Genomic DNA, 135,295 nt, shown 5'->3' on the forward strand with positions numbered 1-135,295 from the left:
AAGAGTACATATTTTAACATTAAATAAATTTTAGAGTTCATCTGGAAGGAGAATATATCATAGTCAAGAAGACTGAGAGAGGGCTTCCCTGGTGGCGCAGTGGTTGAGAATCTGCCTGCCAATGCAGGGCACAAGGGTTCGAGCCCTGGTCTGGGAAGATCCCACATGCCGTGGAGCGACTTGGCCCGTGAGCCACAATTGCTGAGCTTGCGCATCTGGAGCCTGTGCTCTGCAACAAGAGAGGCCGCGATAGTGAGAGGCCCGCGCACCATGATGAAGAGTGGCCCCCACTTGCCACAACTAGAGAAAGCCCTTGCACAGAAACGAAGACCCAACACAGCCATAAATAAATAAATAAATAAATAAATAAATAAATAAATAAAAATTAAAAAAAAAAAAAAAAGAGCCTCCTGAATCATAAAGGAAACTTTCAGGTGAAACAAATTTATCATTATAAAAAAAAAAAAAAAAGAAGAAGACTGAGAGAATTAGAGGTGGGTTGTTCCACCTGAGAGAAAATCTTATTTTAAAGCCACAAAAATAAAAAGTTTTTCTTCACAGGCATGAGAATAGCAAGGAGAAGTCTGTTCAAAGTTTGAAGTCTGAAAATGGACCAAGCATAAATCTTTCACATTAACAGGGTAAGAATGGGCTGGTAGATGGCTAGCCATTTTTTTCATAGCTCTCTGGGAAACCAGCAACTCCTGCTCCATGTGGGAGCTGTGGGGAAGGTCTCCCCTTCCTCCTGAGGGCTTAGACAATCACACAGTCTATGCACCATCACAATTGTCTACTCTTTCCCAGAAGGTTACTGTGACAAATCCATACTCTGCCTTGGGGTACTGCAGAGAAGGAAGAAAAGTTTTATACAGAGTTTATGAGTATTCCTCTGAACTCGGTAGCTACAATTTTTCGAAATGTATACTGGGCATGCAGATCAAGCACAAAGACATACTGAAAATAAGTTGTTAGAAAGTCAAAAACATTTTTAGTTTATGCTCTTAATTCAGGGCTACATTGGGGTGAGATCTTTGGAATGCACTTAAACACTTTCCAATTCGAATTCTTAGTGAATGGGACATAGGTGCATGTTCTTCTCCAGATTCTGGAAATACCTGACTCTAAATGGCAGACCCCTTGCTAAAGTTCCTAGGTAAAGAGAGTCAGCTCATACATCCCTGCACCCTTAAGCAAAAGGCTAAAGGGCATTGTCCCCCATACTAGACACAAAGGAGACGACCCGTCACCTTTGTTCTGAAGTTTGGCTCTCCAGGCAAGAGATCTACCTCAATCATATGAATTTGCCTACCAATTTCCCCTAAAACTTCGCAGCCCTTCAGAGCATAGGAGAAAAATGGGACTCCAGAGAGAGAAAGTATCACAGGCCATGGGGGTACAGAGGAGGCACAACCAACTGTCTTGTGGAGGAGTATGAGAAAAGAAGAGCCTTCTTCCAAAATACACTCTACTCTTCTATATCCTAGATTGCACTTGCCAATTTACACATGTATGCCACCTTAGAGTATGAGCTATTTGAGCACAGAAAGGAGGCTCCATAAGTCTTTGTATCACCATGCCCAAGCATAGTGCCTAGCGCATTATATGTACTCAAATATTTGCTGTGAAAAAAAATTGAGAAAATACTCTGTGGCTGTCAAAAGCAAAATACTGATCTCTGGATCTATTAGTTTGGGCTTTCACCTTCACACCTTCAGAAAGAAAGAAAAAAATTCTCTCGTCAAAATCTCACTAGATGCAAAGGCAGAATGGATTACTTGTTCTATTCATGAAGCAAAATATGTAGGTATGGAGTAGGAAATCATCTCCACTAAATAGCTAGGAATAAAAATAAGGTGTTTGGATTTAATGTTTGATTACCATGTAATGATTTGAGCAATGGGTTCCAAAACCTCAAGACAAGGTGCCAATAACCATTTGAAAAACAGGCCATCAGAAAGCCTGGTGTACTGCGTATTGCAATGCAAAGTGTGGCATCTAGCAGATTTTGCTTTTATTAGGTTCTAGGGACCCCCATTAAGAAAGATTTTGTCACATTTATTATTTACTCTCCATCTTGAATTTAATTTTTCCTTGAGGGAAAAAATGCTGTCCCGTAAATAAACTGAATCTTCTCAATCTAGACCTTAAAGAGTAAACCTATTTCTATTTAACCTTTAAAACTCTGAAAAATCCGATCAATCCTTCTTGTTAGTACCCAATATGTGTCAAATTAAGTGTTACTAACGTATATGATGGAATAGAACTCTTTATCAAGAAACCAGAATGAGTGTTTCAATATTTGCAGAGTTACCTATTTTGCCATCTGACAGTATATACTACAGCTGATCAATCTTTAGCAGACTCTTTTAAAAAAAAGCTTAAGACCATCTTCACTACTTCAGAACCACATAAGAAATTCAGAGGTGTTGCATTTTAATGTCAACTATTGTAGTAAAAGTTGCCAGTGCCTGCCCAGATCCCTTTTCACCAGGCTGATATATGCATTCCCCAGGTGCTATGAATATTGGGGGCTCAGTGTTCACAGCTGCATTCTTTTCCAGAAAATTACCCTTGACAATAGAGGCCACCTCACCCGGAGGTGTCTGGGACAGCCCACAGCCAATGACCCACGGAGACAAGGGTATAAAGACCAGCCATCTTGCCCCACAGTGGGGCATCCTGTGGTGCCATTCATGCCCCAGAGAACATATCATGGTGCCCATTACTACGTTCTGTTGAATCTCCTTCCGAATATCTATCACTTTCTCACCATTCTAATTGCTTCTCATCCCAGTTCAGGAGCATCTCTCACCTCACTATTTGAATTGCCTTCTGAATCAATGTTCATCTTCCCATAGTCCCTTCTCTACAATATTGCCAGAACACTCTAAGATGCAAATTTAATCATCTTCCACTTCCCCTCCCACAACACACGTGCCTCTACTTGAAATCCTTCAATAACCATCCCCATCACCTACACAGAGGCAGTAAATGGAACTCAGTTCATCCATGCACTTTGTTTCTCCTCCAAGAAAATGAGACCATGGAGCAAAGAAAAGCCTTGATATACATAAAATACAATGCAACTTGATGGCATTTATCTACCTTGAGAGCCAAAGTTAGCTGAAACAGTTAACTATAATCTTGGAGGCATTAGAAGACTTCCATTTAGTAGAGAAGAACTAAAAGACAAAGTAAATCCAGGGCAATGGGTTACAAAACCACTCAATTCCCTTTCTAAGTTAGGGAGTTTATTACAGCAAGTTAGGACTGAGTGTGTCCTACTGGTGTTTTGGGCAATAATCTCCTGGACCTCTGGCCCAGGAATCTCTTGGTATATTGTATAGGAAATTTCACAGGTTAAGGTTGGGATGATGATTAGTTCCTAAGTGGGTAAGTAATGATGAAAGTCAAACCTACAGTAGTATAATTATGTTAAAGAATAATGTGTGCCTATTTGATACGTAAGTATCTAATGTTTGAAAGTTTAGCCTGTTAGAGAAACAGACTGACTTGTGATTCCGATTTATAATACACAGTTGAGTAACTGATTTAGACTTTTGGTTTTACATTAAAATCTACCTTTACAACCAGTACTGCAATATTTCATAGAACTTCTTTCCCTCCTCTCTCACTTTTTACTTTTAGAATCAGGAGATTTTATAGTATCTGGAATAGTTTGTCAGATAATATTAAAACAATATAATAAGCTTGTGAACAGTTTAAAACCTCTATAGGAATTTAAGTTGTAAATCCCCTCATTAAACTCCACTGTAACAAATTTACTATATTTACAAATTGAATAAGATTTGAATATCAAAATAAAAGAATAAGGCTTCTCATTTTGAACTTCAATGCATTAATAAATCAAATACATTTAACAACTAAAGTAGCCCCTGAAATAGTATTTTCTGGGTTAGAAAGGTCACCCTCAAAGTCATTAGGATCTCACAGTGACATACAAATCCAAGCTCAGATCCTTGCAAAATCATAAAACATAGCAAAATTGAGCTGAATTCCTGCATGACAAAAATGTCCCCTCCTTGAGATGGTTCATGAGTTTTCTAGGTCACCACAGTCCCTCCCCATACCACATACACACATCGCTCAGTCACTCATTTACCTTTACATTCCTGGTTTTTACATAGGCATTAGCTATTTCAACCCATGTCTCTAGAGCAGTGTTTCTCAACCAGAGGGGATATTGTCACCCAGGGGCCAGCTGGCAATGTCTAGAGACATTTTTGGCTGTTACAAGTATGGGTGGGTGCTACTGGCATCTAGTGGGTAGAGGCCAGGGATGCCGTTAAAATCCTACAATGCACAGCATAGCCCCCAACAACAAAGAATTATCCAGCCTAAAATGTCAATAGTGCTAAGGCCAAGAAATCCTGACCTAGAAGAATGCATCTAAAACCCTCCAACACGGCACAGAGGCCTTACAGTGATCTATCATCTTTGTGTATCCTGGAAATTAATCCATTGACATTAAATAGGTCACAAGTATCTCCTTTCTTCATGGTTTATAGAGTCCTCATTTGTCTTTAATTTCTTAAATTTTGATGAGTTTCTCTTTTCTTTAAAATTTGTTCTTTATTTCCTTCAAGAAACCCTTCCTTACACTGAGATTGAAGATACTCTCTTTTGCTTCCTTCTAACCATCCTACAAGTATTTCACATTTATGTCTTCAATCCATATGGAATTTATGTGCTGGAATTCAGAGATGTAATTTTGTTTCCATATGGATAACCCATAGCATCAACAGCATTTATTGAAAGTTCATTTTTCTCCACTAGTTGATAACACCAACTTTGTCATATACTGAATTTCCATGTAAACTCTCACCTGTTTCCAGGCTATTTTCTATTTATTCCTGTGATGCCATTATTTTAAGTTATACTTTTATTAGGGAACTTACTATCTGATATGATTCCTTTCTCTCGCTTCTTTAAATTTACTCTTACATGAATTTCAATGTAGGCCCTCTTGGAATTTTACTTGAAATTGTACTGAGTTTATGGATTAGGTAAGGATAACTGACTTTTCTCATTGATGAATATTGTATCCCTATTTGGATTTTCCATGACTTTAACAATTTCTCTGTAATCATAATGATAGACTTATTCCTGGGTGTTATATATGGTTTGTTTTTGAGGTTTTTGGTTTTTACATAATTTTTCTTTAGTTTGGATCTTATATATGGCAAACTTGCTGAACTGTCTTAATAGCTTGTCTGTAGATTCTCTTGGATTTTTCACTTAATCATATTACCTGGAACAGTTTTTTCTTCTGCAATACTTACTAATTTTTTGTCTCATTGTACTGGCTCTGATCTCTAGCACAGTTTTGAAGAGTGGATGTCTTCACTTTGTTCTTGACTTTAAAAAGCTTTGCCTCTAATGCTTCACATTTAAACATTTTTTTCTTTCTAGATTTGTGGCCAATACTTTCTATCAGGTTAAGGAAATTTTATTCAGTTAGTGGTTTTCTAAGTTTTTAACATCCCAAATGGGTGGTACTAGACCATTTATAACACAAAGCAGCTTTGTTCTTTAAGTCTGCCCAGTCTTCCTGGAGGACTTCTTATATTAGGAGATGCAGCTGGAAAGCATTCCTCCATCTTTGAACCTGTCTCCTTTTCACCCCTAGCCTTGCTCAGCATCTTTCAGGGAAATCTATTTAGCTTAAATCACTTTTGATTGGGATGCTCTTTAGTTTTCAGAGATTAACCCATTCACAGAAATATCTTAAGGGCCTTAAAAACTACCTCCTATCATTTCACAGATAGTTTGCAAGAGATAAAAGAGTTAGAAGCCTGGCTATCAATTGTGGTCAACACATTTGATGTTGGGATCAATCTTTAAGGGATAAATCTTTAAGATTCTTGGAAGTATACACATGCTTCAACATTCCATTCTCTTCAAGCTCTTATTTAACTCCTTACTCAACCAGTGAGCAAGTCCTGCCAAAATAAACACAACTGTACCCCAAAACTCCTGGGTGGCTGAGGAAGCTGGAAGAGGATTTGAGTGTGTACTCTCACACACGTGAAGGAAACTACTTCCATCAGGCAAAAGACCTCCTGAAGTGTTAAACTGTTATGGGTAAACAAAAATTCAGCAAAAATAATCCCTAGGTCTTATAAAAATAAAATGACATTTCAGTGTTCTTTCCCATCTTTTTTTCCTGTGAGAAAATATGCAGTGTTGAACAGTTGGTTTTTCCTTTGTTTCTTTCATTTTTTTCTGTGCCAGTTACTGGGGGACAGTTTATATTTTAATTTCATCTTTTCTTCTTCACACAATTAAAGGGGAAAATAATTATTCATACTGGTTTCAAGCCAGGCTGCGCCAGTATTGTACCTGGGAAGGAAATGGGTAGGTTCTGGGAAAGGTGTTTTCTCCCCCCAATCAAAATACATATGTTGGGGGGAGGAGAGAAGATGGCGGAAGAGTAAGACGCGGAGATCACCTTCCTTCCCACAGATACAGTAGAAATACATCTACACGTGGAACTGCTCCTACAGAACACCCACTGAACGCTGGCAGAAAACGTCAGACCTCCCAAAAGGCAAGAAACTCCCCCCGTACCTGGGTAGGGCAAAAGAAAAAAGAAATAACAGAGACAAAAGAATAGGGACGGCACCTGCACCAGTGGGAGGGAGCTGTGAAGGAGGAAAGATTTCCACGCACTAGGAGCCCCTTTGCGGGCAGAGACTGCGGGTGGCAGAGGGGGGAAGCTTCGGAGCCACGGAGGAGAGCGCAGCCACAGGGGTGCGGAGGGCAAAGCGGAGAGATTCCCGCACTTCCCGCACGGAGGCTCGGCGCCGAGCAGCACTCACCAGCCCGAGAGGCTTGTCTGCTCAGCCGCCGGGGCGGGCGGGGCTGGGAGCTGAGGCTCGGGCTTCGGTCGCAGGGAGAGGACTGGGGTTGGCGGCGTGAACACAGCCTGAAGGGGTTAGTGCACCACAGCTAGCCGGGAAGGAGTCCGGGAAAAAGTCTGCAGCTGCCGAAGAGGCAAGAGACTTTTTCTTCCCTGTTTCCTGGTGCGCGAGGAGAGGGGATTCAGAGCGCCGCCTAAACGAACTCCAGAGACGGGCGCGAGCCGCAGCTAACAGCGCGGATCCCATAGCAACAGGGGCGCAGAGGGAAAAACGGAGAGACTCCCGCACAGAGGCTCGGCGCCGAGCAGCGCTCACCAGCCCGAGAGGCTTGTCTGCTCCCCCGCCGGGGCGGGCGGGGCTGGGAGCGGAGGCTCGGGCTTCGGTCGGATCGCAGGGAGAGGACTGGGGTTGGCGGCGTGAACACAGCCTGAAGGGGTTAGCGCACCACAGCTGGCTGGGAGGGAGACCGGGAAAAAGTCTGCAGCTGCCGAAAAGGCAAGAGACTTTTTCTTGCCTCTTTGTTTCGCGGCGCGCAAGGAGAGGGGATTCAGAGCGCCGCCTAAACGAACTCCAGAAACTGGCGCGAGCCGCGGCTATCAGCGCGGACCCCAGAGACGGGCGTGAGACGCTGGGGCTGCTGCGGCCGCCTCCAAGAAGCCTGTGTGCGAGCACAGGTCACTCTCCACACCGCCCCTCCCAGGAGCCCGTGCAGCCCACCACTGCCAGGGTCCCGTGATCCAGGGACAACATCCCCCGGGAGAACGCACTGTGCGCCTCAGGCTGCTGCAACGTCACGCCAGCCTCTGACGCCGCAGGCTCGCCCCGCCTCCTCTGTACCGCTCCCTCCCCGCGGCCTGGGTGAGCCAGAGTCCCCGAAGCAGCTGCTCCTTTAACCCCGTCCTGTCTGGGCGGGGAACAGACGCCCTCAGGCGACCTACACGCAGAGGCGGGTCCAAATCCAAAGCTGATCCCCAGGAGCTGTGCGAACAGAGAAGAGGAGGGGAAATCTGTCCCAGCAGCCTCAGAAGAAGCGGATTAAAACTCCACAAACAACTTGATGTGCCTGCATCTGTTGAATACCTGAATAGACAACGAATCATCCCAAATTCAGGAGGTGGACTTTGGGAGCAGGATATATTAATTTTTCCCCTTTTCCTTTTTTTTTTGTGAGTGTATATGTATATGCTTCTTGGGGAGATTTTGTCTGTATAGCTTTGCTTTACAATAGCTTTATTTTACTTCACTATATTATAGCTTCTTTCTTTCTTTTCTTTCTTTCTTTCTTTCTTTCCTTCCTTCCTTCCTTCCTTCCTCCTTCCTTCCTTCCTTCCTTCCTTCCTTCCTTTCTTTCTTTCTATTTTTTCTCCCTTTTACTCTGAGCCGTGTGGACGAAAGGCTCTTGGTGCTTCAGCCAGGCATCAGGGCCGTACCTCGGAGGTGGGAGAGCCAACTTCAGGACACTGGTCCACAAGAGACCTCCCAGCTCCACGTAATACCAAACGGCAAAAATCTCTCAGAGATCTCCATCTCAACATCAAGACCCAGCATCACTCAATGACCAGCAAGCTACAGTGCTGGACACCCTATGCCAAACAACTAGCAAGACAGGAACACAGCCTCATCCATTAGCAGAGAGGCTGCCTAAAATCATAATAAGGCCACAGACACCCCAAAATACACCACCAGACGTGGACGTGCCCACCAGAAAGACAAGATCCAGCCTCATCCACCAGAGCTCAGGCACTAGTTCCCTCCACCAGGAAGCCTACACAACCCACTGAACCAACCTTAGCCACTGGGGACAGATACCAAAAACAACGGGAACTACAAACCTGCAACCTGTGATAAGGAGACCCCAAACACAGTAAGATAAGCAAAATGAGACGACAGAAAAACACACAGCAGATGAAGGAGCAGGGTCAAAACACACTAGCCTTAACAAATGAAGAGGAAATAGGTAGTCTACCTGAAAAAGAATTCAGAATAATGATAGTAAGGATGATCCAAAATCTTGGAAATAGAATAGACAAAATGCAAGAAGCATTTAACAAGGACGTAGAAGAACTAAAGAGGAATCAAGCAATGATGAAAAACACAATAAATGAAATTAAAAATACTCTAGATGGGATCAATAGCAGAATAACTGAGGCAGAAGAAAGGATAAGTGACCTGGAAGATAAAATGGTGGAAATAACTACTGCAGAGCAGGATAAAGAAAAAAGAATGAAAAGAACTGAGGACAGTCTCAGAGACCTCTGGGACAGCATTAAACGCACCAACATTCGAATTATAGGGGTCCCAGAAGAAGAAGAGAAAAAGAAAGGGACTGAGAAAATATTTGAAGAGATTATAGTTGAAAACTTCCCTAATATGGGAAAGGAAATAGTTAATCAAGTCCAGGAAGCATAGAGAGTCCCATACAGGATAAACCCAAGGAGAAACACGCCAAGACACATATTAATCAAACTGTCAAAAATTAAATATAAGGAAAACATATTAAAGGCAGCAAGGGAAAAAAAACAAATAACACACAAGGGAATCCCCATAAGGTTAACATCTGATCTTTCAGCAGAAACTCTGCAAGCCAGAAGGGAGTGGCAGGATATACTTAAAGTCATGAAGGAGAAGAACCTACAACCAAGATTACTCTACCCAGCAAGGATCTCATTCAAATGTGATGGAGAAATTAAAACCTTTACAGACAAGCAAAAGCTGAGAGAGTTCAGCACTACCAAACCAGCTTTACAACAAATGCTAAAGGAACTTCTCTAGGCAAGAAACACAAGAGAAGGAAAACACCTACAATAACAAACCCAAAACATTTAAGAAAATGGGAATAGGAACATACATATCGATAATTACCTTGAATGTAAATGGATTAAATGCTCCCACCAAAAGACACAGGCTGGCTGAATGGATACAAAAACAAGACCCATATATATGCTGTCTACAAGAGACCCACTTCAGACCTAGAGACACATACAGACTGAAAGTGAGGGGATGGAAAAAGATATTCCATGCGAATGGAAATCAAAAGAAAGCTGGAGTAGCAATTCTCATATCAGACAAAATAGACTTTAAAATAAAGACTATCACAAGAGACAAAGAAGGACACTATATAATGATCAAGGGATCGATCCAAGAGGAAGGTATAACAATTGTAAATATTTATGCACCCAACATAGGAGCACCTCAATACATAAGGCAAGTACTAACAGCCATAAAAGGGGAAATCGACAGCAACACAATCATAGTAGGGGACTTTAACACCCCACTTTCACCAATGGACAGATCATCCAAAATGAAAATAAATAAGGAAACACAAGCTTTAAATGATACATTAAACAAGATGGACTTAATTGATATTTATAGGACATTCCACCCAAAAACAACAGAATACACATTTTTCTCAAGTGCTCATGGAACATTCTCCAGGATAGATCATATCTTGGGTCACAAATCAAACCTTGGTAAATTTAAGAAAATTGAAATCGTATCAAGTATCTTTTCCGACCACAACGCTATGAGACTAGATATCAATTACAGGAAAAGATCTGTAAAAAATACAAACACATGGAGGCTACACAATACATTACTTAATAATGAAGTGATTACTGAAGAAATCAAAGGGGAAATCAAAAAATACCTAGAAATAAATGACAATGGAGATACGACGACCCAAAACCTATGGGACGCAGCAAAAGCAGTGCTAAGAGGGAAGTTTATAGCAATACAAGCCTACCTCAAGAAACAGGAAACATCTCGAATAAACAACCTAACCTTGCACCTAAAGCAATTAGAGAAAGAAGAACAAAAAAACCCCAAAGCCAGCAGAAGGAAAGAAATTATAAAGATCAGGTCAGAAATAAATGAAAAAGAAATGAAGGAAACAATAGCAAAAATCAATGAAACTAAAAGCTGGTTCTTTGAGAAGATAAACAAAATTGATAAACCATTAGCCAGACTCATCAAGAGAAAAAGGGAGAAGACTCAGATCAATAGAATTAGAAATGAAAAAGGAGAAATAACCACTGACACTGCAGAAATACAAAAGATCATGAGAGATTACTACAAGCAACTCTATGCCAATAAAATGGACAACCTGGAAGAAATGGACAGATTCTTAGAAATGCACAAACTGCCGAGACTGAACCAGGAAGAAATAGAAAATATGAACAGACCAATCACAAGCACTGAAATTGAAACTGTGATTAAAAACCTTCCAACAAACAAAAGCCCAGGACCAGATGGCTTCACAGGTGAATTCTATCAAACATTTAGAGAAGAGCTAACACCTATCCTTCTCAAACTCTTCCAAAATATTGCAGAGGGAGGAACACTCCCAAACTCATTCTACGAGGCCACCATCACCCTGATACCAAAACCAGACAAAGATGTCACAAAGAAAGAAAACTACAGGCCAATATCACTGATGAACATAGATGCAAAAATCCTCAACAAAATACTCGCAAACAGAATCCAACAGCACATTAAAAGGATCATACACCATGATCAAGTGGGGTTTATCCCAGGAATGCAAGGATTCTTCAATATACGCAAATCAATCAATGTGATACACCATATTAACAAATTGAAGGAGAAAAACCATATGATCATCTCAATAGATGCAGAGAAAGCTTTCGACAAAATTCAACACCCATTTATGATAAAAGCCCTGCAGAAAGTAGGCATAGAGGGAACTTTCCTCAACATAATAAAGGCCATATATGACAAACCCACAGCCAACATTGTCCTCAATGGTGAAAAACTGAAACCATTTCCACTAAGATCAGGAACAAGACAAGGTTGCCCACTCTCACCACTATTATTCAACATAGTTTTGGAAGTGTTAGCCACAGCAATCAGAGAAGACAAAGAAATAAAAGGAATCCAAATCGGAAAAGAAGAAGTAAAGCTGTCACTATTTGCAGATGACATGATACTATACATAGAGAATCCTAAAGAGGCTACCAGAAAACTCCTAGAGCTAATCAATGAATTTGGTAAAGTAGCAGGATACAAAATTAATGCACAGAAATCTCTTGCATTTCTATACACTAATGACGAAAAATCTGAAAGTGAAATTAAGAAAACACTCCCGTTTACCATTGCAACAAAAAGAATAAGATATCTAGGAATAAACCTACCTAAGGAGACAAAAGACCTGTATGCAGAAAATTATAAGACACTGATGAAAGAAATTAAAGATGATACAAATAGATGGAGAGATATACCATGTTCCTGGATTGGAAGAATCAACATTGTGAAAATGACTCTACTACCCAAAGCAATCTACAGATTCAATGCAATCCCTATCAAACTACCACTGGCATTTTTCACAGAACTAGAACAAAAAATTTCACAATTTGTATGGAAACACAAAAGACCCCGAATAGCCAAAGCAATCTTGAGAACGAAAAATGGAGCTGGGGGAATCAGGCTCCCTGACTTCAGACTATATTACAAAGCTTCAGTAATCAAGACAGTTTGGTACTGGCACAAAAACAGAAATATAGATCAATGGAACAGGATAGAAAGCCCAGAGATAAACCCACACACATATGGTCACCTTATCTTTGATAAAGGAGGCAAGCATATACAGTGGAGAAAAGACAGCCTCTTCAATAAGTGGTGCTGGGAAAATTGGACAGGTACATGTAAAAGTATGAAATTAGAACACTCCCTGACACCATGCACAAAAATAAACTCAAAATGGATTAAAGACCTAAGTGTAAGGCCAGACACTATCAAACTCTTAGAGGAAAACATAGGCAGAACACTCTATGACATACATCACAGCAAGATTCTTTTTGACCCAGCTCCCAGAGAAATGGAAATAAGAACACAAATAAACAAATGGGACCTAATGAAACTTAAAAGCTTTTGCACAGCAAAGGAAACCATAAACAAGACCAAAAGACAACCCTTAGAATGGGAGAAAATATTTGCAAATGAAGCAACTGACAAAGGATTAATCTCCAAGATTTACAAGCAGCTCATGCAGCTCAATAACAAAAAAACGAACAACCCAATCCAAAAATGGGCAGAAGACCTAAATAGACATTTCTCCAAAGAAGATATACAGATGGCCTACAGACACATGAAAGAATGCTCAACATCATTAATCATTAGAGAAATGCAAATCAAAACTACAATGAGATATCATCTCACACCGGTCAGAATGGCCATCATCAAAAAATCTAGAAACAATAAATGCTGGAGAGGGTGTGGAGGAAAGGGAACACTCTTGCACTGTTGGTGGGAATGTAAATTGATACAGCCACTATGGAGAACAGTATGGAGGTTCCTTAAAAAACTACAAATAGAACTACCATACGACCCAGCAATCCCACTACTGGGCATATACCCTGAGAAAACCATAGGTCAAAAAGTGTCATGTACCACAATGTTCATTGCAGCTCTATTTACAATAGCCAGGACATGGAAGCAACCTAAGTGTCCATCGACAGATGAATGGATAAAGAAGATGTGGCACATATATACAATGGAATATTACTCAGCCGTAAAAAGAAATGAAATGGAGGTATTTGTAATGAGGTGGATGGAGTTAGAGTCTGTCATACAGAGTGAAGTAAGTCAGAAAGAGAAAAACAAATACAGTATGCTAACACATATATACGGAATCTAAGGAAAAAAAAAAAAAAAAAGGCCATGAAGAACCTAGTGGCAAGACGGGAATAAAGACACAGACCTACTAGAGAATGGACTTGAGGATATGGGGAGGGGGTGGGGGGAGATGTGACAGGGTAAGAGAGTGTCATGGACATATATACACTACCAAATGTAAAATAGATAGCTAGTGGGAAGCAGCCGCATAGCACAGGGAGATCAGCTCGGTGCTTTGTAACCACCTAGAGGGGTGGGATGGGGAGGGTGGGAGGGAGGGAGATGCAAGAGGGAAGAGAAATGGGAACATATTGTATATGTATAACTGATTCACTTTGTTATAAAGCAGAAGCTAACACACTATTGTAAGGCAATTATACTTCAATAAAGATGTTTAAAAAAATAAAAAAATAAAAAAATAAATACAAAAAAAAAAAAAAAAAATACATATGTTGTTGGAGGATTTCTCGTCAGCCAAAAAACAATGTTTGACTATTTCATTCTGAGTGTTATATATAACTTTCTGAAAATGTCAGAATATCTAACGTAGGCAGCCTGCTTTCAAGTGAACGTCTCCTTGGTTATAATCAATTTACCTGTAAAGGCTGACACTGTTCTGAGTCATCTAAAAAGCCACAGGTTACTTGTTGATTAATCAAGGACCTCAAAGCATATAACTGAGCTTATACTTTTTTTTTTTTCCAATCCTAAAAAGCTATGCATCTACCTTGTTCTCTGAAAGTTATACAGACATACCACAGTACCCTTTACCCACAGGTATGGTGGTTGCTGTTGGTATGTATGGGGGAGAAACACCATTCTAAGGAGGCAAAGAAAAACAACAATTCGGCAGTGGTGCAGAATCAAATCCAAATTTCCCACTCGTTTTTATTGAAAGCAGCTGTTAATGACCTGCAGTAGGCAAACGATGACATTTATCTAAAAAAATTTTCAGTGGTCTTCCCCTTTGGGTTATTTTCTACATAAATTAGTCATTTTACATATTCTTTTTCTTTGGTAAATAGAAAAAGGTATTTGCCTTTCTGGTTTTTCACTTTGATCCTTTATTGGTATCAAAAGCAAGTTAGGTCTAGACTGATGTTAAAATGAGAAGTGTTCTTCTGCCCATTTTTCTAACAAAAAGATACTACAAATATTTTAAACTTCAGTTCTGTCAAAAAATGGGCCTCTTCTATGTTCTCTAGTAGCAGATACAGGAGATCAGAGATCAAAAATCACATAAATACAAACATACATTCAACCTCTTGCCATACGTTTTCTTCTCCCAGGAAACCTCCAGCATCCACCACTTACCTCATTTTTTATGTAGCTGGTAGGAAATCTGCTTGATACACAAACTCTTTTTGACAACTGTAAAGCTGTGGTCAATTACGCCCTTTCTTGTATTTTCCAGGTCAACAGCTGCGCAGTACAGTAGTTAACACTCTGTCTTTAGCCACACTTAAGAGTTATAGCGCAGGGAAATTCCTTTCAAGATTATCTCCTTTATTTTGTTGATTTTTAACAAGGAACCCCCAAACTTTATACTACGTGTAATGGGCTTGAAACAGATTAAGCAGCAGGATGTGAGTTTAGAGTTCTTATTTCTGAGGTAGAACAAATCCTTCCTCATGCCTCCTTTCTGCTTATCCTCAGCCTTTCTTCTTCCCCACCCCCTCCCAACCAACAACTTTTCCCAGCCCTGGAGTAACAGCGGAGAATTATAATACTTCAAATCTTACAATATATTGTTAAACACAGCATTCCCGAATGAGAGAAAGATTAATGAAAATTCTCGTTGGAAAGCTCCTGAGGTAAGGGGAAACCTATGATATCGACTCTTTACAACTGTGAAAAACTTTCAGTTTTGAAAAGAAAAGTAAAAAAGATACCATCAGGCTAGCGTAGTCTTCAATACTGCACGTCTCCCTTTACTCTTTTTAACTGCTACTAACTGACTCACACTCCGACTCAGGGGCCCTTGGCAACCAACAGCCCAAGCCTGCTAAAGACCACCAACACAGCACAGCGGAAACGCCCGCGGACCCTCCTCTGTGTTTAAATTGCAGCGGGAGGAGGCGTGGCCTAACGTGCGTAAGAGAAAGCCACGCCCCCACGGGCGGGGCTGTCTCCCAGCCACCGCCTCCCTAGAGGCGGGGAAGGGGCGGGGGGGCACGCGTGACGTCATCCAGGGAGCCCGCCCTGGTTGGAGGGAATTTAGAAGAGACTAGGCGGGAAGGAGGCGGAGTCTAGTTTCCCTGGTGATGGGTTGCCCGGCGGTCGCCTGGTAACCGGCCGCGGAGGTCCTGGCTGCGCCAGCGCAGGCCGCGGAGGTCTGTGGGCCGGAGCTGACGCTGGGCTCTTTCTGTCTGTTCCGCGATGGCAGCGGCAGTGGTCACGCCGTCGGGTTTGGAGGATGGGGTGTCTCGGTCCCGCGGCGAAGGGGCAGGGGAGGTGGTCGTGGAGCGGGGCCCCGGCGCGGCCTACCACATGTTCGTGGTGATGGAGGACCTGGTGGAGAAGCTGAAGTTGCTCCGCTATGAGGAGGATCTCCTCCGGAAAAACAACCTGAAGCCCCCGTCCAGGTGGGTGCCCTCGTCCCCCGAGCGCCTGGATACCGGCTGGGCTCTGGGGAGATGCCTTCCTCCGGCCTTCGGGGGAACGCCAAGCGCGAGTTAGCGAGCACTTGCCTCCGTCTTCCTACGCAGGAAAGGGCACTTCACCCCAAACTTGGCGACGGAGGGCCGGACTACTCACGGAGCTTAGACTTCGTCTTTTTGTAGGGAGAGTAAAGTTTTGGAACTACAGATAGGATTGGAAGACAGCTTGCCTAGAGCACACACGCAGCTCCATAAAACACAATTTTTTTTTTCTGATTATAAACGTAATAAAACAACCTCATAGAAAACTCAGAAAACACAAGGAAATGTGTAAAAATAGTACTGCAGTCACTCATAATCTCATCCCGAAAGATGAATGCCATTATCAATTTAGATCTATCTCTAGTTTTTGTTTTCCTCTTTGAGAGCCTGTCCCTACAACTTGTAACTGTGGGTACCTAGACCTTGCTGAGCACTTTATATGCAGTTAGTAAACTTGTTCACTACTTGCTATGGTTTAAAAGACTTCTGCCTTTGCAGTAACAGTATTCTCGGAAACTGAGAAGTGAAAAAGGCAAATGAAATGACAATTATTGGAATTGTCTCTCTCTCATAGAACGCAAAGGCCTGCCCTGTTCTGGCGGGGAATAAGTCCATCATATCCTGAAGCCACTGGCATTAGTTACTGAGGATAGTGGACAGCTAGAACTTTCTCTTCCAGTCAGTGTAGCTTAGTGATAGCCTCATAAATAAGTTTTGTAGCTTTCCTGCACATTAGTACTTACTTAATTTTTTGTGTTTATTTTAGATCAAGACTTTGTAGTACTTTCTCTTAAAGGCTACAGCTAGTCTCAAGTAATTTCCCTTGACAGTTTGGATCTCATTTCTTGCTCTCTTCCAATAACTCACATTAGAAAATATGTAGGCTTCATGTAAACTGCCCATATTGCTAAGCCAGTCCATAATAGGAGAAAAGTTAGAGGAAGAATCATTGTTGCTTGATTCATGATAGAAATTGTAGGATTGGAAGTTATTACTTAAATGAATAGGATAATATAAACAACCAACAACTTCTATGTTAATAAAAATGTGTTTTTTTTCTCCAAGTATATTTTTCAAACTAAAAGAAAGGCCTTAAGGTTCTATTGATATAATCTCTATACTATTTTCTCAGGAGTTCAGCAGGGTACTTTGAGTCATGGATTTGCATGGAAATATCCTAGTTTAATGGTTCTCAAAGTGCAGTCAACAGACCAGCAGAATCAGTATCACCTGGGAACTTATTAGAAGTGCAGGCCCTTTCCCTGGTCTAGTGTGTCAGAAATCCTAGGAGTGGGGCCCAGAAGTCTGTGTTTTAACAAGCCTTCCAGGTGATTCTGATGCCTGCTAAAGTTTGAGAACCACTGTCCTAGGTCTACAGTATTTATCAGTATCCATTCGTCTGTCTTGGAGTTGTTATCAGCTGATACGGAAAAGATGAGTCGTTAGTAGTGTGTGAACATATATTGATACCTACCTGGAAGGACTTCATGGCCTTTTTTTCTTCCCAGCTTTCTGTTATCTTTCAGAACATTTACACTTACCCTGTAGGAAAAAGTTTTGGAAACAGGAAGGAGTAGACTGCTGATTCTTATGAAAATTAGTTATAATATCTATAAATCCAAATGTAAACACAATAGTGATAGCTACACATAAAAGCAAAATAAGATCTTTGATCAAACTGACAAATGCTGTTGCTAGCAGGTTTTATTCCTGATATGTTTAGGCACAAATCATGTTGACCCTCATAGGGCTATTTTTAGTAGGCTAGGGGATTTAACCGAAAGCCAACAAATGTTTGTTAGACTGGGGATGTGATACAAACGCAGTGGTTCTTACTCCTGGCTGCACCTTAGAACCACCTAGGAAACTTTTGAAACATGCGCATACTGGGGCTTCACTCCCAGAAGTTCTGATTTAATCTGAGAGGGAAGAAGCAATGTGTAGTAAGGTAGCAATAGTTTGACAAGCTCCTCAAGTGATTCAATATGCAGCCAAGATGAGAACAACTGTTTAACCTAGAGGATAGGTTAGAAACAGTAAGCAAAGATAACAGTGACATTGTAAAAAATGTAAAAATGCATAGTGAATAATCATTAAGGTCTTTTTTTAAACTCTGAGCATCTCTTAATTCCAAATGACCATTTTCTGGAAGTACTCTCTTATTAATTATTCCTGACACATAAATGATTTTGGCCAAAGTTCTACATGCTCGGTTTTTTAACATGACCTGCACTTTCTGGATGTAAGGTCTTTGATCTAATATTTTGTGTCCAGTAGTAATTGCCCTTATCCTGTTGATTAAAAACTTTAATGTGAGTGTTGTGGATTATTAGAAACTTCAAAGAGTGAATTATCAATGTGTTTTGTTGTTAAAGCCATTTGGAAAAAAAATCCTTTGGCAATTTTGGATTTAGCTCCTTTAGCTACTATGGACTTGTTTGAAATATTTCATATTCTACCCTCCCCCCTTCTTTTGAAACAGACACTATTTTGCACTGCCTACCAATCCTGGGGAACAGTTCTACATGTTTTGCACTCTTGCTGCTTGGTTGATTAATAAAGCAGGACGCCCCTTTGAGCAACCTCAAGAATATGATGACCCTAATGCAACAATCTCTAACATATTATCTGAACTTCGATCATTCGTAAGTGTAAACAACTCTCTTCTTTCTGCATTTTCTCAAGTTAGGACATTTTTAATATTGATAATACAGCCACGTAAATGCTAGCCTTTTAGAAGAATTCTCTTTGAATAACTATATATACACACATGCATATATATGTGTATATATGTATATATATAATTATATCTAGATTTATTTTTCAGGTAAAATCGTCTCAGAATGGTTGATATTATAACATTAATGCCACTTCTAAACATGTTTAGTGTACACACATTATAGCCCAAAGTAATAATATTTTTCTTAATATTGATATGTCTCTGAGATAAATTTATGGATACTTAGTTCTCCTTCTAAAAAATGACTAAAAACTAGGAAGCTGAAACACTGTATTTTGAAAGGGAACTTTGATTTAATAGACCATGATAGCAGTTGTACTTTTCTGACTTTTCCTGGGGACAAGCAGTAAGAATTTTTGGCACACATGTTATTGATTTTTGACAAGTGAATCACTTCATCCTTTGCATGGTTGTTTAATGATATGATACCAACCTAGTGGTTATACTGAATTTTCACCCTAACAAGATCAATGATTTGTTCTGCTGTCATGAGGTTATTGCCTTTTAATTTGATACTTTTGACAGTAAAACATCTTCATTTTCCTTTAGTATTTCTGTACCAATGGATTAAAAAAAAAGACTAAAGAGATGGATTTCTAAGAAGCAATGTAATTAGTTATTTTAAATCATATTTGAAGAATAGAGAAGTGATACATTTATTCAGCAGTACTTTGCTTAAAATATTTTGACATTTGCAATATAAATAACAAGTTATACCCAGTTTATCTTTTGTATTTCAGGGGAGAACTGCAGATTTTCCTCCTTCAAAATTAAAATCGGGTTATGGAGCGCATGTATGCTATGTTCTTGACTGTTTAGCCGAAGAAGCATTAAAATATATTGGTTTCACTTGGAAAAGGTAAAAATTACCCAACCTGGCAACAGTAATTTTATGTGCGTAGCTTTTTCTTCTAAGGGTTCAGAGCTATTTAACTGAACTGATAGGAAGTATTTCTTCTTGACTGTTCTAAACTGAAAATGCCACACTTAATTAGAAAAGTTAGTATAGACAAAATTGGAATATCTGGTATCTTCAAAACCAATTCTGATATTGTGCCCCTTCCCAGTTTAGATATATAATTATTAAAGATTTAACTGTAACTGTATATCCTGGTCAATTTAGGAAATTTTTTAAAAGTTTCTTTGCATATATTTATTTATACAGCCAAAGATAGTATATACTTGGGGGTAAATGATAGCTACAGATTTAAGGAAAAAAATGGAAATTAATATAGTATTTTAAGTGGGATTTTCTCCTTTGTTTATAGTGACTGGGCAAGAATAATACTGAAGAAGCCACCTGACACTCTGTTAGGCATTGTTCATTGCTTCTTTCTCTGACCTGTGATTTGTTTATATTTCTATGGTTGTATCTATACCATGGTATTAAAGTCATTTGTTTACAGGTCTGACTTTCTTGCTAGAAATTATGAAATCTTTGTATGTACTCTATGGCAATTAACATAGCATTTGATGTATCATAGATACTCAATAAATGTTGACCACATGGATAAGGGAATAAAATATTAAGAAACTGTCAATTTGTATAGGTTATAATTAGAAAATATATATATTTGGTCCTTTGGAGATTGGGATTATTGATAGGTTAGAGACTGTGGAAGGCATTATTCAGGTAAAAACATGAGCAAGCAGTGATTTTGGATTAGAACTAACTTCTTGGAAAGGTGTATATATTGTTTGTATATTTTAATGTATATTCAGTTACATTCTCTCAGGAAAGTTATCTACTCTCTATTAATGAACACTTTTAAAAACTTACTTGACTTAGGTTATCATCAGGTTGAATCATATGAAATTACCGATATTCATCTATTTTTGAACTAAAAAAAGTGGTAATTTCATACGCTCCAACCCAAACAGTACTACTTAGTGCAGTGTGAAGAATGAGTACATAATCTACATTACTTCTTTATTAGATTCCATGAAAAGTTATGAGATATCCTGCATTTGGCATTTTTTAAAAATTATTAAATCTATTGCCTAATTCTAAATTCACCAGAAATTATTGGTATCTTAACCACTATTTAATTTGGTACTTCCTTTGTTTCTTAGCATATCTTATTCTTGGCCACGCATTTGTGATTTGGATAATTTATAGGGACCGTATATACATGGGGGGAAAGCAGGGGGAAACATTGAAAATAGGGATTAGAGAATATATCAACTATGTGATATGTAAGTGACGTAGAAGTTACGTGTTTATAGATGCTTATTTTATATATCTAAATATGCTAAAACAAACCCTAGAAAACGTAGAAATCCTAGGAAAACATTGTCTTTAAGATATTTTCTAGTTCTAATTAGTTAAAAAAAAAAAAAAAAAGGAAATTATTCTTTAAGAAGATTGATTTGGTTTGTAGTACTTTACTTCCTTAGTATTAAATGTCGATTTTTGTATTTTGTTAACCTATCTGAGGTATGGATTTTTAAAATAACTTTCCAGGATTAAATGCAAATACTTTTTCTGTAAAGATTTATTTATTTTTTAAATTTTATTTATTTTTGCTTCATTGGGTCTTAGTTGGGGCACACGGGATCTTCATTGAGGCATGCAGGATCTTTCTTTGTGGCATGCGGGCTTCTCTCTAGTTGTGGTGTGCGGGTTTTTTCTCTTCACTAGTTGTGGCACACAGGTTCCAGGGCGCATGGGCTCTGTAGTTGTGGCACACAGGGTCCAGAGCGCGTGAGCTCTGTAGTTTGCGGCCCACGGGCTCTAGTTGAGGCACGCGAGCTCAGCAGTTGTGGCACGCGGGCTTAGTTGCCCCGCGGCATTTGGGATCTTAGTTCCCTGACCAGAGATCGAACCCTCATCGCCTGCATTGGAAGGCGGATTCTTTACCACTGGACCACCAGGGAAGTCCCCAAATACTTTTGAGTATTTTCAGTATGGGAAATGTGTGTCATTAATCTTGATGGAGAAATGAGTGTTCAATACTTAGTGTTAGGACCACTGATTAGATTTTGGAAATAAGAACAAAGCTGAAGTCCTTCTTATTACTTCTATCAAAATAAATTTCAGGACTTCCCTGGTGGCGCAGTGGTTAAGAATCTGCCTGCCAGTGCAGGGGACACAGGTTTGAGCCCTGGTCTGGGAAGATCCCACATGCCATGGAACAACTAAGCCCATGTGCCACAACTACTGAGCCTGTGCTCTGCAGCCCGCAAGCCACAACTACTGAAGCCCACACGCCTAGAGCCTATGCTCTGAAACAAGAGAAGCCACTGCAATGAGAAGTCTGCGCACTGCAACAAAGAGTAGCCCCCGCTCACCACAACTAGAGAAAGCCCGCACGCAACAACGAAGACCCAATGTAGCCAAAAATAAATAAATAAATACATTTAAAAATTTTTAAAAATAAATTTCAGATTGATCAAAGATGTAAATGTGAAAAATGAAACTATAGGAGTGCTGAAAGACCAAAGGGGTGTGGGACGTGTCATGTGATGCAAAAGCCTTATGTATATGATGTTAAAGCTAGGACCCATGCAAGAAAATGTTGCTAAGTCTATGCAATAAGAACTGTAACAGTCCTGAATAGCTAAAAGTATAAGAAATAAATAGGAAAAATATTCTTAACACAGTTAGGCAAAGCATTAATTTTCTTAATATACATACACAAGGACAGAGGGCATAAATATGCATTTCACTGAAAAACACACATAACCAATTGAAACATGAAGAGGTATTCAACCGCTCTCATGTGAAACAAATGCAGTTAAAACAAGAGTGAGGTTTTTTCACTTAGATGATTGGCAAAGATTAAAGTTTGTATACCATATTGGCAGATGTTTACCATATTGGCAAATGTATGGAAACAAAGTCCCTGTTGTTGGGAGTGTAAATAAGGGTAACATTTTGGAAGCTGGTTTTAGCAATATCGAGCAAAACAATAAAATGTACAAAGTTGTCGACCCAGCCCTTATACTTGTACAAATTTATTTTAAATGATATACATAAACGATAAATGTATAAGGATGATCTTTTCAGTACTGTCTAGTAAAGAAACTAGAAACAACGTCAATTTTCAGCCAGAGATCGTTAGTCATATGACTTATGGTTCAGTGGAATACAGTGCAGGTGTGTTGGGGGCAGCGGGGGGAAGTTGTACACTTGACCTTTGAACAATGCAGAGCTTAAGGCTGTGGAAAATCCGTGTATAACTCGTAGTAGGCCTTCCTTATAAGCCGTCGCTCCAAATCCGCAGTTCCGCATCTGCAGATTCAATCTACCAGAAAACGTGTAGCAGTGTAGTATTTACTATTGAAAAAAATCTGTGTAAATAGACCCACACAATTCAAACCCGTGTTGTTCAAGAGTCAACTGTGTATGTACTTGTCGTACATTAGTAAGTAAAGAAAGTAGGTTGGCTAACAGTATGCGTGGTATCATCCCATTTATGTACTTGATTCTTCAAATTTGGAGGTAAACGTTTTTGCTTCTTTACGTAGAAGGTTTCAGGAAGGATACGTGAAACATTTAACAGTGATTCTGGAAAAGGGGGCAGGTGAAAAAGGACCAGAACTTGTGTAGCGGGGGGATCCTTAATATTCACATTATACCTTTTTGCTCTGCTGATATGTTTTTACTCTTATCTCATGTTAAGCTTTATTATTTTAGACCAACATACCCAGTGGAAGAATTAGAAGAAGAAACTGTTGCAGAAGATGATGCAGAATTAACATTAAATAAAGTGGATGAAGAATTTGTGGTATGTGTGTTGCTGAACTTTTTGTTCATTTTCACCGTTGGATTCATTTCCCTTAATTCTCCTAGACTTCCATTTTCTGGAATATATTTTATTTCATTGTTTCTAGAGAAGAAAAGCTTTTGAATAGAGTGCCAAGTATCAGTTGTTTAGACCTTTAGTTAAGTTAATGCTCATGTTCTGTAATGATTGAGGTCTGAATTTTAGCAGAGGTTCTTCAAATGTAGACAGGAAGTAGTAGACCACTAGTTATATGGGTTAACATTTTATTAACAACCATTCATGATCTTAAATAGGCCATAAATAATAAAGAATTTAGAAGAGAACAATAGAATTTAGGATTAATACATTCTGCTTCATAAGAACACCATTCATTTCTCAGGAACTCCTTTATGCTTCTAAAATTAGGATGATTACCACCCTGCAGGAACTTAAAAAATACTTATACGTACCAACATTATTTAAATTGTTTGGCAGCCTCTGGGCCTATCCGCATTCTTAACATTCTATCCATAGTGTGAAATTATATGTTCACATCTCTACAACAGACTAGACTAGGAAAATGGTGGAGAAAAAGAGCTTTTCCTCAGAACCAGATATGGATTGACCCTGGTGTTTTAGGAAGTGTACATATGATTTGAAATTAAAATGGCAGGGAAAAAAACTTTGTAGTGTATTTTACTGTCATAAACCAATTAAATTTTTCAGGTGATTTTTTGAATCCACAGAAAGTATATTCTGTATTTCAGCTTAAAGTAATTTACTAAGGTACTATATGCTGCAAAGATATTAATCACTGCATTATTTTATAGTGAATGATGAAAATAACCATTAAATAAATTAGACTGTATCAGATAATAGAATATCATATAGCCATTAAAAACTGTTTACAAAGAAATGTCAGTAACGTGAAGATGACAGCTTATACTATATGCATAAACTCAACTATATAAAATATGCAGAAAAAGAAAAATAATATTAATATATTAACATTAGTTATATATGGGTAGAGGGATTATGGATGATTATTTTCTCTTCTATGCATCTTTATATCTTCAAAGTTTTTAACATGTATTTTATTAGCAGTGGAAATATTTTAAACCATATGTATTAGAAAGATGACTGCTATTTATAGAAGGAAAAAGACCACTATAAAACTAATCAATTTAAAAGATAGCTTCCTTAATGTGATAAATTTTTAAAGTTAAGGTAAAAATGTAGTCATTCATGTGTTTATTGAGCATCTGTTATGTAGCAGGCACTGGGCAAGAACCTGGTGGTGCTGGATGTACCAAAAACTCTGAGGCAGGAAGGAGCTTAGCATGACCAAGGAACTGAGAGAAAACCATAGTGGCTGGATCTCCTAAGTGAGGGGGAGGGTGGCTTAAGATTAACTGAGAAGATAGACCAGGTCCAGATCATTCTGGGCGTTTTAAGTTTAGACTTTATACTTTGTGTAATAGAACTTTCCATTCAGGCTCAGAAAATTTTAAGTCCTCACATAGTCCCAGTTGTTCATCTCACTTATTTTACTCGGGTATCTTCCTCATCTTGTCTTCTTAGTTACTGGTTATTAGTTATTAGTTAATAGCTTATCTACAGATACCTGGTCCTAGTGCATCAAAATTTAGCTTCAAAGACCTATAACTCAAAACTGCTAGTCAGGGGGAAAAACGGAAGAAAACCTACTAATCAGAAGGAAAACTCTATGAGGGCAGAAACCAATTTTGCACATTTTTTGTATCTCCAGTTTATTATGCAGTGCCTGGTGCATAGTAGGTGTTCATTAAATATTTGACCAAAAATCACCTGTCAGCATATTGCTTGTAACTTTTAGAAATTATAGCTTTTTTTTTTTTCTGAGAATGATTTAAAGTTCAAAGCAGCATTATTGTTTGTGTAAATTAGAGAAACAAACTAGAAAGCAGCCTCTTCACACATTTCTTGCCAACTGTGAAGTAGAGACCTTCTACTGTCATAAGATCAAGCTGAAGGCCTTCCTCAGAGGGTTGCCTCTGAGGCTGTCATGTCTCTTGAATTTTTTTCTTTCCTTTCTTCCTTATTGTCATTATATTATCCTAAGGAACCCTCCCTTACCTCTCCCATTCCTCTCGCTAAGGAGAGCTGGATCAGTGCCAAAACGCCTTTGGCTGGTGGGATAGTACTTCATTTTGTTGCCAGTTTGTGGGGTAGCTCAAGGATGGTAAAGATCATTTCTGACAGAGTAAAGTTAGTCTATAATCAACAAGAAACTCGAAACCTTCACTTTTAGACTGGCCAAATAAAGATAGGACACATTGGAAAGAAATAAAGAGAGAGAGAGAGAGGGAAGGAGGGAGAGAGAGAGGCAGAGAGGAAGGGAGGGAGGATGGGGATCACGACCCAGAATATTTTCAAAGAATATTCTCACAGAATGTTCTCACGGTATATAATCATATCCTTAGTAATTGGCAATAAAAGAATTAAGAGGATACATATTAGGCAAAGAAATGACAGGAAATTGTTGAGTGCCTTCTAAATTACTGAGATTAAAATCCTCTTAATTTATTTTAAAACTATTTTTGAGTCTGTTTATATTCAAATTCCTTTCGAATGCTTTCTTAATAATATTTAGTAACTTAAATCCTTTTTCTGGTACCTACTGTTAAAGCTTTTTGCCTATGAGTGTTCAAGCCACCACAATTCAACAAGTATTTATTGATCACCTATGTAAATAGTACCGATTAGGTTATTATAAAAACATTATAAACTTGTCTCTTCTCCCATGGGCACTGAGTCACTGGCATTTCAATCATTTGCTCTGGTTAAGTAGACCATCATTAGTGCAAACACAGGATAGACTGAGCTGTTTCTCAAAGGTGTGCCTCTGCATGTATGCTTAAGATTTAACATGTAAACAGATCAGTTTTGTCTACACCTCTATGCCCCCCTGCCCCCATCCCCAAAAATATGAACGTTAGTTGAGTGTATGGAATCTGCATTTATATTGTTTCATGTTTTACTAAAATCTTTCCAGTTCCCCAAAGATTAGCAGAGTTCTCCTATCTTGTTTTAGTGGCCCTACTCCCAGAGTTTCTACTTTCTGAGTAGCTCTGGGATGGAGCCTTACATTTTCACAGGCTCCCAGGTGATGCTGATGCTGATGTTGCCTGTCTCAGAACCACATTTTGAGAACCACTGTCTTACATACTTCTTTTAATTTCTTTTATTAATTTTTACTGGAGTATAGTTGCTTTACAATGTTGTGTTAATTTCTTGCTGTACAACAAAGTGAATCAGTCATACATATACATATATCCACTCTTCTTTAGATTTCCTTCCCATTTAGGTCACCACAGAGCACTGAATAGAGTGCCCTGTGCTATACAGTAGGTTCTCATTAGTTATCCATTGTATACATAGCAGTGTATATATGTCAGTCCCAATCTCCCAATTCATCCCACCCCTCCTAACCCCCTTGGTAACCATACGTTTGTTCTCTACGTCTGTGACTCTATTTCTGCTTTGCAAATAAGTTCATCTCTACCATTTTTCTAGATTCCACATATAAGCGATATTATACGATATTTGTTTTTCTCTTTCTGACTCACTTCACTCTGTCTGACACTCTCTGGGTCTATCCATGCCTCTACAAATGACCCAATTTTGTTCCTTTTTATGGCTGAGTAATGTTCCATTGTATATATGTACCACATCTTCTTTATCCATTCCTCTGATGACTGACATTTAGGTTGCTTCCATGTCTTGGCTATTGTAAATAATGCTGCAATGAACATTGGGGTGTGTGCACCCTTTCGAATTAAGGTTTTCTCCAGATATATGCCTAGGAGTGGGATTGCTGGGTCCCACGGAAGCTCTAGTTTTTAGCTTTTTAAGGAACCACCGTACTGTTCTCCATAGTGGCTGTACCTATTTACATTCCAACCAACAGTGTAGGAGGGTCCCCTTCTCTCCACACTCTCTCCAGCATTTATTGTTTGTAGATTTTTTGATGATGTCCATTCTGACCGGTGTGAGGCGATAGATACCTCACTGTAGTTTTGATTTTCAATTCTCTAGTAATTAGTGATGTTGGGCAGCTTTTCATGTGTTTGTTGGCCATCTGTATGTCTTCTTTGGAGAAACGTCTATTTAGGTCTTCTGCCCATTTTTTGATTGGGTTGTTTGTTTTTTAGATATTGAGCTGCATGCGCTGTTTGTATGTTTTGGAGATTAATCCCTTGTCAGTTGCTTCATTTGCAAATATTTTCTCCTATTCTGATGGTTGTCTTTTCGTTTTGTTTATGGTTTCCTTTGCTGTGCAAAAGCTTGTAAGTTGCATTAGGTCCCATTTGTTTATTTTTGTTTTTATTTTCTTACTCTAGGAGGTAGCTCAAAAAAGATCTTGCTGTGATTTATGTCAAAGAGTGTTCTGCCTATATTTTCCTCTAAGAGTTTTACAGTATCCAGCCTTACATTTAGGTCTCTAATCTATTTTGAGTTTATTTTTGTGTATGGTGTAAAGGAGTGTTCTAATTTCATTCTTTTACATGTAGCTGTCCAGTTTTCCCAGCACCATTTATTGAAGAGACTGTCTTTTCTCCATTGTATATTCTTGCCTCCTTTGTCGTAGATTAGGTGGCCATAGGTGTGTGGGTTTATCTCTAGACTTTCTATCCTGTTCCATTGATCTATATTCCTGTTTTTTGTGCCAGTAGCATACTGTCTTGATTCCTGTAGCTTTGTAGTATTGTCTGAAGTCAGGGAGCCTGATTCCTCCAGCTCTGTTTTTCTTTCTAAGATTGCTTTTTTTCTTCGGGGTCTTTTGTGTTTCCATACAAAGTGTAAAATTTTTTTGTTCTAGTACTGTGAAAAATGCCCTTGATAATTTGAAAGGGATTGGGTTGAATCTGTAGATTGCTTTGGGTAGTATAGTCATTTTCACAACACTGATTCTTCTAATCCAAGAACATGGTATATCTCTCCATCTGTTTGTATCATCTTTGATTTCTTTCATTGGTGTTTTATAGTTTTCTGAGTACAGGTCTTTTACCTCCTTAGGTAGGTTTATTCCTAGGTATTTTATTCTTTTTGATGCAGTGGTAAATGGGCTTGTTTCCTTAATCTCTCTTTCTGATCTTTTGTCATTAGTGTATAGGAATGCAAGAGATTCCTGTATATTAATTTTGTATCCTGCAGCTTTACCCAATTCATTGATGAGCTCTAGTAGTTTTCTGGTAGCATCTTTAGGATTTTCTATGTATAGTATCATGTCATCTGCAAACAGTGACAGTTTTACTTCTTCTTTTCCAATTTGGATTTCTTTTATTTCTTTTTCTTCTCTGATTGCTGTGGCTAGGACTTCCAAAACTATGTTGAATAATAGTGGCAAGAGTGGACATCCTAGTCTTGTTCCTGATCTTAGAGGAAATGCTTTCAGCTTTTCACCATTGAGTATGATGTTTGCTGTGGGTTTGTTGTATATGGCTTTTATTATGTTGAGGTAGGTTCCCTTTAAGCCCACTTTGTGGAGAGTTTTTATCATAAATGGGGTTGAACGTTGTCAAAAGCTTTTTCTGCATCTATTGAGATGATCATATGGTTTTTATTCTTCAATTTCTTAAAGCGATGTATCACATTGATTGATTTGCATATGTTGAAGAATCCTTGCATCCCTGGGATAAATCCCACTTGATCAGGGTGTATGATCCTTTTAATGTGTTATTGGATTTGGTTTGCTAGTGTTTTGTTGGGGATTTTTGTGTCTATGTTCATCAGTGATATTGGCCTGTAGTTTTCTCTTTTTGTGGTATCTTTGTCTGGTTTTGGTATTAGGGTGATGGTGGCCTTGTCAAATGAGCTTGGGAGTGTTCTTCCCTCTGTAATTTTTTGGAAGAGTTTCAGAAAGGTAGATGTTAACTCTTCCCTAAATGTTTGATAGAATTCGCCTGTGAAGCCATCTGGTCCTGGGCTTTTGTTTGTTGGAAGATTTTTAATCACAGTTTCAATTTCAGTACTTGTGATTGGTCTGTTCATATTTTTTCCTGGTTCAGTCTTGGAAGGTTGTAGCTTTCTAAGAATTTGTCCGTTTCTTCTGGGTTGTCCATTTTATTGGCGTATAGTTGCTTGTAGTAGTCTCTTATGATCCTTTGTATTTCTGTTGTTACTTCTCCTTTTTCATTTCTGATTTTGTTGATTTGAATCCTCTCCCTCTTTTTCTTGATGAGTGTGGCTAAAGGTTTATCAATTTTGTTTATCTTCTCAAAGAACCAGCTTTTAGTTTCATTGATCTTTGCTATTGTTTTGTTGTATATGCTTAGAGAACCTGCTCAGACTCTATATTTACTGTATATTGGAGAGGGGTTTGATTCTCAAAGGGTCACTTCTGACCCCATTCCCCATATCAGTTGGGCTAGGAATCAGGACCAGCTTGGAATCTACCAGAACTTTTCTTTTAGATAGTTAATATCTAAGTTACAAGGTTAGTATCTTACATGTTTATATTTTACATCCTTATATAGATTTAATATTTAATATCTTTAAACTTGAGCATATAAAAGATGAGATATCAAAAATACACATTAATGTGATCGGTCCCTGGAGTAGGTGAGAGTATTCTATATCTGTCAGCCTCTTACTTTTGTCCATTTTAGTCATGTTACTCAAAATTTCCATTAACTCCTTCCAGTGTCTCTTTATTTCAGATATGCCACTTGGGACTGTTTCTTGTTATGTTTTTATGTTTATTTATCCCCAGTTTCACAGCAGTGGCATCGTTCTCTCTTTTTTTCTTTTCTTCAGTGACTCTAAAAGAGGTCCTATTTTTAAATGGCATCATCAAAACCTCAAAAAACAGATAACAATATGCCCTACTTTATGCACACTACTAGGCTTTTAAATACCCTTTCCTGCATTAGTCTTTCTATAGAGCTTAGCATATTAAGTATGTGAAATCTGAAAATACCTTTTTAAATTACAACTTTTATAATTATTAACTTTTAAACTCTTCTATTTTTCTAAGGAAGAGGAGACAGACAATGAAGAAAACTTTATTGATCTCAGCGTTTTGAAGGCCCAGACCTATCGCTTGGTAAGTTACATGGGATACACACAGGACCAACAAGCAGTCAGTACACATATTCTGCTGGAAATTGAAACAAGTAGAAATCATTCTTGGCCATTGTGTGTCATTTGAAAAGTAGCTCTCGAACTGTTTTTCTATATATACAATATTATAATTATAGCAAATATGAAAATCAGAGGGGCAAGTGGGAAAGCCTTCTGTCCATACCATGGAATATCAACTCAGTGCTTCTCACGTAAACTGGAAATAATTGATTTGCCTTTTGTTATTTTTTTATTATGGAAAAACGTATATAATTCAAGTCATTTTCCATTATAATGGGCAGTATTGAATGGTCTTGATTATAGGAAATACTCAAATGGTAATTCTTTGAAATAAAATGGTTTATATTAAGACTGGTATATGGATAGGTAGTTAGATGTTGCTTCAAGTCAGTTTTTGCTCTGTTTTAATTAGGAAATAAACCCAGTCTATAAAAGAGAACCCCCTCAATGAGATATTTCAAAAGTACGTTTGGGATTTTTCTATTTTCCTATATGTATGTTATATTTCAATAAAGTGATACCTATTGCATGCTCAAAACTGTATGTATGAAACACAATCTTATTTGTTCTTTATTTAATTATTCTTATCTCAATTCTACCAACAAGTTTGGATCTAGGGTTCATGTCATGAAGACTTCCTTGGCCACCTCACCCCACGCTGATCTCTTCACTTATTATTCACTGCCTTAGTATTGTTAGTCAGCATTAGTAACTATTATTAATGATATGTGTGCATTTTCTGCCCAACTTGAGGTGTAATATAACATAACATTGTGGCTGACTTGACTGAGTGTGTGAGTTGACTTTGAGACTTTCAGTACTTAACTAGCTGTCTGACCTTTGGCAGGTTTCCAACCTTCTTGTGCCTTATCTTCCTCATCTGTAAAATGAGGATAAAAATATTACCTTTTATGTAGAGTTTTTAAAGATTAAAAGAGTTACTACATCTAAAGCATTTATAATGATGTCTGGCACATAGAAAGTACTTAAAAGGTGTTGGCAAAAACCAAAACCACACCTTCCCCCCACATTCCTTCTCTCAAATCTGACTTGTACAAGCTCCTTGCTAACAGGGATAACTATCATTTTTTATATTCTCCATAGTATAACACAGAAGATTCTGAATAAATGCTTCTTAAATGAAAGAATGTATTTTTTGTTGCTCAATTGAAAATTATTTCAGAATAATGTGTTAACATTTAAATCCAAACAGATAAACTCCAGTTGTAACAATCCATTTGCACATCACTTTGTAGTTTTCAAAGTACTTTAAAACACGTTTTTTAGTGACTTTGTAAGGCATTTGAGAAGATGTTATCTCCATTTTACAGATACAAAAACTGAAATTTATCACCTTGGGACAGTTTGATCTTTTAAAAAGCTAATAAATTACAGTGGCTTAATTTGAACTCAGTTTCTCCAAACTCCCAATTCTATTGCTTTTTCTCCTTTACCTTATAACAAGAGTTCAGTGGGGTAGATTCCTATCTTAAGCAAGGACACTGTGGTGCTTGGTGTTCCTGTATGTGTTGAAGATGTGATGACAGAGTTCTAAAGTATGAAGAAAAAAACAAAAGTAGAGATGCATACACAGTTATTCTTAGAAAGAAGCTGATATTTGTACTCTTCATTCTTATATTGATGGTATAAATAGAGGCCGGTAAAGGCCACTTGTGATTCCCTCTGGACTAAGTAGTTTGAGTATTGAGAAGGAGCAAAGTGATTTAACTTGCCTTTACCACTACTCTAAGTCCCTATTGGTTCTGATTTCAATTTTTCATTTCAATTAAGCTGTGTAAGGATGGGTTTTCCCTCTACCTGTGACTTTATAATTATCTAGGTATTAGATCCTTTGGACAATGATTATATAACATATACCTTTTTGAACTAAGACTATGTGTGGTTGCATTTTCACAAGAGGAAGAAGTCTGAACACCAGGTGTTTGTGGATGGTCAGCCATGAAGTACCAATGAGGCAGAAAACCCTTTCATATTTTAAAAAATCTGGCAAGTTTATGATGTTGCCCACTAAAGCCATCTGCCTGAGACAGCTGTATCTGACTATAGCTTGCGATGGCTCAGGCTGCTCTTTCCCCAAGACAGAATTGCGCTATAGGTTAGTAACACAGATTTAAGATTTTGTGTTTCATGCAGCATGTGGGCTCCCAATACAGAAGAAATATTATTTTACTAAAGTTGATGTGATGAATTCTGCACTAGAGCAAGAATGATGGATACTATCTAGGAAATTGATGTACTAAACGTATACGTGAATGTGCCAGCCCAGCAATGTGCAGATTACAACGGTCCCCCTCTACCTGTGGTTTTGAAACAATAGATGCTTCTCCAGTCATTCTCTAATCCTCCCCCTGCTTTATTGTTCTTCACAGACTTCAGCATTGTATTCATCTGATTTGTTTATTGTCTATCTCAACCAGTAGGATGCAAACTCATCTAGAGCAGAAGCTTTTTTAACTGCTTTTGCACCTGTGCCTGGTGTGTAGAAAGTGCTCAATACTGAATAATGTTGAATGAATACACACGTGAATGAATGCTATTTTATATTTATAGTTTTATGAGAAAGTATAGTTTAATCTTCATAGAGAAAAGAACTTCTCAGCAATAATTGGGTCCTCTTCTATGTACTGTGTAGGATAATGCAGGGAGAAATCTACTTATATTCCTTTCTTTCATTAAATAAAGCAAAGTCTAGGCCCTGAAAAGTGTGCCTTTAAGTATCATGATGACTCAAGAAGCTGGGTGTACACAAGCATTTTCCTGAGATTTGTGGTAAATGGAGCACGAGAAAAGGTAAATGAAAGAGACATAAGTTGCAGATTGTGTTCTCTGGAAGTGGACACTGAGACAGAGTTTGGGATGCAAGATGTTCATGGTGAAAGGCCGGGGTAAGAAGTGTTGCCTGCTGGGCCGGTCGCTGGAGGCGGTCTGCCCTGGGAAGGACGCGGCCCCAGGTAAGGTGGCTCTGCAGGTGGGACAGAGCCCGAGGGAGCTGACAGCCGGAAGCCGGCTGAGGGCCACCTTGCCCGCAACCGAGCGCAAGTCCTTCCTTGAAGGGAGACCCTAGAGGTCTAGCTTCCTGACTCCCACTGCATAATTGAAGCCTGTAACCGCTAGTTTGAAGAATTTGTAAAGAGATTCTGTGTGCCCATTGACTAAACTTTAAGATGTCTGCCTAATCAGACCATAACGCAGCAGCAGTATTTCATGAGCACTGAAACCTTTGTTCTAAGAAAATGGTGCTTCCTGTCAATCACGAACGCTTATAGTGATGGCACTGGTTTGTTTGGAAGCAGGTGTTTTTCAGAATAGTTATTTACTTTGAGGTTTAAAAAATATATTTTAAAGCCATTTTTACTGTGATTTCTTCCTCCAATTCTGTTACCCCATTGTGGTTTTACCAATACTACATGCATACCTCATCTTGTGGCACTTCACTTTATTGCGCGTTGCAGATACTGCATTTTTTACAAATTGAAGGTTTGTGGCAACCCTGCATCAAGCAAGTCTACTGGTGCCATTTTTCCGACAGTATTTGCTCACTGTGTCTCTGTGTCACATTTTGATAATTCTTGAAATGTTTCAAATTGTTTTCAAATGTTTCAAAATGTTTCAAAATGTTTTTCATTATTGTTATATTTGTTACAGCAATTTGTGATCAGTGATCTTTAATGTTACTACTACAGCTTGCTAAGGGCTCAGATGATGGTTAGCATTTTTAGTGATAAAATACTTTTAATTAAAGCACATACATTATGTTTTTAGATATAATGCTATTGCACACTTAATAGACTACAGTGTATTGTAAATATATCTTTTATATGCACTGGGAAACCAAAAAAATTACGTGACTTGCTTCTTTATTGTGGTATTTACTTTATTGAGGTGGTCTGGAACCAAATCTGCAATATCTCTGAGGTATGCCTGTACTTTGCAAGATAATAACTCCTGCAATTAGTGAGGGATTGCTTTATTTTTCCAGAGTTTGATTTGCAGGTTAGTTATTTAAATTTTGAATTTTTTCTTAGAAAGAAAAAAGTATGGATGGATATTAGTTTTTAAGGCTAGCCCACAAAGTTCTATACTCTCTCTGTCCCTCTGATTTCTGAATGTTCTTGAAATCTGAAATTGAGCGAAAGCGTCCCTGAGAGTGGCCGTGGTGGGAGGGACACTGGTGTGGAATTAAAGCCCTGACAGTTGGGCAGAGCCTGTGAGGGTTAGGGGTACAGTATAATGTTCAGAGGTGTGAGGGGTGGGAGCAGGGAAGGAAGGCTCTGGTGGCAAGGTGTTTGGCAGGTGTTCTGGGTCATTCCTGTTTCAAACTTGAGTATGCTGATTGGAAAGTGCCTTATGTTCATGGTAACTATGCTGTAATTATGAGTGGTCTTTGTAGCTCCCCTACATTCTGAAGCTCAATAGAATCACAGCAGTAGTGTTCTGGCAGCATGATGCAGATGTGTCATTCTTCTCCCCCAGTGGAAAAAAAAAAGGATGGGAGGGAAGCTGTGTGCTCTCTGAATTCTATTTTTAAATGCCCATCACTTCATTTCAAAACATTTTTTTCAAACATGCCATAGACACCATTCTTCCTTGAGATGCTAAATTTGAGGTTTTAGAAACCAAATCCTGAGTTATACAGCATAAAACCAACTATCTCAAAAGGTTTAAACACAATTGGTTTCTAATTACTTAGCAAAAAATTCATTGTACCAAGAATGAGAGAATTTTTAGCTTAAAAAGCAAAAGCTGTAAGGAAGTAAAAATCTGGGCTTAGAATAAAAATCATCATTTCAGTTTTAGTTTAGGATGTCATTGTGGCAAGGCTGCAATATTGTGATCAAAAGGGGGAGAAGATGGATCTACTTTGATTAATATCTTAAATACTTTACATTTTCCTCATTTTACATATGATTTACAGTTTACTCTTCAACAAAATGTCCTTTCTTAATACAGGAAAAAAATACCATTCTACAACATAATGTGCCCCATAGGAGGCCCTGGTTCTGATTCCTGCTCGAGGAAAATGTTTTTTCTTCTCTTTTCCTGAAACATTTGGGTGTGAGTTCTCCTGTCTGGGCTCTGACTGTGGGAAGTCTATCGTTGGTGTTCCACAGAAGAAACAATTAAAACGCCACATGTTCGAGTGTGATGGAACACATTGCTGAGTAAATGCTTTTATTTCTCTGGTAGCTAGCCCGTACCACCCCATCAGTTTTACATCTGGAGGTGAATAGGAAATGTAGGTTAGAGAAGAAAGCTGTACTCCTCTCTGCTCAGAGGAGGCTCAAACAGCAGTTCTTGCTGAGTGTAAAAGAGAGTTTTACTTGATCTTTAGTGTAGCTTTTGAACGCACACTTGAAATAGGAAAGATCCTTATTTCCATTCGTGGTTTTATTGTGAGCCTAGAAAGAAGTAGGAAGCAAGGCCTTTTCAAGGTCCCTTCTAGCTCTGAGTCCATACCTTCAAGGTCAATGCTACAGTGGAAAAGCAGCCTTAGGTAAAATCCTGACCACACGTCACTAGCCATGTGGCCATACCGATTTATCCTCTCTGTAACTCAGCTTTCTTATCTGTAAGATGGGGACACAATTCAACCAAGGGTTATTTTAAGATTAATAGAACTTGGGCACCACACCTAGCATGGTGCTGGCCTAGAGTATACATTTGATGCATTTCTTATTTTGTATAATTTTTTACCTCTCCTAGAGACTGGAATTAGTTACAAACATTCTTAGGTGCTGTAGGAGAATAGAAAAAGCCCCAGTCTCTCAATACCAATAAATTTCTAGATCACCATGAGTATTTTTGAATAAGAAGCTTACATAGCGTATAAGTTATCAAGAAGGTTGCATTTTGATGTAAATTAGGAAGCTCTGGTGATAGCATGGCTTTATTTTCATAATCTGTCACATGAATTATTATGGAAGGCCCATTGGACTCAATCTGCTGTCACGTAGGGTCTCCCCTACAGAAATGACTAAGGGGAATTAAATGAAAAGTAATACAATGACTTTTTTTCCAGGAATCATTTGAAAGCCGTCCTTTTATAAACGGGTAGGTTGTATTTCCTAAATCAACACTAACAGCCTATATTTATTATGTAATTCAGTATATTAGATGCATACCCAGAATGTGTGCTTTTTTTCAGTCCTCCTCTGCAAACGTACAATCTTTAAATACACCCACCCCCACCCATCCCCCCCTAACATTGTTAGTGCTTTGAATATCTGACTAATGATTCACTTTCATCCAGGACATCTAGTTAGTTACTAAGACCTGTGGATGCGGCCTTTGAAATCTCTCTCATGTTCATCTCCCCACCTCCCTTTTCCAAAACATTTTTCATCTTGCTCCTCAATCTTACTTACCAAAATATGACTTGAGTCAGATCATTCTGAATTCAGTAACTTTTGATGGCTTTTCGTTGTCTTCAGGTCAGTTTATACAGATTATAAAGCAATACATTTCTGGTCTGGCTTTCAAAACCCTTAGCGATTTGACAGCTGTCCACATAGCCAACTTTATTTTCTTTCACTGGAATAACTTTTCCAGGTAGCTTAAAGAGGACCTCTCATAGGTTTTGAAACACCTCAGGAGTATATCTGCTCTCATCCTATCCTCTTTTCCTTTGTCTCTTACCCCAAATGCCTTCCCATCATCTCCCTACCTGACTCTTCAATGTTCAAGGTTCAGCTCAAATTCTGCCTTCTTAGTGATACCTTCCCTTCTCACGCAGCCCCATTTAATCCTATGATCCACAAATCTACAACCCATAAATCTTCATAAAACACAACTAGCATGTGCTTTTATGAGGATTTTTTATCATTTTATTCACTGTCCCTGGAGTAGCACAGTACCTGGTATATAGTAGGTACTAAATAAAGTTTGGTGGGCTAAGTTATTTTACCTTGTCTGTAACTTTACTTTGCCTCCCCTCTGGCTTAAAGGACAAAATTCACATTCCTCAGCCTGTCCTCTAAGGTCTTTCACAATATATTCAATTTTTTTTGCTCCCCAGGATTCACCTTTTTAAGCCCCTCGTCTCTCTTCTCGTATGATCTTCACAAGCCATGTTCATTCAGTATTTCACATTTTGGCTTATGATGCTTTCCTGCCTATATAAACACTTGGCTTGCCTTTTCTGCCTGTTTACATTCCAAACTTCCTTGTAAAGTTAAACTTAAATCTCACCATCGCCATTAAAATACACTTCTCTCTCTTATTCAAACTCCTAAAGCATTTACCACCTGTACCAGCTAGTTTTTGGAAGTTAATCAAACTTATATTTTTACTTGTTTTTATTGAAAAAACTTTATTGTTTTTAAAAGGGAAGTATATTCCTTGGTTTGTTTTTTTTTAAATAAAAGCGCAAAAGAGTACAAAGAAAAAATTAAAAATTTCTTCAAATCTCAGCACCCAGATATAAACATTATATCCCTTTACGCATAATTGCCCTGAGGTCATGTAAGATGCTAACATTTAATGAATCTGGATGAAGGGTATATGGGAATTCTTTGAGCTACTTGTGTAATTTTTTTTAAGTCTGAAAAAAATTATATTGACACAAAAATAGATTAATGAAGTAGTGCAGAGTTCATAAAATAATCCACATATACAGTTATATTAGTATATGAAGCAATGCAAATCAATCAGGAAAACTAACTATTCAATTAAATGGTGATGGGATAACAGGCTACCCATTTGGAGAAAAAAGATGGACTCCTCCCTCATATCTTACACCCAAATAAACCTCACATGGATCAACAAATTAAAAAATGATGAGGCACAAGAATATGAGTGGCAAGTGTAATATTCATGGGTTGAAATAGGCATAACAAAGCATGGCAAGAAAACTAAAAACCATAAAGGAAAAATACTAATAAATCTGAATGCATAAAAATTAAACCCTTATATATGGAGGGGTGGGGAACACCATAAAGTTAAAAAACAAGTAATAAACTGGGCAGATATAGTTGTAACCTATATGACAAAGGATTGATAGGCATACAGTAAGGTGTTTCAGAGCTTGTTCTCTAGGGTAACATTATGCTCTCTACCTCATTTTTCTCATTCGAAAAAAATAGGAATAAGGCTCCTTTGATTCATGGTGTTATTACTGGGCACTTAACCCATATGTAAAAGCATCTAGTACCAAGCTTGGCATATAATAATGATAATTATAGCTGCTAACATATATTGAGGGCTTACTATGTACCAGGTATTGTGAAAGCCTTTCAAATACATCATTTAATTTAATCCCCATATCAACCCTTCCAATGAGGAGAGGGTACTATTATTATTCCCATTTTACAGATGGGAACCCTGAGGTTTAATGACAGCTACTAAGTGATGAAGGGGGGATTTGACCGGAGACGGCATTCCTGACTCGTCCACTTAACATTTACATCATGCTGTGGTGATTCTCAAGACAACTTAGTTCCCTTTTCCCTGAGTCCTGGGAATATTTACTCTTGACAGTTAATTGGACTTTCATGTTCCTCTCAGTAGGTATATGAATCGAGTTCTTCAAATGTATTTGAGCACTGGTATATCCATGTGGTTACAATCTCAAAAGAAACCTTATAGAAATTCGTCCCATTAAAAAGTTAGACTTATTTTGCACACTCTACAACAGCAGTCCCCAGCCTTTTTGGCACCAGGGACCGGTTTCATGGAAGACAATTTTTCCACGGACCGGGGGCGGGGGTGGGATGGTTTCGGGATGATTCAAGTGCGTTACATTTATCATGCATTTTATTTCTATTATTTTCACATTGTAATATGTAATGGAATAATTATACAACGCACCATAATGCAGAATCAGTGGGAGCCCTGAGCTTGTTTTCCTGCAACTGGATGGTCCCATCTGGGGGTGATGGGAGACAGTGATACCCGAAGTGCGTTGCTTATGGCCATTTTACTCCGTGATCTCGTTTTGGTTGCTGTCACTGCAGAAAACCCTGCTTCACAAAGATAGGATGTTGGAAACGGAAGCAGGCTTTTCAGTGCTTTTGTGGCAATCTCAGGATACTCTGCCTTGACTTTAATCTAGAACATATGGAGATTTGAAGTTGTCTCAAACATACTTTTAAGGCCACCATCATTTGCGATCTCAAGCAGTTGATCCTCTTCTAGCACGGACAAAGTCAGTTGCCACTCACTGGTAGGGTTTTGATATGAGTTTGCAAGCAACTGAGTTATTATGGTCTCTGTGCAGTCAGACCTCTCTGCTAATGATAATCTGTATTTGCAGCCGCTCCCCAGCGCTAGCATCACTGCCTCAGCTCCACCTCAGATCATCAGCCCTTAGATTCTCATAAGGAGTGCGCAACCTAGATCCCTCACATGCGCAGTTCACACAGTAGGGTTCACGCTCCTATGAGAATCTAATGCTGCCGCTGATCTGACAGGAGGCGGAGCTCAGGTGGTAATGCGAGCAATGGGGAGTGGCTGTAAATACAGATGACACTTCACTCACTCACCGGCCACTCACCTCCTGCTGTGCTGCCTGGTTCCTAACAGGCCACAAATACAGGTGCGCGGCCTGGGGGTTGGGGACCCCTTCTCTTGGTATTGACCAAGTATAGTATTCGAGCATTGGTATATCTATGTGGTTGCCATCTCAAAGGAAAGAAACCTTTTAGAAATTCATGCCATAAAAAGTTAGACTTATTTTGCATACCCTGCAACACCAAGTATAATGTCTACATTAGTTCCTCCAGACATACTTCCAGGGGTGCTTTCTTTTGGTTTTATTTTGAGAAAATAAAAAGTCAGAGATGGTTTTATCGTAGCACTTAGTGTACCAATGTAGCTAAGTAGTTAAAGTAGTAGCAAAGGTAGTTTGATGTATTAAATAGAAATAATATTGGAGGTTAAATTCTCATTCAAAAATAATTTCATATTTCTTATTGGAAAATTAAATTTATTTTGTGTTAATTTGGGGAGTTTTCTTTTTACCTTTTTTGATTTGTTGGAGCATAATCTATTCAAATCTTGGCTCACATTATAACTTAGAATAAAATTTCTTTTGATAGTCTTAAAATTGAACTTAAGAAAACCTTTTATGAACTTCATATATTTAAAGACAGAGGCTACCATCTATCTATTTCTTTCGATAGATTAGCCGGGGTTTAATTTGGTTATTCAGAACAAATCTGAAGATACTTTTTTTATGGTATTAAACATTTTCTTCTTCATAGTAATATAATGTTAAATTATGTAAAACCTAATTTGGAAAGAAAATAATGAATCAAAATCACAATTTGTGCTTCTTTAATCATGAAGAAGAATTGGCTTGTAGGGACATGAAAGGTTTTAACTCTGCCTTCAGTATAATTTGTTAAAATTATTGGATTTTGATGGAACACTCTTCATTGAAATAACTTATCCCTCTATCTAGCTTTATTGATAGATTGTAAGGAAACAGGGACACTAGATATCCTTAGGAGAAACCCTGTTTAATTCATAGTAAGACCATATATACTATATTAGCCTTTTGGCCACCTATCCTATCTTGAAAAAACAGCAGATGAGGAAAAATGAAAAAAAGGCCTCTGAGCAACCAAAATAAGTATAAACACTTCCATTTAAAAAGATTCTGTGAAGAGTCCTAACCTCACTGCCCCCTGTCCCTGAGTGCTCGCTTTTCCCTGTATTCTGACTTTGCCTAAATTCTAACAAGCTTGGTTATTAGGCTTCTAAACCCACAGCAGCCTAGGAGGAGGAAGGGGTGCTACAGGCAAGCAGGGAGACAGCCGCAGGTGATCACTGGCATCTTGATAACAGGAAGCTACAGGAACAGTTTACAGGCAGAATGTGTGCAACTTTAGTTATCTGGGATCATTTAGTGTGCGGTCAGTCATATCCAGATTTCTCCGCCCTGAGGGCATCATTGTATTACGGAATAGTACATACAATACGAGACATCAAAAAGATTAAATAATAGGCAGTAAGGGACTTCCCTGGTGGTCCAGTGGTTAAGACTCCATGCTCCCAATGCAGGGGGCCCGGGTTTGATCCCCAGTCAGGGAACTAGATCCCGCATGCCGCAACTAAGAGCCTGCACACAGCAACGAAGATCCTGCGTGCCGCAACTAAGACCCGCTGCAGCCAAATAAACAAATAAATATGTTTTAAAAATTACAGCCAGTAAATGTCAGCATTTACCAGTATCCAGAATCCAGTCTGACAGTGGTGTCTGATCTTCCTAAGAGGTAGGGATTTTGGCTTGGTAATTGTAGACGTAAGCACCTCCACTTATTCTCGTTTCATTACTAATTCGGTGTTGGGATCTTCTAACTCTCCCTTCATCTCCCGTTTTCACCTGGAAGTCTGTGAATCCAGCTTCAGTCCAGGCCCTTACGATCTAGGTCCTCCCAGCAGGCTCCCATCTGAACTTGTGATCTCTCTGTAATGTCTGACATGGGGACTCCATTCCCAAGGAAATGTCTTCTCATTTCCTTGCCTGAGCAAGGTGCCTGAGCCTTGAGCTTCACTCTTGGGTCTGCCCATGCAGCCATATATGTTCCCTTTACCAGACACGGTCTCAGTCAGTGATAAAGGGATGTTTTGTAGGGTTGCCATAATTAGTCAAGTTTTAGAAATACTGCCTTATGCTATTCCCAGCTTTCTTCTTTATTCCCAATGGGGGGATATCTTAACCAGAGCCAACTGCCCAATCTGGCTTGGACCCTTGGGATCAAAAAGATCCTGTAGTACAAGGCTTTTGTTGTTATGGACCTAGCAGAGTTGAAATGAGTGGCGTTAACTCTTGCTGATATCAGGAAGTCATAGTCAACATTTCTCTGGCCAGTAACCTGATTAGTCCCCGAGTTTAATGATAAACTCTTACTGGGTTTTCCAGTAATGAGTGTGCAGTACCCATTAGGAATAGTCTCTCCCCAAAGAGATAGTTTTAAGTTCTTTGTTTTAAGATGGCAACTCAACAGGTATACCAAAAACATGACCAGTGCTTCCACTGTATATCACCTGTAACAGTTTTCTGTATTAATACTTAATAGGTCCGTCTCTCTCTGTTAATACATTACTCCCCGTACTGGTAGCCGTGGACTACCTGGAGTCCCCAGAGTTAAGTAAGAGGTTTTGTACTTTGAAAATATATCAGGTTTTGTAGTCATACTTAGCCTAGTTGACCAGAACAGCTTTGCAGCACTATGCACGCTATCCAATGCAAAGGGCTTTATATATCCTCACATGATCTCCCTTACCGATATGCAGGGCCTTCTCTTATTACACCCCTATCATCATAAGACCAACCACATCCAACTATGTATATTTATGTGTGTTTGTGTATGTGTGTATAAATACATACACACACAGAGAACACAGTATTTCTTCAGATGCTTAACTATCCCATTAATATTACTTGGGAAAAGAGGAGACTACTTTCTGGAACAGGATTCTGAGCAGGCTAGTAACATTGCATGGGTTTTTTTTTGTTTGTTTTGGGGTTTTTTTGTATTTCAGGTTCACTTTATTATGTTTTTTAATTTATTTTATTTATTTTTGGCTGCGTTGGGTCTTCATTGCTGCACGTGGGCTTTCTCTAGTTGCAGTGAGGAGGGGCTACTCTTCGTTGCAGTACGCAGGCTTCTCATTGCGGTGTCTTCTCTTGTTGCGGAGCATGGGCTCTAGGCGTGTGGGCTTCAGTAGTTGTGGCACGTGGGCTCAGTAGTTGTGGCTCGCAGGCTGTAGAGCGCAGGCTCAGTAGTTGTGCCACACGGGCTTAGTTGCTCTAGGGCATGTGGGATCTTCCTGGACCAGGGCTCCAACCCGTGTCCCCTGCATTGGCAGGTGGATTCTTAACCACTGCACCACCAGGGAAGTCCCTCAGGTTCATTTTAGAAACAAACTTCTCAGGATTAAGGTGATGGTGACATGGTTCAGATCAAATGTCTTGGTGGCAAGCTGGGGAAAATCATAGGAGAAGATCCCAGGCGTGTTGTCTGTCAGCTTGGCAATGATGTTTGAGCATTGACCAATGTGCTTGGGTGCAGGTTGTGAGGAAATAATGACATCGTCATCCTGTCCTTAATCTGGTCCACAAGTTGAGAGCAAAGAGCTCCATACAGAGCTCTTGATATAAGGCTGTGCAAGGCAGATGGCCCTCACATCAAGTGTCTTGAGTGGTGGATGACCTGTGAAAACAAGTTCCTTGACAAATTTTTTAGTGACCGTGTGGACAGTAATTAGCTTGGAAGGATGCTGTGGGAGAAGACACCACAAATATAAAGTATATTTGAATTGCCTCTTAATCAAAAGAAAAAATAGAAGTGACCAAATAAAAATATTTGGAGCCTATGAAATTAAATTTCACTGACAAAGAAATAAAAGTGATCATTTTACATATGAAGAGGCACCCAACCTCAATGATGGCCTGGGGAAAATAAATTACAATGCCAGTATAATAGTTTTTATTTCCGTTATATTGAAAACTTAAAGTGCCTTTGTAGCATCTCTTGTCATCGTCAGTGGAAACAAGCCCTTTGCTGTACTCTTACAGGGAGTATACATGACTAACATCCCTTTTGAGGCAGTTTGTCTCCCCTTTTGCTTCTTCAGGATCTGGGCTTTAGGGGTTCTGTGGGGCTGATGTTTGTGTGATGACTTTGATATTTCCTGTGTTCTTGGGCCTCTGGTCAGTCTCCTTCGGGCACTGATAATTTGATTTCCTGGCCCTTGGTCCCCAGGAAGGTCACGGCTTCCGCCGGAGGGGCCCCTCCAGAGCTGGCGGCGCTGCGGCCGTGGGCGGGGTCGGGGTTGGGGGTCACTCCACCCTCCCATTGGGCTCTGGGGCGGCTCAGCGGCAGTGGAGGGAAGAGACCCAGAGCCAGGCGTTCCAGCTCCGCATAAACGCGGGCTCCATTCTGGGCGGCGGGGGTTTGGGAGGTGGGGCCCCTCTGCCCTTAGTCATTCCGGGAGGGAGGGAGGCAGGGGCACCCGGGGAGGGAGCAGCCCAGAGTTCCAACCTTGCACCTTCGATCCTTGTACTGACCCTGGGTAGTATGCCTCAAGGTTACGTTAGGGGATGCCTTAGACTGTTCTCTTCAACTCTCCCTTTGGCAGTCTTAGGGTCAGTTCTCATCAGTTTCTTTTTCTTAGGACCAATTATTACCCCCATTAACTAGCCTCAGACTCTTCCTAATAGGCTGTAAACTCTTTGCAGGCAGGGATTAAATCCTTTTATCTCTCCATACCAAGCACAGTGCCTGGATTCTTACCTTGAATGTTGTAGGAGCTTAACAAATGGCTTATTGGTAAATTAATTAATTATAAATGAGACTTCGGGATAACCTGTGTCTTATTGAGCTTCTAATTGTTTCTTCAGCAGCATTAACTGGAAAGTGCAATTTCCCAGGAGCCATGCTTTATCTTAGTTAATGTTGTTTCAGAGAGGGACTTTGTCATGATGATGTAAAATTTTGATTAAATGGAAACAGCAGTTTATTTCTCTTTAACTAATAGCTCCACATAAAATACCATTTGTTATTAGAGAAACAATCGGAAAGGAAAGGTTTTCTCAAAGTATTATAACCAAGGCGTGGTTAAAATGATTTATACTTCATATGTAGGGCTTGCTCAGTTAATGTATCCACTTATTAGGCATTAGGAAATTCTGAGTGAGGAACAACGTTATGAAATAGATGTGCAAAGATGGAAGTAGGAAGAGACTGTATAGTTTGAATAAGTTAATGCTGCTCTACCAAGCCTAATGTTCTCTTTTTTTGCCCTTTCTTCATTTAGTAACTAGGCCATTTCCCCCAGTATATTAACTATAGCTTAGGAATGAGTGAAAATTTTTGAGCTGCTACATTATATCATTTCAGGACATTGGGAGTAGGAATTAGCAAATTACTGCCTGAGGGAACCAAATAATAAGCTAAGAAGGGTAAATGCAACTTACTGAAGGGCCCAATATAAAACCAAATAGTATTATAGCTTATGCATGGGGCTGTCTTGATGTGGTGTTTGATCTTCATGTACTTTACTAACTCTTAGATTCTGAGTCCGATTCAAACAGAGCCAATGCTAACCCATTTGCCTTTGTGGAAATTAGAACGATGTGCCCTTCCTTGAGTAAAAATTTTAAGTATGTTATGCCCAGCTTGAACAATCCGATGTTCAGGCCTGAAGAAGGTGGGAATGTGGATGGGTACCCTCTCTGGCTTTGTTTGGTGATTCTGGACTCCACCCTCCTGTAAGGAGGGGAAGAAGGAGGGATGGGATGGAGGGGATGATGGGGTTGGGGAAGAGTGGCTCAAGGATTTAATCAGTAGCACCAGTTTCAATTCACCCAAACAGTGGTTCTGTAAGTCAAACTTATTTTGAAATCAGTGACCAGAACACCTACGTTCTATTAAGAATCATACAGAACTGCTGCTTAAGAGGACGTGCCCCTTTTTGACTCAGTCTGGCTCTGTGGGATTGGGATGTGAGGCTCATAACCCTGGAAGGAGCAAGCCTGTGTATATATCATACACACGCTCCAAATGTCAGGGCTCACATCCCACTGGTAGTGTGTACATCCTCCCACCCCCACTGTCATCCTCATAAGTCTACCCGGTTTTTTATAGAAAATGAGCCAGTCAGAATTGGGCCTCCTAGAGCCAGGGATGGGTACTGGGATGTGCCAGTGAGTGTGCAAGTATGTGAACATTAATGAATGTCAGTGTGGAGTTTCATGACAGAATTTTCACTGTGGCTTTAGGTTTCCACTGGGAGACCCAGTATCTCTTCTCATGCCATCACATACATTCTTATATAACGTCACACATGTCTGCTTTGTGAATACTGCCACCCGTCCCCAGCTATGATGCTATTGTGCTACCTTGGATTCAGTTTATATAGGTCTATAGCATTATATTAGGTACTCAAAGTAATACAATGTTTCTATATTTAAATGAGCACTTTAATGTTTAAAATAGAATCTTGGACATTATTCACTTGGAGTTTCCACATTTTACTTTTCTTAAATTAATGCTTGTATTTTTTATACTAACTGAATAAATTCAGACCACATATTGTGAAATGTAAAAGCATATATTAGTTACCAATTCTCTAATTGCGTGGTTAGAACTGTATAGCCCCCTGAATTTCTGAACAAAAAGCAATATATGCTCCTTTTAAGGCTCTGAGTTTGTTCAGAACTGCTAATATGAGCTGGGAGGTAGGAGAGAGAGAGAGAGGCTTTCTCACATCAGCAGTGCCCTAGAGACTCAGTCAGGAGTCAGTTCAAAGCCCCTAAAGACCTCAAGCTCCCCCCAAAATTAAATCCCAATATAAGGTTATTCTTGTACTTAGTGTTATACTGGACAAGAAATATCTTTTAGTGACATAAATTCACACTGAGAATGTAATTTCACCATGAGGTTGTTTATATAGTCTTTTATTTTTAAATGTTGTATTATGGGAAATTGCAAACATATACAGAATTAGAATGAGATAATGAACCCTTATGCAACAGTACCTGGTTTAACAGTTAACGTTTGGTTGATCGTGTTTCCTCTAAAGCCCCTCCCTCCTTTTCTCTTTGCCCCATAGTATTTTAAAATAAATTTCAGACATTATGTAAATTCACCTGTAAATATTTCAACATTTATCTCTGATTTATAAGGCCTTTTTTTTTTTTTTTAACATATCCGCCATGCCATTGTCATACCTATAAAATTAATAATAATTCCTTAATATCATCTAATACTCTTCGACATTCAAATTTCCCTGATTGTCTCAAAAACATCTTTTTACAGATTGTTTAAGTTAGAATCCATGTAAGGTTTATACATTGTATTTGGCTGTTTGTATCTCTCAGGTTTCTTTTTTTCTATATTAATAAATTTTTATATTTTTCTTACTCTTTAAATAATTTTTCAAGGGAGCATAAAAGGAAAAATACTACCAAAATTAATGCATTAAACTTTATCTTTAAATCATTAATTTTTACATTCTTTATATTTTCAGAATCATACATACTTAATGCTGAAATGTGGAGGGCTGAGAAAATGGAAAAAAAATTTTTCCTTTTCTGATTCAAAAACAGGCCTGAATTGAGCTTATTACTCAACAGCAGAAAACAAATGCAGAAAGTCGACCCCTACCCTATTTGAGTTCAAATAGGTCTGCATTAAATCACATTTTTAAGCTATATTATGGTTTGACCTAACCAAAATATTACCTTATAAATACAAAATTTGTAAACAACGTGCCCTTTACTTCTGGGATCTTATCTTTTTTGTCTTTCAGATTTGGGGTTTGAATTTCAGTACAGTGAATTCAAACTAAGACAATGTTTTCTTACCAAACATGTGAGTGTTTGTATCTTTTCTACCATTACCAATTAACATACCTAAATGGCGTATTCATTTGACAGTATTCGCATTGAGTTCACTCTGATATCTCAAAAAAATTATTCTTTGTAAAAATAGTTAAATCACATATTTGCTTCTTTTATAAATACTAACTTTTCTATTCTACCAGGTTGGTGCATTATTTTCTTTCAACATGGATAGGAGGACAGAAAAAAATTTCTTCTGCTGCTGTAATTTTAATACTACCATGCTTGATATAAATTGCGCAGTGCTGCTAAAATGCCTCAAAATTTTACCATTTCTTTTTATAAACTCTCAATCCTGTGATATCTTTCCTTTCTTAGGATATGAACGAGTCTGCCAAACAAGAAGATATTTTGGAATCCACAACAGATGCTGCGGAATGGAGTCTAGAAGTGGAACGTGTACTACCACAACTGAAAGTCACGATCAGGACTGACAATAAGGTATAGAAGAGAGAGCACATTTTGTTCAGATAGATTTTTATAAGGCCATTTCAGGGTCAAGGGTACTCCCAGTTACAAAAATGATTTAAGAAGGGATTCAGTTTCCAGTGTTTTATTTTAATAGAGATTTAATAAATTGTTGTTGAATGAATAAATAATGTAATATGGCCCACAAAGCAAGGGGTGTATCTTTAAAATGATTTGGAACACATCATATTTCCCTGGGATTAAGGCGTATTTTCTCAATACATTTTGATATATTTTCTTGGCAATCATATTTTGTTTAGGTGAATAGTGAATGAAATTGGAATTCTATGACTGTATACTAACTGAGTAGTTAAAAAATGGTTTAGAACTCTGCTGGTTGGCAAAACAGAAGGCGTCCTGGAAGCTACCTTACATAATCTACTCAGTACACATGATTAAAAGTTAAATATTAAGAAAATAATCAAGAAATCATATGCAATAAAGATTTGGGGATTAGGCCAGATGAACTGGCCCATTTAATCAAGTTTCTGCTTACTTTTTACCTACAATTTATGAGTAAGAACTTCAGAACAAGCTAATGGGTGACTAGACAATACTACTCTCATTAGTATTATAATAATCTCTATAAAAGGGGCTAGAGAGACATCTAGGTAAAAAAATTAAAGGATTTTTTTCCTTGGAGGCTAGAGACAAGCCCCAGAATTATGGAACAAGGTTCTAGGGAAACTTGTCACTCTACAAATGTGGTTGTATGTCTGCTCCCCAAAGTAGCAGCCATACAAAGATTGCTGTTTTCAGTGCCTTGGAAGCTAATTCATACTTCGATTGCCTGGATTTGGGCATGTAGAACTGTATCCTAGAGAAGGTAAGAAGTAGCCTAGACTCCTAGGGCAGTCCTAAAATAAGATAAGGACAACAGAGGTCTTCCTGGAGCGTGAACAGCTGTGGAACAAGCTTTATCTAGAGTAAGTGGGCAAATCCTGCAGCCTGTTTACTGTATATTTACCCAATCATTATGGAGGACAGCTATTATTTGAGTACATTGGGGGTAAATTCTCTGTTTATGTATCTCTTATATGTAAATACATATTAATAAGAATTTCTTTCCTGATTTGATCTCTGCTGGAAGTCATAATTTTCAAAAATGTAATTTTTTTGTGAAAATGTAATTTCTGATTCTTTAGTTTTGTCAGAACAAATTTCCTTCATACAATTAAACATCACTATTATTGTGACTGTAGTTAGGACGACATGTTAAAATAATTGTGTAGTTGGGAACTCTCAAGTACATCTTAGTCCCGTGAGGAAGCAAGTTTAATTTGTTTGCTTTCAAGGTAAGTAAACTCTTGAAATCAAACATCTCACTTAAAATCTAATAGGATCACATGAGTGTGTTTTTTTTAAGAACTGTCATTGATCTCCACATAATAGAAGTAACTGAATAAAGAAAGAGAGAATATAAATGTAACTGCTAACCTGTACAGTTTTATAAACCATTACTGCAGTAGTCAAAATCCTGGATTCATAAAGAATCAATGTTCTCCTGATTTGGGGAAGAATTAACTAATTCGGAGTTGGACTCTTAGTCTCATGCCATTCATTACCAGCCTTGTTCTTATGAGGATATACTTTGTCATTAATTATACAGTCCGTGTTACAGGCAACATTTGAAAATGTCAGATAACGTTTTGGGGGGGTTGGTATTTTTTCAAATATGTGAATGTCATTTTGAGTTTAGATTTTTGTGGTAAAAATACTGACATAAAGTCCTATTTGATTGCTTTTTCAGAATTCTTCTCTAGATAATTTGGTCCTTGTGTCCAGTGTTTCGTAAACCCTTCTTTCTCCTAAGTATTTCAGCTGTAGCAAATGGGAATTACAGCTTTAGGGTCAATTCTTTATTCAGCTTACTTAAGAAAAACAAAATTATACGTTGATTTGAGAAGATAAGGGGCTAATGAATAGAGAAATGTTTTTCATGTCTCAGAAATAAAGTAATCTGGTTATATATGTGGTTTCTCACAGACTCATTATCCTCCTTAATCAGGAAGGGTTGACACCAGAATCATGGTAGATCCCATTCTTCCTCAACTCCTAACTCTACCAAAACCAAACCCTCTCTTTTACTTTTGGACAAAACAATAACCTCTCACTCACCACAGGCCATTTAGGACCTTTCAAGATTTCAACTTCATGTTTGAGGGGGAAGAAAAGGAATTAATTATTTTCAGATCAATGTGTTTTACTGATCACTGTTACATTAATTTTTAAGTAGCATAGAGATGTAGGAGATAAGTAATATAGGGTCAGCATTATTTAAAACCATTATAAATTTCTTTAAAATTACCTTGTGTTAGAAGTAAAAAAAGTCCCATATTTATTTGGCACCGGATCAAATATTTTGCTTTTTTTTCCTCACAGGTTCATTTTAGTCCTTGTATGCGTCCCAGCAGTGTATTATAAAAAAAAGTAAATCTTCTTTTCCGTTCTTTTTGCATATATTATAGTCTGTATGCTTGATGAGATCCTGTCATACACCAGTATTTTATTTTGTATTCTTCATAATGTAATCAGGTTTTTATTGCTAGGCTAGCTTATCCTTGTTTCTGGCACTACTTGTTACTATTACCAGTTCTCAAAGAATGCAAATAAATTTTAATATTAGCTTAAACAAATTACAATTGGGAAAATAAGTATGTTGCCAAAACTACAAATAATACATTCCACAACTGAAGATAAAGGATTTTTGTCATATGCTGGCTTGAATGGACTATATTAGCAGTTCCCTTTTTAGAGCTGGGTATAGAGAATGCTCCTGGTGATTACTTCTAGAGTAGCTATATACCCATCTCAGATCTGCCTCAATTTGGAATAATGTATCTGAAGACACAGTCAGAAGTTGCACCAAGAGAGTCGATAAATTCAGCCAAATCCTGGGTCATTAACCAGGTCATTAGCCAACCTAGTTAATGCCTCAGTTCTGACCAAGTGAGTAAGGCTCAGGCATCAATTCCTTAGAAGGGCAGTCTGAGGACACCTCTAAACTAGAGTGGACATCGGTACCACCTAATAAAATCGTCTACGAGTATAATACATCCTGGACTTTTTGTTCTTTCCTTTCTTTTCTTTACTCTTTATTTCTCTAACTCTTTCCTTTTCTGCTGTGTTTTTATCTTTTTTTTTTTATTGTTCTTTATTAGACCCCATAGTAGTGCCCACAAGTGTTATATAACTACTCTGGTGGAATTTAAAACTAAGAGCAAACATCTGTGATTATACTCACTAGACTTAAATCTGTAACTGGTCAAGAATTATCCTAATCTCTGAGTCTTTTTAAAACACAATTTTGTTGTTAATTATAAAAATAATACAGAAGTAATATTTCAAGGGGAGAGGAGGCAGGCAGTGTACTGTGAATTAGAAGCTAGGGATCACACATTTAGTCCCACCATCAAATCCTGATTTATTGACCCAAAGTTTCAGAAACTTAGTAGAACTTTGGTAGCTATAAAGACCCAGAGAAGATGAAGCCTATCTCACACACCTTCCCTTGACACCCAAAATTCATATTTCTACCACTTACTAGCTGTGTGATCTAGGGCAAGCTACTATAGCTCTCTGTTCCTCCTTTCCTCATCTGTAAAATGGGACTAATTATATTCCTTACCTCATGGAGTTGTTGTAAAGCAACAAGAACAGTGTCTGACACATAGTTACTGCCTAATAAATGTTAGTTATTGTTATGTTACAATATTGTTTTGTAATATTATTGTATTCTATGATAGCCCTCTCATGTTTGTGTCTGTATCAGTATTCAGGAAGAATTTACAAAATTTCTGCCCTAATGCTTCTATCATTTAAGGGAATATTGATAACAATCAGCCTTATATTTTTACCTAGGGTGTACTTGGATTCATATAAGTATCACTTTGGTAAATCTTTCTAATTTTTTCCTTAGTAAAGGTATATATGATATGATGAAAATAATAAGTGATATTTACTAAGCGTTTGCATTGTGCCAAGTGCTGTTCTTAGCACTTTACATACGTTGACTCATTTAATCCTTTCCATTGCCCTATGATATGCAGGTACCTTTTACTACAGATTAGGAAACTGAAACACAGAGAAGTTATTTGCCTCTGCCTAGTAAATGACAGATATGATATTTGAACCTCCAACCCAGGCTCTTACCTATTCAGTTATTGACAATATAGCATACTGGTGAAAAGCACAAATTCTAAACTCAGGACACTTGAGTACTCATCTTGTGTCTAGCACTTATTAGAGGTTGGAGCCTGTGGGTAGGGTACTCAACCACTCTGTGCCTCAGTTTCCTCATCTGTAAAATGGAATTCATTATAAAGCCTACCTCAACAAAGTTATTAAAAGTATTAAATGAATTAACATATCTAAAGCACTTAGAATGGTGCCAGAAGAATCACTTAATATATGTTGACCACTATTTCTGTGTGCTTTTATGTATGGTGTTGAGATTTTACCTCTTTTTTAACATATCATTTCATCATGAGCATTTCCACATATCCTTAAAAATTATAAACCATAACTTTAGATGGCTGTCTGTAGTGCTAGAAGGTTACCGTCAATCTCCAGCTGAGTGCGTGGTAGGGAGATGGCTTGGCCAAGCTAGGCAGGCTGGGGTCAAACCAGGAGCTCTAGGATCTGGGTGGAGAAATGACAGGGCATTGTCCTGCAAGAGGTGATGCTTAGGACATGGGCAAGCCTAAGGACCAGAAGATCTGAGAACACAGACCAATAGCAAGAAATGGATCGGCCAGTGGGTCATTTTAGAGAACAAGTCGTTGTTGAATGTGGAAATCCAGCTGAAAGAGAAAACATGGAGAGCAAGAAGCAGAAATGAAGATTAAATAGAAAATGAAATTTAGAAATCTTGTATACTTACTCATTGCTGCAAGAATGTACAGTCAGACCAGCCTGTAGGTTGTAGCTGCTGTTACCTGTTTTTAACCGTGTGAGGGGCTCTTCCTCAGGGTACTTCATGATAATTATTGAAGGATAATATTTCCTACTTGATTGAAATATTTTAAATTCCATAATAGTAATTTTTTAAACTTTTAAGTGAATTAGTTGACAGTTGCTGAGGTGAATAATAAAATGGTTGAAGCTGAGCTGCGAAAGAATTCTGCATGTCCTCTGTTTCTAGGGGAATAGAAAATGTGAATGCATATTCATATAGATTTCACTCTCTGTATTTCTGATTAATTTTGATTGCTAAATAAATACTTAATGCCGTTTCTTGAGGAAAATTATTCTATCTTTTTTAGTTTCTGTTTTACTATTAAAAACAGCAAGCTTTTATTTGGCTTTGTGGAAATAAACAGAGGCCGCCTAAATGAGAACAGGCAGAGGCTATTCAGAGCTTGCCATAGCAAGGGAGTCAGCCCTCACCACTTGCGTCGGCAGAGAACTTAAGGCACGCAGGAGAATTTGAGAGACTTGTAGTGGAAAAAAGGGAAGGCTTCAAGTATGTTCAGATGTGACTGGAAGTTTGGAGGTGGGCTAACTAGAAGCAGGGCCTCTCATGTGATTGGTTAGGGGAGGATATTTGGCTTTGTCTAATTGGTCCTACATTGGAAATGCGGGGCGGGGCGGGAGAGTGTGGTTTGAGCAAAAATTGGGGAAGCTGACAGTTACTAAGTCCTGACCATTTCGGTCAGTTGCTACAGAGGTTATATTTGGCTTTCTGGACTAGTTGCCACAGATTGTGGGTCAGAATTCTAAATATTTTGGGTAATGATCTAGCTGTTATCTGTTGTCCATTTGTATGTTCAGCTTCTCAACTTCATTCACTGAGCTGAGGGAAAGTGTCTTCTTAAAATGATCACTCTTATTAATCTTTATCAGGAGAATGATTTTTTTCAAGTCAAGGGTTTTTACAAAGGAACTAAGTAATCATTAATAATATTTATTTCTGTTCCCCAGAAATAAAGAAGAGCAGCAAGCGTGAAATCAGTTTTCAACTAAACCTTACATAGGCCCTTTTTTTTCAGTTATGCAGTATTTATTCCGAAAAGATTGTATATTGTAATGATTTAATATTAGGTATTTAATGCAATGAACAAATGTTTTATCGTGCTTTAATGCCCTGTGGATATTGTAATTAGAATTTTGATTAATGACTTAAATAGACTTTTTTCCAAATTATAATTAAATGTTTCCTGCTTTGTTGTTTTAAAAGATAGTTGGCTAGGTACCCCCTTCATTCCACCAAAATGTATTTAGTAATTATGTAAATCTTCAGGTTCATTACAAGGAATTTAGATAAAGAGATTATTTTTTATTTAAGGCTTAGGAAGTACTACAGCATGTGTTTCTAGTTATTTCAAGCCTTTGCTTTACTGAACTGCTTTTTTACATCTTTACCTGTTCTTCAGTGTCCAACTTTCTGAAGGTTGCAGTTGTAAAAATAACCTTAAACTTAAAATTTCAACTCTAAGCAATTGGATTTCGTTTTAATGTAAATAAATCGTACAGGTGTTGCCTTGGGTAATTCACAGCAGGAAACCTTTTGGAAAGAGTCTTTCTGCTAAGGATGGAATCATGACAATAGTCTTGAGCTCTTGGGCTCTCTAGTCACTGTGAGAGCCAAAACCTAAGAGGGAATAGAGAGGCCTTCATTAATCAGCAGGTGGAATTCCATTTAAATGAACCTGGGAGAACCACAGAATTGCCATATTAGATCTAAGTCTCTTGAAATTGGCAGCCAAATCGTGCAGAAATGGACAATGGTAGGCTTCCTCTTTTCACTCTTGTAGACAAATCTATATCTGGAAGCAATGGAGGGTATTTTTTTTCCATTCCGAAGCAGTGGAAGGTCAACTTGCTTTGACCTTCTGCCATCACTGTGTTTGGATGCAGTGTAATAAAATTTAGCTTTCTAAATATTTCTGACCTGTAGGGATTTATAAATTTTTATAGTTTTGGAGTAAAGAGCATTTCTCAAGACTTGTACTCTGGTTGCTGGATAGGCTATATTGATAGGTTTCTTGCAGTCATGAGCAAAAAAGTATAATATATTCTGTGGGCTAGGATACAGGAATACATTTTACATATATGTTCCTCATAAAATGGGATTCTGCCTGTTATTTAAATAACGGAGAAACCACATTTATAATTCTTACAGATGTGCTGGTAGACAGACCTTTTGTTGAAACATAGTCACACAATTTTTAAAAAATAAGGAACCAAATTTTTAAAAATCGGCTTTTGCAATTACCAGTAACACATGTAAATACAGGTGGCAATAAGCTGGTCTTCATGAGACTCCATGCAGGAGTAATAGCTCCAATTACTGTCACAAATGTTTGTAATTGTATCCATTGCTGCCAGACAGCAAATGCTTTTTAATATAGTAAGGCCGTAAATGTACATGCTGCTGTTGTTTAAACAAAATACAATTTTCAGCAAATTTATCCTTGAAACACCTGCTGTAATCAAAAAGAGGTGAATGCTATCAAAATAAACTGCCTAAATTAACTAGACACACATACATTTTTAGAGCAGCCGGTGTGATTACTCAACTGCCACGTCGTCTCAGAGAATGAGGGGAAGTATTCACTGGTGGACTTTTACAGGCAAGCTTTCTTTAAGGGAGACTACACAAAACAGAATACCGTTTTGGATTTTTGTATTATTTTTAAAATATGGTGTTATTTGGTGGACTTTAAGTTGTATTCTCAAGTTCAACGTTTTTTTTTTTTTCCTTTGTAGCATGTGGGTCATGGACAGGGTTGTGGGAAAGAATACTATGCTTAAATTATGCATTTGAAAATACTGCATAGGGGTGTAGAAAAACCCAGCCATCCTTAAGCAACTGGAAACAATTTTTAGCTGCTTCTGTCCCAGTCTTGTTGAACATTCAGGATATTCTGTGTTTAAAGTTAGTTGATGATGCCATCCTTCCTATTTACCCTGAGCATGATAAATGTTTCAACTGGATCCGGAAAGGTTTCATTTATCACAAGTTGAAATAGGAGAACAAGTGTTTTTCCTTTAGAGATTACCATCATCTCTAACTAAAGAGCATCGACAGTGGTAGATTTTTAAGGAAATAACCAATGAAGACTGCATGTTATGTAAATGCTAAGGAGGAAAGTTACTAATGCCTCATGGTAGGTATACCTCAAATAGACATTTGTGATTGAGAGCATTGAGTTAATACACATTGATTATAATTGAAATGTATAGCCTAAATATATCATTATTACAAAGTATAATTTCATGTTTCCTTTTACTTAATATAAAATATGAATTGAAGCAGAAACCATTTATCGTATGGACCTCCCTATAAAATGCACTTTTTAATTGCCTTGACTCATTTTTCCAATCAACAGTATTAGAGCAGTTCTCACTATCAGAGTGTTTTATTACAAATTTCTTAATATTTGGGCAAATTGTTACCCCCATAGTCTTTATCCCATTATATGTGATTGTTTCTTTAGGCCAAGGTAGTGATTTAATGTTTCTTAGTTCTTCAGATATGGAGATGACTCCATTTTTTCAGTTTTTGTTTTTTGAGTATCAATATGAGATCAAAGTTTTGACTAGTAGATTATCAAAGTTGAGAGGGACTGGCGAGGTCATCTCTTCCGGCTATCCACCATGGTTCCTCAGCATCCTGTGAAACAATGACATTCTGAGTCAGCCTAAGAGTGTTCCTGCATTCTCAGAAGGCCCCCAGTCTCTGCCTTGCCAAATCTCTTCTCAAGGCTTGTAATGCCTTCTAAAGTCTGGAAAACCTCACTCAGAAGATTTGTGTGGCCATAGAAAAGGGGTGTGGATAGAATAAGCATGAATAATAAGTCTGAGTCAACATGTGAAAATGCTTAGTAACAGATGGTAGTCAGTAAAGATAATCTCTGAACACACATTAGAAATGTAATCATTTTACTAACAAGGTATTTTATGGAGAGATTATGGATCTCCAGTTTCAGTTCAATTACAGGCAGGTGTGAGAATCCCAGTGATTGTTATGATAGCCTTTGCTTACCCTCTATGCACACATATTATTTTCTGTACAAGAGCAATATCTAGAAAGCAAGAACTTTCCCGAGGAAACATATATTTCCAGCCTGATTCCCACACCCCCTGCAACAAATACACACATACAGCATACAGCACACGTACATAGTGAACTCTTCCTAAGTCGTATGTCTAGTTCTTTGAACACTTATGAAGAAAAATCATGCTCTCACACCACAAAGGTGTATAACACAGAAGACTTTAAGCTGCTGACAATTAAAGAAAAATGTCACATTTAAAAATTCAGGAAAGCCGCACTCTGCAACTATCCTGCAACCTGATGGGCATTTTTCATTAAGAAAGTAATCTCATGAAAAAGTTACTTAATTTAATGGACAGTCTCTCTCTCTCTCTCTTTCTCTCTCACACGTACACACACACAAATACACACATAAATGTGAGCAGTGATGAAGCTGAAAATTAATCTAACAATTAGAACAGGAAGAAGAGATGGCAAAACTGCTTGTGCAAAGTGGCAAAAGGAGAGAATACAAATAATGTTCCGTCATTAGAGAAGGGAGTGTTCTGGGTGGAGGAGGGAAATACGCTGCTCATATCCTTGCAAAGAGCATGATAAATTATTGACCTGTCCCAAAAATATTTGCTACAGTGAACTTAGACATATGCAACTCCTTCTATCAAGCTGTCTTCTCTGCCTCTTTCATTTAACCTGATTTCCTGCCATCAGATTTCCAGAGAATTTTATCATTGACTGTGGATGGAGTATTAAATGTGTCACAGGAACATCAGTATTCCACAGTGAAATCTTGAGACTGATCACTTTGGGACTGCAGCTCACCCTTGGCCCTACCTCTCTACCACTGCAGCTACAGTTATCATTTTAATAACTAAGTCTGTCTCTCTGTGGTTAAAACAGAGATGAATTGTCCAGATCCCCTTCCAAACAAGGACTTGCCGCCGAGCCGCAGAGAGTGCGGTCAGCAGACAACCTCCAGCTGTCTGCTCCTTCAGTGCAGAGCTGCCTAACTCAAGGTTGTGCCCTTCCAGGGGAGCCCACATCTGGCTTATGTGAGTTGTTTATAGTTTGTGACATAAATAATGCTGATTTGAAAATTCTTGAAGTGTCTTTTGGGAAACATAAGTACACCTTTCTCCTGCAGTTTCTGCTCAGAGTGAAATTGCTAGGTCATAGTGTCTGCATATTTGAAAGTGGTTATACAAATTTATACTCCTAGCAGTGTCTGAAAGTTCCAGTTGCTCCCCGTCTTCATCAACATTTAGTATTGGTTCAGTCTTTTTTATTTTAGTCATCCTGGTAGGTTTGTTGTGATGTCTCACTGTCATTTTAATATGCATTTTCCGGATGACTGATGAAGTTGCGCCCCTTTCCATATGTTTATTTGGCAATTGGGTATTCTCTTTTGCCTTTTGCTATTGGGTTATCTGCTTTTTCTTTTGATTTATAGAAGTTCTTTATATACTCTGGATATGAGTCCCTTGTCAGATATATGTATTGCAAATATCTACTCTTTAGCTTCCTTTTCACTCTTATTGGTGTATTACGATAAAGGCGGCTTAATTTTAACATACTCAAAATGATCTCTTTTGTGGGGAGTGGAGTATGGCTAATATTTATGTTTTAATCTTTGTTTAAAGAATCTTCGTTTAAATCTATGTTTAAGAATCTTTGCTTCCCCCGGTGTTGTGAACATATTCTCCTGTTTTCCTTTTGATGCTGTATTGTTTCACCTTTTGCAGTGAGATCTACAGTCCATCTAGCATTTATTCTTGTGTACAGTGTGAGGATGTGAGGTAGAACTCAAGATTTATTTGGTTTTCATATGTATATGTAGTTGACCCAGTTTATTGAAAAGGTTATCCTTTTACCAGTGCTCTGCTTTGTCATAAAAAGAGAACATGTTTGTGAGAGTCTGTATCTGGACATTCTGTTCTATTACATTGGTCTATTTGTTTCAGTGGTATCTTTTAGATTTTATTTTCTGTTTATTTGTTGCTGTTATATAAAACTACATTTCTCTGTGTGTGTATATTTGTACACATCTCCAGCAAACTTGCTAAATTCACTTATTCTAACCGTAAGCCTGTAGATTCTTTTGCATTTTCTGTGTATACAATTAGATCATCTGCAAATAACATCAATCTCATTTCTTTCTTTACAAGCTTATCCCTTTTATTTCCTTTATCTTGCTTGCAGTACCTAGTCTATGTTGGATATAAGTGGCATTAGCAGGGGGAAAGCTTTCAATATTTCAATTTTACCATTAAGGATGATGTTAGCTTTATGACTTTCACAAATATCATAAGGTAGATTAAGGAACTTTCCTTTGGTTCCTAGTTTGCTGAGTTATTATTATGAATGGATGTTAAATTTTTTCAAGTGATTGTTTTTTTTTTCCTTCATCTATTGAGATGACCATTTGACTTATCTCCTCTTTTTTTCTCTCTTGTTATGGTGGATTATAATGGTTGATTTTTTTTTTACTCTCTCCATTTTATTGCTAAACAATCAATATATTTGTTAACAAGCAGTTGACTTTTATGCAATAACATGTATTGTTTGTATGTCAGGCCATAAATGTTATCATTTACAATATAGCAAGGGAAAACCAAAACACAAATAAATGAATTTTTGTTAGAACAAAATATATTAAATATATTCAATAAAAAAGCAAAGTGTCTCTTCCACAAAAAGAACTTTTACTCCCAAATGAGAAAGAAAATTGAAGCATGAAAAAAGCTGAGGAGGGAGAAGGAGGTAGGCTTAAAGCAGACACAGTTTGTCACTGGCTGTGAAAGTTTATGGTGCTGGTTTTTGTATGAACATATGTCTTCAGTTGTCTTTGTGTACTTGGCAGCAATTCCAACAAGTGGAAATGCTGGATTGTATGGTAAGTTTATTAACTTTTTGAGGAAATACCAAGTGTTTTCCACAGGGGCTATACCATTTTACATTCCTACAAGCAGAGGGTTTAGGATTCTAATTTCTCCACATCTTTGTTAAAACTTGTTAATTTCCTTTTCCTTTTCAAAAAAAATCACCTTGCTAGTGGATATAAAGTGGTATTTCATTGTGGTTTTAAAACTCTTCCCTGATGACTAATGATGTTGAGTATCTGTTCAAGTACTTGTTAACTATTTGTGTATCTTCCTTGGAAAAAATGTCTGTTTAAGTCTTTTGCTCATTTTTAAATTGGGTTGTCTTTCATCTTGCATTATAAGAATTGTTTATATATAATGGGTACTATCCCATTATCAATTATATGATTTGTAAATATTGCTTCCCCTTCTGTGGGTTACCTTTTCACTTTTTTGATGGTTACCTTTTCACTTTTTTGATGGTTCCCTTTGAGCCAAAGTTTTTAATTTCAGTGAATTTCAACTTATCTGTGTTTTCTTTTGTTGCTTGTGCTTTTGATGTCATAATTAAGAAGTCCTTGTCTAATCCAAAGCCATGAAGACTTACACCCATTTTTCCTCCCAAGAGTTTTCTAGTTTCAGCTCTTATATTTAGGTCTTTGATTCATTTTGCATTAATTTTTATATTTTGTGTGAAGTACAGGTCCAAATTCATTGTTCTGAATATGGATATCCAGTTGCCTCATGATTATTTGCTGGAAAGACTATTCTTTTCCCATTGAATGGTCTTGGCCTCCTCATTGAAAATCAGTTGACCACAGATACGTGGGTTTATAACAGTATTACTCATAATAGCCAAAAGGTGGAAACAACACCAATGTCCATCAATTGATGAATGAATAAAGTAAAGATTGTATATCCATACAATGTGATATTATACAGACATGGAATAATATTCAGCTTTAAAAATAAAGGAAATCCTGACTTTTGTGACAACATGGATGAAGCTAGAAGACATTATGCTAAGTGAAATAAACCAGACGCAGAAAGACAAACATTGTATGATCTCTGTTATAAGAGGAATCTGAAATAGTCAAATTCATAGAAGCATGTAGCAGAATGGTGGTTGCCAGGGGCTGGGGATAAGGGGAAATGGAGAGAGATGATCAAAGGATACAAAGTTTCCATTATGCAAGATGAATACATTCTGGAGATCTAATGTAGAGCAGTATGAATATGGCTTACAATACTGTATATAATGGTTGATTTTTGTGTATTAAACTAACCTTGCCTTTTGGAATAAATGCAACTTAATCATGTTATATTATCTTTTTGTATATTACTGGATTCTATTTCCTGGTATTTTGTTGAGGATTTTTATATCTGTATTTACAAAAGATATTAATCTTTAATTTTCTTGTTTTTTAAGTGACTTTGTCAGGCTTTAGTGTAATGCTATGCAGTTCTTATAAAACAAGTTGGCAATTGCTCTCCCTTTGTTTCCTGTTCTCTGGTAGAATTCATATAAGGTTGCTGTTATTTCTTTCTTAAATGTTTGAGAAAATTCACTGATAAAGCCATGTAGGTGTGGCTATTTCTTTGTGAGAAAGTTTTTAATTATATATGTTTATCCTAAAATGTTTTAAATATATTTTTTCATTATACAGTTGATATATAAATACATTCTTATAAAAATTCAAATATTAAAGATAAAACTAAAGTCTCCTTTAACCATCGCCCCATTAAAATTTTTAGTTATGCTTTACTGCATTTCATTAGGGGAATGACATGATATGATATAGTGGTCTTTGCAGGTTTAGGCTCTACCACTGTGCGAGCTTGGGAAGCCTACTTTAAAGTAGCTGCATCTCAATACCCTCGTAAAGTTTTTCAGAGAATTGTATGCGATGATGTACGAACAGTGCCGAGCATAGTGCCTGACACTTATGAAGCATCCCTGAATGTTAACATTGAAGTTGTTGTTATTAGACTTAGAAAGATCTCAAAATGGCTGTGAGGTACATAGGATCTCCTCCCCAGAGTGATCTTGAAAATCCCTAGAGAAAGTGAATTCAGAGCTGAAACAAAGGCCTGGTAAGAAAAAATGGGTTAGGCACCTTTAATGGAGGGAGCCCATAAAAGCCCTTGTAAATATTTTTATATTCATCAAAATAAAACTGCAAAAGCAGAACAATGAATTAAGATTTCATCACTAATTATTCATAACAGAATTGAGGGAGGAACAGTAAGAATAGAGGAGAAAAGTGGGGTATATGGCAGAAGTTGCATTTTGTGATGGACAGCAATTCAAGGCAAGTCAGAGCCTTGGGGCCCTGCACCTGCCCTTGGGGGAGAGGCAGGGCCCCTGCTGCCAGAGCCAGCTGTGCTCTGGCATGGACGTTTCCTGAGCCCAGGAGAAAACCATCCCAGTACACGTGAAGGTGCCTCCCTCAGCTTTTCTGTATCAAGAGTCCTTTGGCACTCTGCCTCTCCACACGTAAAGAAGCTCAAACTTGGGTGAAAAAAAACTGAGAGTTTGACATTTCACAAGTTGTAAATTAGTGTAACTTATACACAGATAGAAGTTCCATTTGCCATGCTTAGCTCATGTTTCAGTCTGTCTTTCCCCTGCAGTTTCAGAGAGGCACTTTAAGCACCGAGCTGGAGATCCAGGCAAAGAAACAAAATGTCTGTGTGTCCGCAAAGGAAATTGTTGCGGTGCTGTTGTGTTGAAGGAAAACCCAGAGATCCGTATAGTCTTCCAGTCACCTTAACTTCTGCAACAAGATCTCATATGTTGTGATTTTACGGTATACTGTGAATCACCATCTGCAGAGATGTCATCACAATTCTCCAGTTTCTGAAAAAAGGGAGATATATAATTTGGTGCTAAAGAATTTGGAGCCAGGAGGGGAGTTATAGTTCAACAATACCTTTGCCATCTACCTCACAGGTGACAGAGAGAATTACACATGAGATTGTGTATGAAAGGATTTTTAAAAATAGAAAGTCTAAAGAAATGATATTCTGTTTCATTATTAGTCTTCTCATTTCCATAGAGAGGAAATGTGCTAGATTAGGCGAAAAGCTCAACTTCAACAGAGATCAGAAATGATGCTTAATAGACATACGTAGAGCACTTCGGAATGGGTGACTAGTAACCTCCAGTGGCCCATGTGGTCTCACTTGATACGTAAGAAAAAGAATTCTTGGTTTACCTTAGATACTCTTTGGTAGTTCATTTTATCATAAAGAAAAGCAGCATATAATATGTGGGAAAAGCACTGGTGTGGAGTGCTTTCCACTTCCCAGACATAAAACTTTGGAAAGGTCATTTAACCTATCTGATTCTTTTTTGTCCCTATAAATTATGTATATATAGTCAGTTTCTTGGTATCACAAACCACCCCCAAATCACAGTGGTTTACAATAAGAATAGCATACATTTATTCTCACTCAAGATACACATCTGCCGAAGTGTGGCACACCTGTGGCTCTATTCCAGCTATGCTCCATGTTTCATATTCTCAGACCTAAAGGATAAACCCCTCTGTGGGGCATGCCTATTATCATGGCTGAAAGAAAGGGCAAGAGAGCTGGTGGATACCTCTTACAGCTTCTGCACAGTCCTGGCATAGGCCGTGTCCATCATCATTCTACTGGCCAAAGAGAAGCACATGGCCAAGGCCAGCATCACTGGAGCAGTGAGGTGCAGGCCTCCCACAACCAGCCAGCAAGTCACATAACCCTCTTACAGGGAAGGATAGTGGTGAAAAAGAAGGGATGAGAATATCTACTTAGTGCTCCAAACCTTTGTGAGTCTCAAGTAAGGAAAGATGTTTAAAAGTGCATTGTAACCCAATGGATTCTCTCTTGTTTAAGAATAGCTATTATTGTTTAACAGTTCCTTTTACTGTTACTTATTTGGAGGATCAAATCCTTACATATCATTAAAACCTATATTCTCCATTGTAACCACAAACGTTTATAAAGTTTTTAACCATCTCAGTTGCAGTTCTTTAAAAGCTGTGTATTCATGTCTTTAAACTGTTACAAGTACAGTCATTTATGTTCTCTATTATAACTATATTAAACCCCTTTTGGAAACGTCTTGGGCACCCAGAAAGTTTTTGACATTTTTTCCCCTGATGATTAAAAGTGACAAAATTCTCTTATAGGAAATTTGGAAAATGTTGTTAGGATGAGGAAGAAATTAAAAACACCAGTATTCAAATCCCTGTGTTAATACACACATACAGATATACACAAATATTAATTTTTACTAAATTGGACAACTAATGAATATATTCTTTGGCAGTGTTTTTCCACATTACTGTATGCTGTTAACATGCATTTTTTTCTGACTATGAAATATTTTTGGGAACATGAATTTAACATTTCAATATACAATATTAATGTATTTAATATGCAATCATATAGAATTATAAAATCCAGTAATAAAGCGATCACTTATGACACCACTACCCAACTTGAGAACTAGACCATTACAACATCCTGGAAGTTATCTATGTGCTGCTCTGCGGCTGCCCCTTCCCACCTATAGGTAACCACTGTCCCCTGGTTTGTGTACTGTCATTAGCTGCTGCTGCCTCTTCTTCTTCGTGTTTGTGTGTGTGTGTGTGTGTGTGTGTGTGTTTTCACATATGTGTGTATCTCCAAATAGTGTGTATCCTTGAGTTTTGCTTTGAGCTTTGTAAAAACGGTATCATACCGCATTATTTTTAGGGGTGAAATGAACATTACAAAATTAGTTGAAATTGTCCTCTACTGTTAGATATTTAGAGAGTCTTCTGCTGTTTTACACAGAACTTATACATTGATCTTTGTGTGTATCCCCAATTATTTCCTTGGAAATAATTTCTAGAGGTGAAATTGCTGGGTTAAAGGGTAAGAACACTTTTAAGGCTTATATAAAAATAGCTGTACATCAGGAAATGTGTCCACTTAGAAGATTTTAATAAAACAAACATTCAGATTTGCCTGATGGATAATTATAAATCATTACTAGCTTTCCACTTTAAAAGGCAATAAGAATACACAGTGTTCCAGTGGCTTATCAAATTAAAACGTCCAAAACCAAATTCCTCAATAATTCGGACTCCCTGAAATCTACTCTGTTCTTGTCACACTGTGATATTACTATCCTCTCAGTTCCTCAGACCGGAAACCTTACAAACATCTTCTCTCTATTGGCCCACCTCCACTTCAGCCACCCCTCACTTCCCCTTAGTCAGTAATCAAGTGCTGCTAATCTGTGTCTGCAGTGTCCGTCGAATCCATCCCTTCCCTTCCATCCCCTGCTAATCTGTCAGGTGGACGGTGACACAACCTCCTAACTGGTCTGCTACCTGTCTTCAGTCTCTTGCCTTTCTAATCAGTCCCTCACTCTGTTACTTTCTCAAAACACAGACTTGTCTTTAAAACTGAAACCAAAAGTCATTGATAACTCTCCATTATCTACAAGATGAAATCCACACTCCTTAATTAAAGCCCTTGATCTAATTCAACCTACCTCTCCAGCTTTGTTTCCTTGTAATTCACCTTCCGCACTCCACACCAAGAACTTTTTGTGTTATCTTCTAGCCAGCCTGGGCTGCCTGTTCTCTATACACTTTCCTGTTTTTCTTTGTTCTTGTTACTCCCTCAGCCTAAAATACCCTTACTCTCCCCCTCCTTTCCAGTGTGTTGAAATGCTACTCATGCTTCAAGGTGCCACTGAAATGCCAGCTCCTCCGTGGAGCTTAACATCAATGTAAGTTATCATAGTTATACTTCTTAGATGAGTCAGGCATGTTTTCTTCTCTCAAAATACTTTGAATATCAAAACATGAAAAAAATACATTTTTTTACATTTGCTGGATAGAAAATAATGCTGGGTAGAAAAAGCAGAACACAAACTATTTTAAACACATCAATTACAGTAAATTTTAAAACTATATATATATAATGTATGCATAGATATATATACGTGTATGTTTATACATTTATATATGTATATATACACACATATACATATATATCTATTGACGGAGACAGAGACCAATAGGAATACTTGAGTTTAGTGTTTATTAAGCTTCTAAAATTCTTTTTGGAATCAGGCAGGATGAGTACTTCTTTAAAAAATTAATATAATGATACTTGCTAGGTTCATTGTCTTTCATAAAGATGCTTGCTTGGGCTTAAGCAGGTTTCCATTTTGAAGCTTAACCATATTAGGTCTAGTTGCAGGAGGCCAGCCAGTTGCTTCTCCTTCCTGTTGCAGTATTGACTGGCTGAGCTGGAGGGCCTGTTTCCTGGCCGCATCTGTCTAGCCGTGGTCACAGGTGGTGAGCAGTGCCCTCAACTGTAAAATGAACGCCTTGCTCTAGACGACTGTTAGACGGATGAGTAGATGATCTTCAAGGTCCTTTCCACGCTCTGTGTTCTGAGATACTTTTCCGCTCATGAGACAGAAAAATGCTTAAGGACAAAGGAAAGTGCTGTTTGTTCTCTGCTCTAGCACTTTCTTTTTATTTATTTATTTATTTTTTACATATCTTAAAATGAATTTAATACTCATTTATAAAATGATGTAAAATAAATAGATCAATTCAGAGAAGGAAGAAATTGATATAAGTGAAATCAGAGGTAAATAAATAAAATAGCAAAATAATAAGAGCATATGGATAAAATAAAGCTAATTCTAATTTTTAACAAATTAATAAAATATATATTCATTACAAAACTAACCAAGAATAACATAGGATAAATTAAAATATACATATTCAGGAGGATAATGACTATGTAAGTATTATTAGATTGCAATGGATATTGAATAAATAATGAGTAAATAATTACAGTGATATGTCAAAAATATCCACATACAAATCACTTTTTAAAGAAAAATATTAATAAGTATCTGAATCAAAAGTGTAAATCATGGTAGCTCAAATTTTTGTTTTTTAAGGAACCTCCATACTATTCTCCACAGTGGCTATACCAATTTACATTCCCACCAGCAGTGTAGGAGGGTTCCTTTTTCTCCACACCCTCTCAGTATTTATTATTTGTAGATTTTTTGATGATGGCCATTCTGACCAATGTGAGGTGATACCTCATTGTAGTTTTCATTTGCATTTCTCTAATAATTAGTACCATTGAGTGCTCTAGCACTTTCACTGGCGTCAAGCGGCCAATTCCTCCTTTTATTAACTCTGAACTGCCAAGAGGTACTGCATGGGAATTAGTGCATTTGTCTTCTGATCCAGGTGCACCACCACCTCTGTGGCCTTGGGTGTGCCCCTTTCTGTCGCTGGGCCTCTGTTTGCCTATCTCTGCAATGATGAAGATCAGGCTAGATATTCTTAGAGGTTCTTTGCAGCTGTAATGTAATTTTATAATTGGTATGTGTGAAGTACCCAAGGATTTTTTTTACCCTATGGTCACTGGCCCACGTTTCAAAGTTAAGAAGTCAGTAGAATGGGATTATTCACAAAATAGTTTTTCCTTCACAAAATAGTGTAGATAGCAAAGTGGAGCGTCAGGGCATGCAAGCAGATATGTGTGATTGAGGGATATCCTAGCTCCATCACTTACTCCAACTCACCTTAACATTTTTTCTCTTCTGATGAGTATTTCTCAAGTCTTAAAATTGTTACCTTTAGTAATGTAAACCAAAACATTTTGAGGAGCTCTTGTAGGAAATTAAAATGTTGGATTAGAGAGTTCACATATGCACACAGATTCAGAGCAGTCTAGCGGTAGTACAGTACATCTCAAATATATGAACTCTACCATTACAGACTTCCTTTCTTAAGAAAGAGATTCCAAAGTCTGAAGAAGCGTCCCACTTCAATTTCAAGGGGCAAGCTAATATTTGATACATGTTACTTGATTCCAGAGTTGCTTCTGGCAAACATAATTGTTACCGTTTAAACAGGTATTTCTTTTCTAGCAACTAGAATTTTTTTCATTTTGATGGGTAGTCATAACTATTAACCACCAGCAGTGCAGGGATAATTTACATTCAAATTGTGAGACCTCACTCTGTGAACACATAAAATATAGATTTATTTAGAACCTTTTATCCTAAAGTGCTCTACACACATTTCTTTACAATCTGATTGCAAGCTATATATAGGACTCTCCCACCTGAAATAGGGCAGCAACCAAAGTAATTAAAATAAAGGATACAACTTCAAAAAAGTAGTGGAAAGAAGGAAATGTAATATTTTTTACTTGTTCCTATACGCTCTCATGCCTGTAGGATTGGAGAATCCATGTTGACCAAATGCACCAACACAAAAGTGGAATTGAATCTGCTCTAAAGGAGACCAAGGTATGTGAATTACTTCAGATGAATACAGGAGTGCATTTACTCATCTGTGTAATACCTATTAAGGGAGAACATGAAAGGAAGAAAGACCCAATCCCTGCCCTTGAGGAGTTTCCTGATTGAATGTACCATCTTATGTTTCAACAGCCCTAACACTTAGACCAACTAAAGAAAGGTAGCTATATAAAAGCAATATGATATATACCTAGTATATTACATACTCTAGATATCTAGGTAGGCGTATTAGAATCATTTCATCATTCTTTCCTCTCTGAATCTCAGGGGATAACAGCACCAGGCCAGCAACGCCTAGAACCTACAGCTTCCCAGGCTTGCTGCCCTGCCAGAAATAGGGACTTTTGGAGAATACCACAAAGAAGCAAAGCTGGAGTAAGAAGTTTTGGGTCCCAGACTAGAGCTATAAGTTTAATGATCTACTTCCAACTGGAATATTCCAGTCATCTTTGAATTGTGCTATAAGAAAATCGTGTTATTCCCTTACCTACTTTGATTGTGAACTTTATATAAAGCACATTCCACTCACATATATTTTAGATTTGCGTAAGGACAAATAAATTGACCTACACTACCAGGTGCTTTTTTATTTTAACATTCTGCAAAGTGTGACTAAAATAATTTTCATTACAGACTTTTTCGTTGCTGAAAATTTCAAACTATCTTCTTTTTCATTGGTGGTTGAGAATTTGTGAGATGAATTGAGGGAGATTTAACCCATTTAAAACTACTTTAGAAAAATATATTTGTGAATTCTCTGTCTACTAAAATTTCATAAAATTTCTAGGGATTTTTGGACAAACTTCATAATGAAATTAGCAGGACTCTGGAGAAGATTGGCAGCCGAGAAAAGTACATCAACAATCAGCTTCAGCACTTGATTCAGGAATATCGTGCAGCTCAAGCCCAGCTGAGTGAGGTAACTGAGGAATGATATCCAGGGTTCATTCCAATTAATGACCCTAATCCCTAAACTTGACACAGCACTTTTTTTTTTTTTAAACTTTTTGGCCTCACCCCACTGCATGTGGGATCTGATTTCCCCAACCAGGGATTGAACCCGCGCCTCTTGCACTGGAAGGCAGAAACTTAATCACTGGACCGCCAGGGAAGTCCTGACACAGGACCTCTCATTTGAGAATCATGAAATACTTTTCACAAACAGCAGCACATTGATTCTCTGCCCACTTTAGGGAGCAAATACAACTTGTCATCTCCATTTTACATGTGATAGAAATTATCTCCTAGAAGTCTTTAAATGTATTTCTTCATTTGATTTAAGTAAAAGAAGTCATATTGCTGAGAAACATAGCTTAGAACAGGAACAGAGTGCCAGGACACCTGGTTTTGTTTCTAAGTCTGCTGTTAATTTACTGTCTGAGTAGGAGGAAGTGGAATAGTGTGCATTTACGTGTGTCAGGGGGAAAAGACATCCTTGCCATTGTGGCTTACAACCACATAATAAGTAATATGAAAGCAAGACACGTTCGAAGACAAGCAGTTTAATTAATTAAATGAGCAAATGTTTTAATCTTTTCAAAGTTTTAGAAATTCAACCAAAATAAAATAAAACCTTCAGCCTTTGAAAGCAGCAGTGCTTTGTTCCAACAGTAGGGATCTAAAGGCTTTTCCTTTGTGATTTATGCCCCCTCTTTCCTGATGTTGAGGAAGACTACTAATGTCTTCCTCAACAACTGCAAATGTCAGTTGAAGGCATATTTTTTTCTTTCAGCAGACAAGGTTAGAAGGAGAAAAAAATGGAAATAAACCTGAGATACTTCCATACTTTCAGAAGTTCTCAAAAACCAAGCAGAAAGTAACCTTCACTGTTTTATTATTTGTTTAATTAGTTATTCACACATATACACGTCTATTTGCAAATGTTTTTACTTTTAAAATGCTATAAAAAGTCTCTGATTAAAGCCACCCTGTATCTCTCAAACAATGATATTAAATAATTGATTAAGTTCATTCCCAAGAACATATTCCATATTGTCATACTGCTTGTTAATCCTTATTAATTACGGATTCTGATGCTCTATTGTGATTGATTTTTTAGAACATGTTTTCTCTGCATAGCATGCAGATTAGATCGACCATGAGCCTTTGTCTAAACTATTTAGGAATGGCTGAGGACAGTTTTTATTGTGAACCGTGCCCCTGTGAGTTACACAATTATTATATGAAGGTTAAGGTAGTTCATCGTTGTATAGTGCTTTTGTTAAATACATGGTGCCTATGAGGGACATAAAATAGCTACCTTTAAAATGTCACTTTTCACAATAGTATTCACAAACAAGGAGGGGCATTGTCATAAAATGATATGCAGAAATTACAAACACAAAGAGGTCATATTTAAGTCATCTGCTTCTGTTTTGAACGTGCCATTAAACAACATGTTTTCTCCCTCAGGCAAGGGAGCGTTACCAGCAGGGAAACGGCGGAGTAACTCAAAGGACCAGACTCCTGTCTGAGGTACATACTGTGTGCTCCAGCCAGATTCTCACCTGTCATCGGGGTACCGTGGTTCAGAGCCATGGATGGTTTAATCTGCTATGGCCGTGGGTTGTTTACTCTAGTGATTGCGTCCTGTGGCTCTTAAATCCTTTCCTTTAGGAGAAAACCCCTAAATTGTCTTATCAGTGAATCAATTACCTATTTATATACTACTTGTTTCCACAAAATGCCTGAAGTTGTTTTACTAAATGTAACATAACACATGCTGATAATATTAGCACATTTATAATCTTCCTTAATCTTTTTTAAAACATAATAATTGTAGTTAATATATAGAAGAGTAGGTAAAGCATTGACTTAAATGTCTTATAATAAATTTTAATGTTAGTCTTTAAGATATAAGGTTTGTTTTTAGTGATCGTTGTTGGTAACTTGTGTGTGATCCTGCGTATTTCTCTGTCCACAAATTGGGAGTGGCTTGTAACCCTTTCCCTTCTAAAAACTTACGGAATATTTACATATAGTGTATTTATTTTCATCATCTTGCAGGAGATGTAAGACCTAACATATAACATACTACATGAATTATATTATATTAGTAATACATATATATTATATATTAGGTCTTACCTATGTATATTTATATATGTATATTAATAATATATACTCCCATTTTTCACTGACGAGCTGAGAGGAAAAAAAACCTTACAACAAGGTCAGTAGCCAATATGGGACTAAAGTCCAAGATTATCTTTGGATACAATCAAGTATAATTGTCACAAACTTTTCTGTATAATAGAATTAAGCTTCTTTTATGGAGATTATTTGAGGAGTAAATAGTTATTTTAAAATACTAAAAATATAACTTTAGAAATATTTAGACTCTAACCCTGTGGTGCTTCTAGGCAGATAAAACATTATACAGAAGTAAAGTGCTCGCTTATGTTAGGTAAATTAACACTTGAAGGGAGTCCAGGGAACCATTTAGTTCTTTTGGAGTATGTAGTTATTCCCAGTTGTAACATTTCAGGTGCCTGAAAAAAAGTTAATTTGCTTTTACTTGGATGAGCACTTTATTCCCAAGGAAGTTTTTACTCACCAGCATGATAAAAATAAAGCCCACTAAGTTACAATAATTAAGGTTTCGTTCTAGATCATATCAAAATTTTTCAATTTTTAAAAGATGATATTTTCTACCTATATTTATGCTAGTTTGGAATTTGTAGAGGCTATAGTAGTATAATTTTGAGTATGATACAGAGTACAGATTAGAGCCAATATCACAGCACAGTGTGCCTCTTGGAGTTCATGGTTTGGATAAAGCAGTTAGAATATTTTTATATATAGCCATATGGTGTAAATCTTATTTTTAGTGTCCTATAGAGGGAAAGGTGGCATATTCTCTTATAAAACTGTAATATTAAGAAAGATACGTAGTAAACTTCTAGAAATTTAAAATCTTTTTAGGATGTTTGTGCTGTTTTAATGAATAACTGATCATTAGAGACTGGCATGGTAGATGCTATGAGATAACTGCAAAGCTTGAGTGCCTGATGCCTAAAAAAACAACTTAGATCGTTTTTATTCTATCATGTTACAACCTGAGACAGTCAATAAAAAAATAATTTGGTGAAGTTTAACAATAGGAGCACTCTCAGAAGATAAAAAGCTTTGCATATCTGCACACTTTATTATTCAAATTATGTCCAGAATACTGCTAATATCTTTGTATCCCTTTATGTATGTATTATATCTGAATTAATTTTTTAATACATCATACAAAAATTTTGAAAGTTTATTAAAATCCAGTGCTCATGAAAACTTTTGTTTTCAATGAAAGGTTACAGAAGAGCTAGAAAAGGTAAAACAAGAAATGGAAGAAAAAGGCAGTAGTATGACTGATGGTGGTAAGTACACACTCATTTTAAGAAGAAAATGAGTAAAAGAAGAATATGTCTGTAAGAAATCTATTTTTAAAAGAGGTATTAATAAATAGGAAGTCTGCTTTTTAAAATGAATTTGTTTGAAGGGGAGGTACATGGTGCAAAAATGAGGTCTGATAATCAGTATACTGTTTTCCTTATAAATGAGCTTAGAAGAGTCATAATGTTTTTACTGTCATTTAGGATTTTTTAAAAAATTCAAACTATATTAATTCAGAAATAGAGTAAGAGATAGTTAAATATGCACTTTGTTATGCCAGTTTAAAAAAATAATATTTTGTTCCGTTTTCATCAAATGAGCTTCATTATTCCATTTTATGTACAAAAAAAGCACTAAGTGTATGCCCAAACAGCACAAAGGTGGTGATGTGATGACCTTTTTTTCCCCTCTTTCCTGGTAGACCTGACTGGGCAAGGGTCAAATAGAGAAGAATTAATAATCCTGCAGTAATCGTCCTCTGTTGTGAGCTAGTTACTTTGACATGGCCTAGTGGTGATTGCCTAAGGCCCTTCGTTGCTCTAGAAAGATTTTCTAGAGTTCCAGTGGAATATACTGAGTGATCTTTCAGAAGGTGATGTATAGGGGGTTTGCAGTATGTTTGAATGAGCCATTAGCTATGTCTTAAAGGCAGTTCTTCCTTCTCTTTTTCTTCCATTGTATCCCCTTTTCCTTTAGATAAATATACTAGCCCCTTAAAAAATATTGAAGACATTCTTAAACACACCTTTAGCAACTCTTCCTCTAGAAAAGAAAGGAGGTTCAGCCTCAGTACATCAAATGCTGCATCATTTCCCAGCCTAGAAATCTCAGGTGTTTAAAATGCCACAGCAAAACTGTGTGAATGTCAGTAAATTGTTGGCTGTGTTTCTAACCCCATTTTTGGCTTAAGACAAAGTGAGGAAAATGTCATACCATTCTGTAATACACTGATACTCCAAATGAACATTTTTATTCCATGTTATTTTCATTCTGCAGCTCCTTTGGTGAAGATTAAACAGAGCTTAACGAAGCTGAAGCAAGAAACTATTCAGATGGACATTAGAATCGGTGTTGTGGAACACACATTACTCCAGTCAAAACTGAAGGAGAAGTCCAACATGACCAGGGACATGCATGCCACAATCATTCCAGAATCTGCAATAGGCTCTTATTAAAACATATCGTTTCGCATGCTTCTGATTAGTTGTTTTTTTTATATCAAATCATATTTCATGTTGCATAGACTTCAAAACACAGTTATTCCTTTTAAAGCATGTTGAACGGGTATTTTTTACATATATACACACATATTGTATGTGTGTATACATACAATGAAGATTATGGATGGTCAAAGCCTTTCAATTGAATATAATAAAGTAATGAAAAATTCTCACTGTCAAAGAAGCTTTCACTAATCATTACATATGTGAAAGCCCCCACCTGGTGGCTCACTGTCCTTATGGTTCCGTGCATTTGAGGAAGAGGTACATGATGCAGAATGTGTAGGACCCGTGCTTTCTGCAGGTGCTGCCGCTGCTGTCAGCACATGGACCTTTGACATAAGCCTGGCCCCTTCCACAGGATCCACACACAGTGATCACAAGTACTTCTGCACCCAGAGGCAGCCAGTGATGGCTGGGGATTCTTTCCAAGAACCCAAACTACCCTTGCCTCAGCTTTCTGGTTACCTAAAATTACATTTTTTAAAAAGAAAGCCTCAGAAAAATCTTCAGTATCTTTATTAACATTTGAAGTTTACTATTTATCACGAGCATTTCATGACTAAACTGATTTGATATCTTCTATGATCTAAGGCCACCTAATAAAAAATAAACATTTCAGTCGTGTTTGGCTTTGCTCCTATAGTGATGAAAATGTATATACATTTCTCAGTTCTACTTTTTTCTGTGGTATCAGCTATCTAAGGAATCATGCTGTAGCAGAAGGAGAGACAGCAAGTCATGTCAAGATCCGCCTCCTGATACTGGTGATCTTTACTTACACGTCTTACTGAGCAACTTTCTAGTCTGGGATTTCTAAATTGGTGAAATAAGCAATATTAGAGTGACCAGACTTGGAACTGGGGGAAACTGGTGAGATGCACTCAAACCACAAGATAGTCCACATTTATTTTTTGAAAAGAAGGGGGAAAATAAATTTATCTAGTGATAAATTTTGATAAGAATACATATATATACAACAAAAATAATAAAATCCCTTTCTCATTTTTATCTTAATATTTTATCCCCACCCCAATTTCTTTTTTTAGCCATTACTTTCTAGATATATACCCTCACACACATAAATCTTTTTCTTTCCTTCATACTCTCTCTAGTTCAAGATTGAGTTTAGATAGAAGAAAATCAGTATGTGTAAACTATTACACAAGAGGGTGGCAATCGATACAATGGCAAAGTCAGTTTATTGAATTTGGGATAACAGGCAGTTTGAAAAAGTCCAAAATTTTTCCCTTCCTGTATGGTCTGAGGAAGGGGCAGATTAGAAAGTGTGAAACCTAACCTTTGGACCCACAAACTAACAGTGATTCCCCTGAAACTTATTTGCAGAGGTATTGTCATGGCTGAGTAGTTTTGTGATGAATTCAATCAATGCAGAGAACCCTTCTAGATAAATCAGAGCTCTCCACAAAATGTACTTTTGCTTGGAAGCAAAGTGCACTCTGCTGCATGCAAATTCAGTAATCTAAGAATTCCAATAACTACTGTAAGCAACCTATTTTTACTTCCCTTGAGATAACCCAGTTTACTCAGGTTGGGTTGGGGGGGCCCTCCTTTCTGTTTCCATAGAGCACTGTGAATAACTCCAATACAGAACTTATTGTACTATATTGTAATTATTTTTTCCTCAACTGTCTCTAGTAGATTGAGCTGCTTGAGGACAAGGAGAAAGTCTTTTTCATTTACATATTCCTAGCCAAGTCCTAGCACATAGGGTGTGACTTAGTAAGTGAATGGGTAGATGACTGGAATTATGCAGTTCCAGAATATCTTGTAGCTGCTATTCTACAGCAGGTGAATTTAATGTCTTCAAGTCTATGAGATTTGACACAGTCTCAAGATAGTAATTATAAATGATGGGTCCAGGATTGGAATTGGCAGCATTAGTATGAACTCATGGGTTTTTCATACATATAGATGAATAGAAAATATAAATATTTATAGATACAGATATGCATATACACATATACATGTATTTACTAGTTCTGTCCCCTAAGAGGGTCTAGGAGCAGTGACAGCCCAATAACAATGAGAATACCTAACAGTCAGATCCTGGTTTCTAAATTTTCTACTTAAAGAAAAAAACCCGACAAACACACCCAGACTTCTTAGAAAAACAACTGATTCCTGGGCTGGGGCAGGGAAAGCACAAGATAAGCCTGAATACCTTGCTCTGCCAGATAGTAAGGACGTGCTCAGAGAATGATGGGGATATGACTAAAGGACACAGATTGAGGGGTATCCTACCAGCCAATCTGGGATAATTGAGTGTCAAAACAAATAATTATAGTAATAAATTATAACCCACAGAATGAAACAAGAAACCACAAGTCCATACAGATAGAGATAAATGAATCAACAGCAGAAGAGAAGGGTCTTCCTTACAACAGAATGACAGTTAAAGTAAAAGGAATACTGCGTTTAGAAATCACCATCTGGCAACTACCATGCAGGAATATCTCAGAGACACTGCAGGTTCAATTCCAGGCTACCACAATAAAGTGAATATCACAATAAAGTAAGTAACATGGATTTTTCAGTTTCCCATGCATATAAAAGTTATGTTTACAATATACTGTAGTCTATTAACTGTGCAATAACATTGTCTTTAAAAAACAATGTACATATTTTAATTACAAAATACTTTATTGCTAAAAAATGCTACCCATCGTCTGAGATTTAGTGAGTCATAGTCATAGTAGTAGCATCAAAGATCACCAATCATATAATAATATAATAATAATAATAAAGTGAAATATTGCAAAAATTACCAAAATGGGACACAAAGAATGAAATGAGCAAATGGAAAAATGGCGCCAATATTTCTGGTAATTTGAGCTTGCCTCAATTTACCTCTTCATTTAGGGTGACAGATGCTAAAACTAGTAGGTGAAAGTTTAATGAAAAACTGAATATTTACTTAATCTCGAAGCCTATAAGATATTACACGAAAAGAAAAATTGTAACTTTACGGTAGAGAAACCTGGCAGATATCACTTTAAGTGATCAAAAGTTAACCTTACTAGTAGTGGAACAAATAGCCATCATGTGTCTCCTGAAAAGAGCACACATTCTTGAAAATGTATGACTTGAATCTAGTCATGAGGAAACAGACAATCCAATGGAGGGACATTGTTCAAAATGGCCTGTGTTCTTCAAAAATGAAAGCGTCATGAACACAAAGACTGAAGAACTGCTCTAAATTAAAGGAGGTGAAAGAGACATAATTAAATGCAACAAGTGATTCCAGACTGGATCCTGGTCCAGGAAAGAACAAAACAAAACAAAACAAAACTTTGTTAGAAAAGGACATTTTTTGGGGGTGGGGGGCTGCATTGGGTCTTCGTTACTACGCGCAGTCTTTGTCTAGTTGCGGCGAGCAGGGGCTACTCTTCGTTGCAGTGAGCAGGCTTCTCATTGCAGTGGGCGGGCTACTCACTGTGGTGGCTTCTCTTGTTGCGGAGCACGGGCTCTAGGCGCACGGGCTTCAGTAGTTGTGGCTCGTGGGCTCCAGAGCGCAGGCTCAGTAGTTGTGGTGCACGGGCTTAGTTGCTCCGCAGCATGTGGGAATCTTCCCGGACCAGGGCTCAAACCCGTGTCCCCTGCATTGGCAAGCAGATTCTTAACCACTGCGCCACCAGGAAAGTCCCAGAAAAGGACATTATTGAGACCGGTAAAATTCAAATAAGGTCTGTAGACTGGATAATAGTATTAAATCAATGTTAATTTTTTGATATTTGTACTGTGGTTATATAAAAGGATATCCTTGTTTTTAGCAATACACACAAGTCTTTGGAGGTAAAGGAGCATCATGTCAGCAACTTGCTCTCAAATGGTTCAGGGAAAAAAATGTACATATACATATGTGTGTGCTTGTATATTCACACACATATAGAGAGAAAGGGAGAATGATTTTTAAAATGTGAACCGTTAACATTTTTGGGAATTTGAGAGAAGAATATATAGAAATCCATTGTACATTTTTCACAACTTTTCTATAAATCTGAAATTATTACAAAATACAAAGGTTAAAAAAATGATGTTTCTTGGAAATGATATGCTTTATACAGAATTTAGTCCCCCTCTGAATCAAATAGACAGTAAACTGTGTAAATCATATAACCTCTCCAATAAAATTATATGGCCAGGTGAACATGTCTTAAGCTTATATAATCATTTACTCATTGACCAAGTAGGAACAACTTTTTGACACCTCTAAGGAAGTTTTTCCCTACTGCCCTCTTAATTTATCTAGGTCAGCATTTCCCATGAGTTTAAACAAAAGCAAAAGTCTCTGTAACCAGTAAATTTGAGAAACGTTAAACAAGTTTCATTTTCTTCAGGACTTCTCATCTACATTGTGAATCTGCAAGCAACAAGTGTAGTTCCTTTTTTTTTTTTTTTGCAAATATGTAATCACAGACCCTTTTCACTCAGAACACGCTTTAAGAATGCAGATTTAATTAAATGGGTATGTGAAAATCAGTATACAAATCTGAGATTATTTTCCAACCTTTTATTAGAACTGGTGGACCTGTGTAGGAATATGAGAAAACATGTAATTCTGATTCAAAACTCTGCTGCGTGGATGGTTTACAAGCATGGGATGGATGCTCTCTGAATGTCAGTAGACTTTGAGGATTTGGGAAACTTTGTGGAGAACATGGGATTAAATGGCCAAATGTTTTTCTTCTTAAAACTCTTCTCTGCCAGCCCAAAAGGCTTTTTGTGTTTTCTTTAGTCTTCATTATAACAATGCAATTGTAGTAGTCAGAAAGGACCCCTCTACTTTGCGGTCAAATAGCAACCATTGTCAAAGCATTATTACCTTTTTAAAACTGAGTGTGCCCAACAGCCAAGTCGTAATTCCTAAAACTTTATATTTGAAGAGGTGTAACGGCATTTATAAAGGGTAAAAACAATTTGGGGTTCACTAGCTGTTGTTGTTGTTGCTGTTGTTTGACAAGTCTTTTTAAAAATATAGGGAAGAGAAGGGCAAGAACCACGCTCATCTAAACGTGTTCTAAATAGCAGGTCTCAAGCATTGGATTTCCATAATTGGGTGCTATTGATACAGACATGCAAAGTTCAAACCTGCGATTTGCTGACTCACCATCAGTGCTTTATTTTAGGCCCACCTTGGTCCCCTCCATACTTTGTCCTTGCATTCCTAAGTACTACAAGGACATTTTCCAGTTGACCCTCAGACAGTACCCTAGAGCCCACCACCTGCTTCTTCCCATCCCCTACTTGAGAAGCTATTGGATAAAGTCTTTGTACATAGCCCCTACTGTATGCGTCAGTAGTTAACAACTAATTACTGCTTTCTTACCCTACACAGCAGTCTCTAGGCTAGAAACAGCTGAAGTTCCTAACTCTAATTGGGAATCAAAATCAAACAGGCAACTTCTAGAAAAATACCCAACTTTTCAGCCCTCTTCTCCCTCAGTTCTTATTTCACAGGTCTCTGGTGGGAACTTGGGTGGTCAGAAATTTTAAAAAGCTCCTCACGTGACTTTGCTGCAGCTAATCGAAGAACTGCTTTAAGGAGCTACCACTCTAGAAATGTTTCCTGGCTACGAGTAAACAGATAAACCATTTTAGATCTAAAAGGGTCTTTAAAGAGGATCTAAATTATTGTTTTTTAAAGTATGGCCTGTAAACAATCTTAAAATTAGCCCTGCCTGGAACAATTTTTAATAAGTACCCTTGATTATGTAACAAACACTAGAGTTTAAGACATACTAATATTAAAAACTGTCACTTAAAAAAATCATAAAACCAAAGCCCCAAAAGGTTAAGTGGCCTGCCCATTTAACAAACCAAGATTAAAAACTTCAGTTTCCTGAGTGATTCCCAACACAGCTTGAAACAGCTCTGAGGGAACTTCACGTTCACAGCCCCTGTCACCCATCCTGTCCCATCCACATCCCAACGCAAGATTATACAGTAATATTTCCATTTATACCCAATGACTGCTTTTTTCTCTACTCCCTATATAAAGGCTTTTGCATAGAATACTGCATGGGGAGTCCAGACACCTTGATTCCAATCCCAAGTTTGCTAGTAATTGCCTGCATGACTTTTAGGATGTTACTTATCCTTAGTGTCAATTTTCTTCTTCTGAAAATTTAGCAGTAGGACTAGAATATTTTGGATGCTTCTAGTCCTAAGACTGCCTGATTTTAAAACTTTAACAGGCTCTCCTCCACTGTTTGTAACAACTTGCAATGGTGCACCATCTCCTAAGAGCTGACTGTCAGAGATTCAGAAACTTTGAGAGCAGTTGTTAAACTTGGTAGCTTAAAACCAGCCCATAATGGGAGTATTTACACCATAGAAATTGGAAAACACTAAAAATCAGGGCTTTAAAAAACAAAAAGAAAACAGAACAGAGATCCAGTTTACCAGCACACCACTGATAATAAGTATTATAATGTTCCATAGACTAGAACCAAATGCAGTGAATATACAACAGAATGTTCCACCATATTTTAAGGTAGATTATTATAGTACTAACTGAATTAGACCAGATTTGCAAATTGTTCTCAAAAATCATTGTCTCCATAAACCTACTGAGTGTGTCAAATGTGCATCCCCTGCACCATTTTATTGATGTTATTTTACTGCCTTCCTAACTAAACCCAGTTCCTTTTACTGCTTCTCAAATCAATAGGCTAAAGCAGCCCAAGCATCTTCTTACACGATAGATTCAAAGATCAGGCTTGTACAACTAAAAATATGTAGAATGCACAACTAGTTCAATTACTTGGCTGTAAAAAAAAACAACTAATTCAGTTCACTGCATCATTAATCCATTTAATTGTATAGCAGCTTCCTATTGATAACAGGAAATGTCCCTGACCCAACCATGCTGAGACTGAAACTGGCCAGTTTTCCACAAGCATAAATTTCAGTCAGTAAGGATTCTTCATAATACACAGGAACTAAAATCACAGCCAGAGTTTATTAGATTTTTTCGTAGTTTCACTGACCTATTGCCCTTGCATATGACCTGGTTTCTTTTACGCTTCCCGGACTTCCTTAGTCATTAAATGTTAGCTTATACTTATGTTCATGACTGGATATTTTATTTCAGCTAGATATTGCGATACATTTTAAACCATCTATTCGTCTGGTTCTTGGAAACCATTCAGCAACCCATGAGCTTCACAGAAGGTACTGCTGATCCAGAAGTGCCACCTTCAGTCATACATCTGACCTATTGGTTTAGGCAGATGCTATTTAGTACATTTAAGTAGTACAAATACAACAAAAATTTGATGAATTACTCCTATCTTTTGAGCACAATATTAGGTACTGAGGGAAACAAATATGAATAAGACATTATCCTTCCTTCCAAGAGCTCACAGTCTAATGCGAAAGATATGTGCATATAATTAAAATGTTATAATGCTAAGTTTCCTAATAGAGAAATAAACAGTGTTACTGAAGCTAGTTGAAAAAAGTAATTCTAACTTGGAGGAGACAGAGAAGAATTCGTAGAGTTGGTCCTTGATGGATGAGTAAGATTCCAGTAGCAAAGAAAAATGGGGAAAAGCCATTCCAGGCAGAAGGAAAGACACAAAGTCATGGGGGTGTGTTACAGTAAGGGGTCAGGTGGTTGAGAGGAAGTATTAGAGGAACATTGGGAGAAAGGAAAGGTAAAATCAATACCAGGATAAAGAGTCAAGCAGGGAAAGTGGTAAATCAAATATGTATAATGCAATAAACTGTAATAATAGACCTGAATGCAGTGGAACACAATTGAGGAAACATGAATCCACGAGGAAGAAAGGATGTTTCAACCAGGTCTTTCTTCTAGAATTTTGCAAAATGAAAAAGAGGAGAAGCAGTATTCTAAGAAGACTAACGTGAACAAAGGCACAAATATAGTGATTGTCACTCTATATGCCAGACACTGTGCTGAACATCTTATCTATATTACCAGATTTCATTTTGCAACTGAGTGAGGGAGGTATTATTTCCATTTTACAGATACGAAACTGAGCTGCAGAGAAGCTAAGTAACATGCCCAAGGCCCCACAGTAGTAGACTTGAACCCATTATGCTATAATACTTTCAATCTGAGAAACGTAAAGATATATGACGTGGGAGGGCAACGGTAAGTCAAGCTGGTTATAGTGTAATACATTTTTTAAATTATAATAATCCTTTATTGAGCAGCTACTATTTTGTAAGGAACTTAACATACGTACAGGCGTACCTTGGAGATACTGTTGTTCAGTTCCTGACCACCGCAATGAAGTCACACAAATTTTTTATTTCCCAGTGCATATAAAAGTTATGTTTACACTATACTGTAGTCTATTAAGTGTGTAATAACATTATGTCTAAAAAAATGTATATACTTTAATTTAAAAATACTTTGTTGCTGGGGCTTCCCTGGTGGCGCAGTGGTTGAGAATCTGCCTGCCAATGCAGGGGACACGGGTTCGAGCCCTGGTCTGGGAAGATCCCACGTGCCGCGGAGCAACTAGGCCCGTGAGCCACAACTACTGAGCCTGCGCGTCTGGAGCCTGTGCTCCGCAACAAGAGAGGCCGCGATAGTGAGAGGCCCGCGCACCGCGATGAAGAGTGGCCCCCGCTTGCCACAACTAGAGAAAGCCCTCGCACAGAAACGAAGCCCCAACACAGCCAAAAATAAATAATAAATAAATAATAGATAAAAATTAAAAAAAATACTTTATTGCTGAAATATGTTAACCATCATCTGAGCCCTCAAAGAGTCGTCATCTTTTTGCTGGTGGAGGGTCTCGCCTCGCTGTTGACGCTGCTGACTTATCAGGATGGTGGTTGCTGAACGATAGGGTGGCTGTGGCCATTTCTTAAAATAAGACGACAGTAAAGTTTGTTTCATCGACTGACGCTTCCTTTCACGAATGATTTCTCTGTAGAGAAATCATGATTTCTCAATTCTCTCAAACGCTGCCGCTGCTGTATCAACTAAGTGTCTATCGTATTCTAAATCCTTTGTTGTCATTTCAACAATCTTCACTAGGAGTAGATTCCATCTCAAGAAACCACTGTCTCTGCTAATCTGTAAGAAGCGACTTCTCATCCGTTCAAGTTTCATCCTGAGATTGCAGCAACTCAGTCACATCTTCAGGCTCCACTTCTCTTTCTAGTTCTCTTGCTATTTCCACCACGTCTGCAGTTACTTCCTCCACTGAAGTCCTGAACACCCCAAAATCATCCATGAGGGTTGGAATCAACTTCTTCCAAACTCCTGTTAATGTTGGTGTTTTGATCTCTTCCCATGAATCTCAAATGTTCTTAATGACATCTAGAATGTTGAATGCTTTCCAGAAGGTTTTCCATTTTCTTTGCCCAGATTCCATAAGAGAAATCACCATCTAAGGCAGCTATAGTCTTATGAAATGTATTTCTTAAATACTAGGACTTAAAAGTCGAAATGACTCCTTGATCCATGGGCTGCAGAATGGATGCTGTGTTAGCAGGCATGAAAACAACATGTATCTGACTGTACATCTCCATCAGAGATCTTGGGTGACTGGGTGCATTGTCAATAAGTGGTATTATTTTAAGTGGAAACCTTTTTCTGAGCAGTAAGTCTCAACTGTGGGCTTATATTCCGTAAGCTATGTTGTAAAAAGATGTGTTGTCATCTAGGCTTTGTTGTTCCATTTAGAGAGCACAGGCAGAGTAGATTTAGCATAATTCTTAAGGGCCCTAGACTTTTTGGAAAGGTAAATGAGCATTGCCTTCAACTTAAAGTCACCAGCTGCGTTAGCCTCTAACAGGAGAGTCAGCCTGTCATTTGAAACTTTGAAGGCGGGCATTGACTCCTGTCTCACTATGAAAGTTCTAGCTGGCACCTTCTTCCAATATAAGACTGTTTCATCTATGTTGAAAAATCTGTTGTTTAGTATAGCTTGCTACCTTCATGAATTATCTTAGCTAGATCTTCTGATAACTTGCTGCAGCTTCTACATCAGCACTTGCTGCTTCACCTTGTACTTTGATGTTATGGACGCAGCTTCTTTCCTTAAAACTCGTGAACCAACCTCCGCTGGCTTCAAACTTTTCTTCCACAGCTTCCTCACCTCTCTCAGCCTTCACAGAATTGAAGAGAGTCAGGGCCTTGCTTGGAATTAGGCTTTGGCTTAAGGGCATGTTATGGCTGGTTTGATCTTCTATCCAAACCACTAAAACTTTCTCCATATCAGCAGGAAGGCTGTTTCTCTTTCTTATCATTCGTGTGTTCACCGGAGTAGCACTTTAATTTCCTTCAAGAACTTTTCCTTTGCATTCACAACTTGGCCAACTGTTTGGCAAAAGAGGCCGAGCTTTCAGCCTTTCTCAGCTTTTGACATGCCTTCCTCACTAAGCTTGATCATTTCTAGCTTTTGAATTAAAGTGAGAGACGTGTGACTCTTCCTTTCATTTGAACACTTAGAGGTCATTATGGGGCTACTAATTGGTCTAATTTCCATACTGTTGTGTCTTAGGGATTAGAGAGGCCCAAGGAGGGGAGAGCTGGGGTGCAGCCAGCCAGTGGGGCAGTCAGACACACGCACCATCTATCCATTAAGCTTGCCATCTTATATGGGCATGGTTCGTGGTGCCCCAAAACAATTACAATTGTCACATTAAAGATCACTGACCCCAGATCACCATAACAAGTATTATAATAATGAAAAAGTTCAAAATGTTGTGAGAATTACCAGTACATGACACAGGCACGAAGTGAGCAAGGGCTGTTAGAAAACGAGTGCTGATAGACTTGTTCAACAAAGGGTTGCCACAAAGCTCCAATGTGTAAAAAACACAATATCTGTGAAGCACAGTAACGTGAAGTGCAATACAACAAGGTATGTCCGTATTAAATTTTCCGAACAGCTTGAAGAAAAAATTTGACCAAAGTCACCCAGTTAGTGGCAAAGCCACACAGAAAGGGCAGAGGGAGCTGAGGGAGGGAGGGAGAGAAGACACCAGTCATGACTTTCCAGAGAGGTATCAGTGGAAAAAAAGTGAGGAAGCCTTGGTAGCTATGAATGACAGCTACACCATTCTATGCCTTCTGCCACTGACCCTTCTTCCATTTGAACAGAGAGAAGGAACCAGAGTCAGGGTCAGGAGAGAGGCCCTACTTTATTTGAGTCTCCTGGGATTTGAAGCATGTTCAAAACATGCATGTGGATACACTCAAATAGGCAGCTGCTGGGACTGTCAGTCAGTAGTTGGTATGGGAGATGGTGGAGGAACCTGACTTGAAACTAAAATGGAAAATGAGAAAATGGACCAAGCTTCCATTCCTTGGAGGGGGCCCTTATGGCAAAGACTGAGTCCGCTCAGGGATGTCACAATTTAGTCCAGTTTGGAATCAGGAAGTGGCAATCCTGAGGTTTCAATCCAGGGACATGGGTCAGAGCAGAGTGGGTATGATACCAAATGCTAAAGTAGGTAAAACCAGATTGTGGAGAACGAGAGTAAGAACTGGTCTTTCCACGTCCTGGGGCTGGTAGGGAAATAGGATTTGGTAGGGATACTGGATGGGTGTCCCCATGCAGTGAACACACCTGGGAGGGGGTCCAAAATGCCCAGGACACCAGAAAATGCAAGGCCCTTGGAAACCACTCAGCAGCCCCATTATCTCCAGAGGGCACTGCCGATCCAAGGTGCCCCCTTCAGTCAGATTTCTGATCTCCTGCTTTAGGCAGATGCTCTTTGGTCCTACTCTCACTGGGATTCTGGAAGGGGCTGGAGTGACTCTGGCCTCACACACACCCATTGCCCATGAGCAGTTCAGCCCTGCTCATTTATGTGTACAGGTAGCTGGGAGTCACCAAGGCTGCACAGGTCTGGAATTAGGACGGAATCAGGGCTAGAGATGGGAGTCGTCTTTCAGGAGGCTGTACCTCAAGCCTGGAGTAGGTAAGATCTTTCAGAAACAGAGACTGGGAAAGGACTAAGGATTGGAAGTGCTTACCCTTAAGGACCGTCCAGAGGAAGGAAAGTAAGAAGGATTAATCAGATCAGTTAAAGGTAAGTGAGGAGAATGTAGCTTTTAATGTTTCTCTTCTTTCCCTCCTTCCCTTGTTTCCTGTGTATCACTTTTATTTTTCACTTTGATTTCCGATTAGAACACACCTTCAAAAAGAAAACTCATTTCATTAGAAAATGAAGGTAATGCTACCTCCCTCTGGGGAAGCTGTGAGTATTAAATGGGACTGTGGACATGACTGCATCTTTGGGTGCTCAACGTGTGTTGATTTTCACCACTTCTGGCACCACTTCCTAGCCTCCCGCTTCCCTGGGGTTGTACGCCTCAGCTTATAAGTCCCTTGATCTCATCATCAAAATAGAAACAGGTGTGATTATATTAGGTGTGGTTGATTTCTACATACAGGCTTAATAGTGAAAGAAAAGAATCAAGCCTTTGGTTTCCAAATCAGCTTTCACAGTGTATGAAAAGGTGTTCTTTGCTCTACCCTTTAATGGGTGAGAAAATTGAAATAATCAGCTGAATAGAAGTACCCTATCCAGACATATAGTTCTAGTCTGTGCCCTGGCAGACACTCTCTTGCCTGTCGCTTAGCATTTGGGAGATTCCAGGGAGTCAAAAGAAACAAGACAATGAGTCATTTGGAAGTACTTATCCTTCCAGCTCTGGAGCAAAGCAGTTCCCCAGAATTCCCTTACAGGAGGTCTGTTGCTTAGCTCTTCTATTTTACAAGTGCAACGATGTTAATCATTGGCCTGTTTACCTTTTCCCCTTATTAGAAGTAGCCAGCGTTTATGATTCTAGGAGTCACCAAGTCCACTCCCCAGACCCTCATTTCCTGTAATACAATGCACAGTGTTTTCTCTTAGAAACCCACACAGCTGTCAAAGCATAGTTCCGTTATCTGCCTGTTAACTCTCTTACGGCCAGGGGAACCCATGATCCTTGACAAATCAAATGGGGAATCTAAAACAGTTGTAAAGGAGTCTTTCTCAACTGCCGGTCCCTAGGAAATTGATGAATGTTTCCGTCATGGCCCAGCAGCCTCTCTGCCTGCACCTTGGAGGTTAGGCTGAGTTCCAGAAGGAGAGACCATGATATTGTTGAGTTATAATCATGTCTGCTCCTCCTGCCTGGTACCACTATCTCCTCTCCACCCCTGAGGGTCCAGGGATCCCCAGGAGACCACCACAGCTTGCCTCACATAATAATCTGTGCATGTATGTATAAGCACATGTATACACACGCCAACATTCAAAACTTAGAATAATGTCACATAGAATTCATTAGACCTCAACTAAAAATCGGAGGATGCCACAACACGAAGCCTGCATTCCCATCTGCGACCTCAGATCAAGAGGAGCGATACTCTCTGTTGAATCTAAGCCCTCCCCACTCCTGGCCGTATTCCTAAAACGAGGCTTTTGTTGCAGCTCTGATTACGAAATATAACGACACTGGATTATAAGAATTCTTATGTTGGCTGCTTCACTCTTCTGCATTACCTGCTGAGCCCAGTAGGCATTTGAGTGGAAACGACTGAATTCTCACTTCCTCCTAGACTCTCATCACCACCAAGGGCACCAGCGTAACCAGCCCTCAGTTAGCTGTCTACTTTCAGGGGAAAAAAATGATCAACAGGGTTTTTTTTTCCCCCTCTCACTGAGTCCCTAAAGCTCTTGGAATGGAGTCCGTACCAGGCTCCTAAGGGCATCCAAAGGCCTTGAGCCTGTTCCCAGGGCTGGAACGTGGGCTGGCAGGGCTCTGAGCTTGACATTGGGTCCCTTTGACATTTCCTGTCTCTTCAGGGGTCAGAAAACCAGCTTCCCTCATAGGCCAGTTCAGTGTGATCTGACTGAAAGGAAGATCTTTTTGTTGTTGCTATCACTGAAGTATTGGTATCCCTATATTTTATAACCATATATGCATATTTTACATATATCCTGTGTACATATTTTACACATATATAGGCCTATGTGATTTTGATATATCACAGTAGAAAACTTCGATATATTACCGGTCTGTAGTTCAGTTGAGGTTGGGAAGCCCTGGCCTGGGGTGTGTGGCCCCTGTTTCCTGACATCTCAGTTCTCTTTCCCATGTGAGGAAGTACCCTGCATAGACATTAATAGTCATGTTAATCTTTAATGGACCGTATCCTACAAAACGGCCTGTCCATCCATTGTCACTGAGCTTTCCCGTTCACTCGCAGAGACGCACAGGGCAGGAGTCATTACCCTGATTTGCTGAAAAGGAAACTGAGACTCCGTGAAGTGGCTGTTCACAGGCTTTCAGGTGGTTGGGGAGGAGTCGTAGAAAAGCCAATCTCCCGGCCAGGAGCCCAGGGCTCTTTCTGAGACTGATGCCTCCACAGAATTCAGTGAACATTTAAAACATCTGCTGATTGACTGAACAAGCACAGTCCCTGGCAGTTAGTACATAAGAAGATAAAGCCGAATATTAAAAATACACATGCACTGCACTGAAAGTTCCTAGGTATCGTATTGGAGTTCGAGGCTTAAAGCAGTTGTCAAGGTACTCTATAATGAAAAATGGTCATGGTTGGAATGTGTTTCTTTATCTCACTAACTCTATAACCCAATTTTTATCAAGAACCTCAGGGCTGAAGACCTCAAACTGCATTTTGAAGCTTATTAATATTCACCACCACACCTTCAATGGGTGCAGGGCATGTATTATTATTTTCATGTTTCCGACAGAAACATGGCAGGGAACAGAAGCATAGCCACGTGTGTCTGGGTTAAGGATTCAGAGACTGTTTTCTTTTAGCGCTATCATCCACATCCAGTTCGGCTCTGCCCTCCCCTGTAAGAAACAACACTGTGATAAACCAAGGGGGATGCTGTCATTGCAGCCTGATGCCCCCGGAGTCACAGTCTGACCAAAATAATAAGATCAAAGCCCCAAGGCTACGATGAAAATAAGAGGCTATGATGAAGCGAGATTGGCAAAGAACCCTGGGTACTCAATTGTCCTTAGAAAAGAAGTAAAAACATAGATGTGTATTATGATACAGTGGCAATTAAAACCTATACCTCACAGTGAAAACAGCCAGCTTAGCCATCCAAGCAGTGGCCACACAAGAGCTGGGATTTTCTATTCGATTCTGCAGTGATGTTTCAGCCCGATCTCGAGCACCCATGTGTCAATTTCACCGCTTCCTATACTTCACTATTTCTCATTCTGCAAATCTCTCTGTTTTTTTAAGCAGGCCAAAGACACCTGGCATTAACAATGACCACTGAAAAACACATAAGAAATGTCATGCAGGGCAGGTCAGTGGTCCCTTTGATCAAGAATTCTGTCACCATTATCTGAGACATTTAAGGGAAGACATGACTTCTTAAAAACTGGTGTTGCACACCTGAAAACTTATCCTACAAATACAAGAATCACACAAGATTATTCATTGCACTGACATTTGTAAAAACAAGAACTTGGGAACTAACTAGGTGGTCATTAATGAGATCGGTTGAATAAATTAGGGCACATCCATACAATCGACTATTACTCAGCTCTAAAAAAAGGACGAAGAAGGTCTTTATGCACAAATAAGGAAAGATCTCAAGGACATATTTTCAAATAAACAAAGCAATATGCAAGGAAGCAAGTATGTATAGGATGCTGCTATTTGTTTAACAATTATGGGGATAAATATATTTGATCATTTAATATATATTTATTGAACACCTTCGATGTCCCAGGAACTCTTCTAGACTCTGAGGATATGACTGCAAACAAAACAGACTAAACTCCTTGCCTTCAAGGAATTTATTCTTATCTGCCTGTATATGCACTTTAAAAAGTATTTTAAAAGATACAGGAAATCCATAAGAGTGATTACTTGCTGGGAGAGGCAGGGACTGGGGAGATGTAGAACAGGGGCAAGAGAGCAAGTTTTCACTGTATGGCCTTTTATATTTACTAAATATTTAAATCAAATAAAATACACATGAAAAAATAAACAAGAAAATCTTAAACATCTTTCTTTATTAATCTGATATGGATTTGCACTCAGTAATTTATCCAAACCTGTCTTGAACCTCTTTATCAATTTAGCCTACCTATTACACCCTGTTAGCAGGGATTCTTCCATATATTTCCTTATTGAATTAAATAAAATAGCATTCCTTTTGTTTATCCTATAAGCATTTCTTTCTTGGTTGAAAAACAAACACCTTTCATCTAATATGCTGAGATTAAATGAACACATTTATGTTTTTTGTCCTCAGACCATTCATTAATCTATAAGCCTTAATGAAATCTCCCCACTCTCTTTGCTTTTTCTCACCGAAGAGTTCTCATTCCTGCTAATAAAATCCTTATTTCCATTCTGTTAATTACATAAATCAGCTTCTCTGCTTGTAATTGAAGTGACTGGGACTTCATTTCTTCCCCCTCCTGGAACCATCAGTCACCAGTCTCACCCCTCCCCCTGACTACCTTTTACCTTCATTTTCATCCATGAGCTCTTTTCCCTGAGAAAACATCCAAAAATGATCATTATGGAACACAGACATTTTTAAAAACATCCTAGCACTAAATTCATCTCTTCCTGTCCCCTGTCATTCCTCTAACTCCCAGGTTTCTTATTCCCTTTACACCCTCGTCCATGGGGGACTTGTGCTGTCTACCCATTGTTGAGTTTCATGTCGTACCATTGTGTTTCTGCCCCTCTCCTTACACCCAGGCCTCTAATTGCCAAACTAAAAGACATTTCCCCACTCTGATCATCCTCCGCCCTTCTGCAGTGTTTGAAACAGTTTGAAATCATTTATACCTGTCATAGGTCACAGGCTCTTATCATTGAGAGGGTCCTTGACTGCTAGCTGAAGTCCAGCATCCCTGGTCTCTTAGAGAGGTGCCTCTGGAGAGTCCTGTGAGCCCCACTATCTCCAGTTTAGAGATATTCATGCATCCACTATAGCAGATGCTGTCAGGCTCTGTCCGTGTCCACCTGGGATCCCTTTCTAGGGTGACCAACTAATTGTTTGACTTGCCTGGAACTGAGCAAGTTCTCAAGATGTGGGACTTCCCATTTTAAATACAGTCCCTGGCAAACTGGGATGAACGGCTTACCCTCCCTTTTCTAATTTACATACCCTGCTTCTGTGAGCGTCTTCACTCCTGGCACCTGTGTCTCCTTGCTGAAGAGCTGCCCTCAGGCTGCTAACCTCCCCTAACCTCCTCCGCACCCCCCCAAAGAGCCAGAAGTGACTGAGAGTTTATCTGTCCCTGGGCCAGCTCTTAACCAATGACTGAAGGTTAAAGGGGTTTAGATACACCAGTGTTTTTGACCCTGAGGGGGACAATACTGAGTTAGGACTTTCACTGTCTCCTGTGCTCCTGACAAGAGTAGGTCAAACTTACCCTCCATGGGACTCTGTTTGATGCCACATCCTTGCTTGGTTGTCTTCCCTTTGCTGTCCCACTTCCCCATTCACTTCTAGTATTCCTGGGAGTACCTCCTAATAAATCACTTCCTTATCTCAGAGTCTGCTTCTGAGGAATCCAAGTATTTTGGTTATCTCTTGCTGTGTAGTAAAACCATCCCAAAATGTAGTGGTTAAAACAACTGCTTTATTCTCTCTCACAATTCAGTGGGTGGGCTGCCTCTGGGGGGTGGTTCTTCTATCGCAGGTGATGACAGCTGGGGCTGCAGTCATCTGGGCTGGAATGTCCAAGATGCCCCATGCCATGGATCCTCGTGTATCTGATGCCCCTTGACAGTTCTGCTTGTCACACCTGGGGTCTCTCATGTGGTTGTGGTCAGATGACAGCTGGGGCTAGAGTCACCTGAAGAACCAACCAGAATGCTGTATAGCTGGTCTTCATTCCCTCTCCATGTAGTTCCAAGGCTGCTTCTCTTATATTCATTTCCTAAGGCTGCTGTGAAAAAAAGGTACCACAAACTGGTGGCTTAAAACAACAGATATGTATTGTCTCACAGTTCTGGTGGCTAAAAGTCCAAAATCAAGGTGTCAGCAGGGCCATGCTCCTTCTGCAGGCTCTAGGGAAGAATCCTTCTTCACCTCTTTCTAGCTTCTGGCAGTTGCTGTCAGTCCTTGAGGTTCCTCGACTTGCAGCTGCATCACTAAAATCTCTGCCTCTGTCATCACATGGCCTTTTCCCCTTGTGTATCTGTGTATTTACATGGCCTTCTTATGAGCATACCAGCCATTGGCTTTAGGTTCCATCTAATCCATATGACCTCATTTTAACTTGATTCCATTTGCAGAGACCCTATTTCCAAATAAGGTCTCACTCACAGGTTCTGGTTTGGCACATGGTCTGTCCACCTGGTGTCTCCATCAGAGTAGCCAGAGTTCTTATAGGCAGCTCAAGGTTCCCAGAAACACAGAAGTAGAAGCTAGCAGGGCTTCTTGAGACTTACCAATTACTCACAATGTGCCTGGCACTGTTTTAAACGCTGAGGTTACAGTGAAGAACAAGGCAGGCAAGGTGCTTGCAGTCATACAATCTCCACTGTAGTGGAGAGAACATCATTGACCATTTCCCTTGCCTAGAACTCTTTGAGTTACCATGTTGTGATAATGTGGGAAGAATAATAAACTACATCTGACACCTGGACTTTAGCTGTGCTTTGAGTTCCAGACAGAATAAAAGATAAAGTAGCCCATCCTTGGGCTCAATCACATAACGTCCCTAGGCCTCCATTTCCTTGTCTACGTAGTGGAAGGTTTGAAGCAGACAATCTAACAGTATCCAGCTGAGGTCTCCACCATTGACACAACTGCTTTCTTTTGTTCAAACAACGTTCCAACTTCTATCTCCTTCATAGGCTTTAGAAGTACCTAATGCTTTGGGAGACAAGTAAGGAGGGAATGAGAACTTATAATGAGGAAGAAAGAAAATGATCTTCCTGGACTGTTGAAAAGTGCCTCTCCCACTTCACAAGACAGCCCGTCTTCTTGTCCTCTTTCCTTTAAATTGTCACACTTCCCTAACTTATTAATACACATCTGCTCAAATTGTAGTTTCCATCTCAACTGACCCATTTGGCAGGAGTGACAGGCTGCAAATCGTGATCTGAGCCAACATCATCTGATTTTTTACCATTGCTATCTCGAGCATACACCTGTCACAGAGAACGCCAGGTGTTAGGCAACAGATGTTCCTGGGATTCACAAAGAAAAACAGGTAACTGCTCCTCTATGTTTCTTAGCATAAAAACACAATAATAGCCATTAATATATTTAATAGAAGGGACCAGAGGATCAGCCCATTGGTGGAATATATGTATCTTGTTCCAAGCAAGTCAGTAGAGCTAAGAATATAGGGCTTTTTCTTTTTTTTTGAGAATAAGTGTTAACAGTGTTCTGAGTAAAATGTGACTCTATGCCACTGTTGTTTCAAAGTGCGGTACAGGGACCACATGCATCAAAATTACCTGGGCTGCATATTAAAGTGCAGATTTCTGGGCCAGTCTCAGAGACTCAGAGTTAGAAGACCTGGCACCTAATCATTTCCCCAAAGCACACTGAAAATATTGAATCCTATTAGTATCTCATCCTTTCAGGAAATTCTCAACACTCCCTGTTCTTTCTTCTAGACTGTTTGGATTCTAGGTCAGACCTTCACAAATTTCCCTCCTGCCAGGCCCCTGGAATGAGCCCAACCATCAGTATCCCCACTGCCATCCTCTCTTCCTTCCATCCCCAGCCTTGCACTCCCCACTTCTGCTGAAGCTGTAGGGACACAAAATCCAAGGGTGGAGCAAAAAATAGAGCCTAAGAATCACCCCAACCAAGGACCAGAAACAGGCTCTGACTTGAAGGCAGGGTAGCTGGGAAGCCCAAACGGTTGAAGATGCAGGGAAGTATAGTGAGTGTGGTGGAAAAGGAGGCAGCCAAGCCAGTACCCCAAAGCAACACCCTGTGGCTGCCACACACTCCAGCGAGGCCAAGTTTCAAGACCCAAGGATGGAAAAGATTAGAGCATACCCTTTTGTCATATGTCACTGAGAAAATTAAAAGGAGTGTACAATTCAGAGTGTGGTAAGAGGCTTACAATAGAAGAGAGTTTTGAGTTCAAAAAATTTTAACTACCTTAAAATTTAATATACTCCCTATCACTCAACAGAGATTTAGTTCTTGCCATTTAATCTGTTGCATTTAAAATTAATTCTGTTGTGTTTTAAAAGTCAACTTGGATTCATTCAATGAATATTTATCAATGCCTGCAGGGGATACAATGTTCAGCAAAAACTGACTTGGTCCCTGCCCTTAGAGACTTTATATTCCCACAGGGAAGAGAGTCGTTGAGTAAATAATCACATAAACAAAAGCATTATTGCAAACGGAGCTAAGTGTTATGACAGTGAGGTTCAGGGTGTTATAAAGATATATTACAGGAGTACCTGTCCTAGTCTGGGAAGGTCGGGGGTGGTGAGGCAAGAAGGTGTCCCTGCAGAAGTGACATGTGGTCTAAGAACTGAAGAATGAGCAAGTTAACCAGACTTGGTGCGGAGAGCATTTCAGACAGAGGAAACAGCATGTTTCCTCTGCAGTGGGTTGAAGATGCCCACATGAAAGCAAGCAAGTGGTCCTGAGTACAGAGAACAGAGAGAAGGGGATTCGCATGAGGCTGGAGCTACAGGCAGGGGTCAGACTTTGCAGGGCCTTGCTGGTCCTGCTAAGTAGACAGTTCTTTATCTAAGAACAACAAGAACCATGTGAAGCAGGGGATGATATGGTCAGTTTGCATTTTAAAAAGGCCTCTTATACTGCAGTGTCAAGAACAGATGAAGAGGGCCAAGGCTGGAAGTGAGAACACCACTCAGGGGTCTATGGCACCAGGTCAGATGAATGATAACCGTGGCTTGGGCAAAGCGGGTGGCAGTGGAGATGGGGAGAAGAAGACTGCTTTGAGACACATTTCAGAGGTATCAGTGACAGGACTTAATAATGGATTGAATACAGGATTAAAGGAGAGGAGAGGGATGAGTCAGGAATTATGCCTAGGTGCCTGGCTCGTACCACTAAATGGAGAACTCTTTCCTTCACTGATGGAGGGAACACTTAAGAGGACTGGGTTTGGATGGGAGAATAATTATGTTAACTTTTGGATATGCTTAGCTTGAAGTGTTGCTGAGACATCCAAATGGAGATCTGGAGGAGGGACCTGAAGCTCAGGAGTCGTCATGCTTTGATGGCAATTGCACTCGTAAGTGTGGATGAGATCACTTAGAGATCCCATATAACCCATGCAATACAGAGTGGTGATTGGGGGCGGGGTCCTGGAGTAAAACTGCCTGGATTTGCAGCCCAGCTCAGTTTCCTCCTAACTGTGTACCCACGAGGAAAAGACTCAAATACTCTAAACCAAATTTTCCTATCTATAAAACAGAGACAATACCAAATTTTCCTATCTATAAAACAGAGACAATAATATTTCCTATGTTATAACACTGTTGGGAATATGAAATGGCATGAGGAATTTAAAACTCTTAGCATGGTTCTCAGAATCTAGTAACTATTTTATAAACCAGTGTAGACTTTCCTTCTTCCACCCAGGGCTAAGCCTCGTGGAAATCCAATGTTTAATGACTGGATAAAGAAGGCTGAAGAACAACCGCGTTACAGTCTGAATCTGTGCTGTCCAAATCCACCCACCAGAGAAACTAGGTCAGCAGCTGTATCTGGAGTCTGCTGGGGTGGGTTATCCCTTTTCAAGCAGATAGAAAGAGAGGCAAGAGTCCTTGAAGGGAACCCAAAATCAAAGTCCTGGTTCAAGGAATAAAAGGAGATAGAGAGTAGGGGACAATAAAGCAGAGTCAGGAACAGGCTGGAAATAGCCCAGGAACAGGTCAGAAATGAAGGAGCGAGAGACTGGGAAATGCCTGCTAACTATGGGATGCCCAGAGCATCTTACTGAAGATAGAGGGACAAGATGGGAGAAGCCACAGGATTTCATACCATTCTTAGATAGATAGATGCCTGCTACTCAGAACCACTTACCCTAAAAATATTTAAAATTGTTCTATACAGAAACAATGAAATAATAGAATTTGGTAGCCCTTCTAGTTTAAGAGTGTCCTGTGTTATATAAGTTAAGCCATGACACATTATGAAATTTTGATACTTATATATTATGTTAATATGTTACTTTAAAAAACATTCTCTACAATTTTCAATTACTGTTATTGTTTTGGGATATATCGGACAGGAGGTATTTACTTTATCCAAAACGCAGTTCACAGTCACATTCAAAATGTTCTAAAAATGTTTATCAAGATGATGATAATAATGATGATAATAGTGATATCCTCCATGTCATTATTAATGTTGCCCAGAGACAATAGGATCTGGTCAAATGTGATACCTGTGCTATAAAATATATATATATATATATATATATATATATATATATATATATATATATATATATATATATAAGAAGTTTGTGTGTGTGTGTGTGTAGAGAGAGAGAGGATCATGCAATGGCAAAAAACTTAATTAAAAGCAAATTTGTATTGAAACCAAATATATAGCAATCCAATTTGCATTATTAAAGTATTGATATTGGCTCCTGCTCCTAGAAGTCTATTCTCATTATTATGATAGCTTCTGTTTCTCCCATTAGATTGATGAATTGCTGAAGGAAGCAAAAAGTGAATTTGTTTCAGTAAGTGAAAATCATTTCAGTGAGCATGAATTTCTTTTGGTCCAGCCCCAATATTAAAATAGTCACAGGGTGAATATCAAATGGTGTCTAGCCCAGGCTATTTTCAGTCAAAGGCAAACATGCAATGAGGTTCAAAGGAAGGAACATTATTACCTGAAATTTAACAGAGATCTCGGGAAATATTTAAATAGACTAAATCTACCTTTATTTATTTATTTTTTTTTTCCTGAGTAGAAATGTTGTTCTGAAAGTTCTTCAGGCTGACATGGTCTGTTTACTTATCGATTGCATGTTCCTCACTGTGCCAACAGCATTCTAGTTCCCTGGATCGTTTTTGAACATAGCTTTTTAGTTTTTTATATTAGGGCACTGTAATGTATTAAAGGCAGGCAGAAAGTGAAAAGTAGCTATCTCTCCACACACACCCATAGGCATACACATTCCTCCACGATATCCTCCCCACCCATCTCCTTGCTGCCCTGCCTCTCTTCAGGGATCCTCCCGTTCTATTGGAGTTTGGGGGCAGGGTAAAAATCACTCATCCAATCCTCACCTTCCAATTCCACTCAGTTAAGAGCTTGGCAAAAGGAGCAACTGGAGAACAAAGCACAGCATCAGCTTTACCAGCAGGAAAGCCGGATAGGATAACACTGCGACATCCAAGCACAGGATCAGTTTTCTGATAGGGCCAGAAAACCCAAGGCGCTTTGTTAACCTGCGCGGAAGTTCAGCCCGGACCTACTAGTTCTCTGCTCAGTATCTATACCTGGGGATCCACTGGACCATGACTTATTACCCACCTGCAAGTGGAGAAGCAAGAACAAGTCACTTAGCTGGACCCATAGGCACGTGCAGCTCCTAGGAGCACTTGGGTCTAAGAAAGCAGGAGAAAAAGAACAGTGACCTATCAACACTTAACTTTGCCCAGTAAGGAAATGTGGCGAGTAGGTGGGGCGCTTTCCCTAGTCTCACCAATCAGAAGACCACCTTCCTCCAAGAGAAGAACTGAGGAAGGTGGGAAGGGCAGGGCTATAGAACGTTTCCCACCAGGGTCATTGACCATTCCGGAAGCATGTAAAGAAACTGTTATTTTTCATTATTTCTCCAATGGAAATAATACACCAAAATACTTTTTCCTTTCATATCAAGCACTGGTTATTGATGACCCAGAAATCCCAGGATGGAAAAGAGTTTATTGAGGTCAAGTTTAATTATTCATGTTCACCATTTTGGTGATTATTAACCCTCTTTTCAACTGGCAGCAAAGGATTTCTGGAGATCAGCTAATTCAGTGTCTCTGAAGAAGCTGGTACAGTTTGTTGTAAATGTGTTTTGCTTCACAGACAATAGTGCTGTGATGAAATGGTTTGTCCATGAGTCTGTGAATAAATGAATAAATCACACACCTGTTAAATTGTGTGCTGCACATAATGAAGGGGTTGTGATGTGAGGTTTTTTTTAAAACAAAATGTTGCTTCTCTAAACAATTTCTCAGTGTAATGTCTTGTGTATCTCCCCTTTTAGTGAAGCTCAAAGTGCTTCATGGTGTTCATATTTATGAATTCCAATTCTATTTATTCTCCCCATCAACTTTCAGAGTTGCAAATATAAACACTGCAATTTGGCATATGAGCAAATTAAAATATATCAACATTCTGATCCTGTACTAGGTCATACTGTCAGTCAAACAGGGAGAAGTAGAAGTGGTAGATCCTGAACCGGTGCCAGGGCATGCCACTCATCTGGGTGCCCTGTGGAAGGTGTACAGGACCCTGGAGGGATTCCCCTAAGCCTTGGAGCCTCAGGCACCAATTCAGGAACATCTACAATGGATGAGATCTCCATGCCAAGAACATGGCCATTTTGTCCACTGGCCCAGGCTAAAGGAAGAAGGAAACCATGAAGATGCTGTGTTTAAAAACTTGTGCATGGATAGGTTCTGAATCTTCAGTTGTATCTTGTAGCTTTAAAACAATTTCGTCTTCAAGAGTAGGGAAATGTACTCCCTATGAAGGAGGATATTACAACTTTATCTAAGCTAAGCAATAATTGCAACACTGATTCAGTCCTACTTTGTACATGTTATCTCCCAAGATAGGCAGGGAAAAGAATAAAGGCTTTGGAGCCAGACAAGCTGGCTTTGAATTCATGCCCCACGTTCTAGTTATTGACCGAGCTACTTAACTTACCTGATTTGTTTATTCATCTTAACATAGGCATTTTTTAGATTCCAAATGGAATAGGTTCCAAAAAAATACAACAAACTAGTGAATATAACAATAAAAAGAGGCCGACTCACAGATATAGAGAACAAACTAGTGGTTACCAGTGGGGAGAGGGAACAGGAGAGGGGCAACATAGGAGTAGGAGATTAAGAGGTACAAACTATTAGGTATAAAATAAGCTATAAGAATATATTGTACAACATGAGGAATATAGCCAGTATCTTATAACTATAAATGCAATATAACTTTAAAATATTGTGAATCACTATATTGTACTCCTGTAACATATAATATTGTACATCAACTCTACTTCAATAAAAAATTTTTTTAAATAGGCATAAAATGATTATAGAGTACTGCTGTTGGGGGAATTAAATGAGATTGTGTGTGCGTGTATATAAACAAAACATGTAACACTCAGATTGAAATAGACATGTAGAAGTTAGATGCTTTTACTGCGCTTTGGCTGCTTTATATATTAACTTCTTTATTGGTCCACTTGGTCCACATATACTTATCTATCACAGCATCAGAGAGGCTCTTTAGCTTGAAATATCATAAATACAAAGGGAAGTGAAAGAGACAGAGAGAGAAAGGAAAAAGAAAAAGAAAGAATTGAAAATGACCAAAATGCCATATTACTGAGAGCTACATGCAGTTGACTTAGCCATAGTTGTACTAAAAAACTGTATGTTCCATATAGTGGAGCTCTGATATAACTCACAATTCCTCCTCACTGAGAACTGAAGAAGACTCCCACAGGAAAGACAAATAGAGTAGTCTCTGGTCTAGGATAAACTTTCCTTTCCTCCTTTTTCAGCCAAGCCTTCCCCGCCTGCTTTGAGAGACTGCGGTCTAGCTGGCCCCTGTTCTCAATATTTTCTCATTCACTTGCTCCACGTTTGCTTTACTTTGAGAAGAGCTCTTATCACTGTATTGCTAAGGAAGGTCTTATACTCTCCAGAGACTGAATCAAAATGCTAGCCACTATGTACTTGGGGTATCATTGGAATACTCCTCTTTTTATTTTTGTTTCCCTCAAAGCTTTTTTCTCTTTTTTTATCCGGCCAGAGGAGCCCCCTGCCCTTTTCCGCAGGTGATACGTTTCACGACCTCCCAGTGGATGCCTGAAACCACAGATAGTAGCAAACTCTGTGTATATTAAGTTTTTTTCCTATACATACATAACTATGATAAAGTTTAATTTATAAATTAGGCACAATAAGAGATTAACAACTACTCATAATAAAATAGAATAATTTTAATGATATACTGTAATAAAAGTTATGTAAATATGGTGTCTCTCTCTCTCTCAAAATATCTTATTTTACAGATTTAATACCTTTTCCATCTTAACTAAGCACTTATCACTTAATGTGGTGAATGTGAATTTCTTTTTCCCTCTTCCAGTTTTACAAAGAGAAGATTCATTCTTACCATAGATCTTAGCAACCACAGCACACGATTTTTTTTTTTTCTTACTAAGTTGAGGACTTTCACCTTTACATTAAATTTGGATAGCACTTTACGGCTTCTCTTTGGCATATCAGAATTGCCAGCATCACTACTTTGGTGCTTTGGGGCCATTATTAAGTAAAATAAGGGTAACTTGACAACAAGCAACGTGATACCGCAATAGTTATCTGATAACCTAGGTGACTACCTGGCGGAATACACTGGACAAAGTGATGATTCACGTCCCAGGAGGGATGGAGAGAGATTTCATCATGCTACTCAGAACAGCGTGCAACTTAAAACGTATGAAATGTTTATTTCTGGAATTTTCCATTTAATCTTTTCTGACCAAGGTTGACTGTGGATAATTGAAATTTCGGAAAGCAAAACAGCAGATAAGGAGGGCTTACTGTATTCTAGGTCATACTGGGGAGATTTTACTTTTGTTTTTCTTCTCATTCTCTGCTCCTGTTGGTGGAGGGAGTAATTTTCATGTTGGTTTCATCCTGAACAATGAATTTCCTCATTGAGTAAAACGTGGATGCCATGACTTTTTCTTTATAATTTCTGTATATGAACAGTACCTCTGGCTGTAACAGATCAAGACTGCACCCCTTAACTAACCATTTACATCCAATGCTGAGTGGGCTTCTAAAGCACATAAAGTGATATTGAAATCTGTGTCTGTTATCTTCAAGTGCCATTTTCCGAGGTTTGTCAGCAGGGCCTTCTAGCCTCATAAAATAACTAAGTAGGAAGAATAAACAAAAACCATCTGGCCTCCAAAATGCTGCTCTCCTCTCCCTTCACTTTTCTATAGCTTCTGAAATTCTCAACACTTCATTCATTCTTCAGTCCACAAGTATTTATTGAGGTCCTCCAAGTATTTCTTCACAGAACTAGGTGGTGGGAACTCATAGAGCAGTATATGTATATGAATATATATGAGGCTGCAACGCACACAGAACTCACAGTGGGTCCAGAAGGGGGCCAGTTAAACGGTGATCACAGTAATTGGTGCTCAGTGCCATGGCAGGAAAAGTACACTTTGCTCGGGAGCCTTTCTAGAACATTTTAACCTGTGGGGATGGAGGGAGACAGGAGGTACTTCCTGGAGGAAATGAGATTTTTAACAACCCTATGATGCCAGTCTTTTGAACTAAAGCATTTGTTTTTACCCTTGTTAAAATGCAAACTACGTACTTGGAAGAAAAATACTTTTACATCATAAGAACTATGGGTATTAGTACCAATTAATGTTCACAAACTGAGGCCCTGAAGAAATAAATATTTGAACTGTTAAATTTTGGATGGTGGCAAAAGAGAAATTAAGTCCAGGGCACTGTTAAAAAGAGCAGGGAGCCGCTTCTGTGGTGGATTTTGTGTCTGCAGGAATTCGAGGTGCTTGGGAGGGGATGAGGATAGAGCTTGGGCTCAAGACACTGAAACTAGGTGCAGCTACAGCAATAATTCCTCCTGCATTTAGCTTTGCCTAAAGCCCACTCCACTCTTGAGCTAGTCCTTACAAGTCCCCCTCATCAAGGAAAATGCCTCAACTTGGCTTCTAGATAGTGAAAGTGAAGTGTGAGAGGAAAAATATCTTTATAAAATCTAACAATATGTCTAAGGTAGTTGTGATCCAAGACAAGTTTGGCTGGAAAAATCCATCTTGTTTTCCTATAGGTTATCTCTATGACCCCCTCCCTCTATGTAAATTGTTTATAACTGTGTGATTCTATAACTTAACATAAAAATTGGTCGTTCATTATTTGATTACATTACATGAACATGAGCTGGCATCTCCACTTCCTCATTCCTATAGCATTTCAGAAATGTCACTGAGTCTCCTCTTTATTATTTAGAGAAACTTTCAGTTAAACACAACTGCAACATAATTTATATTGGTGCTCTGGGATGTAATAAAAATCCTTCACCCTAATCTCAATCTGTGTCCTTTTTTAGTCCAATTCAAAACATTTATCAAATTATTTGCCTTCTTCCATTAAGTAAATAATAGGAACTGTTTCCTTGTGAAAATGAAGAGAGTTCGCAAGTTATCCGCAAATAGGAATTTTGTCTCTATTCCCCTTCCTGCTGTAGGGGATGAAAAGTCTGCAAACCAGGAACCCTACCTCTCCTGCTGATAGTGGTGTGTGTGTGTGTGTGTGTATTCAGCAACTTATCTAATTTGTTTATTCATCCAAAAACTGGGCATAAAATTATTATAGAGTTGTGCTGTTAGGAGAATTAAGTGAGACTGCATGTGTGTGTACGTGTGTGTGTAAATAAAACATGTACCACTCTCAGATTGAAATAGACATGTAGAAGCTAGATATTTTTACTGGGTTTTAGCCACTTTATGTACTACTTTATTGGTCCACCTGGTCCACATGTATTGATCTGTAACAGCATCAACAATGTTCTTTAACTTGAAATATCATAAAGACAAAAGAAGGTAAAAGAGAGAGAAGAAAGAGAAAGAAAAAGAAAACAAAAAAGAGAATTGAAGATGACTGAACACATGCTCATATGTTTGAAATAAAGAGGGATTGAGCTTGGAGTTCCCACTTTTTGCTGTGGGACAAAGATCTGCCCCTGGTGTCCCAACATGGAAGTGCAGAAATGAGGCATGTTTCATGGAAATGATAACAAAGATCTGAATAACATTTCACAGTTTCACTTTCACTTTATTCCAACAACAAAACTGTGAAGAAAGTAGATTAGTTACAGTCACTCTTCTGCTTGCCTACTTTCAACCTATGGATGTGCACAGATAAAAACAAAACTCTCAAAAAAAAAACAAACAAACAAACAAAAAAAAACAAAACTCTCCCGTGAGAACACACTGCATGGTACCAGCAGATGATGTTGGAATGTGGGCTGCTGCCTTTTGGACTCTAAAACTGCATTACTTGCCATCAGTGCATCTTGCTGTGTTTGTCTTTAAGACATTTTCCCTGAACATTATTAACCACATCAGTCCAGTAAGTCCAAGAGCACTGAGAGTGTTAAAAGTCTTTGTAAGATATACAATCACCATGGAAACAGAAGAGATTTAAAAATTTTTAAAGTAGTGAGAAAAGTAGGAATGTTTCATGTGAATATAGAATGAATTATTCAAGAGTAGAAATGATTCTGAAGGACAAAGAGCAAATCATGTAACATATAAAGATGCTGTGCTTGTTCCAATGGACAATATCATCAAGAGAAGGGAAGAGGGACACAGTGGAACTCTATTTGAGTGCGTGGCTAGACACCGGGTGAGTAGGGGCCTTGGGTTAATTCTAGGCATTGGAGAAGTTTAAGGACTAGCTGATGGGGCCCTACTCCTGAAACTCTTGTCTCTAGCCAAAGAGAAAGTCTCTTCCAATCTGCCTTACATCCACCCAAGGGGGGAGGTGGTGAGATGGGCACTAGCTGCTAAGGGACAGCTCAGGACCCTGGTAGATTCCCAAGGAAAGCAGTTATCTGCCTGCATAGACTTCCAGTAGACACAAACAAGGATGATGTGGAGAAAATATATCATTCAATCATTCAAAAAATATTTACTCAGTGTCTTCTGTGTGCCAAGCTCTATTGTCTCAGCTAGGCATTCACGGCATAGCACATGTATGAATAAGACCGCTAGCCTTAGTTAAAAGCTTACAAAACTGATTCATGCTCCTATTTCTGGAAATGCACTTGGGACTGCAAGTTTAGTCACTTTGGACTTTCCAACAAATGGATTCACTTGCAACTTGATTGTTGGTAGAGTTTCTGCATTCGTAGCTGGTCTACTGATGAGGAAAGTGGGCTTTAGAGAGGTTAAGAGACTTGCCCCAAGTAGTCAGAGGTGGAATGAAAATTCAAATCCTGGAGTTGGCTTCAAACCAGTTCTCTCTTCTACTGCGTCATGATTCTTTAAAATAGCGTTCAATGTATTATCCAAAACTGGACCAAAAATGAATCCCCCAAATTTCCTTCCTCCAGTTCTTGGAAGTATATGACATACATGACATACAATGCCTTAGATTTTCTTTCTTACATATAATAAGAGCTTCTTTCTAATAACCAACAAATTATGTTACTAAGGATTACTAAGATATGGTATTGTGATCTAAAATAACACAGTATTAGAGTTTACCAAGGACTTAATTCTATATTCTACCAAGAAGATTGAATAGCACCAAAGGATTGTCAACTTTGGCATGTGACCTCCTTAAAGGCATGGAGATAGTTTGGAACTTCTGTAATTTTGAGTAAATATGCTCTACATTTTTAGTGCTGTTATCATGAGTGGGCGGGAGACTTCAAATTCTGTTGAAGTTACTGTTACCTTTAATTACAATTCATTGTTACTTTAATTTTAGAATTTTGTTTTAGTTTGCAGTGAGTTGTTGGGTTAATCCTACAGTGAATAGTGATGTATCCATAATATTTGGGATCAAAATTACCTAATGACTTGATTTTAAGACATAGGTTCTTTGAAGAGCAAAATAAGCATTTATTTTGCTAACGCACATATATGTCGAATCCACCCTCATCCAACAAATGTACTTGTACATGGACTTCATTTGGAAAATGGAAATGAGTAGAATAGTAAACAGTATTTTCCACCTGTGCTCAAGAATGTCTGAGAGTCACTTTAACCTGTAGAATTCAATTATTACTATCCTCTAAGTGTGTCATTCACAACTGGTTAGCTGTTTATGAGCTGCTCCCAATCCCTTGTCTCTTTCCACCTCCCACTATCGGGGCTGGAAAACCAAACATGTGCTTTCCCCATTTTTCTTGAAGCTAGAGACAGTCAGTGATCCTGTCTGGCCCATGAGATGTAAATGGAAGTCTTCTAGGGGAGGTTTCATAGAGAGCTCGTTCTTTCCAGGGCAACCCTACTTCCAAATTCTTCTGGCATTGAAAGCAACATCTGGAACAAAAACAACCATTCTGTAACTATGAGGAAAGTAGCAACAGAAACACAGGGATGCATTGTTAAAACCCTGAACTCATGCTGGCAGTTGCCTATGTACAAATTTCTTCCTATGGTAGAAAAAGAAAAGCCCTATTCGATAAGGTCAATGAGTGTTGAGTTTTTTGTTTGGATCCAAAAGCATCTCTATTAATACTTAATACTTATGTATGGGAAAGTAGGAATTTAGGTGCCGACTTTTGTGTATAATTCTTATTTATAACATTGCTTCTGGGGAGACAAAGTATTCTGGGTTCAGACTTTTTAAAAAGTGTTAAACGTGTTTTTAAACGAACACAACATTGTAAATTAATTATACTTTAATAAAAATGTTTTTTAAGAAGTATTTGAAACTTAAGTCCCTAACTAATAAACAGGTTCAAGTGTTCATTTTCGTTACATCTCCCTCAACTCTTTGCTCTCCCTAGCGCTCACACACACACATTTGTGCACACACACCTGCTCAAAGACCCATATTTGCCCCTATTACCTAGTGCTGGGTTGATAAATTGGTTTCATCTCAGATGCCAACATTGATAAACTGGTAGTGGCTGTCTGGATCACTATGTTGAGAAGAATTTTGAGGCAGACAACACAACTCATGAAGAAGAGTGTTGTGATCAATAGGCCAAGGACCCATGAATGTGAAAAATGGAGTGGCAGCACCTGTGTTTTTGTAACAGTTGACCTGACCCAGTGTATCAAATTTTAATTGCTCAACCTAGTGTAATCCCTTTTCTTCTCTTAACCCTGTAGGCAGGAATTTAGTATTTTCAAACTGAGACATTTACGTGGGCCATAGTTTACTAACTAGAAAGTCAAAGTATCCTAAATAAAACAATATCCAGCTAGCGTACTTAAAGTGTAATTGTAGAGAAAATGTCATATCTTAACTAACATTCAATATTTGCTGTACTGACCATGGGGGTGCCCCGCTTGCCTCTCCCCTTGAGAAAGAACTTGTCGCTCAGCTATAAGAAGAGCAGTTAGCTGATAACATCCAGCTGCAGTGCCTGCAGAATCCGCCTCAACCTTCAAGCCAAGGACACATGCTTCCTGGGCAGACCCAGACATTGATGAGCAAGGTGAGGGGTCAGAGCCTGGCCATTTCTATCCAATGTGGGGCTCCACTACGGGTAATCTTTGCTCAGGGATGCCCCTCATATTGGTTAAGACTTCATCAGATCTGTAACATGGTCGGAGGCACTCCCAGCTTGAGTCTGCTTCCTTCCACCTCTTCTCTCACAAGGAGGGATGCAAGATAAGCATCCCTGTCCCATCCCGCTCCCTCCTTCTTTATCTTTCACACGTGGTACTTCCTCCTCCTCCTCCCGCACTCCATCAGAGTGTCAGCTTCCTGCAGGACCCAAACTTATACACATACCTAGTATGGATATGGCTACTTACATTTACAAGGCTTTTACATTAAGTGTACAACATTCCAAAAGAGGCAAAGTGCTGTATTGGCTTTGGCATCGGAGAGTATGGATTAAAATCGCAGACACTTACCATCGAATGGCATTAAACTAGTGTCCTTATCTTTAAAATGAGGTTGCTAGTGGTGATAACTGATGGGACTGTGTGAGGATTGAATGAAATAATATCCATGAAATTGACTTCTAAACTATTAAGCACTGCATAAATTTTAGTTATCACTATTATTATTATTCCAAGTAATCTTAAATAGCAACTACCGGCTGATCAATTAACATTCCTTTACAAATATTGATTGTGCCTTTACCAGGACACTAGTGCTGATCTAGGAAATGCGGTGGACAAAGTCCACCTGCTCTGGTGAAGCTTACATTTTCTACGCTAACCAAGTAAATATGAGTTTCATTTTGAAAAAACTAATAAGTTAGCATTAGCTCACTAACAGGGGAGGCCATATCTCTGGCTTGGTTCAAGTGTAATCCCAGTTCGGTCTAGTCCCAGGATTTGTCTTTGTTGATCTTTCCTGCTGAACTGCATTTTCTTTCTTTTAGTTTCACCATCCTTGATGCTGTGACTCCTGCAGGGGGCTAACAGACTAGAGCGATAGCTTTTTACTATGCTGTGGGTCAGCTGGCCCGCTCCTTGCCTTATACACTTGCTGTTTTTCTCTTTGCCTTTCTCTCCTTGATGACCCTACCCCCCTTTTCCTGAACATTTGCCACAGCTCACCTCTCTGCCCCCTATTTCTCTGTCTTCACTTTCACATTTCCTTTTTTGCTGTCACCCTCAGTGGGAGCCGCTCTCTCTGTGTCTTCAGATGGCTTTGGTGTTTTGGCAGGAAAGAACAAACTTCCTGGCAGAAATAACAGGAAGACACACTTCTCAGGAAATAATATAATACCTCTGCTTCTAACACATCTTGGTGCCTTGTAGCCACAGGAATCAACATGTGTCTCTGAGAGGTTTCATCATTTCAGATTAACTCAGGCCTCAACAAGGCAGAAAGAGATGTAGCCGTGCATTACAAGCCGTGGTCAGGGTCAGCTGGTGACCATCCACCAAGGGGTTGGATGTACAATGTCAAATGTCTGCATCCAAAATATGAATATTTTACCACATTCTGCACCCATAATTTTTAAATGGGATTTTTAAGTTTTTACCCTAATGTCTAGAAGCCAATAGATCAGTGGCTACCAATTTTTTTGGCCATACTCTACTGTTAGAAATAAATATGTATATGTATAAACACACACACGCACACATATATATACATATGTGTATTTGTACACACACCTATTTATGTATCTGAAACAAAAGTTTCACAAAATAATACTCATCCTTATCACATACGGAGCTCAAATTGTTCTTTTTCATTTTAATCTAGTCTATCATAATAACTTTTTTAAAATATTGATCTTGACCTTGGGATTTTTAACCTTTTTTTTTGGTGCCATTTCTACTCCGTGTGGTGAAGCTCATGGATCCCTTCTTGGGCTAATGTTTTTTAATGCATGAAACAAAACTCATAGGATTACAAAGGAAATCAATTATACTGAAATACAGTCTTATGCTTGTGCCTCTGGGGGGAGGGGGGACTGTGTCTATGGACCCAGGTTAAGAACCCCTGCATGACCAAATTGATCTCACAACCGTCTACAAGGCACAACTTGCGGTACGGAAACTAGGGCTGTAGATAAAGCCTCAGAACACTTTGTAGTAATTAAATATTTCAGATGCTTATTATCCTGTCATGGTTTTATAGCTCTCTTTTCCGTCCCTTTCCCCATGCTTCCCCTTCCAGTGACAGCCCCCTCCCCCGCGCATGCGCGTGCACACACACACACAAAGACACACACATACACACAAAGACACACACACACACAAACACACACACAAAGACACACACACACGCACACACACACGCAGATCTTAGGTCACGTATCTGAAGTGAGACCAGCCCCCAGGCTACTGTGTCTGGCTCCCCCCTTATCTCCCCATTCCCACTCCCTGACTTCTCCTCCATCCCAGCCCCTCTGGCTCCCATCTCAGAACTATTTCAATGGCTCATTATCTCTGCAGGCCAGTGCCCACAGTTGTGGTTTTCTTGGTTTCCTTCATGGCACTGTGATCTGATAGGTGCATTCTAACCAGAGTAATGGTGGAGGCCAGAGCCCTGGACATTTATTTCTCAGGCTTCAGAGAACCCTCTGCGGCAGGTGTTTCCATTTGATAGGTTGCTCTGCCACCACCCACCCCACCGCAAGGCAGCCTCTCGCCTGTCACTCCCAGGCTGCAGCTGAAGCTCTAACTTGGCTCCCCGTGGCCATGCAGGGCACACGGCGTCCCTAACCCCAAGCGGCTCAGCGAGGTCCTCTGGGAGGAACCGTAGTTACGGCCACACTGAATTGCTCAAGTGCTTTCTTGAATGGTTTGCTGCTGTGGCTTCCCACAAAAGTGTGCCCACTCCCCTGAGGAAAGAAGGAAACAGGAAAACGGAGAGCCTGTGTTCACTTCCTCTTTGGCCTGAGAACAAGGCAGACTGCTCTAGAATCATTCTATCAGCAGAATTTCCTGGTCCAAAATATGAATGTTTCACCAGACCCAACACTCCGAATTTTAAAAATAGACTTTCTGGGTTTTACCCTAATGTCTGTAGCCTATAGACCAAGGACTACAAAATGGTTTTTTAGCCATGTTCTATGATGAGAAATGCAAACTTGCAGAATAGGGCCTTGGAAGCATTCAATCCAATGACTTCATGCAGACAGGAGGGCACTGAAGCCCTGAGAGAGGATGGGACTTGCCCAAGGTCACACAGCAGGAAGGAGCAGATTGGGAACTTGAATTCTGCCCTATTCTCCAGGGGTCTTTCTACCAGGTTTCCACGGTATATCCTGCTAAGGAGCATTCTACTGTAAAATCTATACCATGAAAATTAATTTTTAAATTCATGCCTTACTACCTTTCCCTCAAATAGGCATTTAGATGTTGCAAGATCACAAGGGCCTCATAAAATTACCCAGAAGAATTCTAAAAAAGGCAACTGAAGACAGAAGTCTTTGTTTCAAAATCTCTGTTTTTCATGAACACAACGTTTTTTTTTCCTCAGATAAAATTAAATTTCTCTTTTTTCCTTCCTCGTGTTTTTCTAATTGTGCTTAGGCTTTCCTTTTAAAAATTCTCTGAAATAGTTCTTTCTTTCTATATGTTAGTCACCTTACAATGCACCCTTTTTTAGCAAACAAAATTCTAAAACTTTTTTTAACTCTTAGTCCTTTTCCCTTATCCTAATTCGTTTTTCCTACCCTGTTCAATCAATTATATAATTATTTTCTCAGCTTTCAAATAGTTTGCTATTGTATGTGTTGTAGTTCTCTTCTGGATGAGAAAACTCTTATTTCACACAATAGTGTTATTGCTTTTATTATTCTTCCTGTCACTGAGGGGGGAAAAGAACAAGACCAAACAATAAGACTTTTATTTCCAGCCACTGGAGAGCTGTCTTGAAAGTTATTACAGGCCTCTCCTATTGTGTGCTTCCATCTTGGACATGCTATCCGAGATGCGTAGAATGGCAGCAGTCTTGGTCTCCTAGACCATGAAGTCTAATCCCTTCATTTCACAAAAGAAGAAACTGAGGCAACCAGGTCTTCCCAGGACCACACAGCTAGCTAGTGGCAGATACTGAACCCAACCTCAGGCCTCTGATTCTCAACACACTGTCTTTTCCACTGTCCAATATGTCTCAGGAATTCCTCCTGATCGCCTCAAGTTCATCCCAAACCAGGATTGTGATCCATTTGTGTTTCTCTCAGCAATATGGAGGAAAGAGGATGTCATGACTCCTGGCTTAACAATAAATTTAAATACTAATTTGCATAATTTGGTTGATTAGTTTCAAACTGCTCCAACTCCAACCTTCAATCTATCTTCAGAAGTTCCATCTATCAGAATCTAGAAGCTGTCATCAGGATCCTGCACATGACCTTGTGTTGTCCAGAGGATGGGCTCTGGCATCAAACCCAAGCAGGTTATTAACCTTCCTCTGCCTCAGTTTCCCCATTTGTTAGATAAGGATGCTGATAGCACCTGCTCATGCTGCTGTTTTTGAGGATTAAATGAGATAATGCATGGAAAGGGCTTAATATTCATAACAACTCAATAAATATTAACAGCTATTATTCTAGCTACCAATGAGGAAACTATTTGACAGTGTTTTAATAAAAATGTATAAACAAATGTAAAAGAAAAATTGAGTGCATCTGTAACAGTTGGGGTGCAGTAGAGATCATTGTGGGAATTGGGAAGTCACAGCACCAGATTCAGCTCTGCCTCTAACTAACTGTGTGGCCAGGGAAAAGCAGGTTCATCTCTCTGAATTTTTTAATCAACAAATCTAATTCTAATCTCTAAATGGGAGAAAAGGACTCCCTGAGAAGTATAATTTAATGGACTCAAAATCTGTCAGAGCAACACCATCTCAAGCCAGAAGAAGGTGAACCTCTGCCAACCAACATCGTCCTCTCCGCAGCAAGGAAGCTGGTTCCTTGGTCCACCTACATGACAGAAGCAATTGCTGGGGCATTGCTCTGAAGCACCCTGTCCCCAAAGCAACCCAGAAATAATTCCATCCTTGCCTTTGCGTAAGCCACCTGCCTGAGCTCAAGCCAGAGAAGAGAGCAGATGAACAATGAATGTCACAGCAATTAGTTTTGGCAATTAGGCAGGCAATTAGTTCTGCCGCATGGAGAATGGGAAGAGAAAGTAAATCAGTGCTGAGAGGTGACAGGGAAATATGATTAGGACATCAGGTTCCAGTGACACCCAGGTGGAAAGGCGTGCAGCAGGGGCCCAACCTCCCCTTTCCCATCGCTGCCATGACAAAGGAGCGTGCTTTCCAGAGGCCTTGGAAACAGCTCTGTGTGGAAGGGGCTTCCAGCCCACAGTTCTCTTCTGTTTCTCAGGGTCACCTCACACCTCCCAGTGTTCACTCCACACCACCAGTGTTCACTCCAAGCTAAAGCTCTTGCTGGTTTCTCACCAGGAATTCTGCCCACAATGTTAAATAAATGGAGCAGCAGATTCCTGGGGGTTGTCTTCTCTTAGTTGAAAATATGTTTGATTTTTGGTTTGTTATTTTTTTGTTTCATGTTTGCTTATTTGTTTTAATAGCTTTGATAGTTCTTCTCTAGAACTAATTCCACGTTTTGCTTGGAGTGGGTCAGCGGGAGATATTGCATAATTGTATCATATGATGAAGGGAAAAAAAACAGCTTTAAAACCAAAGACCTGGGCTTGGATTCCACCTCTGCTTCTTGCCAGACTCTGAACTTTAGTTTCCTCAACTACAAAAGGGGCATAATAATTAGGTTGCCAGTAAAACGTATGACATTTTGGTAGCAGTTCTCCAAGGACAAGTTAATTTCACATTTTTGGGGAAGGGGCATACTTATATTAAAAATTACTTGCTTTTATCTGAAATTTGAATTTAACTGGGCATTCTCTAGCTTATTTACTAAATCTAATAACCCTAGGTAATAATACCTAACTCAGAGAGTTACTGTGAAGATTAAGTCAACACTGTATTAAAACCCTTCCCAGTGAGCCTAGTAGGGAAGTTGAGGAAGCACTGAGTTACTTCCTTTTCCCTGCTCTCTGCCACTGTCATCTGAAAGGCTGGACTCGTTCTACTGAACCCATGAGAACAGAGCCATACCAGCAGCCACAGGGTTTGACACAAGGCGAGAAAAAAGCCTTAGTAGTGCGTTGCCTCTGGCACGGGCTTGAAGCTCAGGCTGGAGTATGCCTTGAAGAGGAGGATGGAGCTGCAGAGCAGCGGCTGAAGTTGACCCTCAGGTAGGGCCCTTCCTACCCTGAGATTCTGAGCTGGTATCTCCAAGCTGCTTTTCCCATTAATAAGAACCGAAATCAGCTTAGGAGGAGACATAGTGGAATCAGAAGCGTGGTGACCCAAACACAACAGCACTTTGTAAACCGGTACTTAGGAAAAGTCAGGGATGGACTCTGGTGGCAGACTTCACACTTGGCGGTCCTCAGGTAACGTTCTGAGGACCCAGCTAATCAAAGGCACCTTAAGGGTTTGTGAAGCATGAAGCTTATACAATTACAAGAGCCCTCTTTAAGGAAAAAAAATGCAGATTTACAAATACAAAATTAGGCATGGAAGTGAATATTTACTTTGAATGAGAAAATAGATCATGAAAAATTTCAGGAGCACTGGAGAATTAAGTCCCTTTCTTCTGAGATCTCTTCAGGTAATTTACCAGAAATGCTGACATAGAAATTCTTCTGACTGTCAGGCGGCTCTTCTCTCCACCTGGAACGCTCTTCAGAGCTCAGCAACTCAGGTTCTCACTGGGCCCAGGCAAGTGAGGGGAACTGCAGCTTACACTTTACTAGGTTCATGGTGTATCTTCTCCTGCACCCAACTGAATACTTTTATAACTGTACTTATTACCCAAGCGATATTGTAAGAGTGCCAATGGAGAACTAAAAAAAACTAGGGGGAACTTTCATAATCCCACCATCTTAACCAACCGTCTTTTTCCTCTGTCCATATTCCTTTTTCAGTCCATGCTCATATATGCACAACGTGTGTATTTGAAATCATGGTACAGATACAATTTCATATTCTTTTTCCCTTAACATGCCATCATTTCCCTATGGTGCTCCATTGTCTTAATCAACGTGATACTTCCCGGATGTGGAATTATCCACTGTCCGCCATTGTTAGAAATTCATATTATACAAACAAGAATGATGAAGATGGGAATGGAATTTTACCCTATGAACAGGTCTAAACTCCAAAAAAAATATTTTAAAGGAAAACCCTTGCAACATTGTAATTCACAGAGGCATAAATAATCTGTCATTTTAAAGAGAAAAATCAGTCAAACCAATTATTAGGTGTGGGCAGATAAAGAAACTATCAGCAGGTTGGATTTCCACTTTTCAACTAATTTCTTCAAGTAAGCAATTGAAAAGCCAGTGCAAATGACCCTTCTCGATGTGTTATTGAATAGAATAAACAGAGATTGCCAGGTGATTGGGTGCTACAGGGGACATTTTTTTTCGTAAGGGTTATTTCCTAATGGAAAATGTTTCTACCAAAGTCACACCATGCCAATTCTAGGGAAATAATTTAATTATGCCATTTAGAATAGAAATTATTCCACGAAACACTGTGAGGACCCTCTCTCTGAGAAACTCTGAACAAAACATTTCCATAGGCTCAGTAGTTTTGCCTTCCTGGGTGGAAATTAGGAGCTGAACACAATGATTCATAACTTCATAGAACAGTTGCTGTGGGTGGACTAATGTCACTCACATCCCCCTTTACGCCCATGGCTACACCTTCTAACCTTTTACTTCTCAACTTCTCAGTGGGGTGCAGCAACCAAACCACCCTGTAGGGGTTTGACTTTTTAAAATTCCAATATAAAAAACTTGGGTAATAAAGACGTGGCAGAAGAATCAAAAGCTCCTATTCTAAATTCTCTGAGTGTCCCAACAGGTGGCAAGATCAGGTTTTGAAATTGTTGTTTCTGTGGTTTGGAACTGTCTCCACAGCCCATCCGATTCATAAGTAAAGTGATTACATCTCATCACAAGTCACTTACAGCATTATACCAAAGATGGGTCTAAGCTACTAAAATTATGCCTAAGTCATTTTTAGAATGAACCTTCACATTAACTGGCATGATTCACTTTATTTGGGGGCTCCTAATGTATCCAAGTTTGTTACGAAGGTCCCATATGAGAATTTAAATCTGTTATCTCTCATGTTCTCATGTGAAGGGCAGGATAGGGGTCTGAGAGCGTCTGAGGACATCTGAGCAGAGGCCAGGTCTCCATTTCAGCTGAAGGTGTCTTGGATGTTATAACAGTGTTGAGGCTTAGACCCTTCCCAAGCCTCAACCTATAACATCCCTTCAGACTTTATGGCTTTAGTGTCTTGTGATGAAAGGCGAGATTTGGGGGGTAACTACAAAGAAGTGATTTCACAGAGTCTCCTAGTGTATTAATCTCCCTTCTGCATCAGTGACTCACCTGGTGTCACAGGGATGGCGATGATCAAAGGGTTTCTGCCTGGCAAAGACAAAAATGTGTACATTTATTATTTGTTTTAATTTTATAAAAGCCAATGTCTATGTGAACCAAAAACAGGGACTGACATTCTGACCAGCCAATTTTCTCCCTGATGCTTTTGTAAAATGAAATTTTCTTTGCTTCCTATTTTTATGCGGTCTTCTAGTGTTGCTGGCACGGGTAACAATCACACTTGGCGCTTCTGTCGGGCTTTTCATCCAAAGATTTCAAAGTGCTCCACAACAGGATTTCATCCTCACTGCAGGGCAGGGAGGAAGGTCAGCTCCATTTTGCGTAGTGAGCAGATGGGATGCTGAGAGGTGACGTGACTTATATGCCTGCCCCTGCAAAGTTGCAGGGGCAGAACAGAGTTAGAGCCAGGCTTCCCAATGCCTAACTCCATCTGCTGTTCACTTGTCCAAACTGATGTAGCCTCTTTTTCGAAGGGTTGAACATTAGATCCAGCAAGACACATTATGAACAGCTTGTCAAGTGTTTTCCTGTAAAGCCACCATGCCAAGGTGACCGATGTCAAGGAGAAACTAGAAGCCCAAATCCAAAGAGGTTGGATTTGTTTTGAGAACTAGGTTTCAGACTTTAAGAACTTGGACAAATAAGCCTAAAAAGTGAGTGCAAATCTCCTGAGTGAAAAATGGCTACCAGATTTCAATACTTGAAAATATCAAAGTATTGGCAAGAAAGTCAAGCAACAAGAATCTTATACTCTGCAGTTGGGAATGTAATTAGTACAACCACACAGGAAAACAATTTAGCAATAGCTTATAAAATTGAATATGAACATACACTTCAACCCAGCCATTCGATTACTGTGTATATACCTGTATGTATAGGTATACGTATAATATATATAATTCATGAAATGAAATATTATCCAGGGGTGAAGATGAATGAATCATATACTTGCATAAAAGATGGATAAATCTTATATATAGTACTTAATGGGGAAAAAAACAAGACTGAGAAGATAAGTTAAAAGATGAATCTATTTTTGTAAAGCTCAAAAATATGAAAACTAAACATATGGTTAGAGGTACAAACATATACAGGATCAAATGGTTTTTTAAAAAAAAAAAAAACAAGGGGATGATAAAGGCAAAAGCAGGTGGTAGCTACATCTTGGGAAAGACAGTAATCTGAGATTGGGGAGCGTATTAGTCAGGGTTCTCCAGAGAAACAGAACCAATCATATACGTATAGGAAGAGATTTATTATAAGGAATTGGCTCAGGATATTATGGAAGCTGGGAAGTCCTGTGATCTGCCATCTGCCATCTGCCAGCTGGAGACCCAGGAAAGTCAGTGGTGTAGTTCCAGCCCAAAGGCCTGAGAACCAGGGGAGCCGATGCGGTAAATCCCAGTCCAAGGGGAGGAGAAGACCAATGTCCCAGCTCCACGGGCGGGCAGGAAGCAAAGGGGACAAATGTTTCCTTCCTCCATTTTTTTGTTTTATTCACGCCCTAAACAGATTGGATAATTCCCACCCACACAGAAGAAGGCAAGCTACTAAGTCCACCAATTCAAATGCTATCTCATCTAGAAACACCTTCACAGACATACTCGGGTATAATGCTTAACCTGGGGCACCCCATGGCACAGTCAAGTTGACACACAAAATTAGCCATCACAGGGAGGAACACTGAGTAGTTAGTATGTTTTAGTTCTTAGGTTGGGTGGTTAATTCATGTGATTTTGTTTTACCATTTTTCTTCAAAACTACATATATATTACACATATTCTTTTCAAATATTACAAAATAATTGAAGTCTGATGTGCTAAGAGTTAAAAAGAATAGACTTTTAAAGGAAAGCGTAAACCTCTCCCAAGTGTTGTATGTGTGCGCGTGCATGTGTGCAGAGTTTGATACACTGTCATTAACATCTAAGGTTTTAAGGGTATTTTTTAAAATAAATTTATTTATTTATTTTTGGCTGCATTGGGTCTTCATTGCTGCGCCCGGGCTTTCTCTAGTTGCGGCGAGTGGGGGGCTACTCTTTGTTGCGGTGCACGGGCTTCTCATTGCGGTGGTGTCTCTTGTTGCGGAGCACGGGCTCTAGGCACGCGGGCTTCAGTAGTTGTGACACACAGGCTTAGTTGCTCCGCGGCACGTGGGATCTTCCCGGACCAGGGCTCACACCCCTATCCCTTGCATTGGCAGGAGGATTCTTAACCACTGTGCCACCAGGGAAGTCCAGGTTTTAAGGGTATTTTAAAAATGTCTATCTAACATTTAATCAAGAAAAGTATTTGAAACAAGTATGACATAAAAAGAGTTATTATAGTATAGTTAGACTGTAAAGAGTTCATATAAACTGAGAAGCAAAATGTGAAATACAAAATCTGAGAAAGTATATGAACAAACAATTTACAGAAAAGTTCAAATGAGAAAGATATGAAAGAGGTTTAAGCTTTATTAACAAACAAAGAAATGTAGATTGTTTAGGGTAACTGTTTTTAACCTGTAACATTGATGAAGATTGAAAACATCCTCAGTGCTGGCAGGAGTTGAGTGGAGCAGGTGTAAACACTGCTGATGTACAACCTTTTCTGGAAGCATTTTGGAGATAGGATTCAGTAACATTAACTAAGCCCATAACTTTTCACCCAGTTTGGTCCTGGAAACCTTTGCAAAAGAAATCCTTAGAAACCCAAAGATGTTCAATGCAACATTATCTTTAACAGAAAAAAAATTAGCCTAAATGCTGAACAATAGGAGAATGGTTAAATAAAGTATAGCACATCCTCAGTGGAAATTATACAACCATTAGCAATGACCTTTTCAAAAAGTATTTACTTATATGGTAGAATGCTCATGCTAAGTGAAAATCAGGATACAGAATTATTTGTACTGCACAATTTAGATTTGTAAAATATATGTATACACACACACACACACACACACACACACACACACACAGAAAAATGCATGGAACGTGCCAAAAGGTTTAAGTAGTGATCTCTGCATTAGGGACTTGTGTGGTTTTTAGTTTCTCTTTTATTTCCTTCCATGGTTTCTAAATTTTCTAGTTTAATAATAAAATATAATATTTTTGAGATAATAGAAAGTATCTGCAATAGAGAAGCAGGCATTTCCTGTAGCATAACGGTGTTGGGTCATAAAGTGTCTATTGTGGTGTGACCAACTCACATGTTTCAGCAAAGAAAATATCACATCCTGGGAACCCTCTCAGCCCAGGCAAAAGCAGGACAGTTGGTCATCCTATTTTTGGCCTGAAAAAAATCACTGGAGTGGAAAGATTTCCCAACTGTGAACTGCAAAAGTAGTCTTGATAATTCCTTAAGTCTCCCTATAGATAGAAGTGGCTATTTTGACCTTGCATTATTTATGAAGATTTTTAAATAAGTCACATCTTAAAGAGCTTGTTGAAAGCAGAGCAGATTGCATAAATGCTAAATAGGCTGGTTAAGCTACATTATACAAGCTCTGAATGCGTACCCAAATAGGTCAGGTTAACTACCTCTTGTCTCTGGGAAGAGAAGCCTATTTATCTCTCTTTTCATTTTTTTGTGCTGTGCATATTCTTTCCTTTTGCAAGAGTCGGAGTGGCAGGTGTATCATGTCACCAGAGGAAAACTGAGCTCCAGGGAGTCAGCTCAGAGGGTGAAGTGTACTCCCAGTTAGTGCTAAAGCCCTCTGGAAGAACAAGGATTCTGGTTAGACTGCCTTTACCTGCCTTTCTTACATGATCAGGACAAATCCCCTCCCTTGCTAAATCTACAGGAAGTTTTTCTACATCTTTGCTTAGGAAGCATCTCGAAAATATGATAGAACTAGGATACTGTGTGTGCCAACAGCCATCTCTTGTTACAGAGGAGAGCCACTTGTGGAAGATCAGGGGGTGGCAGGGCTGTCAGGTGCCTGTGTGTGAGTCATGCCTTTGTACCTTTGGGTAATCAGTTAGCCACTCTCCGTGCCTCAGTGTTCTCACATATAAAATAGGGACGCTAATAGCACCTACCTCATAGTGTTTGAGGATTACATACATTCATAGCTAATAAGAGCTTGGAGCAGTGCCTGGAGATGGGCGAGCATGGGGTTTATTAGAGAATGCTCCTAAAATCCTCAACTGGTGTAACTAAAGGAAGGAAGCAGGATTGAGCAGAGTGAGACATTGAACTGTGATGAATTCTTGACAGAGCCTCAGTGGGGACCCTCCACATCTGTCCTGAGTTGGGGTGAGAGGGCATTTGCCTTGAGATCCCTGCAATCAATCAAATGAGGACCACCCCAAGAAGAGGGCATGACCCTGGTGTGGCAGCCTTGTGTCACCTCTCCCGTCTCCTCCCACAGACCCAGGGCTGGGATCTGAAATCCATCCTTGCTTTTGTGCTGTCAGGGATACTAAAGCAGGTCTCTTCCTGATCTGATGGCTGATTTTGTCTGGAGAAATCCCAATGGCTTTGCTGAAGCTTTCTTAAATTTCACAGGGTCTAGGATGCTTCCACCCAGCTTTCTGTCCCTCTCTCCTGTACTCAGGATCTGATTCCTTAAAATTTGTGGTGAATTCTGTGATATGCAACTCCAATCCCCCTTTAGGAACAAATTTTAAAGTAGCTTTAAAAAAAAAATATTCTTTAATTTTATTTTTTAAATACATAAAACTATGTGATTTGAAAGCTAACACTTAAAATACTAAACAAACAAACACAAACAAGAAGCATACTTAGATAATTCAGATGTCCACCCCAAAAATGCAGAAAACAGGGTAGAGGAATTGTTCTAGACTAAAAGAGACTAAAGAAACATGGTGACCAGTTGGTTCAGGGGAAAGAAATCTAGCTATAACTAGATACAAAAAAACCAATGTGGCAAAATGCTAGCAACTAGGTAAAGAACATTGTATTAGCCTTTGAGTCTTTCTGTGGACTTTGATAGTTTTCAAAACTATAAATTCAGGGGAAAAGTAAGAAATCTCTCTGTGCTGAAGTGTCTGGCACTTGGGTTCTTATTTGTTGAGTTGGCCAAAAAGTTCGTTCAGGTTTTCCTGTAACATCTAACTTTTTGGCCAACCCAATATCTGCAAAGATGTTAAAACAGAAGATGAACAACATGGCCTGAAGGGGAACAAATAAGTCAAACACTAAAAACACACCCTAATTTCTTATAAGTCAAGCAGGAATTAGTAGAGGGAGATCTCTGGGGTTTAATATAAACACCCTTTAATTCTCAATGAAATTTTAGAGGAATAAAATGCATGACATGTGAGCACTTAGAAAGGACACGACCATTAGGAGATGACATATGTTATAAAGAATAAGTCATGCAAAATACACCTTTCCCAGTGGGGAATATCAAAGATACAATTTAATTGCAACAAAGTATTTGAAAAAGTCCATCATATTGGTATCATGATTAACATGGAAAAATATAAACTGGGTTATCAGCTGAGCTTTCCTTCCCATTCTTCATTCCTTCATCCCTTCACTCATTCATTCAGTATTAACCGTGTGTTCAGCACTGTGGTAGACAACCACCCTATTAGAATGAATGAACACATTACTGTCAACTCAGGCTTAAAGAAATTTCTACATATGTTTCTAAAGTGTAGCCTAGGACCCAAAGCATCAGAATCACATGTGGTGCTTGTTAGAAATGCACATGTGAAGTCCCATCCCACACTTACTGAATCAAAATTTCCAGAAATGAGGCTTGGTAATCTGCATGTTTAACAAATGTCCCAGATAATTCTTTTGTACATTAAAATTTGAGAGCCACTCTAAAGTTCTCTGCCCTCTTTCCTGAAACCCTAAACATATTAATCAGTAAGTTAGATGAATTCCAACATAAATTTTGTCTATCAAATTAATAGATGACTGAAAGTGGGAGGAAAAACGGATAAACCATATTAAAGAATCAAACTTGAAAAAGACCTTGACAAAGGAGAAAGGTGGAATGGAATTAACGATATACAATTTAATAGGGTTAAATGTTAAGTTCTGCATCTAAGTTCAAAGAATCAACTACTTAAATACAAGGTAGAAAAGCTCTGGATTGACAGCAGTTCACTTGAAAAAGATTTAAAGTTCAATGAGAGTCAAAAATATGGTATTATTTTTAAAAACTGAATACAAATTTTAGGATGCATTAATAGAAACTGAAATTAAGGAAGGGGGGGAGGGTTGCACCCATCATATTTTGCACTGGCAGAGCACATCAATTTCAAAATATTTTAATACTTATTTTTTAAAAAGTCATTGTCAAACTAGAGTTTGTCCAAGGGAAGGTGACTAGGTAGTAAAGTGTCTTAAACCCACATCATATGAAGACTCAATTAAGAAATAGAATATGTTTCACATAGAAAAGGGAAAATTTACTTCTTCATGATAGCTGACTTTGTAGGGTTGAAAGGTTATCAGTTGAGGAAAGAATTGATTTTTTTTGTATGGTTCTACAGGAAAAACCTGGGAACATTGGGGCAAACTTATAGGAAAGTTATTTTTAGTATAATGTAAGAAAGAATTATCTAAGAGTTGTAGGGCTCTATATATGGTATTAGCTGTTCCCTATAGAGAGAGTGAGTTCCAGAAGTAGGTTAAAATGTCTGTCAGAGACATTGTGGAGAGGATTCCAATTAATCACTAAACCAACAAAGGGAGGCCTTGCTCGGACCAATAGTGATGGTGGGCTGGGAACTGAGTATGGTCAACTCAATGCTCTGTAACTGAGATACAAAAAAAAAAAAAAAAAAAGTAACAAAAAGAAAAATAAATAAGAAAGAATACCTGCATTACCTACGTGGTTCTTTCAAACAAAGTTTTTGTTCTTTAAATTTCTATATAATTTTATTCAGATTTCTGGTGTCAATGAAAGGGCTTTAGATCTTTATCTTGTTATATCAGCTGTTCCTCCTTCTAAAGGAATCCATTTCTGACATCTTTTAGAGGGGCTGTTTTGGAGAAGGCAAGAGTGAGGGTGCCCATGACACACTTCCACAGTCTACTGCAGAGGAAACCTGACCCAGGTGAATCCTGCAACTGATGTGATTTTAATCCTTAAGCTGTGGTACTCCTCTGACACAACAATAGCCAACCTCCCCAGAAGTGGGAACTGAACTCAAGGGCAAGCAACATGTAGGTTGGCTGGTGCTCTATGAGGCAGCTTGGCACAAAATCTATGTCAAAATAGGGATAATGGTGATTAAATGAAGGAACTACATTCCCTCTTTGGGGAGTTTTACGTGTAATACGCAAATTGGTTTGAGCATTTGAAAGATGGAGCAGAAGAAAAGATACCCAGAAAGAGAGTAGGCTGGAAAGGATATGAAAGACTACTGGATATACTAAAATTATTAGAAGGCAAATGCAATAAGAAAGAAGAAAGCAAAAGATATATAAAGGAATGGAGAGGGTGGTTGGCTGGTGGCAGTAAGAGCTGTCGAAGCAGTCATATAGACCCTAGACAGAGTTATCTTAAGTGCAGAGGATGAAGCATTCACCTGCTGAGGTGATGTCAATATAGTTCATTTGCTAGAGCCATCCTGGATTTATTTATTTTTTTTAGCTCGCTCTGTCTTTGAACAACATTCCAATCTCCAACATTTTGTTGTGCAGCTCTTGCTATTGTCCTTGTTTCTATGTGAATCCTATACAATACTTCTCTGACCTTTCCACTTAACTAAAGAAAAGAAAATCCTGTGTACTACTAGCAGTCTGGGACACAGCCCAAGCAGCTTATCACAAGTTCAACATTTCTTTGCAGTCTCTTGTTATTTTTATCTTTAAAATTTCATGAGAAATTTGCATTCTCCTCAAGAGATCTGTACTGGTTTTTATACAAAAATAATGTTTAATCCATTAATTTAAATTAACAACTTAAGGAGATGTGCCACACTTTTTTTCAGTTGCTTGCCATAAACTCCTGGCCAGTAACTCATGTAGTCCTTGGAGGTGTGGTGACCTCAGTTTGAGAAACATGGTTGTATGATAAACTAACATTACTTGTGGTTATCTGAGTGACTGTTCCCTGAAGATTCTAACAGATGCTTTTAGGGAGTTTTTTTCTTTTTTTTTTAGAGTTGACAGTGAAAGGTTACAATTTACTAATTGAGCTGTCTTGCTAAGGACATTAGTTTGCATCTGGGTTTGGTTTGGTTTGGTTTTCGTTTTATTTATTTATTTTATTGAAGTATAGTTGATTTACAAGGTTTCAGGTGTACAGCAAAGTGATTCAGTTATATATATATATGTGTGTGTGTGTGTGTGTGTGTGTATATATATACACACACACACATATATATATTCTTTTTCAGATTCTTTTCCATTATAGGTTATTAGAAGATATTGAATGTAGTTCCCTGTGCTATAAAGTAGGTCCTTGTTGGTTATCTATTTTATATACAGTTGTGTGTATCTGTTAATCAAATACTTTTAGAGAGATATTAATGTGTGAATGTGTGTGTGTGTGTGTGTAACCCAAAACCCGAGAACCTCTTCTGAATCACAAAAGCCAGGAAAGGCAGCATTGCAGATGTTTTAAATACTTGTTAATTTATAATAAAATTAACCACAGCCTATAGAAAAATGGAATTTTAAAGTTTAAACCCAAAAATGTTTATTTGTAGACATTTTTATATCTTCCTATATATTAAAAGTAACTATATTTTGTTGTCTTTCTTTAGTCAGTGTTGTTTCCCCCACATTACTGTAGCCCTGAAGAAAGTCCATCTTCTTTCACATAACCCTTACTGAAGAAATAATAGGAAGAAAAAAGGAGAGAAAGCTGTGGAATGAGAAACACAAAGAGAATCAAAGATAAGATTAGACCTAAAACTTGGTCAAGGTGTAGAGTTGCATGCAGAGTAATTTTTCTATTACATTTTCTTTAAAAATTAATTATGTTAAAAATTAAGTGTTTTATATGCTAAAATATCATTGGCAGTTATTACACGTTATTTATTAAAACCCTAATAAGAATTACATTTTTAAATTAAATATTGACTCCCAATAAACTAAACTTAATAAGTAAGCCTAATATTAATGGTGAAGGATTACAGGAGAGAAAGACAATCGTTAAAAGTTTCATACATAAATAATGCGTTCAAAGATTATGAATTTCCAAGCCACTTTTTTTTTTCCCATTGCTAGTGTTTACATTCTCTAGAAACCGGTTTGTTCTTCCCAGGCACTATTATGTCCAGTGACATTTACTGAGAACCCACTAGGGACTGTACACACCAGTTTAGCTCAAAAGACCTTACTGGACAGTAATATCTGCCCGACACAGTGAGGCAAGAACACTAAGACTGGCCCTGCCTCCAGAAGCTCACAGCCTGGAGAGAGGGAGGGATGTGTAAACACATCATTACAGTGAAGCGTGATGCGTGCAAGAGGGGAATGCGTACAGGGCATCAAGGCAGGAGGCTCAGAAGAATCTCCGCAGATATGAGGGTCCCTGGGTAGGATTTTGACAGAATACTAGGCAGGACTTTGACAGCTGAATATCAGAGAGGAAGATTCTGAGCAGAAGTACGCAGTGTGTGCAGAGGTGTAAAGCAGCATGGGGTGTTAGAGGGACAGCGATTGTTTCAGTTTAACTGGGAGAGGTTAAAGGAAATGAATCACAGCTTGAGTAAGAAAGGAAATGGGGTCAAGGCTAGATTTGTCATTTCTTCTCTCTGTGTGACCTTAGGCAAATTACCTGACCTCTATGAGCTTGTGTCCTCATTTACAAAATTTATTCTTAGAGTCATTGTGAAAATCAAATGAGATATAAGGCAATTTAAGATTACGGGCAAGGACTGGTCCTGAGCACTCCAAGAAGACGAGTTGCTCATGGCGTTTGTGGAGTTTGATACAATTAAACACAAGAAGGGGGATGCCAGGCCCTTGACCATACAGGACCACCTCAAACTCCCTGCCATGCCAATGTCTGTAAACTGGTGGCAGCACAAAGACAGAACTCTGGTGTGTGTGTGTGTGTGTGCGCGCGCGTGTGTGTTGAGACAGAGAGAGAGAGACAAAGACAGAGACAGAGATCGACTCTGGGAAGCAGGAATTCATTCCACCTGTGTCTTCTACTTTCTGACACCTACCAGATGATTACACTTCATCCACTTTCATAATAAAATAAGTGTGTTAGTACTGCCCCTTTTCTTCTCATCCTAACACCTGGCCTGGACAACCATGGAGTTTGTTAGGAATTGTACATGTTCCTCCCCCACTCCTTCAGAAATCCACTAGAGTATGGCAAAAGGACACCCGTATGTGTGATGCCCATTAGAGTGAAATACAATACACTTCTTTAAAAGCCACTTGAATGAGGTTTTTTTTTTAAAATTATTATTATAATAATCTTTTTTAAAAATTTATTTATTTTTGGCTGTGCTGGTCTTCTCTGCTGCGCACTGGCTTTCTCTAGTTGCGGTGAGCAGGGGCTACTCTTCGTTGTGGTGCGAGGGCTTCTTATTGCGGTAGCTTCTCTTGTTGCGGAGCACGGCCTCTAGGCATGCGGGCTTCAGTAGTTGTGGCACGCAGGCTCAGTAGTTGTGGCGTACGGGCTTAGTTGCTCCACAGCACTTGGGATCTTCCTGGACCAGGGCTCCAACCTGTGTCCCTTGCATTGGCAGGTGGATTCTTAACCACTGCGCCACCAGGGAAGTCCTTGATTGAGGTTTGATTGACATACAAAAAGCTGTAGGTAGTTTGTGTATACCACTTTATGAGTTGGAGATACGTATATATCCATGAAACCATCACCACAATCTATGCCATAGATATATTCATCACCTCTAAAAGTTTCCTCCTGCCCTCTTGCTTATTATTTTTAATTTTTTGTAATAACATGTAGCAGCTACCGTGTTAGCAAATTTTTAAGTATATAATACAGTATTGTAAACTGTAAGCATTTTGTTGTACAGTGGATCTCTAGGACTTGTTTATCTTGTATAACTGAAACTTTGTACCCTTAGATGACACCTCCCCATTTCTGCCTTCCCTCAGCACCAGCAACCACCATTTTACTCTCTGCTTCTATCAGTTTGACTATTTTAGATTCCTCATATAAATGGTATCATGTATTATTTGTCCTTCTGTGTCTGGCTTATTTCACTTAGCATAATGTCCTCCTTGTTCATCCATATTGTCACAAATGGCAGGATTCTCTTCTTTTTAAAGGCTGAAAAATATTCCATTGTGTGTATATACCACATTTTCTTTATCTTTTCATCTGTTGATGGACATTTAGGTTGTACCCATCCCTTGGCTCTTGTGAATAATGCTGCAGTGACATGGGAGTGCAGGATCTCTTTGAGATCCTGATCTTAATTCCTTTGAGAATATACCCAGAAGTGGGATTGCTGGATCATATAATATTTTATTTTTAATTTTTTGAGGAACCTCCAAACCTTAATTTCCATAGTGGTTGCACAAATTTACATTCCCATCAACAGTGTACAGGGTTCTTTTTTCTCCACAATATGCTCAGTAAAAGTCCTCACATCAAAGCCCAACCGGACATCTTTCTAGTTTTTGATAGGATAGGTGCTGGGAATTCATTTATCTGAAAATCAATTTCCTTAAACATTGCCCCCAAGCTTGTATGCCCTCCTCTGCTCCCAATGCTGGTCAATAATAGCATCATTATACACCTAGAGCTCATGCTAGAAGCTTGCAGGTCATTCTTCATCCTTCCTGTCCTTTACCACCCACATTCAGTCAATCACCAAGTCCCAGTAAATCTAACTGCAAATCATCAAGCTTGTGTTCTTCCTTCCACTTCTGCTGTGGTTTCCTCAGGTCAGGTCCTTATTATTTCTATGTTCTCACGAGACTTAATTGCAAAAGCCTTCTCACTGGACTTCCTACATCCAGAAGGGCCATCCCACATGGTGGCAGAGATGTAACATTACACATTTCTGCTTAAAATCCTTTCAGGGCACATTATTGTCTACAAAAGGAAGTCAAAAGAGGGTGGCCATGGTCCTCCCTGCTCTGACCCTGCCTCCCTCTTTATCTCCCACCATACAACCCTTCGCATTTTGTGCTCTGATTATACCAGGTTCCTGGTAAAACTCTTCCAAGACTTCATACCTTCACACCTGCAATTTCCTCTCCTTTGCTACTCAGAGTGTGGTCCATGGGCCAGCGGCATCAGCATCACCCAGGAGCTTATTCCTGAATCAGAATCCACATTTTAGCAAAGTCTCCAGGCGATTGTTATTCACATTTTAGAGTACTGCCTAGAATGTTTTTCCACCTACTTTGCCCATCTCACTGGTTCTCACCTTAGAAACCCAATGCCCCTTTTTTATATATTTTTAAAAAGTAACCTGCTTTTTACTATCTTGCAACAAATGTCATGGGTAACATATCTACACTCATAATTTTAAAAAATCCAAAATCATACTTTAACTGTAATAGGAAAAAAATGCAAGTAGTACAGAATAAAATACGTGTTTCTGTATGTAAATGCTTGGGCACAACTACACTCAAAGACATAACAAATGTTTGCCTAGAACCACTGGGGATTGAGAGATACAAATGAACCAATTCAGGTGTATTGTATCGGCAAAACAAATACCATGATCAATGAGACAGTCAGTGATGTGACTTTTCAGGATGGTGATTGACTCTTGGCAAAATTCCAAAAAGAACAGAATGCAATCTTTGACTCATAGAGAGTCGGATTCCTGGAAATGCAATTTTTATTAAAACCGTGCAAAGTGTACTTTGTGTTTATATGTGACGCAAGTTGGATTTTAGGCTCAGATAATTATAACCAAATTTTCACCCAGATAAATGTCTGGCAGGACACACTCAAACATCATGTTGGATGCAGGATTGTTCTTTGCGATATAGGACTGAGACATGCATAGCAGGACATCTAGCATCTCTGGTCTTCATCCACTAAATGCCTCCCATCAGTGACCACTAGAAACACCCCCTAAGATTCTCAAACTCCTGGAAGGAGCAATACCTGGCCTGCTGAGAACTGTTGGTCAGCTTAATCCAGTCTAGACCTTCCTTCAAGCCTCGATCAGCCTCACCACCGTCCCCCTCTCCAACCCTGGTGCTCCCTGGCTCTTTCCTTCCATGGTCCCTAGCTCTCCTGAAGGTAGTTCTGGTTCAAGCCCTTGTAGTGCAGGAGGGCAGGTGTGTAGGGCAGGAATGTCTATCAGTCACCTTCGTACCTGCCCAAGGAATCACACAATCTGAAACTGAATAAATGACTTTAAAACAAACAAACAATCAAAAAATAAATAAATAAAAAGAACAACTCTAAGAGCATGTAGATTGGAGATTAGACAACAACTGAGTGTTTTCTAATTTATCGACTTTACCCTGACATGATAAAAATAATACACTTCTCAAACAGATGATTTGAAATTAATATCATGGGTTTTTTTTTCCCCACTAATGTATGGAGTATAGTACTTGGGCCCTAAGGAAATTTACCACCAAAAAATATACTCCTTTAGTTCAAACAGTAAATAGAATAGGTCTTGAATGTATTTGTACTTTTAGGGTGGGTTGTGGAGATGGTGGTAAAAAATTAAAACGAAAATACTTCTGACAGTTGTAATATTTAAGAATGACAACAACAACCTATACATCTGCCCGGCTCTCTGTCCCAGAGTATGCCACAGCTCCTGGCATGTCTAGGCAGGTAATAAGTGTTTGTCGAACGAATTAATGCACACATACATAAATGAAATGGTCTATATTTCCATTTGTTCTGAGCTTCGGAATTTTTATGCAAATTAGTAAGCTTTAGGGAAGTAAAATATGTTAAGGAAAACAACCAAGAAGGGTTTTCCTTCCCATGCTGGAGTGAATGCAGTCTTTGAGACACCGAGGACGAGCGGTCAGGGAATGCCGTGACCTCCGGAACCTAGCACAAAGGTGGCCTTTTTTGTTTTCCTCCTTCTCTTCACCGGTTTCGTGAGCTGGTGCCAGCTGAGTCTAGATGGCGCACGCTTTACACTTGAATGAAACACTCCCTGCCCTCCGTTCTAGGAGCTCCACTCTGCTGCCTCCATCTGCTGCTCTGATAAATGCTCGTATTTTAAATCTATTACTATCAGCTCACTCCCAAAGTGGTTTGCCAGCTCCCCACACAGTAAACAACCCCACTGGCACTGAGCCACTTCTGGGGTGGAAAGAATTTGGGCAGACAGAAGACATATCTCCCAGGGAGGAGAGATGAGAAAGAAGAGGAAGGAAATTGCCTGCAGAAGCTGATAGCAAAGACCATGTCTGTGTCCCACGGGTCCCCCCCGGGCCGTCAGGATCAGCGCCCAACTCTGGGGTATCTATGCAGAGGGGGAGTGGGTCTGAAGCGTGGCCATTTTGAGAGTGGAGCGGAGGTGAAGTCGAAGAAGATGCTTTGCTTTTTCTCTGAAAACAAACTGAACATGCTTAGCCTGGTGGGCTGACAACCCTCCAGTATGAATAACCTCCAGGAAACTAAGATACACAGGAATTTGCCCGGGCACGTACACCATTCCTGCCACTCTTCCAAGTCCCCCCCGGTAGTTTCAGCTGGCATTTGCCTCCCTTTCAGCGCTTCTCCCTTCCAGCAACTGATCTCTAGCTTGCATAATCACCAATTGCATTTGGGAAAGATGGAGTAATGCAGCGTGGAAGGTCTCCCTGAAGAACACAATTACCGCAGAAGCCACTAAGGTAGATGTTCATTCTCTCACAGTTGTGGAATGATAGAGTATTAGGGCTGGATGGAGAGTTAGGGAACATATGATCCAATTCCTTTATCCTAAATGCATCTTACATTTTCATTTCCCAAACTGACTCCTGATACCCTCCCCTCAATCCCACACTGAACCTCCTCACTAGGTTTTCTCCATTTATTTCCGTAGTGGTGACCCCATTTCTCCAGTTGCTCAAACCAAAAACCTTGGAGTCACCCTTGGCTTCTCTCCTCGGTTTCCTTGGTTTCTCTCACACCCCACATCTGCTCTGACAGCAAGCCCTGCTGGCTCTACCTTCAAAATGTAGCCAGTATCTGATCCAACTTCACTGCTACAACCCTGGCCCAAACCACCTTCATCTCTCCGGTGGGTTACTGCAGCAACTCAAGGATCAGCCCAGGCCAAATCTGGCCTGCCCCCTGTTCTTGTTAATAAAGTTTTGCTGAAACACGGCCACACTCATTAGTCTATCTTGTGCTATGACAGCATCGTCAAGGAGTTGCAACAGAGACCTCGTGACCTACTGAGGACATTTGCCATCTCTGGCCGACCCCAGCAGTAGCCTATTAATTGAAGGTTGTATAATGACACTGCCCCCCAAAACTCTCTCACTCAAAGTTAAGTCTTATAAGGTGCTGTGTGAACTGGACTCCCCATGGTCTTCTGACCTTATCCCCAACTATTCTCCCCTGTGCTCACTCTCGTCTGACCACACTGTCCACTGCCCTGCCCACAGATCCGCCTACCTCCCGCACCCCTGCTCTTCCTCAAACAAGCCAGCCAGACTCCTGACGCAGGACCTTGCATTTACTCTCCCCTCTGCTGGAAATGATCTCCTCGTGGACATCTGTGTGGCTTCCTTACTCCTTACTCACTTTTTACTCAAATGTCAGCTTCTAGTGAGCCTTCTCTGACCACCTTATTTAAAATGGCACTCCCTCCCCAGCCCCTCTCATTGCTTTCCTCTTCTCCAGAGCCTCTATCACATTTAAGTTACCACGCTTCCCTTACGTACTGTGTCTGCTGTCGCTGCCCACCCCCTGCAACCCACACTAAAAGGCAAGCTCCTTGAGGGTTGGGTTCTGTCTGTTCTGTTGTTCTGATACACCCACAGTGCCTAGATATGTACTAGGTGTTCAATAAACATCTTTAAATAACTAACTAAATCCTTGGAAATAGTGATGCCGAAGCAAATGTGAAATTTAGCAGTGTCTCATCAAGGGTTTCTACAAACACTCCTGCCTAGGAAAAGAATTTCTAGGAGCTCCTGGCAGAAATGACCTGTGGACTCAAGGAGCCACCTTATTTCCCACTTTCCTATTTCCATCTTACGCCTTACCATGTAACTAGTGTCCTTGTGCTATTCCTTGAGCCTATGGCTATAGTTTCTGTAGTATTTCCGATCTCACTCTTTCTTTTCCACCTATCGTTATTAAAACATATCTCTCTGGCTTCTATTACCAAAAGACTCTGGCCCGTTCTCTTCTAAGCTGATAAACTCATTAAAACCCAAATATTAATGAATAATAATGTCTCTACCACCTAGAAAATAATTTGCATTTAAACAACTTTCAGTGCCTGAATCCAAAGAGGCCAGTGATGTGGGAATTCCCAACAGGCAAAGGGCCTGGGCCAGCGGGGGTAGTCACCGAGAGGACCCTAGAGCAAAATCAAATCCCAGCCCATGGGCAGCTGTCCACTTTGCCTCTACAGGGTGAATCCAGCCATGTATATCCCCATCAGAGTGTGTGTGTGCACAGATATGCAGGGCATCAATTAGAGGCACTGAGAATATCTTAACTTGCATGGAAATGAGCCTGTCACTTGTGATATATACACACACTTACATATATTACCATTGATTCCTTCCCTTAGTGCTTTGATACCTTTTCATCTAGCTTCTAGTTCCACTGGCACAAAGCCACTTCTTGGGGAGGGAAAGGAAGCTGGATAGGCATAGACTTAGCCCCCCAAAGAGAGGAGACAGGGAAAGGGGAGGTGACTATTGGAGCACAAATCACAAGCATGTTCAGTTGGCCTTCTGGGACCATATTTACCATGCTCCAAAACACAGTGAGGGTTCTGAGAGTGGAAAGGAGGAAGAGCTTGAGAAATGCAACCTTTTCACCAAAAAAAGGTAAAAAATAAAATTCCTAGTTCACAAGATTTTGTGCTGTGCAAGGAAACCAGTGGACTTTCTTAGGCAATCCAGTACTGCTGACAAAATTAAGAGAATCATCTGAACAACTTAAGGAGAGGAATATATCCATTAGCAAACCTGACTGATTCGTCCATCAGGAGCCCTTCTCTCATCTCCAGAGGAAGGAGCGCTCATGCATTCCCCCTGACAAGAATGCCACGTACCTCCCAGCGATAGAGCAGGTTAAGACGAGCCCTTTACCTTAGTTTACCAGAGCCAGCTCCAGGTGGTCTAGCCCCTGTGACTGTTTAAAATGAACACATCATTTTCTTTTAAATTATGATAGAGTACGACTCGTTTCTCCCCTACTTTATGTGCTGCCTCGTGGGTGCCTCTGAATTTGTCATCTGGTGAAATGGGTACTGATCTGCCCTTTCTCCAGGGGATCCCCCAGTTTCATTTAGTTCATTCTCTAGACAAAGAAGCACAATTCCATAACCATATGGAAGATTTCTACATTTTATCAAAATGGCATCTTGTAAGTGGAAACTCAAGAGATTAGCACAGATTTCAGGTCCTAAGTACTTTGATGGACACACAATAAAGGCCGTTTGTAAACTACTATAAAACCAGTTCTTAAACTACTGCTAAACTCACTAAAAATAGAACTGAAGAGATCCTCAAGCCTCTTTAAAGCACACATCTGTTTCTCTCAGAACGAGGCGGGATATTTGCTCCTTCACCATGAGACGTCAGAGAAGCCCTGCTCCCATGTGAGATGCTTCTCTTGTGGCCGTCATGATTCTGTCTCCAGGTCACCGCCACAGCAGCCTGGGTAGAACCTGTGACCTACAGCAAATACAAAATGCCCAGAGGGCCAGGAGATAACCAGGGTTCCAAGGAATTCTCCACTGTACTACATGTGGGTCTTTCCCAGCAAATCAAAGGGGACAGAGGAGCTGATGATATTTTTACCACGATGGATGACCTCCTAGGCAGGCCACCTGACTTCTGAGATCAAACCCTAAGCTGGTGGCTCTCAAACTTTGGTATACACCAGAATCACCTGGAAGACTCCCTAAAACACAGATTGCTAGTCCCCACTCCGGGGTTTCTGGGGTAAGGTCCAAGTTCCCAGGTGCTATGGATGTTAGTGATCCAGATACCATGCTTAGAGAACCATCCCTCTAAGCACAGTGTGGCAATAACTTTTTCTTTTCCTCCTACTATTGGGGTTCATGGGACCTATGGTTGGGAGAAACTGAGTAGAAGTTGCAGCTGCAGCAGCAGTGGCAGTTGGCATGTGGGAGACTTCAAGTCCAGGCTGCCATTCAAGACAGACAGATAAGTGAGGTTAAAGGCACATGGAATCAGGCAACCCTTCTCATGATTCCAAATATGTACATGTGTCTTGTCTGGCAGTTTGATCCTAGTTTATCCACTTCACTTTTAAAGCCCATCTGATGATAGTTTGAGTCTCTGGCCCACACCCATAGCAATTAGACCAGTAAGTATTAGAGAAAAGTAAGTTGACAGATGTACCCAGGGAACTCATGTAGCATCAATAAGCAAAGCTCACGAGGCACAGTGTCTTGAGTAATTTTGTGCTGTGGCCATAGTAGGGGACGGGGGGAGGAGCACACGTAGGGAGCCCTGGTTTTGGCGGAGAACAAAGGTTCCTCAGCAGACATTCCCAGCTGCTGCAGGTGGGGAATTCTTCTGAAACTGGAGACGAGACTGTCAGCCTGAAACATACACAGTTTCTCTGCAGCTAATTTCAAACAACACCCATATGCTCTAGCCTTCGTTCTTTCTTTTCTAGAAAACGTGCCCATCTAAGGATACACAAGGCTGTCTTTAAAATCCATTTCTTTCTACACCTTGGCCCCAAAGAGGAATGTTGCCAGTGGAGCTGGAGCTAGGAGGAACAGTGAGCTTGCAGAGTGGTTTTGGTTAACGCCTGTATTTAAGGGTGTTTTTGTATGTAAGGAAGGAAATGGGGAGCTGCATTAGCTGCTGGAAATATCTCTGAAGGGCTGGACTGTGGTCATTAAATACTTCAGATGCTATCCCTTCAGGAGAGATGACACACTTATTTCTATTCTTGTTGCATTTCCCTCGTAGATCAGCTGGGGCTCCGCTTTGCTCCATCTTCACTCCGGGACCCAGGCTGAGGGAGCAACCACTCTCTGGAGCACTGCTAATTGCCATGGGGGAGGGAAAGAGACAGTAGCAAACCCCATGCCCAGAACTAACACACTTTACTGGCTACAGTGAGTTGAATAGTCTCCCCTCCAAATTCATGTCCACTCCTGGTACCTCAGAATGTGACCTTATTTGGAAATAAGGCCTTTGCTGATGTATTTATTGATGGTTAAGGATCTGGAGATGATATCATACTAAATTTAGGTTGGACACCTAACCTAATGATTGGTGTCCTCGTAAGAAGAGAGGACATATGGACAGAGCAGAAGGTCATGTGGTGATGGAGGCAGAGCGTGAAGTGTTGCAGCTCACATCAAGGAATTCCAAGGATTGTCAGCATCTACCAGAAGCTAGGAAGAGGCAAGAAACGATTCTTCTCTAGAGCCATCAGAGGGAGCAGGGCTCTGTTGACACCTTGACTTCAGACTTCTAGAATAAACTTTTCTTGTTTTAAGCCCCCCTCATTTACGGTAATTTGTCAGGGCAGCCCTAGGAAACTAATACACTGGGCAAAGTCAGTCTTACCCAGTTTCAAGGGGTTAGGGAGGGATAGTCCTGCTGTGCTGGATATTCTCCCTCAGGTCAACTCTCCACCCTTCCATACTCTCCTGAGCCTGGAAAGCTGAACTTCAAGAACTGCCTAAGCAGAGCTTTTCCCCCCTGGCTTCTAGCTGAGAATTGGCCACAGCAGGAATTCAGAAGGTGGGAGGGAGTGAAGGCTGACTACTTACTTTGACACCTTCCTCTCCAGCAGGCTGGTGGTGGCTGTGTTCCTCTATCAAAGGCCACAGCTCTTGCCTGGAAGCCCTCCTTCAGTTTCTCCTTTCTCTTTCTGGTGATCACTTCCTCCTCTTGCACCTCCAGACCTAGGCACCGGGGAGCAATAGCTATTGTTAGCTAACAGCTCTTGCCTTTCTTTGTCTGTTTCCTTTAACCCCACCCACATCCTTGTAAACAGTCCCTTAATCCAGGGGTCCCCAACCTTTTTGGCACCAGGGATCAGTTTTGTGGAAGACAATTTTTCCACGGATGGGGTTGGGGGGGAC

At 39.1% G+C, this 135,295-nt stretch overlaps 1 protein-coding gene across 1 annotated transcript; it reads left to right on the top strand.

Annotated features, from left to right (window-relative positions):
• Positions 1-15,774: 15,774 nt before the first annotated feature.
• IFT57 (intraflagellar transport 57) lies at positions 15,775-74,346 on the top strand. Its single transcript, XM_059921193.1, has 11 exons — positions 15,775-16,096; positions 18,636-18,798; positions 19,634-19,752; positions 23,533-23,623; positions 30,621-30,689; positions 48,417-48,539; positions 68,692-68,763; positions 69,563-69,694; positions 71,188-71,250; positions 73,073-73,139; positions 74,152-74,346. The coding sequence occupies exons 1-11, from the start codon at positions 15,891-15,893 to the stop codon at positions 74,328-74,330; spliced, it is 1,284 nt and encodes a 427-aa protein (XP_059777176.1). The 5' UTR covers positions 15,775-15,890; the 3' UTR covers positions 74,331-74,346.
• The last annotated feature ends 60,949 nt before the right edge of the window (positions 74,347-135,295 follow it).

Source organism: Balaenoptera ricei, chromosome 4 (assembly GCF_028023285.1).
Source record: "Balaenoptera ricei isolate mBalRic1 chromosome 4, mBalRic1.hap2, whole genome shotgun sequence".
In the NCBI taxonomy this organism is placed as follows: domain Eukaryota; kingdom Metazoa; phylum Chordata; class Mammalia; order Artiodactyla; family Balaenopteridae; genus Balaenoptera; species Balaenoptera ricei.

Bases quoted from the DNA above. Each gene is read 5' to 3' on its own strand.
- IFT57 (XM_059921193.1), top strand. From the start codon at position 15,891: ATGGCAGCGGCAGTGGTCACGCCGTCGGGTTTGGAGGATGGGGTGTCT. The intron at 16,097-18,635 runs GTGGGTGCCCTC...CTTTTGAAACAG, and splicing joins AACCTGAAGCCCCCGTCCAG to ACACTATTTTGCACTGCCTA. The intron at 71,251-73,072 runs GTACATACTGTG...TTTCAATGAAAG, and splicing joins GGACCAGACTCCTGTCTGAG to GTTACAGAAGAGCTAGAAAA.